Consider the following 144,179-nt stretch of genomic DNA (forward strand, 5'->3'; position numbering starts at 1 on the left):
CTTGGTTAGGTCTTGTTTGCAGAGTAGCATTAGCTAGTTTTCCCATCCAGGAGGTGTAGCTTTCCATTGAACAGTGTTTCATAACCAGTGACAGGAGCTTCTTTTTAATATCCTAGTAAAGTATGTTGGATAAGTCAACCTGTAAGACTCTGCCAATGATGTGCTTTAAGTGCCAGCTATCCTATACAGCATCATCGTTAATCCTTCACACTTTAATAATATTAAGTGAAGCACACGGACAGATCTTAAACTCTTAACCAAAAAAGGGAGCAGCACATTTAAATCTTTGTCATGTTTAAAGTTGTCCTTCAACCATGTTCAGGGCAAATGCAAAATCTCTAACCCAGCACTTCTAAAGGACGTCCAAAAAAACAGGGCCCAGTGCTAGTGTGAAATGGAATAAGGGGTCTAATGAACAGCAGCACACTCCACTCGCTGTGATTTGTCACTGTCCGCCTCACTCCTCTGCAGCCTCAGTCAGAGTACAGTTTCATATCAGTTTCAAAGGAATCCAGAAGCAGTCGTCTTCATTTTTCTTATCTCCACTCAGGATCATCTGCACAGCAAAGCAATTTGCAGTGTTTGTATAGGAAAGCCACCTCACTGCATGATCCCCATCTGAACCTATCAAAGGTCAGATTGTTATTTAAATGACTTCAGTTAATTTAAATTGGTTGCTTTGTGTAACCTCCATCTGCTCCCTGGAAATACTGCATAATAACAGGCACAGCCAAGGTGGCAAGGTATTTGAAGTTTTAAATAAATCACACAGATTTTAGCTACAGACTACAGAAGTCAACTAAAATGCATTTGAATTGGTACTTCTCATAGCTTTGTGTTGGTTTCAGCATTTTCTCAAAACCAGTCAAATATCAGTGACCCCTCTAGTGCAAAAATTACGTGATAGTTCATTAAGCATATAAATGTCTGATTATCTTGCCATTTTTGCATTATACACACACATGCAATCCCTTTGTTGTCTTACAAATAACCGAAGCAATTAATGAATGAAATTTATGGCTTCTGTGCCAGTGCTGTGTTATTTTGGCATTCCTATTTGCGGTTTGTGAGATGAAAAGGCAGAGAACTGGCCAATTCCCCTCTGGACTCCCATAAAAATATTCTGGTTTTTCCATATTACCATTAACATAACTCGGCTATAAACAGGCCTGTGTCCTGAGGAATAAAGAGTTTTTAGTTTCCCTGCTTATTTCTTGATGGGGGTGGGGGTTAAAAACTTGCACTGTCTCACTGGAGCTCGGGGGTACTGATCAAAGACTTTTTAATGATGCAGCATTGACCCCTGTAGGTCAGCTGTGGTATTGCATGTAGAATGGCAGATATTCCCTGCAATATTTATTGTCTTTAAGTGGTCTTGCTTTATTTGGCTGAGAGGTATCGGCTGTGTAGATTTGTGGCAGATTTTAATTGTCACCTGAACATCTGTATGTTGCTGTTTTTACTAAGAATCAAAAACAGAATGCAAAAAGACTCTTATAGTGCTATCCTGGACATTTGTCTATAATTGTGTAAAAGCATCATTGTACATATACTAGCAATCTTGCATTATGGTAATTATAGTTTAAAGCAGTGCGGATCTCTAAATGAGAAAGGAATGAAGTGACATTGTCCTGTTTGTTTGTGGTGTGGTCAAATACAAACCAATACAAAAACATTAGGCCCAAAAAATGACAGTTGACATTTTCATTTTACAGTTAGGGACATGAGGTTGTGGACACTGGTTACATTTTTTGCCTCTGTATGCTACCATGGTGCATTTTAAATCAGGCAGTTAGGATTGGCGTGTAGACTTTCAGCTTTATTTCACGGTGTCAGACAAACGTACTCTATCAACTGTCTAGGTATTGCAGCCATTTTTTACACAGTCTCCCATTTTCAGTGCCCCATATGTAATTGGGCTATTGACCAATAAGCAGTTTCTTGGCCAGTTGAGGTCATACTCAATAAAAATTTAACAAATGAAAGATGTGGAGTGGATTCCAACTGCTGTTGAGTGAAAAATTCATTACGAGGTCCAAAGTTACACTAATATGCAAAAACTTTAAGAGTGATGGTGTACAGATGCTAAATTTAAAATCTACATATACAGTGGCTTGCAAAAGTATTCGGCCCCCTTGAACTTTTCCACATTTTGTCACATTACAGCCAGATCTGGAATTTGACTGGGCCATTCTAACACATGGATATGTTTTGTTTTAAACCGTTCCATTGTTGCCCTGGCTTTATGTTTAGGGTCGTTGTCCTGCTGGAAGGTGAACCTCTGCCCCAGTCTCAAGTCTTTTGCAGACTCCAAAAGGTTTTCTTCCAAGATTGCCCTGTATTTGGCTCCATCCATCTTCCCATCAACTCTGACCAGCTTCCCTGCTGAAGAGAAGCACCCCCAGAGCATGATGCTGCCACCACCATATTTGACAGTGGGGATGGTGTGTTCAGAGTGATGTGCAGTGTTAGTTTTCTGCCACACATAGCGTTTTGCATTTTGGCCAAAAAGTTCCATTTTGGTCTCATCTGACCAGAGCACCTTCTTCCACATGTTTGCTGTGTCCCCCACGTGGCTTGTGGCAAAGTACAAACAGGACTTCTTATGGTTTTCTGTTAACAATTGCTTTCTTCTTGCCACTCTTCCATAAAGGCCAACTTTGTGCAGTGCATGACTAATAGTTGTCCTATGGACAGATTCTCCCACCTGAGCTGTAGATCTCTGCAGCTCGTCCAGAGTCACCACGGGCCTCTTGGCTACATTTCTGATCAGCGCTCTCCTTGTTCGGCCTGTGAGTTTAGGTGGGCAGTCTTGTCTTGGTAGGTTTACAGTTGTGCCAAATGTTTGGAATCATGTATGATTTTCATTCCACTTCTCACGTGTACACCACTTTGTGTTGGTCTTTCATGTGGAATTCAAATAAAATTGATTCGTGTTTGTGGCTGTAATGTGACAAAATGTGGAAAAGTTCAAGGGGGCCGAATACTTTTGCAAGCCACTGTAAAAAGCTAAAATCCACTAGAGGTAACACTATATAAAAAGCTTATGTAAACCCCAATAATGTTTCATCTGTCTAACACTAATGATATGAAGAGGAAGTCCAAGTAGTAACCCAAAGTTACTATTCCTATAGCAGAATTCAAATACAGATGTAGAATTTAGAATAGGTTCATTATTTTTATTCATTTTTACATAACTCATATCGCTGTAAACATATACTTATCCGTGCCTAATGGCTGGGTCCCACTAGAGTAAAAATAGGATGGCAACCTCCTTGCAACTAGGAAAAAATCATGGTTGTTTGGTGATTGTATGACATTTTTTTCATTCTGCAACCAATTGCAAGTATTTGCGATGGCAATTTTCAAGTTATATATAAGTAAAGGGTAAATGGACTGGCTCTTATATAACCCTTTTCTACTCTACCGGACCACTCAAAGTACTCTATACAACTTGCCTCACTCATCTGTTCACACCCCTTCATACATATATATAGGTGCTTTCCATCTAGCATTCGCATTCACTCGTACTGTGATGGATACAAAAGAAAGCAAAAGCAAGGTTGCCAAGCACCTAAATCTAGTTAAATCATTTTCCCACAGCAACAACATTTAGAGTTGCCGTTTCACATAATTTAGGTTCTGGTTGGAGTCTGAACGTAAGCAATTAATATGAATTTTGATTGTGTCACAGGCACCAGCTACTGTTTTTCTAGTATTACCCAAGCTTCAACCACCCCCATGCATTTCCACCAGAAAGATTGGTGCCTTTCCCAAAAACCTGGCACCAGCTTGAAATTAGGTTGCAGCCTTTGACGTCAATGGCTACTGCATGACATTCACAGATTTCATCCTGAGATGCAGTCATTAGATTCTGTCTGCTATGGTTTTCTTCCCACAGAACTTATCCAAACTTCTGTTATTAGATTGGTCCTCAAGAAGCACTAAAGCAGATCTGCATCAGTCAAGTACCGACAAAGTGGTTCTATCTTAGCAGCTAAAGATCTAGTTGATAGAGGGCAAAAACAGAGCTAAAAGAGGCAGGCTGACCATATTTTCATTTCAAAAAAAGAGAACACTTGGCCCAGTCATGAAGAACTTTAATAATACTGTTTGCTTAAAGAAAATTTTAACATATTTGAATTATGCCTTCTATGTGCGGATAATGAATGGTAAAATAAAAAATGTCATATAGGCTTTTACAAGTCAACAACTGCAAAAAAGAGGACAGCTGGTCACTCTATCTTAGGTAAATTTCCTATAGTTATTTAGCACGATGAAAACCACACATGCAATATAAATATAAATTTTCTTAAACTCCAGCATATATCATTAACCCACGCTTTCCCCATCTGACTAAATCTGGTATGAAAATATTGAAAAAACCTCCTGCACACTTCATCGGTGAGGTACACTGCAGTTTACAGTCCTTCACCCCACAACGAGACATTTTGGTTTATTTGGCAAATGCTGGTGAAAATGACATCTCATTTCTCACTACCCGTTTATTTCCTCTTCCTGATATTTCTTCTTGACGAGCAAATAAGGGAGATGGAAAATGGGATGAAGTGAGCATGCGAGGAAACAGTAGGCCCTCACATTAGACTCAGCAACAAGGAGTTACTGGGAAAACTAGCAGAAAACCAGGACGACAATTTAAAGTTAAACAACTACAGACATGCAATAGATCGGCTGTCAGCATTAATGCTTGGCCGTTTCACACACTTGTTATTAGAAAAGAAGGCAGTGTTGTTTTGCTGGCTCTGGCTTCCCCGAGGCATACAATAACCTTTTTGTAGCTCGCTTTTTAAAAGCCTATTCAACTCCAGCCCCTGTTGCCTGCAACCGAAAGCAATGATTTGCTTGTTTAAAAAAAAAGTACTATTCTACTTCCCTCTTCAACCTGGTTTCTCTACATTTTAGCAAGGATGAGACACGACTGACCCTAAGGACTGCAATCAAGTGTCGGTGAATGAAAAGATGATGATTAACATTCCATTATCTGTCCTAATTTTTAATTTAACTCATGTTCAAACTCGATTGCGCTTTTTGCGTCAGTTCATCCAGGTCACATCCCGTTTCTGTACCCTTCAAGGGAGACACGACGCAGTGCGTGAATGGCTGCTTTGGATTACAGCAGCCCTTCATCTTCTCACTGATGCCTGCGTTTGATCTTTATGACCGGGCTTTGACTTTACAATATGTTGATAGATTTTATGAGAGTAGGCACTGTAGTTGCACTGAGCTTTTTTAAGAGTGAAGGAAACAGCCTTTGAACGTCTGAAGTAATCTTATTGAGGGGATTTCACTTTTCTGACATCTGCCTGCCTGAGCTAAATGTTTGGCTAACAACAGCGCCAAGTATAATTTCATTTCACTTTTATTTTATCTTTCTCCCAGACTTATTTTGCATGCAGCTATCTACAAGGCATCAGAAAAAAAAATTAAACACTCCATAAGCGCTCACCATTTTATGTCTAATTATGATCACAAAAGTGCAGATGCCAGATTTTTGCATTAATGAACTAGTAGAACTGGTGGTTAGATCCCTGCATGGCTTAACTTGCCCCGCGCATGTGGTGATTTCCCCAAGCAGAGCATTGGCCCTCAAATAGTTTATAAGGCTCTACTTTATGTTGGAAAACATTCAGGAGAGAACTGCTTACTAAACAGTATAGCTGGATTTCATTAAGATATGACGAAGAGCGACCTGTATTCATGTGTTGTGTCTTGTCTATTTCTTTCCTTTAATGTCACCATAGTACAAATGTTGAGCACAAAGACACAATTTGCTGTTTGACTGAGGGAGCTAAAGGAGATCCTGAAGATTTTTATTTTTTGGAATGCCAATATTTTTCCAAGTCTGATCAATTGTTTGATTCAGCTTTGTCTTGATTGTTTCTCTTTGGATTCAGTACATTCAGAAAAATCTACTTAATCCATGTAGACCTTACCACAGAGTTCATTAAATTGGAAAAAAAAATCTGGATAAGCCATATGGAATAATCATCACCTTTCAAATCAATTATGCCTAACCAGTTTTGTTATTTATGGTTTACTTTACTCAAGCATAATTAACATTTCACATATCATTGACTAAAAATTCCAATATTGGAAGAGGGATAGATTTATCTCATATAAGGTAATATATACTCATTGCCTTTAATATTCCAGTTGGCCCATTGTAAGCATTGGAAAAACCCTAGGTGGCGTACCCCAGATGTTGGATTCAAACCCAGGACTTTCTTGCTTTAAACTGGACGGATGGATCAATGGATGGATAGATGAAAAATGGTCAGATTTATTAAAACTAGGCACATGTATGTGTTGGTTTTGGATAAAAAAAGTATGTAATTAATTTCTGCTGCCCTTTTTTTCCCCCTTACGGCGCCACCACATCAGATTAATCTGCATATTAGAGCCCAATGCTCTTCCTGACACAACTGTCCCCATTTATGATGACTTGAGACTGACACTTGAGAAGACTAGCTCACTTGTTTTGGTTAAAATATTAATACATACTGCAGTTTAACCATGTCTGACAAATTCATGCAAATGGATCTTTCATTTGACCAAAGCAGCTGACAGCCACAAGGCAAAAACCTTAAGATAAATAACATAAGCAGATGAGTGTGCTGGCATAAAGAAAATTCGGAGAATATCTTCAAAAGAACCCAGTCATATCTTCTTTTTAATCTTAATATGATATGATGGCAGGATACAAAGTTAAGCAGCCAGCTTTAGAGAATGTTGAACAGGCCGCTACAGAAGTCACCTCAGCTTTCACTTTGCTACTGTATTTGCATGTGGTTCACTTTAACGTCAAAATTAGGCCTCGGATCAGTGACGGCGCATAAGAAACCCATCAGTCAGTATAAGGGAATTAGCTCAAACATAACAACAACTTGATATTTCTATCAAAAGCATCCTGCAAGCTCCTGGCTTAGCTGGTGTAATCAGGTTAGCTAAACATCTCCCGTGAGGAAGTAATCTACTTTGATGCTGCCCGTCTGCTACCGAAACATTAAATTTCTGTCAGGCTATACAGTCTGAGCAGCAACCGCCAGTCCAGCCCACTCTGTAATTCAATTACATATGTTGACTCATGTCCTACTTAGCGTCCAGGCAGTCAACGGCCTGATTACGGAAGCCACAAATTGTCAAATACCAAACCTGAATAAACATTTATGTCTCTCAAAACCAGGAGGGTTGTAATTATGCTCTGTAACGTTATTTCAGAGGACATATGAAGTGTGGTGCAAGAGTTCAGCAACAAACTTCATTTCTCAGATCATCTGCATGGAAATTTGAACAGCTGCTGCAGTTCCAATTCTCAGTGAACTCATTGGACCCTGAACTCTTCCCAGAAGCTATAAACATTTAGGAAATAGAACAACATCAATCCCTGCAAACACAGTGTTTGTTTGTAGGATTGGTTACAAAAATTATTTTGTATTTTTTTTAAAGTATCTGGAATAAGCTGGATTTTTTTTTCAATTTCAACTGAGATTTTCTACCATCTATGTCATGCAGTTACTGAATGTACAGTGTGAACACCGATAGATATCCGAAGTGACCATAAAACTTTTATATACAGCACAGCACATGTGATGTATGCAAGTTAGCCACAATATTAGAACCGCTAACTGAAGTATAGGAAATCATTTAATTACAGTTTATCAGCGCAATCCCACCAAAGCTGGAGCGACCAAATCCCAACAAACTAAATATAGAGCAGAGTATCTTTTTGTGGAAGAATATGGGAAATTCCTTATGATGACAGGTAAACACACACAAACTATTTAGACAGATCAATCATGCTTTATTCCATCAGAATATTTTTTTTTCTTAATTGTTCCCTAAATAACTGCAATTAGTATTAGTGGAGGTTAGACTTTTTTTGATTGTCTTAAGCAATAGTCTTTGTACACGTGTGTGCTCCCTTTTTCTATAACAGTAATTGTTAAACTGCTAACTGTTACTACTAATGTTAAAGGATTCACTCGGCTTCAACATCACTCTGGGTTCTTGGCTAGCTGTCGGTGCAGATGCTTACAAAGAATTGAAGTTGCGTTAGCAGCATAATGCAATTGTTTCTATCCAGGATGCAGTTTGCACTTCACAATCGGGCTCTCATCTTTTTGTGCAATAAAAATAAAGTAACACTAGCGTCTATGTCCCCGCTGTAGACTGTTACACTATTTCCTCCTCTGGCACAGGGACTGGACAAGCTGATTGCAGAGCAAAGGCAAGCAGACTAACTATTCCAAGAGAACTTAATCAGTTCCCGATTCCCATCCGTAGGCCCCACCCCACAACCCACGGCAAAGTCCCCACTTACACAGGTGCTGTTTCCATGCTTGTGAGCCATTTTGGTAGCAACTAGTGTACCTGTTCACAGTAATGGTTGCTTTTAATGTTGAGATTGCTCAGTGTATATACATTGGTGGCAATCTTCTTCTCTTAAACTATGCATACGGGCCACATAAATTGACTGATTTTTATATAGTGCTTTTCTACTTTAACTGAGCACTCAAAAGGCTTTAAATTACATGTCTCATTCATCCAGTCATACAAACACTAAGTGCTTTCTAACATCGGAGAACAACTAGGGGTTCAGGATCTTCCCCAGGGATGCTTTACAATGCAGACTGGAGCAGCCAGGAATCAAACCACCAGCCTTCCAATTAATAGATGATCTGCTCTGACTCCTGAGCTACAGCCAGTCCCAGTACAGGGAGACATACATGCGAGTTTGGTCTGAAGGGAAATAGACCATAAAAATAAGAAATAAAAATAAGAAATGCAATTTCAATATTTTGCCTCACTGTTTCTCCATTCAGTCTGTCAACTCTGCTCCCTCTAACCAGGAAAACACAAGGGTTTGTCTCCTTGGTGTAACCATGTTACTTTTGTGTGCTGACATTAATGGTTTGGAAAACCACTCTCATGACACAATTCATTCTTAAAAACTTCAAAAATTGTGCTCTCCTTCTCTGCAGTTTTCACACTTTGAAAAGCAAACCACTGAGCCAGACAGGATGGCTCACTGGCGCCTTTGGCGAGCTGGTTCTGACCCGTGGGCCGTATGTTTGACACCCACCAGACTGATGGAGCAATTATGGCGTGACTGAATGTAATGTAACATAAACTTACACAGCAAAAACTCTATTTGTGCAGTTTTTATACAAACAGCAACAGCCTGCCTCCTGAATGACCACATTTCCAGTCATGTATCTGCCAGTAATTACAAAATAAGTATTAATGTTCTGGTTCATGAATGTAAAATAATATGCTGTTCATGTTGTCATTAATTTACTTATTTGTAACCCTTAATTTATCCAAATGCTGTTTAACCATTCTATAATTATTACCAGTCTATAATATCTGAATTATATTTCTCTAAACAGAGTCATTGAAGATGGAAAATGTTGCTTTAATATTCTTATTTTTGGAGCATTTTTGATGTATTGGTTTCCACAGTGAATTAATTCAAGTGTTGCAACCCTCTTTCTGAAATATTAAAATCAATTTGTGTACTTATTTTATATATTTTTCAGGAGTGGCTTTGTCCCGTATTCACTATAGTGTTACAGTTTGTTCGGAAGTACCATAATCTGGCCACTAGATGGAGCGACTCACCTATGACTTGGATGCTCGCTGTACCTTACATTATATGCAAATATCTTACTTGATCGTATGATTCAGTGAAGAAAAAAACTTACTAATAAAGCTCTAATAAACTCTTAATTATAACATCTTTCGAAAGAACGTGGCCTTAATATATATAATATAAATAAGAATTATTTTTTGTATGTTAATAGTTCTTCTGCAGTTCAAACGCAATATGTTATTTAATAATGATTCATCTGAATTGTCATTTTAATTCAAGCAGCTACTTCCAAAGCAGCTTGTGAAATTTCGACATTTCTTTAAGTTCGTGCAGACTTTATTGTGTTTTGTTCACCATCTTTATATTTGAAATCGTTTATACATTCTGAAAATGTGGTCTGGCATGTCAAAGAGGACTTTACAGCGCCCTGAATGGTTTTAAAATGATTATTTTGAAGAATTTCACCTCGTTTTATGCAAAGAATTTGTTAAACTATGCCTTTACTGTATACATTTATATTCTATATAAATAGTTTCTGTGGTGATCACTGTCTCCTTTTTTCTGCAGAAAAGATAATATGTCTCATATTATTTGACAATTAAGATCTCTTGGGGCATCCTTACCTGTCGTGTTTGACTGACGTCCTCTTCCACAAGCGGGGATAGCGAGCTGTACTCCACAATAGAGGAGGAAACGCTGTGGGCGGGCAGGCAGGAGCACCGCTATCCAATGGGACTGGGGATGGGAGGGAGTTTGGCGAACTCCGGCTTTGTTCTAACTTACTGGGACTCCAGCACAATATGACTGAAGCGTCTGCACCGTTATTCTACGGGACGGTGCGTAGGCTCGCTCGCCTGCATACACTTAACACCGCTGACTTGCGCTCCAACTTTGGATAAACTTTTTTTTACGCATCTCCAAGGAGTCGGGAACTTTTATTTTCTTTTGTCTTTCATCGGATTGTCTGATTTCTTCTTGAAAATGCTATTTAAAGAGTTGAAATGAGACTTTCCTGAGCTGCAGGAATCATTCTCTCCGTTTAGAGGATCTTTTTGCAATTAAACGGCGCGGTGCGCAGGATAAAATAACACTTCTGGAGCACTTTGGTACACTGACTAAGCGTGGAAAGAGTTTCTCGTTGAGTTTTGTCTGCACATTTTCTGGAATACAATGATTTAGTGACTCGTCCAAACTCAGTAAAGTTGATGCATCATAGGCATGAACTCTGTCTGAGAAAGGTGGACTGGCTAACTGACCATGGCGCTCACAGGTATGGGCTCAGGCCGGCTTCATTTGATTCTACTGATGTTATGGACTCTGTCGCGGTACTCAGCATCCAGCCAAGTCCGTCAAGAGTTTCAAGTCCTAGAGGAACAGCCCATTGGCACCTATGTGGGCACGATAGGGACCAAGCCCAGCTTCACGTACCGCTTCAGCGAAAATCACAAACTTTTTGCAATTAACGCCACCACGGGAGTCATTTCCACTTCATCTGTGATTGACAGAGAGGTTTTGCAAAGTGATGTCATCAACGTTGTGGTGCTGTCCAGCCATCCCACCTACCCTACTGAGGTCAGGATAGTAGTTTTGGATATTAACGATAACTCCCCGGTGTTTCCAGACGCGTCAATTGTCGTGTCTTTTAAGGAGGACGCCAGCAGCGGCAGGCAAGTGATCCTGGACACTGCTACAGATTCCGACATAGGAAGTAACGGAGTCGATCACACCACGTACAGAATAGTGAAAGGCAACGAGCAGAGGAAATTCCGCTTGGATATTACAGTCAATCCTAGTGGAGAGGGGGCATTCTTGCACCTTGTTTCAACCGGAGGCTTGGACAGGGAAGTTACTCCCTTCTACCAGCTCCTGATTGAAGTCGAGGACAAAGGAGAGCCGAAAAAGTTTGGCTACATGCAAGTAAACGTCACTATTCAAGACATAAATGACAACCCCCCGATTTTTGAGCAGGACCAGTATCAAACCAGTGTTTTTGAGGATGCAGCTGTAGGTTCAAGCATCCTGCAGATTACAGCATCAGATCAGGATGAGGGAGCAAATGCCGAGATCAGGTACTTTTTAGATGATGGGACACCTTTCCAAATTGACCCCAAAGCAGGTACTATTATAATAAAAGAAGGTTTGGATTATGAGAGTAAAAAAGAATATTCTCTGACTATTCATGCTGTAGATAATGGGGTGCCCTCTCTGTCAGGCAGAACAGAAGCCACTATCAAACTTTTAGATGTGAATGATAATGACCCTGTCGTGAAATTCCGTTATTTTCCCACTACTTCTAAATTTGCCTCTGTAGATGAAAACGCACAGATTGGCACAGTTGTGGCTTTGCTTACCGTTTCAGATGCAGACTCCTCTACAGCTAATGGTAACATATCTGTTTCAATCTTAGGAGGCAACGAGCAGAGGCACTTTGAAGTGCACAAATCTCCTGTGCCCAATTTAAGTCTGATCAAAGTGGCCAGTGTGTTAGACAGAGAGAGAATTTCCTCATACAACTTGACTGTGTCTGTGTCAGACAACGGTAAACCGATGGCTAGGTCTTCTTTTGCTAGTCTGGTTATTTTTGTGAATGATATCAATGATCACCCACCCATATTTCAGGAGACGGTGTACAGAGTAGATATCAGTGAAGATATACCAAAAGGCAGCTACATTAAAGGGGTTTCTGCAACAGATGGTGACTCTGGGCAGAATGCCAACCTGCGCTACTCCCTTGTGTCTGGAAATGCTTTGGGCTGGTTCTCCATCAGTGAAAACAGTGGTCTGGTAACCAGTGCTGCTTTGCTGGATAGAGAAATAGCATCTGAAATTGTGCTCAATATTAGTGCCAAAGACCAGGGGCTGCAGCCCAAAATGTCTTACACTAAACTGATAGTCAACATCACAGATGTGAATGACCAAGTGCCTACATTTACACAGAGCACCTATCATGTTTCACTGGTGGAGCACGCTCCGGCCGGCACAGAACTGGTGGTGCTGTCTGCCTCAGATGACGACCTTGGGGCCAATGGAACTATCCGGTTTTCATTTGATGCAGAGACGCCAGCCAGCGTCCAGGAGCTGTTTCGCCTGGATGTCGTGTCAGGGCGATTAAGCACAGGCGTGGAGCTTGACAGGGAGGATCAGGCCTCCTACTTACTCCACATCCAGGCAGCAGATGCAGGCAGCCCCCCTTTGCACTCTGTAGGAAAAGTCAATATCACCCTTTGGGATATCAATGACAATAGGCCAGTTTTCTATCCTGTACAGTATTTTGCAAATGTGAAAGAGAACGAGCCCTCTGGTTCTTATGTAACCACGGTTTCAGCCACAGACCCCGATTTGGGTAGGAACGGCACAGTCAAATATATAATTACAGCTGGAGACTCTTCCAAATTCCGCATTAATAGCAATACAGGCAAAATTACCACACTGGTGCCCCTGGATAGAGAGGAGAAAACTGCTTTCCAGTTGCAGGTGACAGCAGCAGATGGTAGTGGCCTGCGCTCACACACACCGGCCATTGTGACTGTAACTGTAATAGACACACAGGATAATCCACCAGTGTTCAGCCAGAAAGTGTACAGCTTTGTCATGTTTGAAAATGTAGGTGTTGGGACAGTTATAGGGACAGTGTCAGCAACCACAGTTGATTTAAATACAAACATTTCATATCTGATCACCTCAGGAGACCAGAGAGGGCTTTTTGCTGTCAACAGTGCAGGTCAGATCACAGCATCAAGCCAGATAGACAGAGAGGAGCAGGGCTTTTATCAACTCAAAGTTGTAGCCAGAGCTGGGGAGATCACAGGAGAGGCCTTTGTTAACATAACTGTAAAGGACTTAAATGATAATGCTCCTCATTTTATTCACGCTGTGGAGCATGTGAGCGCAGTGGAAAACTGGAGCACAGGTCATGTAATATTCCAGGCCAAAGCTTCAGATCCTGATGAAGGTGCAAATGGCATGGTGGTCTACAGCCTCAAACAAAACCCCAAAGGACTGTTTCATATTCATGAGAAGCATGGCCTCATCACGCTGACCGGGCCGCTGGAGATCACGACAAGTTCCTATGAGATTGAAGTCATTGCATCAGACACGGGAGTCCCTCAGCACACCTCCAGCCTCATCCTCATCGTCAGCGTATACGACGTCAACGACAACTCACCTGTATTTGACCAGCTCTCATACGAGGTCATCATCCTGGAATCTGAGCCTGTCAACAGCCGTTTTTTTAAAGTGGAGGCCACTGACAAAGACTCCGGTCTCAATGGGGAGATTATGTATGACATCGCTGGTGGGAACACAGGTGATGTGTTTGGCATTTTTCCAGACGGGCAGTTGTACATCAAAGCGGAGCTGGACAGAGAAATCCAGGACAGATATAACTTGGTGGTTACAGCCAAAGACAGGGCTGTGGAGCCGCTGAGTGCCACTGTAAATGTAACAGTGATTCTAGATGACGTAAATGATAATCGTCCTCTCTTTAACAGCACCAATTATGTGTTTCATTTTGAGGAAGAACAGAAGAGAGGGTCGCTTGTTGGGCAGGTTTTTGCTGAGGATAAGGACTTTGGCCCAAACAGTGAGGTCAGATACACATTTGAGACTCCACAGCCCAACTTTGAGCTGAATGCCATCACAGGGGAGTTGACGAGCACTTTGCAGTTGGACCGGGAGTCACTCATGAGACAAAGAGGCGCCGCTGTGTTCAGTTTTGTGGTTGTCTCGTCAGACCAGGGTCTCCCCAAACCCCTTAGAGACCAGGCCAAAGTGCAAGTTTACATACAAGACATCAACGACAACCCGCCCAAGTTCACCAAAGACATATTCCAGGCCTCCATCTCTGAATCAGCTCAAAACATGACACAGCTGCTACGGGTCTCTGCCTCAGATGTGGATGAGAACAAAAATGGACTGGTCCGCTATCACATCGCTGAAGGCAACGAGGAAGGCCAGTTCACAATCGATAGTAGCTCTGGACAGGTGACTTTGGTTGGAAAACTTGACTATGAATCCACATCTTCATATTCACTAAAAATCATAGCTGTTGATGCTGGGGCTGTGCCCTTATCCTCCTCTTGTATGCTTAGCATTAGCATCTTGGATGAAAATGATAACTCTCCCATCTTCCCTAAATCCTCACTGTCGGTTGACGTCCTGGAGAACATGAGGCTAGGGGAACTGGTGGCCTCTGTGACCGGCACCGATGCAGATTCGGGTCAGAATGCAGACATAACGTACAGCATCACAGCCACAAACAACCATGGCACTTTCAGCATCAGCCCTAACACTGGCAGCATTTTTTTGGTTAAAAAGCTGGATTTTGAAACGCAGTCATTTTACAAACTCAACATCACTGCAAAGGACAATGGCAGAACTCCCCGCTCCTCATCCATTCCTGTGGTTATTCGTGTCAGGGACTTTAATGACAACCCTCCCATATTTACCGCTGGAGACATTTTCAAATCCATCCCTGAAAATCTTCCTATCTCTGCCTCAGTTATGACCATTACAGCTCAGGACACAGATGCAGACATAAACGGCCAGCTGCAGTACTCGATTATTCAGCAGATTCCACGGGGAAACCACTTCAGCATTGACCCAAGCACTGGGCTTATATACACCAGCAAGGAAATTGACAGAGAGTTCTCAAATCTCTTTGAGTTGACAATCAAAGCCACTGACCAAGCAGTTCCAGTTGAATTTCGTCGCTATGCCCTGAAAAATGTAACAATATGGGTCACGGACATTAATGATAATGTTCCCACTTTTGTGTCCCAGAATGCACTTGTGGCTGAGCCTAACATAGTCATCGGCTCCATCTTGACCACAGTGGTGGCCTTTGACCCGGACGATGGTGCGAATGGGGAGGTGGAGTATGAGCTTGTGGAAGGTGACTCGGACACTTTCATCATGGACAGGTACAGTGGGGATATTCGCCTGGCATCCCAGCTGGTTCCATCCCGACTCATGTACACCCTCACAGTGTCAGCCACGGACCACGGCACTGACCGCAAGACCTCCAGAACTGAGCTGACCATCATCCTTCAAGGAGTGGATGGACCTGTTTTCTCCCAGCCCAAATACATCACCATCCTCAAAGAGGGCCAGCCACCGGGCACCAACGTCATCTCCCTGGATGCCTCGAGTCCTAGAGGCTCTGCAACCAAAGTGGAGTATTTCATTGTGGCGGTGCGCAGCGGCGGAAAAGCTGTGGGTCGCCTTTTCACCATCGGCCGACACACAGGAGTGATACAGACAGCTGCAGAGCTGGATCGAGAACAGGGGTCTGACCTCTACCTGGTGGATGTGTACGCCATTGAGGCAGACGCCAGCCAGCCGAGAACACAGCGTGCTGAGGTAAGGACACTGCTGACTTTTCTATTCTCTGCAGGTACTGGAAAGCCACCTTATATTTTGCACTATTGGTCTACTTGATCTGTTTGGCAGGAAAAGGGCATGAACTCACCCACTGGCACTTGTTAGAGACATTTGGATTAAATAAATGTAATAAGCAAAGTTGGAGGGTGGGTGACTGTCCAAGTCACACATAAAACAGAGCCACCAATTGCATTTGGGTGTGCATTCATTTTCTTTTTTTTTACACACACACTTTGCATTATATTAAATCATAATTTTGTTGGACACGACTAAGAAAACCTTGTTCTTTGGCGTGATAACTTTATTGTTCTCGTTTCCAAAGCATTCTAGCCATAACAATTCATCTTGAGTGTGGCTCCTCTAATATTTGAGTCTCGGAAAGGAAATGAGCATTGCATGTCTTCTGCGGAAGCTCCTCTAGCGCTTTCCTGAACTGAAATATTCTTATCAGCAGGTTATGAACTGCACAAATCAAAGAAAGACCACTTTTTAATTTCCCTACAGTTGACATAATTCATTCAAGGCTGCTCAATTTCAAGACCCACAATGGTTTCTTTTGTGTGTGAAGCAGAAATGAAAAGGAGAGCCATTCATACGGTGTTCCAGTACAGGTATGCATCATCAGCGCTGGTATTACTTTGAGCCTTAGGGCCTAAGGCTGTTTTGGCACTGGGGTGGTCTTTGGGTGCCTTTATACCACCAGGAACTGCTCCATAGGCAATAAGTGACCATTAAAATTAGTTGACCTCTTAAGACTTTGTAAAAGGATCAGGACAGAGAGAATGAAATTTAAGCTGTCCATTGAGTTTCTTCGCATTATGCGATGCACTGTTTTTAGGTTTTCTCTGAAGGAGATGGAGTTAATTCTCTCAAGTGTCATGTGGAAACCCTAAGGCCAGTTTGGGTGACTAATACCTAGCTGCTAGTCAAATTAAAAGCAAATGTGATTCTATATATGTTTTTGAAATTTTAGCCAGGGCTTAAAATACCATGTTGTTACAGACTCGATGACACACATACCTCATATATTTAAAGAAAAAATGTGTTTCGTGTTAGTGCATTTCTGAGGATGCCTGATGCAAAATGATTTAGGAGTTTAGGATTAGCAGTTCAAGCTTGATGCCTTTTCAACCAAGACGCATATTGAAACTGAAATCCAATACAGCAATCTGTTATTTGGAGACAAACTCACATATTATTGAAATCAAGGATTACTTGGCAAAATCGTGTTAGCAGAGTTAACTTAAAAGTTTGCCCAGGCCAAATGGGAATATCAAATGTTCTCTCACTTTGCCTGCAGCAAAGATGGCAAACTACTTTCCTGCAGACTCTGCTGTCGGGCTAATGAGAGAATATAGTGCTTCACTGCTTCATTCCCAAACGTTAAACTCTAGATTGGTTTCATGCTAAGTTTGAACTTTCTCACCCCTTGGAGAGATGACTTTACCATACCACCTGGCCGAGTAGTCAATCTCTCCCGTTTGAGAAGCGTGAGATCTAATAACGTAGTGGAATTCAAATGACCGTCCACATTTGGATACACGGGCTGGTTTTTGTGCTGCAAGGCAATAAGCAGTCGGTTTTATGACCACATTTTTTTAACAGCACAGATGAACAGGTTCTGTTCAGACTGTTTGGGTCTCCTCTGTCAATGGGACCTCAATGCACAGTGTGGTACAACAATGTAAACCTTCTGACTTAGACTAATGTTTTTCCAGTGCAGTGTTTATACACCAGATACCCGGTAGCAACTTGGGGAGTATTTCCATCCAAGAGGTTATGACCCTTTCACATTCTCCATTTCCCATTTTCCCCATTGATTGGATGCATGAGAGAAAGCTGGCATTTTCTCCTGCACTGTGCACCACGTGTGATGTTTTGGAAACACTTAAACACAGAGAATCTAGTTGGACATGCTTTATCAGTGGCTGCAATCTCAAACAGCTCGGGATGTTTGTCAGTAATTGTTGGTTGGTGCCTTCTGGCAAACATCTGGGTCATATGTAATATCCAGTGAGGTCTTCATTTAACCAAACAGCGATTCTACTTAAAGTTTGTTAATCGTATTTTTGCTGTTGTCATTTTGCATTTGGAAATGTTTTTCCTATGACTTCATTACCCAGAGATCTGAGTTTCTTTCTCCTGTTTCCTACTTTGGGTAAATATGCTGGGGAAAACATGTCTTGGCGGCAGCTTTATCTATTGTTGATGAATTCATTGAGTGTTTAGAAGGATGTTTTTCATTTGAGTCAAAGTTTTGATTCATCACATCCTGGAATGTACGTGTTTACAGGCGAAGAAATATGTTGGTTCCACTTTGGGCCATCGGCAACATGACAGGAGGTGTTTATAAGCTAGATGAAACACCTGCAATTAGGGTTTATATGTTAACCGCCAAAAGTAAAATGGCCATTACATGCAAATGTCACCTGCCATGTGACAGTGGGGCTGCAGCAGACTATTGTTTATTATTGTTCTTTAGAATGGCAAAAGCATCCATCAAAATGACCCAGAAACCGTGTCTTGTATATTAAAATCATATTTCGGCATTACTCAGAGTCATAGCCTTTGATCAGTAAACGCTAAGTGACTGAACAGTTTGCTGGTTCTTAGAGGAGAAATGAAACTGTAGTTGCAAAAGCAACTCTGTCTATCTCCACTGTCTGTATTGTACTTTCTGGGTAAAATATGTCTTTGTACCCTTTAAATGAACTTAAGCATCCTAGACATGTCACACAGCTTCCATTTGTGTTGGCAGTTTTTGCAGACTTTTCATTGCCACCTTTCAAAATCTATTTTTTCTTCTTTTTCAAGTTGCATATTTGGTTGGAGCATTCCTTTGCATAAAGGAGTGAATGCTGTTGTAGAAACCAGAGGTCTTACTGGTCTCTGTTTCTTATCCTCTCTGCACACTCTCCCTTCATCAGCCTCCTCCTCACATTCAGATGCATCAGCCCCTATACAATGTAGTGCTACAACTGTTTTCTTAACTCACTGTGAATCAAAATGAAGTGCTGTTTTTTGGACAGACCCTCAAGTGCCACGTCAGGCCTTGCCCCCTCCTCCTAAAGGCATTGTTCCCCCCTTAAAAGTAAACACAGTCGCAGTGTTGAACAGGCCTTCCTTTGTTTTACTTTCGCGGATAAAGTGTTGCGCTGCCCCGGCCGCGATTCGAGAGGCTTTTATTATTTTTTTGTCTGTGCCAGCGTCTTTCTTTGGCAGATTTAGGCATGTGTATGGATGCCCCTGTCAGCCAGCTTTCCTCCCCTGTCTGCACCACTGAGCGACGCACAGTCAATCTGTTTGGGCTCATGAAACTGAGGAAAGAAAAGAGTGTTTTGGGAGGGTTGTGGACATGTCAGACGGTATTATTGGGAGTTGTGGGAATAAAGGAAGAGGTGGGGTGACGGGAAGCGTTATTAGGAGGGTGTTCGAAGTGCCAGACACAGGGACCCTTGCAAGGACATGGGAAGTGAGAGGCACAGTTGTGGTCCAGGATCATGTTCCAAGCAGGTTCAAGAAAGAGGGATCAGTCTGCTAGCAGGTTTTGGACATCATAGTCGGGGAATGCAGTCAGATACTAGGCTCAAATTAGTGTTGGTCTATTGTTATGGATAGTTTGAACTCCATTACTGTAGATTCATCATCCCCTCCTCGTTAAAGCTGTATATCTTCATGTCTTTACATCTCATTTGTATCTGCGTGCCTGTTTTGTGTCTCTGAGAAACTGCTTGTAGTCTCACTGTCAGATTCATAAATCTCAATGGTAGCAAAATGTCAAAGTCCTTTCGCTTTCTCCATATTTCATGATGCTGAAGCTCCTCTAATGTGAATTCTGAGGGAAATGTGATCAGAGGCATCGTTGGGGTTGTAGAGAAGACAAAAAAAGCCTCCCTGAAATACAAAACCTGTAAAGCCATCCAGGTCAGCAAGGCAGGAGAACAAGGTCACGTACATGATGATGTGATATGCATGCTGGTTCTTCTTTGTGCATTCGTGTCGTTTTGTGAGTGTAATAAAGGCTGAAATATTGATGACTACAGTTTCCACAGAAAAGAGGGAATATTATTACCGATAACTCCAGCTGTGCATTTAAATTTCCTGCATCAAAAAAATAGGAAAAAATGCTTTCATTAGATTTGAGTCATATGCAAGTTTAGTATGAAAATTTCATGTTTCTCAGAAGGCACATTTTACAAGAACTGGATGAAAAATGATGCAGAACAAACTGCATCCTTGTGTATTGTAATTCATGCTTTAATTGCGATATTTTGCTTGTGCACATGTGCTTGAGAGAGGGTGGTAATACACTATTCTAGCCATTACCCGGGTTGTAATTCACCCCGTAATCTGGCTGGACAAGCGATTTAAAATGGTGACCGAAGAGGTGACGCATCTGCTCAGCTCTCCTGGTAGGTGGTCTCTTCGGGTTTTGGGTGAACCTGTGAGTGAACTGGTGTTGGGGAGTGCCGGTTGTCTCAGAGCGTCTATTCGTTTTAACGAGACGCAATCGCTATAAAAGCTGAATAAACATTCACTCATGCGTAGACGCCTGCAAGCAAATGCTGCCAGAAACACACACACACACACACACACACACACACACACACACACACACACACACACACACACACACAATCTCACACAGACTCATGAGCAGAAATATGAAATGGTAGCAACAGTCAAAATAATTGTTTAATTTTAATTAGTATGATTATGTTACTGTCAAATAAGATCATTGAGAGCTCTTTTCTGCGGATTCAAAGTCAAACTTATGTCGGCCTTTTATTGTATTGAACTGTCTGTTTGCGTTTGCCTTTTATTTTGTGCTTTGCTGAAATTTTGCTTGTTTTACGTTCTTACAGATGCTTGTATTAGTGATGAAGATCAAAAATACTGTGCTATACATTTTTTTCTGAAGAGCTCTTGTACGCTAGAGTAGTTGCTACAGCAGGCCTCCTCAACATATGACTTTTTTCTCATAACACACACTTATGAAACTCGGGCCTGAAAGGTCAAGACCTGGATCATATTGTTCTGCTGTGCCATGTTCTATAAAGTTAAGCCAACCATCGCATTAGTAATGAAACGGCTAAAGTAACCCTTTTTTTGGCACAGAAACTGGTAAATCCCACAACTCACTTTCAGTTTTTCACCTGTTAAAATGAATAAGGAGTCAGATTCTTTAATCATGGTATAATCATAAATGAATCTCCATGTGTTGTGTAGCAGTTAGGCTTGAAACTTTCCTTTATGTTATAGTTGAATAGTTAGAGTTAGAGCTGGATCAGGTAACTCTGAACCATCCATTAGAAAGGCGGCTGTGGGTTCAGGCTCCTGGGGGACGTCCCATGATGCACTGAGCATTTATTCTCCACTTTGTCTTTTCACTCACGTTGTGTATGTATGCCACTACTGCAGCGGTCCCCAACCCCCGGGCCTCGGACCGGTACCGGTCTGTGAGTTGTTTGGTACCGGCCACGAGAGTTGAGGCTCAGGTGTGAAATGTGTGGTTTTCAGGGTTTTTATCGGTTTTCAGCGTTATTTTGTTATCGTTTTTATCGCTAACTCGGTTTTCCTGGGTCTCTTCACGTGTGTTATGAATAACTCTTCTTTTTTTCAGTTTCACTAGTTTTATTTTGTTGTATTTTTCCGCGACACCTTAAAGGCCGGTCCGTAAAAATATTGTCGGGCATAAACCGGTCCGTGGCGCAAAAAAGGTTGGGGACCGCTGCACTACTGCATGTCATTACCTTTTTTAAAAAAATTAATAGTTGTGTTTTGTCCTTGTCTCTCTACGCTTGTATTTTTTTCACTTTGTCCTTCCCCTCACCTTCCAACCATTAAGAGGAGATGGCTGCCACTCCCTGAACAGGGTTGTGATCTCTTCCTGTTAAAAGGGAGTTTTTCGTCCCTACCATGCCAAGTGCTTTCACATAGGGGAATGTTTGATTGTCTCTAATATTTTAAGGTTTTCCTTGGAATATAAAGTGCTTTTCCTAGCTCATAAAAGTTCTTAAATGTTAAATATTGTGCAAAAACAGATAATTAAAATAAAGTTCAATCAAGAAGTCAGGAACAGAGTCATATTATGTATCTGACCTGCAGTTCAACTCAGTCTTTTGGTATTTGGGAATTTGCAATGGTGCTTTGGACACATGTCGAATCCAGTAAAATAAACTGACATCCAAGTAAACGACATCACTGTTAAGATTTCACTGGCATTGTCTGAACTTTCTAACACTCATTGTATTGTCTTCTGCGGGAAACTGAATTGTGCTGGTGTGGTAACCCTGCCCTGTTCTACTCTAAACAGGTTAAAACAAAAATTATTTACATATTCTATTTAAAAGAAAAAATGGCTAACCGCTAAATTATGTTCGTGAAAGGAATGTACGTGTGTATTAAAAGAAAAATCTTTAACTCTGCAGTTGACTGTCCGCAACTTAAAAAAAAAAATAAAAAATAAGTTTTTCCCCCTGCTCTGCCTCATGAAAAGTCAATGCAGGACCTTCGGTTAGAATAATAAATGAATGCGGCCAGAGCTGTGCATGCTCTGCAGAGTTTTGCATCATTGCGTTTATTTTCACTTCAGAGATTCATTTCTCTTGTTGTGTGACTTTGATTGTCATGCCTCATTTGGGAGGGGGTCATTCCTCTGTCTTAAGCACACATGCTCGGACCAAATGTGCGACTGAAATAGTATTAATCTCCGCTGGGAATGCCTTTCTCCTTTGGTCTGCAGGATCTGGCGTGATCAAAAGGGAGACCTTTATTGTTTGGTACTGTAGCAGGTGGGATTTCTTCAAGTGCAATCAGAAAGGTCGATGTGAAGCTGTGATCTAAAGTTTCCAACCTTTCCAGTCACTCAACCGCAAAAAAGTTAGATTGGGAGTAGCTGAAGTGGGAATGATCAGGTAGAGCTATGATTTGGTTTGTACATTTTGCCTGAGCAAGTGCTACATAAGGATATAAATCTTTGAGAGTATGACTACATCCCTGTGATTTCTTCATCACTCCTCTCTGCTCTGCTCTGACTGTGAAGGGACCATAAAATATACCCAAGTCTCTCCAGCTGAAAAAAAAATGTTCCACTACTTTCACTTGTAAAACGAATGGAGTTTGAGAGAGAGAGAGAGAGAGAGAGAGAGAGAGAGAGAGAGGCAGAGTGGTGGGTTGATTTTGGCACATATTCTCAGTGGTAATAATGGATCCCAGCTACAGAATGATTTGTTCTTCCACGTGACTTACCGAGCTCTCTAGCATCAACAAACACTCCACATGCAGAAATACACACAGCAAATTTCCATTGTTTTCAGAGCTCAGACTTGACTGTGGTGCCTGGTTGACCTGTTCGTCTGCTTTGTGTCCCAGAAAAAACAAAAAAGAGCTACTTGCTGCTCTTTTTGCTCATCTCACTTCCCTCTCCCTCACGTCCATCAGTGGCACCCCTTGAGTGACATTTGGTGCTTTTGGCTCACTCACAGATCCTCACATCTTCAGGGACATCAAACAAAAAGGACACAGAGAAGACTTCTGCTGTGCATGCAGAGTTCTCACGTGCACAGCAGAAATGCATAGCCCTCATCTCCCCTGCTTGCGGTAAGATGAGTGACCCGCAGGCAGGAAGGGGTATCTCCCACAGCCTGGGCAGATAATTTAGGATCTAGAGATGGAGGGAGGTGAAAGGAGGAGGGGTAAGGGGAGTTAAGGTTGGAGCTGGGAGAAAGGGAGGGAGGAGTGGAGTAGGACTTTAGTGTCAGGAGAAGGAGACAAGCAAAAGATAGACTGGCACCAGAGAGCAAGAGCTTGTGTTATTGTTATCTCCCATCTTATTTTACGAGTTTTCCATCAAGAGAGTCACTGTAGCTCATGCTCTGCGTGCGCCACACTTTTAACTTTATTAAGAGGTTAACCATACCGTGATTTAGAGTCTAAGCAGAACTTATTTTTTTATGTTTTGTAGCTGTGTTGTTGTGATAATATTACTTTTCAAGCTTGCAAAATCTTTGCAAGCTTTGTCTTGCTCAGTCTGCTGTGCAGGTCTTAACTCAAAAAATAAGCCAAGCTGCGGTTGATTTGCAGCTGTTTTCAATTTTAGAATTGAAATATTTCAGCTCTCAAAATGTCCCTGCATGACTTTTCCGGCACTCAATTTCTGTGCAAGTTGTTAGATTTTTAGAATCATGCAATGGAGTGTTAGTCGTAATTCTGTTCGTGCTCTTCATTTGACAGCTTTTTGGACGTTTCTTGGACTTTGAAAATCCGCTGACCAATCTAATGTGATCTAATGGGTTTTCCCCCCATATTATAGCTGATTTTAATGTTTTGTTTCTTTTTGTTTTCTAATCCTTTCTTTTTCTCCTCTTAGAATTGTGTACTGTGAATATTATGGAGTGCTACTGAGGTCATTACAGACTCACGCTGTGCAGCCAGACATTGTTTAAAACCACATCATAAATCAATATATCAGCCTTAATTTGATAGAAATGTGTACAATGTATTTTTTTTTAATAGCTTCAGCTGAGGAACCGAAAGAACAGCCTATGGCTGAGTGTTTAAAGGGTTGGTTCACCTAAAAAACAGAAATGTTATCGTTATTTGATGAACAAGTTAAAATAAGCCTAGAGAGAGATTAAAAAGATATTTATGTTTAAGGTTCTACTTAACTGACAGGTGCCTCTTATCGGGTGTTTCTGGGCAGATTGATTGCTTCTGAACCACCTTACAAACAATCAGAAAACTCAAGCTGCTTAAATTCCCCATATACATCCTCCTCCACTGGGTTGTTTTGCTCAAACGCTGTGGTTGTTTGAGCACGTAGTCGAGTGCAACGTCCCGGGAAAATTGCTCGTGGTCACCAGGACAATAACTGGAGAGTATGAGCTTCACTTTGTAGGATTATTATCTCATTGAAGGAGATTCTTGGATCCGAGTTGTCTCCGTGCTGGCGCTGGTGCGCTGTATTTCCAAAGCAATAATCTTAAAGCATCTTTGATGGTGAAATCTCACAGAGTATGCTGGGTGCACGCTTCGCCTTCAAACGTTTCCGTCTTGCACGGCATACTGTGTGGCTCTGCATGGCAGCTAGCAAATGCTGGCCCTCGATAGCAAACAAAACACAGTGTTTACACAAATTTCGAACAACTGATCTGCTGTCAGAAACAGAGCAGCAAGAACTCCTGGCTTGAAATAGCTAACCATTTTGGTGAGCGCGGCCCTGCTCTCCCCTCCTTGGTTGGTCAGTTTAATTGAAACCAGCTGGTGAGGGTTCTGGGTAGCGATGTGCAGGGGTCGACTCAGCGTGACTCAGGCTTTTACCTGAGCTGCCCCCCTTTTGCTTTGTTGTCAGACAAAAGTTATGTTTTAAGTTTGTGATATCTCATGCAGCAGACTAAAGGAAAGTCTGACTGTTTTCAGCTCCTAAACGAGAGGGAAAAAGCTGTGGTTCTGGTTTCGATTACATTCATTGACATTGTGCTATTTTCGCTTTTTTTTTTTTTTTTTTTTTGCCCACTCTGTGATTTTCCTATGCAAATGGATGAAGTGGCCTAATTTCAGCAGGTTCTTTTGTGTCGAGGTGTAATTTAACAAACTGCTGCTCTCAAAGTTGACTTTATGGTCTTTCCTTTCAAACACTGTTGTTGACTTTGTATACATTTCTTAGTTATATGTGTGTTAAAGTGCAGATACGTGCCTGATTGCTCACATGCACGCGTCCGTATGCATGCCTTTAACCTACTGTTCTTGCATACTTTTTACCAAATTTTTCTGAAGTTATCCTGCTCGCTGTCTCTGGCACTGACATGTAGTTCACTGAGATGGGAAAAAAAAACTAAACAGCCCACTGAACAATGAATCATCCGAAACATCGTCTAAACTTGGCTGGCCGGCTGTTGACAGACAGATCATAATGAAGTTTCCCTCCCACGACACTAAGATTTAACGGTATTACATAGAGGGTGATCAGATATTACATTATGTTTCTATCTGCTCCGGGGGTCTTCTGCTATTGAGGGCTTCACTTACAGTGAGGCGTGCTGACTGAGCGCAGATGCCTGTGGGTGTATGAGAGCAAAATAGCAACAACTCAACACTTACAATTCAAGCAAATCGAAATCTGCTCACGTTCTTCTTAAATAGCCAAAAAGATCTATTATTCTTCTCATTGAGTCTTTTTTTTTTTTTTAAATATTTGAGTCTCTTTGTAATCATTGTAAATGCCATACTGAGGTAATCAAAACAAATATTTATTCTAGGAAAATGTGAAGCAACTGAAGTGAGCTGAAAACAGTGCCAGCTTGCTCTCTGCGTTGTCAGTTTCGTTTCACTAGATGAAGGACTTTAAAAAGAACTGCACCTTTTTTGCACGTTAGCATTTTGGCGCACGTTTTCATGCATCTAACTGATGAATTATCAAATTATCAAGGCTATGAATAAGCTTGGACTTGACTCCTGGAGTGTTTGTTTAATGATCAGTCATACTAGAGTGCCAGCGTCTCACCTGGAAATACCATCAACGACCTGCCCAGCACCCTGCTTCACACCCAGTGTCAGCTGACATTGGCTCCGGGGCCCTGGTTGGATAAGCTGTTAAGAAAACAGATTGATGGAATTAATGTAAAAGTATAATTGAATCAAGGAAACTGACATTTCTGAGAGCATCAATATATCCAGTGTGTGCCTGACGGCTTACTTAATGAACTCTGAAATCACATAACTGAGCTGTTCAAAGGTGCAGTGCTTTTTTAGAGATATCTACTATTAAAGACACTTACATTAGTTTGCATTTTATTGAAATATGTCTCTTGTCAGATATTAAAGTTTATTGAAATGCAATATACAAGTGATGTCTGCATTCTTCAGGCGCACCAGCTAGCTCAGTGCTAATCCGTCCTCCTGCAGATTTACACATGATCCTGCACAGGTTTCGTGCCATTCGATGCAGCTATTTGATAAAGACTCAGTGATCCGATGAAATGCGACACTCTCAGGATCCTTCCCAGTCACTCTTGTGACCTTTGACCCCACTTGGCAGAACTGGAACGGAAGCACAGCAACATCTCTTGGCAGCTAAACAGCCAGCTATGTGTCTGTCACAGTGTCTGTGTGAGTGGATATACTCTTATAGAAAGTGCGATTGTGTTTCATCAGGCCGAAAAAACACTTGTGCGTATGTGTGTGAGAGCATGTTAACATGTGACAGAGTCCTGCAGCGTGGTAGACTGGCAGCCTGAGCGTGAACTCTGCATGCTTTCTTTATGTCTCTGACGTCTGACAAGGCTGAGGCGCTGTTGGTAATGATGTGGTTATTACTTCCCATCATGCCTCACTGCAGGCCGGGCCGTAAAACAGTGCGGTATATTCACTGTGTCCCTCACCGACTGCCTACTGTGGCCAGCACTTTGTGGCTGTTTTATGAAGCGTTTTCCACTTAGGGATACACTCATGGGACCTCGTTCACCAAACTGCTCTTCAATGTGATATCATCATGTTGTGTAAAAGATACAATTATAATTTTATTTGCTTTTGTCATGTCTTTGAGACAGTATTTTAAAATTTGATAGCTGGGAGATATTCTACATTAATAATAAAAAAGATACATTTCACATATGAAAAGTTTGAATATTTTGTTGATGTGTTGTCTAAAGTCAAATGGCAATGCAGTCTTCAAAGGCTATTTGCTAACAAATATATAATATAAATGGTTGCTTATAATAGGGAACAGACACCCGACAAAGAACTGTCAACTGATTTTGCATTTTTCCTCACTTATGTCCCTCAGTTTTATAAATCCATAATCAATAATGAGATAGAGAAGTATCACAGGAAAAGTCTAATTTTCAGGGCTTCCGTTACCTTTTTTCCACCTGCGTAGTGCCCAATCTTGAAACTTTTCCACAGGTTTTGACAAAAAACAAAAGACTGGTGCCAGTGCCAGAAAACTAGCACTCGGCATGCCACCACGGCAATTACTGGGCCCAAAGTTGTAACCACTTACATTAGTGGCTCTGGGAGGGGCTACTGCAAGAATTTAAACAGTAATTCATAGATGTAGACTCCAGATATCCATCTTCTGTGACTTTATTCCCACAAAAACGACTCCAATTTCTCCCATATAACACTACATAACATTAGGTGCTTAAATCGGACAAAATGTGGGCTTGTCTAAGGTAGAGCTGGCACCACCACTGGTGGAAATTAGGCGTATTGTTAAATTGACTTACATGTGGTCATATCAAGGGATACACTATGGAGGACAGCTTCAAGAGCTGAGTGCAACTAGAGCAACTTATTCACTGAAGCTAGGATTATCTTGTTATTCTTATGACAACATATTCATGCCTTAAGAAATGTTCAAAGAAGATTGTAATGACACATTTTTTTATATTTAATGGCTTTATAGTTTTTACAGTGTTTTCTTTGTCTCGCTTGAATTCAGGGTATTCTCTTTTGGGAATTATACTCTCGCCGTGGAATGCAATCAGTAAAAGGGGCTGGGCATCGGATTTCAAATTGTCTTTGAAACTCAAGATTTATTCACAGGCTGCATACATAACCCCCGCTGCTGAGTTGCACGAGCTCTCTACTTAGGCTGTGAGGAAACCGTGGTTGCCCCGGGCCTGGAGAAATGCCAGCTGTGGTCATATGGAACCAGTTTGAATCTCTAACTGTCAAATTCTCTGCGTTTCCCCCAGCATATAACTTCATATAGAGGATGCATGGACATGGTGCTGTTTGGCATTAACAAAACAACGACGTCAGTTTCTCACGAGAGTTAAGATTGTATCCAGCTTACCTTAATGATGTATGGGGTGCATTTGAGAGTGATAACATGATCATTTTAATTTTTTTAAACCTTAAACTCACTGCACATTGCTCGGGATAATCTTCGGAATGAAATAAATTTTAGAGTTCACAGTGGTGAAATCCGTTAAATTTGCACAATCTTGAGTTCAGTATCCTAAATTTATGCTAAAAAAAAAAGGCAAAAGAAGGACCAGCATCCCTTCTGCGCCATTTAAAATCTTCTTCAAAAAAGTATTTGTGTCTCCCTCATTAATCTTCCTCGTCTCGCAAAATTAAATTCATATCATTATGACACAAATTAGCCCCCTACAATGATTACCCTATTGTTGTGTTGTTTACATTGTTATTTTTCCGCTGCTCTGCATACATCAGTTCGCTCCGGTTTTAATTAATTCTTGCACAGAAATGAACATGGGAGCAGTCCCGGGGTGATTCATTTAGGGTGTATATGATTAGGACCGACCTCGAAGATCAGAGGTTCTTTTTATTCTGTGGCATTGATGCTAATTCATTTACCAAAACTCCCACAAGTCTCCTCCTTCTCGCAATCCTTTCCTGTCGTGTTGAGGTTTTATTCTTTCCGATCATAAGAGTCCCAATTCCACTGCGCTGTTTGTGTTGGATGGAAATGAGGTCTGTCCATTTCTTTAGGGATGGGTAGATCAATGGATGGGGGTGGAGGGTAGAGAAGCTAGTGTGCAAGCTGTCTCTCCAGGTCTCCATTGAGATGAGATTACATCGTTGGTTGGTGGCTGCAAAATGCAGCACTCTGCTGGCAGACACCAAGCAGGACTCACAGGAGTCTTTTCAAATCTCACCATTGTTAGCGAGGGATTATTCTTTGGGTTGTTATCCCATTATGCTGTAATGGTAGCAATTTTCTGCTTAGGAATTTGGCTTTTTCTAGGGGGAAATACATGCCAGAATGTTTTTAAATCAAGCATTTATCATGTGCAATTTGTAAAACCTGTTAAATTGTATTTCCACAAAGAGTGACATTTTAGACAACTCTGAGTTCTCTGCTGGATTTATTGGGGAAATATTTGTTTACACTGATATCCTGATATCTTGCATTTCAGCATTTTCTTTTAGTTTAGCTGAAACCTTATATTGTCTTGCAGAAATACTGTAAAACGGGACAACGGTCAGGTTGTTTTTAAAGTTCCTCTCTGCACAATGCTGAAGTCAAATTCTTGAAATATTTTGGGTATTAATTTTTTTCCTGACGTTAGGGAATTGTCCTTTCTTTAATATGGGATGGGACATCAACAAGGCTTTTCAAAGTAATGCTCTTAACAGGTCATTAAGCTTTTTTTTAGTTTTTCTGTAAGTTTGCCCAAACACTAAAACCTTGTGTCTTTCACGTCTGATTAGTGACACTTTAATAAAGTCGTTTAAAGTTCAGCGGACTGAATTTTCCACCTTTTCTAGTGTTTCTATGGTCACAGGGAAACGACCTGCATTCAGGCCTGTACGCAATCTTTTAAATGCAAATCCTTTAAAAGTAACTGTGTAATTCTGTCTATGGGGACTCTCCCAACTTGGCTGTGAGAGAAAGTGTTCTTTTTATATAAGGCAACCACGGCTGTTTTTCTTTCTGTCTTCTTGATCTGACAGCAATTGACTAAGCCAGTCCTTAAGGCATGACAAAAGCTTGGCAAAATCTTTACATTTCTTTTCCTCCTCTCTCCCCCCTCTCTCCCTCGCTCTCTCTTTTCTAACTTTTCGTGGATGGGCCAAGGTAGACAAAGCCTGTCTTCTCTTCCACTTGATTGGGTCAGAAGGCTGAGGTTAAATGTTTGGTTCAAAATTGTCTTAGCATTCCCAGCGTCATGTTTTTTCTTTCCTCTTTTTTAATGGCGCTCGGGGAAGCTCGGAATACTATGTCGAATCGGCCACAATCAAATCATTTACGGTGAGCTCACAACGAAGGAATTAATGCATTTTATATGAGGATGCCGAGTCTGAGGTGAAGTCCCCTCAGCAACATGTGAGAAAACGCTCTCTCTCTCTCTCTGTTTTACTTATTGAAATTATAGCTGTCACCCATTTCACAAGGAGGAGAGCTAAGGGGAAGCAGGTCATTGACTTGATTTTCATGGGAAGGCTGATTCGGCCATTCAGGGTCTGATAGGTCCAGTATTGACAGCCCTTTGCGCGAGGGGAGGGGAGCATGCCGCCTTCATTGTACCCACGGTTTGCTGAGGAAAAACAAGAGAACGCCTGGGAGACAAAGACCTCAATGGGAACAGTAGCCCCTGTGTCCCCTTGCTTCTGACTGCTGCTGCTGGGAGGCTTGTGTCTTCCATTCTGGCCTCAAGTGCTACTCCCACCCTCTCTCAAACACCCCGCCACCCACTTCTCCCGCTCTTTTTTCATCCTGTCAAGTGGCTGCAGAGGTGTTGCCGTTTTATCCTCTGACCCTTGACACCCTCCCTCTGAGTCGTATCGTCTCTGGGTGCAGAGGTTGTTTGTCATCTTCATTGGACGAAGAGTACTCTTCAGATCTATTTGTTGCCGACCGTGCTAGGAGCATTACTAGGGTTCTCAAGTGGGGCTTTTGCTGTAACTGGTCACAGGTGTAGGCCCAAAAAAACGAGACCATATCTCACCCTTATTACTTCAAATGTTGTACTGCACTTTCTCAGATCCTCAGTACTGCACCAAGTTTGTGGTGCACCAGAGGAATGATTGTCGATATAGCAAAGAACACAAATACATGCAGAGGTTTTGTGTCACTCCTTCTTGCTTCTTACCTTTCATTAACCTATTTCTTTTCTCAATAATGTATGCAGTCAGTGGGTGTTGGCAGCAGTTGTCCAGCTGCTGTCATTTGTATTCACTTCAAATCCTGCTCTCAAACCCTTGCTCTTGTATTAACAAGTTTGTGTCAACCAGAGAGCCTTGGCCAGCCATCAGAGTGTAGTACATTGGTCTAGGTTTAAGGTTATCGGGTCAGTCTTATCGAGCCCTCTCTTTGAAGTAATCCCTGGCTCTGCTTCCCTTCTGATAAATACTGTATGTGGGCTTTGTCTGGGCAGGCGTCCAGCATGTGTGAAGGATGGAATATTTGCTGGTAGTGCTTACTTAGAAGTGTTCCAAAGCCCCAGCTAATATATTACCAAGGTTTGCCAGATATAATTTTAAACCTGACTTGGAGCTTAAGAACGCAGTTGTTGGGTGAAAACACATTTGAGCTCCTCTGAGTTGTTTCTACAGATGCAGAACTCAAGCTAATCAAAACAGTTTTTATTTTCCTTCAGTCTGATATGATCCTAGGTTTCGTCATTGTCACTCATGCTTACTTATCTCATGCTTTTTCACAGCTAAATCTGTAATCTCTCACACCAATTAAAAGAACACACTCAACAGAAGGTGTTATGCGATTACAGAAAAAGATGTGGGTCAGAAGCTAGCTTTTACCAGGGTTTCATGAGCAGGGAAATGAAATACGATTGCACTTTAACCCTTCCCGACTTGGCATCCAACCTTTAGAGCACTTTCTGACCTCTAACCTTTGGGCTAACCCAGGAAATTGTCCCGACTCCCTTTGACAGCGAGTAAGTACCATCTTTCCGACGTTTGTTGAAAAGAGTATAATGGGAACACAATGGAGAGTAAAATCATGCTGTGGTGACAGTTGGAGATCACAGCCCATGAATTTTTGGTTTAAGACATCAAAATGATGATAAGCCAACTGGTAACCATTAGGCCTGTATCGTTCAATGAATTTCGAGAACACACACATCTTGGCTCCCTTCAGATTTTTCCTTTCTTTTGGTTACCGCAGTGGATCGGCATGGTAGACTTTGTAGGGGGACTCTATCTTCCACACATCCCACACACCCTCCTGCTCCCTTTCCCCCTCAATCTAATACTGGCTTCTTTTGAAGTGAGGATTTTCTGGAGAAGTGCTTCAAAGCCCCTCCCCGCCACCCCACACCCAAATCTGTCTATTGAAGTATGAGGGCCCCAGCTTTCATATGGGGATATGGTCCTTCGATTTTGGGTCGTGAGCTCTTTATCGTAATTTACTGTATCAGGGAGTGCTTCTCTCCTGGTATGTGGAGATTGAAAGGAATGGTCATGTGCTGAACTGATTAAGAAGTTAGCAGTGACCCGAGGTTAAACCCTTTGAGTGGAAGGGGGGCTGGGGGTGAGAATACAAAAGACGAGTTGGAGTGGGCATAGTGGGTGGAAAGAGGTGGTAAAAGATGGAAAAATTATCCCAGTTCCAACTATACCACTCAAGAAGTGAAACTTTGCAGGAACTAAGGTCAAGGATTCTTTTCACTCGCTACTCCCAGTGCCTACACCCTTAAAGAATTTGAGATAATGCCATTAAAACTAACCTTTCTATTGTCACAGTGACTTGTTTTGGTAAGGACACATTTTCCTTATCATGTTCCATTAACTTGACATTACCTCACTCTTGTCTCTCCCCTCTCTGTAGCCTCACTCCTTTTCACGATTCAAGGCACCACCAGACTGTTTTTGTAGCTGGCTTGTCTCTTTGGAGGACCGGAGTAAACTGAATGGTGACAGCTTTGCCTGCCAGGCGAGTTGTGTGGCGCAGTGTCTGTATTGAGTCTAGGCTTGAGTTTTTTTTCTTCTCCCTCTGCCTCTCCCCTTTCTGTGTTTGATGAGAATCAGACAGATTTAGCCGAGGTTTGAGCAAGCACAGAGGCCGGCCGGCTCTCCGCGCACCACTGCTGCCATGCTAATAGTGGCACAGCCTGGGACCGCAGAGATTATCTGTTACCAGGCAGAGATGTCACAAACCCAGGGGGTATTTGTTGCCTTCAAAGAGACGCCTGGTCAATCTTTCCCCTCGTTAGTTATCACACTGATTCAAATGAAAACAAAAAAGGGCAAAAACAGGGGAAAGAAGTTGTGAACTGTGACACATCTCATCAGCCAGCATTTCTAGTCTTTCTTTTTCCATCCCATTATACAGTCTATTGACTATCCTAGAAGTTTTTATTGCAGGATTTCCGCTTTTCACTTTGACAAATAATTGAGGGCTGATGTCCTTCCTGGCAACGGATTTAAATTAAAATGCTCTGACCCGTTTTGATGGTTAACTTAACCCAGCTGAGCAAAGCTCGCTCCAGCAATCAGATGTAACGGCATATTGCGTTTAATTTGGAAAAAGTGTGTTAAGGAATCTTTTCTTTGAGCCTAAGTTGCCTTAAAGGGAGGGCGGATCGGAAACTTTCTATGCCAAATCGGTGGTCAAAGTCACAGTTTCTCTGCTTCAGCAGCGTGGCAGTAGCCTTATCGAACTTTAACAGCTCTCCCACAGAAGTGAAGATGTCTCAATGCTGTCTTTGTAGCAAACTCTGTCAGTCAGTGCTCAGTGAAGACCGTGCAAAATTGAGCTAAGTGGAATTAATGAGCGAATTTTACCCTGGAGACCTGAGCTGCCATTGTCTTTGTTTGTTAAAATGAACGTTTTCACTGCAGTCCTCTCACCCTTGCATTGGACTTGCCAGGATTGCTTGGGTCCAACAGGTAATTCCCAGACATTTCCCCTTGTTTGGCTAAGGGAAAAAAAGGAGCATCCACCCGTACTACCCATCCATGTATGTAAAAGTCATTAGCCATCGGGAGAGGAAAAAAATAGAGAAGAATTGAGGTTGATGTGTGCAAGAGTGTCCTTAATGCTCATTACTTCATTCAGAAAAGATTTGTCACATCTTGGGAAATGTTTTAAAAATGGAGACATTAAGAAAAAAGGAGAGAAGTGGCTTGTCAAGTTAGGGTACATTTTCTACATTTGTCTCAATGCATTTAGCTTTCAGTAATGGAACAAAGTTTACTCAAATATTAGATGTCAGTTGCCAGGATTTCCATTTAACTCTGCATATGTCTGAAAAAGAAGCAGTACTTTTAATTCTGCTAAAACGTGAACTTCCTTAAATGAAGCCGTCTTGAAGTTTGGTTTACATAAAGCTTTGACAGTTTGGCATAATGGAAAGTTCAGTATGTCTCATTGGGTTCATGTCCATGATACTCATATCTCATATCTCTATTCTTTTTTTTTCAGCATGCACTATACATACTCATTTTTGATGATGCAACATGTGTGTGTGGCAGTTTCAAAGCAAACTAATTGAGCTATCGGGACAACAAAAGTGACAAAGAAGGACAAAAAAGCCTGATTTCCAAAGATTTGTTCTGGCCAGATCTTCCTGTAGTAGTAAATCACATCCTCGTTTTCTTCTGGGTTGCATTATGGTGTGTAATTTAATGAATTCTTACAGTATCTGATAATTTCTGTGTCTATAAGGAGATAGCCATGTCATGCATCACTACTACAAAGCATTTTCTCTACAAGAAGAAATTAAAAATCCAAAGATATCTGCTTTATTTTCACCTAACATAAAGAAAAGCAATAAACTGTAACAATTTCAAAGCTGTAAGTAAAAGACATTCTGAATTTTTGCAGTAAAATTGGTGATTAATTGGTAATAATTGAATTTCTATGAATGTGTAAGTATTTGTGAATGTGTATTGGCGAGGGGCTTTGTGGGTCTTAGTGGGGATCCTCTCGGGCCCCATGGGAAAATGATAAAAGCCTTGTGGGCACTGAATCACCGGCCTTTGAGGATTTCCACAGGCCTGAAAGGCAACTGTGATAATTCAGGGACAATCCTATCCCGGTGGTCTTCCCACTGGCATCCCTTAATAACTATATTAGCAATTAAGAGAGGACGCTGAGCCGCACTCGGAGCCTATAGATTGTCCCGTTTTCCCTCATCTCGGTCAGCTGTGGCAAGGCTTAATGGGCTGTGAGAAGACATCATCCATGTACTCTTTAACCCTCATCCATTATGGTCTCACCATAATAGATAACAGACTTAAGATAATGTCACTTGACGATATAACACTATATGCGGTGTTTATTTTCAGTTGCCGTCCCTCGACGGTTGCTCAACATTATAAATGAGCAGATTGTAGAGCAGCTGAGGGTGACTTAAATTTAGAGTTTGAGGTTACAGATATGGGAATTTCTCCCCTGATTTCAACACCTTCAAGGAGGGTGAGTGATGTGGGGCCCAGGCAGGATCTCATGACGGATTCTGGGTAGCATTCTTCTAGACAGGCATTAATGTAATGTAATGTAATTTTACCTAATTCACCAAGAGGATAACCCAGCTTTCATTCCATAATCATAGTAAACCTCACATGTGCACATTTCTCGGGGATGATTTGCAAACCTCCCCTCACAGCCCAGTGATCTGTCAGCTTACCTCTTTATGAATCTCCCCTGAGGGTTCATAGCATGTTTGCATAGAGCTGTTGTTGGATGAAGCCCACATGTAAGATACATAACTGGGCGCTATCATATTCAGTGCATACTTAAAATTTGAGCAAGCCTTAAAATGTTACAAATGTTTCCTAATAAATCTGTATTATATGTCTTATGTGAGAGACCAGTGATTTATGCCCCACTATTACCTTACTGGTTTGTGTCATTTAGCAAATTTTTTAGTCTTTGGTTTAGTTTCCAAAATTGTGCTTGTCACTACCGTTTATTTTTGGGTCGATGTACATCTGTAGGTAATATTTTGGTACTTCATTATGTTACCCACCCACCACAGAAATGAGGCTTTAAATATTGTTACATACTTTGTTTTTTTTTAAATTTAGGTTCATTTTGATGGTAGTGTCTTTTCTTGCAGGTTTTGTTAATCTAAGGGAAACTACAAGACAAGCTCAAGCATTTTTCTGTCCAAACTACTGACTCAACTTCATAATTGTGGCAAACTATAAATAATCCATAAACTGCAGTACTTACCAGTATATACATTGCCTCATACAGAATTGTTGTACTGTATTTGAAAAAGAGTTATCTTGTAAAACAACAAAGGAAAAACTCAAAAAATACAAACATAATTTTATCTAACGAGAAGTTATTCTACATTTTGCATGCTCTGAGATTTACTGATCGGGTCCAGACCCTAAGGCTTGGAAACAGTTTTGAGTTGATTATTTACGGCATTTTATCGTATTAAATTTCTTTCCTTCCTTTATCTTTCAGTCCATATAGATAAAATATGTGTGTTTTATATTCCTAAATCAATACTATGACTTTAATTTTAATTGCAAAATGGCCAACAATAATAAGTAAGCACATTTCTCAGCTGATGGATCCGTGTGAGTCACAACCATTTCTGTGTGAAGAACTAAAGAGCTTGTGTGTAGAGCTCAGGTTGTATCATAGCGCCTGGAAGAGAATAGATGCTGTGAATTATTTGCTGACAAAAAAAGCTAAATTTGCCATCAAAGTTTAAATAAGTTTCTGTGTAAGCAATTCTTTTTTGGTTTTTATTAATTCTTTTTTCTGGCATTTGCTACCTCGATTTGCCTCCTCTTACCGCACAGCGTTTCTGAAACCCTGTGGTCAGCGAACGTTAAGAAGTTATGGATAAGCATACTGATTCTGCTGATGAGCAACACTACCCCCCCAGCCCCCCCATCCTTCCTCTATTCTGTCCTAATAGGAAACAGGGGAGATTCATCCTCCAATCTGCTGTCCACCCTCGGAGGCCCATGATTGGGGATGTGTATGGTGGGGAGAAACCAGGGATGACAAATAAAGGGCTGAACTCTTGAATGGCAAGGTTCTGCTTCCCGTGGCTCTGTTTGCAGCGTGGACCCTGGAGGCCATAGCCCCTCCACCCGGGGGGTTGTCAGTTACTGATGGCACTGTTGTTGGTTCCAGTGTGAAGGGGGCCGGAGAAGCCCCACCACAATCCCACTTGTTAAATAGCATGAATTAATGAAGTGGCAGAGCTGGGAACTTCCTACCCCTGAGCGACTTGGGGAAAAAAAGAGGGCCACTTCCTTAGCATTTCTATGGGCCCCCAACTTCTTTTCATCCTGTCGGCTTTTTTCCTCCCCAAAACCCTCACCCCCACCCCACCCTTCTACACCCTCAAAAAGTTTTTTTTTTTTTGAAGTCCTTTAATCCTCGGGATTTATTCCGGGTTGGTAACAGCAACTGATAAGCAGCTTCAATAAGCAAAAAATAAAATGGCTTTTGCAGAGTCGTATATGTAAATGCAAATGTGAACAGTGGTCATGGCTAACGGCACGGAAAGTCGAGATGAAAGAAAGTTGCAAATGTGAATGTTTGTGTTTCTGCTTCTTCTTTTTTTTAACTCCCTGACTGAAACGCATCCTGCAACTATTTTTTCTTGTAGCTCATTTTACAGTTCATGTTCCAACTTTGTCTCAAACTTTGTCTCTTCTCACACCAACTGCGCTTCTTTAAATATCCTTTCATAAGACTGCAAAGAATAGAAATTGCCTCAGCAGCAGGACACCATTCCCATGGAGCGCCGGTCTCTATTTTTATTGCCAGCCTGCCTTCTTAATATATGTAATTTATGAAAGTTTCTCAGACTTAGTTTCTGGTTTATTAGCCTTGTGTTACTTGTGATGTCAGTTTCTACACACCTGATTTACAGACAGGCAAAGACAGAGTAACACTTTTATAGAACTGTAAACTGCTCTGGTGATGCTGATGAATAGCAGTACTACAGTGCCTTTAGTGTTGTGCATGACCACAGGGGCAAAATCCCCTACAATTACAGATTCAGAACAATATTTATCAACTCTTAAGTAGAAAACTCCAAAGAAAAATCCCACCTTTTTAGATATGCATCAGGCTGTTCTAGATGAGACTGCTATTCTTAATGGTCCGTGAGGCTCATACTTGTTGATTTAATGCACACTTGAACTGTAAAGGTTCACACAGAGCAAGTGTAGGATTGCTTTGAGAGGCGACACACATGGATCCAAACACGCGGACATCTCTTGTTCTTTCATTTTGAGAGTCAATTTTATGGAGATAGATTGGCCTTTAGGCCACGGCTGCACTGAGACCTGGCTCGTCTCAAAGTTCTCTCCGGCAGTCCCCAGTGAATCACTCGGACTCAGGCCGAGGCTGCTTTGCAGATAACACAGATCACTTTGAGGTAAAGGTTGGTTGGCCGCCAGTTCCCTAATGGGAGCATGTTTATACTTTGAGTTTTTATCTGCTGTTAAGAGTGCTCTGCCATACAAAGGCTGGAATTCCTCTCATAAATGCTTGGTACCGCAGCGCAAATCATGTGAATAAAAAAATGAAAGGGCTCATTCGTCAAGGTGGGTGGAAAGGTAGATGGATGCCTATTGTTCACATAATGAAGGGGCTTCGATGTGCGATGATATCTCCTCCTCTGCCCAGACATTTACGGAGGGTCCACAGCCTCAGAGCCTTGGTTTGTTTCCTTTTTTAGGGGCAAAATACTTTAAAAACTGTGATCCTGAGCTTTGATAGGGAGTTTTCCACAATACCTTTCTTCCAAGTGAGCACCACTTTGGGACGGCAGCTGCTGCAGGCAGAGTAACTGATGTAGACATGTCTGGCTGCACCAATTTCGAAGGCGGCCATTTAGTGTTGTTATTATTGAGTGATTATAGTTGGCTGTTTTGGTAATACACAATTATTGTTAATTCATTGAATGTTATTTCAAGCGTATTCAGTCTATTTTCAGCTTCATGTAGAAGAAACAACTTCCATGGTTGGCAAATAAACATTAACACTCTTGTGCACAAAGCCAAATGACTCTTGTGTGAACAAAATGCAGTTCGGCCAAAATTTGAATCTGAGTCACTTCACTTACTAAATGAAATAAGCACAAGAGAAATTTGTTCTGGCAACACTGGTGCATGAACACATAGCCATGAATATAATTCCCTGGACTGGACTCCACTACTTATTTATAAGTCCAAAGTTTTAGGATATGAAGGAGCTTTAGTACTAGTGCTAGTTAGCTTTACCGGCTAGTTTAGGTAGCTTTTAAATGTAGCCATTAAAATTCAGAATAGACTTAAAAAAAGAGCTGGCAGTGTATTCAGTGGATTGTTTTATACACAGAAGAAATAGTTTTTAGTTGTACTTGGTAGATATGTAGTGCTAAAATATCAGATTTAAGTGAGCCTAGTAGTAGTTAGCCTATATTTATTAGCATAAATATATTAGCATCTCTTTTTGAAAGTTTCTCTTGCTGTAGCAGTCATGTGTCAAGCTAACATTAGCGTGTTAGTTAAGCTTCTTTAACTATGTAAGGTGACAAGTACTGGGTGTGACTAATTTATCTCAAAAACTTTCTCTACAACCAATTTAAATGTAACATTTGAGTTAATTAAGTAGTTTTGAAGCACTAATGCACCAGGCTTCCTAAATTCTATTCCTATAAAACAAAACGCAGGCAGTGTTCTGTTCAATTAAACCTTGCCAGGCACGACACCAAATGTGCTCAATTCCCTGACCGGCTTGTTAGCTATGATATCACGACAGCACCCCAGGTTGAAATAATGAGCAGGTCATAGACTTTTTACCATAGACAAAACACTGAGAAGTGACCAGCTTCGCTCTGGGCTCAAAGGTCTCCCCGTCTGGTCCGCGCAACGTGCCCATTATCTCCGTGCTGTAGTTCCCTGTGAAGGAACCCCCTGCAGTCGCTGTCTGACTCTCATCCCCCACCGCCACAAAGACGCGAGGATCTGCAGGTAGCGATGCTGAACTGGCTCCTGTTTTTTCAATTAGGGCCTCTGTGTGCACCCCTTTGAGAAGTTTATGAAATTAACCAATTAGGACCTGCAGGGTAGTGAGATAGAGACAAGAAAAGAGAAAGAAAGAACCTTCTCTTTTGCTCCCTCTCTCTTTTCTCACACACACTGCCCACTCTCCCAAAGCCCAGCATGGATTAATCACTCTGTCTGGGCGAATGAATGGCCGTTCACATCGCCGAGGCCTGTTATTTACAATTAAGTAGTTAGACAATAAAAATTACGCCACAGAGTCTGCTCAGTCCTCAATGGCTTGCTGTGAAGTACTTTGTCATTTTATTTTTTTACCCTTTCTCATAGTTTTCTCAACTGTTCACACCCCCTTTATCATCTCTGATTGGTTCTGTTTTTCTGCTACTTTCTTTTGTACTCTTTCCTCTCTCCATCTACATTTTGCTATTTTTAATTCTTTTTCTTTGTTCTCTCCTATTTTTCTGAGAAGAAGCAGAACCAGATAATGAGGCGAGGAAGGGTCCCGGCCCATTAGTTTCCGATGGAGGATAGCATCAGATTTGTATGCCTCTCATGTTTTTATGGAGTCGAATCACTTGAGTCAAATCGCTCAGAAGTAAACATATTGATATGCTGACTCATGTAACCGTAGACACGTCAGAACATATCTGCACCGCAAATACTCGGCATGTGTTTACTTCTCTGTACCCCTGTGTATATATTACCAGCAATTGTGCAGTGCTGGCTGCATATTTTTAAACAAAGTTTCAAGTAATTTCTTTCACTGAGAAATAAATACAGATAAATTGCTACTTCTGAGTGTAAAGGAAACAAGAAAGAAAAGCAAGGATGTTGGGAGCTTCAGATGAGTGGAAACAAATTCAAAGCGCTGCACTTATCCACAAATTCTTCAGAATGGGTTCAATACCGCAGAAAATGTGAATTTTTTTGGATATTTTAATGTCTATTATACGACGGATTTTGTTAGTGTTTGAATTTCTGAAAGGCAAAAAAGAGAGATTAATGAGAGATTTTATTGTTCATCCTGGCTGCTGTGCCATCATTACTTCTATTGTATGCATGTGTTTTTGGTAGATCTGCATCCGTTTGCAGCACTGCTCTTCACTAAAATTTTCTGAATTCCATACAAGCAAATGACCATATAAAAGTCATTAATAATGCATATGCAAGTTGACATTCATTGAAAAATGTGAAGCAAAAACAATAAGCTGACTCAGAAACAGCGAGTCACGGCACATTCAATTCTACCCGTGCATTCACATACATACGACCATATGTCTACTCACACGGAGTTATGCAGACAACAGTGGCGGTCAGAAGACAAACGGCGACTTGTGTCCAGCATTACGGTCACTCATATCCCCCCAGAGAGTCAGCGTTTACTACAAAACAAATAACAGGAAGCGGCGCTGGCAGTGCTCCGAGAATTCCAACAATCCCCACCCTTGTGTTTCGTTCCTTCCCTTCTGCTGCTGACTTAACTTTATGACCTCCTTCAGCCTCGTGTCACCTCGGTCAAATCTGGCCCAGAGTGGTTTGACACTAGGCAGTGGCACTGGGTATTGTTTCAGTCACATTGTGACTCAGAGGCTGTTTGTTTGTCCAGTCACAGTATAATTTAGAAGCAATGACCAAAAATGGAAAAGAAGTGGACGGAGTGTGTTTACGTGTACATACATTGTTCTTCATAGAAATGGCGCTTAAAAAAAAACAAAGCAAAACAAAAAAGAGAAACTATCTGAACTCTGGCTTGTTGCAAGCTTTGTGTGTTTCGGGCTCAGCTGCTCTTCGTCAGGGTATCGTTTTCCTCTACTATGCTGTATTTATTCTAACTGCAGAAGTAGAGTTTAACTTGGATATGCTCACTTCCATCTTAGATCTCGCTCACTTGAGGCAACTTTTTTCCCCCCATGTAGTGTTCCTCCAAGTAATTTGTAAAAGTAGTCCACTAAAAGCTTTTCTGCCTTTGAAGCTCATGTTCTGAAATGGATAAAGACGCCATTTGAAAACTGTCACATTTCCTCTGATTAAATTACTCCTGAGATCACAGTAAATGGATGAGTTAGTGTTTACTCTGTCTACTATAAACAGCCCTGTGATTGATAACTGAGCCAGCTGTTGTCCCAAAACTTTCAAATAATATTTTCTTAGAAAGTAAGTGCAGCATTTAAGCTGTTATTCTGCGCTGTTAATCTTCACACGTATAGTATGTCGTATATGAGCATATAGCTTCCAGTGGCGAATACAGTGGGCTAGGTTGTAAATCCCACATACTTGTAGTCAAGCTGATTAAGAGACATAGGAGCCACAGTTGGTTACATTTTGAATTAAATCTGGCTCAGCCCTGTTTATCTTCTAAATCTGGATGCTGGAGAACCTTTAATTACTGTCAGTAGTGGTTTAATTATTCCATTTGTTCTCATGTCTTATGTCATGGGCAGCATATATACATTTGTGTCACTCTTGTGGAACACATGAAAAATGATCTTGATGTAGTACCCATAAATTTGACATCCCCCCTTACTCACCAAATAGAGCCTGATCATCCTCAGAAAAGCTAATCATTATTTACTCCGTATTTATCCTGCTTTGTATTTCATTTGAACAAAAAACAGGCCTTTTCTGCCAGAGTTTTTAATCATAATGTAAGAGTATGGGTTTGAGAGTCTTGATGTTTCATCCTTAAGCATGAACCAACTTTGGACAATGTCATCAAGATAGAAATAAACAGCCTGGCCGAGTGAAGGCGGGGAGGTTTGGAAAACTGATTACAGGCCTTCGATTTCTAACCCACATTTGCCCAAAGAATCAACATATTTACTGTATAGCATTTCAGGAATAGATGAGAAAAGAGAGCAAACACACACACACACACACACACACAATAAAAATAAAACGAAAGAGTGTTTAACAGAAAATAGCATCACTCGATAGGATTGCCAGCTACAGAGCATTTGCCAATAACAACATTGAGGGGAGTCTGTTGCAAAAAGGAGTGCACTCCTTTTGGGATAGATTACATTTACAACCTCTGTTGTAAGGAAGAAGAAAGGAAAAATATAACCACTGTCAGTCTTTTGGAAGCTATGGCAGCATGTTGCAAACACTCTGCTTTTATCTGCTCCTGAAAGCAGCGATACCACATTTAGAGTGTTTGGGGGTACGTTTTACCCTCTGTGCATTCGCTTTACTTTTGCCTTGGTTTGACTTATTGGGGATATATGACGTCTGTAATCGCTGTTTGTTTTCATGCGTGTGTGTGCGTGCCTGCTGGTGTGTGAGTGTAGGTGAGATAATGCGGCATACATCAGCTGGGGCTTAGATTAAGTTTAGAGCATGTTGAATGATTCACTTCTGGGTTATCTTAATTCTTTAAGATAATGTGGACAGTTCTCAGACTCCCACACTCTCGCTGCTCCACTGTCCCCGCTGCCTTGGATCCTACCTGTAATGCAAATTAATGGGAGCAATGGGAATTTGCCATTTATGCAGATAATTGGGCTCAGAAAGCAGCAACATTTGGACAGCAACTTGATCCGTTCAATCAATTAAATTTTCCAGATTGAGCCAGAAAGCTCACATATTACGCAGCACTCACCAGGCAAGAATTACGTTCACATTTGGGTTTGATTCCCATGCATATGCTACATTGGCCTCAAATGGCTCCTAGTCAGGGCTCCAGCCAATGATCTATTCTCCAAAGACAAATGGCAAAACTGTATACCACTTATTTTCTTAACCCTAGCCAAAGTATAATGAACATCTGCAAAAATTACACATCTTAATAAGATTTTCCAAACAGTTCTCCATGGTTTGTTTGACGTCACTTCACCTCGTTTTCATCCCGTTTTTACCTCGAAATTCACAGTTCCTTTAAGAAGCAGGCGTTCCCACTCTCAGTGACAGACACCATTCATTAGTCGCCCATATTTGTCCATGCTGTTCAGCCTTCTCTAAACAAAGGAATTGAAGCAAACACCCAGGAGTGTCTAATGGTCTCTCCAGCTGTTGATACACTAATTGCGGAGGCCTCAGCTCTCAGCGTATCTATCTTAGAGGCTGTGATGGATCTTTGAGAACAGTTGCAGATCAAATTGGTCGGCAATGAGACGACGCATGCGGGGTTAGCATATATCGCTCCCCATTTTTGATAAATCATTTCCTTTCAAAAACACAGCTGCCTAGTCAAATTTGGGCCCGTTTTTTCCCCTTTTGCGCTGACGCCCCAAGAATAATGAAGAGGTTTTTATAAATGTTACTGTCCAGCACACCTGAAATTGCTCACAAGCGCTGTATGGGATGGATTATCCATGTGTGACTCTGCAAGACCGTTTGACCATTCTCAACCATAACTCATCAAGAAGTTGACATGCCCTGAAACCCTAAAATTATTTTGTAATAGAGATGTGAAAATGTGCAGAAATGTGTCAGAAAATGACTTGTTTTGTTGTTGTTTTTTTAATTATTGAACACTACACTTACAAAAGATGAGAAAATACAGGATAGCAAGTATAAGTATGTTGAAAAATCATACATTTGGGGATCTTTGACTCTTTGTTTCTTTGTCCTCGTACTTGAATTCCCACATACTTGGTCCCCTCTGGTATGCAGTAATAGCCACAGAGTGTAAAGCACAGCACTTGATGCCATTCGTCATTGTTTGAGAGGTTAATCCCAAGCACCTCACAGTGCCACGAGACCTTTATAAACTTGGCAGTGTGCATGATATACTCTAATCTCACAGTTATGTCTGACCACAGTTACAGAGTGATACAGTGAGGCTGGAACCCATGCTTATTCATCAACACTGGCAGGCATCAGGCATTCCACACTGAAATATTGTGTAGTGGGCAAAATAGGAACCAAAGCAGAAAATAATCCAGAAGGGTGGAGCAAGAAGACGTAATGATATTCCATGACTGTGGTCCCAGCCTCGACAACCAGCCTCTGCAATACTGGATGGCAAGAAGCAACCTTTTAAAAGCAACCATGCTACATCACTGGTGGTAGAGTAAGTCGCAAGTTTGTCAACCAGCAGAAAGTGGTTTGTGGCTTCTTTGTAAGCTTTCTCACCACGTTGTTTTCATTCGCTGTTTTGTTTCTTTTTCATTGTACTTTTTCGCTGCTTGGCTTGGTTTAGGCACCCAAAAGTTCTTCATTAGATTAAGGCAATACAATCCATTGGTTGTGTTTGGAAAAAGATTCTGATCTGGGTTAAATCATGACACCTTACACCATAAACATGTTGAAAAATGATGCTCGCAAGTGCTTTTGAGTCTAATGCAAAGGGGTCCTTTATATTCGGAGCGAGACCCATCTCACTATCTCCAAAAACTTAGTGCTTCGTGTCACTGACACCAAAGGACATCTTGTGTGCATCTGTTTAGTCCCAAATGCCCTGGGGTTAGGAACAGGCTGGCTTTACACATGAGTGGGTATCCTACTGAGTGTATAGAATAGTCCAGCTATATTATAGCTTTCACTCTTCTATACTTTCACACATTCAGAATTCAGTGAGGGGTGGATGAATCTCCCGCTGTTTCATTGATGTGAAAAAAAGACAAAAACATTCAATATATTCTGTAGGTGGTGCTGTTGCTGGAGTAACAGAAAACTATTTAGGATTTTGCCTGTCAACAGTACACTCACGAAGAGATGTTGTGGCTCTTACATTTATCTATTGAGTGAAGATGGGATGGATGTGAAATGCAGATAAAACTGGGAGAAGTGTGTCTGTAAAAGAAACGTACTGAGTGAGAAAGTCTGTTTGTCTACGGTCAGCAGATAAGTAGAGGGTGAATTAGACACAGTTTTGCTATGAAACCGATAGGCGTGCACTTCGCATCTGCTAATGCTATCAAATAACCCTTCGTCTGCTCGCTGCTCACACCTAACAATTCTCTCGTTAAATTTCCATTCCTGGATCAGTCCAAACAGACATTTCTCACAGTGATCTTTGTCCGGTTTGGAGCCTTAGTTTAGCAGAAAACAAACAAACCAGTAAGTTGTTGGTGTGAGATTATGTCAAAATCTTCTCACGGTGCGACAAAACCCTGAGTCCATTTGGTGTTTGTTTCACGTGAGCATGTTTGGCTTTCAAGTAATGAGCCCGATCTTTAAAGGTACTCAGCAGGCTGGGGAGTGCCTTTGACAATTCCATTCCCCGCCTGGCTGACCTTAATCTGGATTAGTTGATTTTCTTTCCTTGGATTAACAGCTTGTGGTTCAATTAAACATCACGCAGCCCAATGAGTTTGAATCATGGCTTTACACAGTGCTGCAGGGAGCTTTAAGCGTAACTGAAAAAGCTCCAAGCTCAGTGTTTCCTCCGTGGGAATCCAGACCTCCACTGTCCGGCCAAACCATCTGGCTTGGAGAGGTTTTTTTGGTCTACCAAGTCTAAGGGATGCAGTGCTATGTAAAGGCATTCCTAGACAACGTGGAGACATACAGAGCAGCAGTAGCTAAAGAGTTAGAAGGACTAGTTAGAAAGGGAGTTAATGAGAACATACCTTAGAAGTATTATTGCTTGAGTTGAACCATTATGGACAAAGACTTCTTTTTTTTTAGCAAGCTTTAGGTTCAACCAAACCATGTTAGCCTACAGAACACTGTGTAGAGTTTGCATGTTCTTCCTGTGGTTGTGTAGGTTTTCTAACTTCCTCCCACAGCTAGGACATTTATGGTAAGGCTTGAATAAGAAACACTTGCTCAATGTCAAGCCTTTAAGTGTCCTTGAGAAATCAACTCATTCAAGCTACATCAACTTCAATAAAACTTCCTAGGTACCAACAGTAGATGGCTGTGTTAGCACTGAGCAGCTGAATGTGTGTAGATTTATGAGCGTGAAGCAGACTGTACTTCAACGTCTGCACAGCAAAGCCTCCCTGGGTAGAAAGATGAGAATTCAATGGTCCACTGATGAACCAAGCTTGGTGTCAGATGGAAATTATATCACGCTAATAGAAAATAAACCTCTTGCTGTGTGACAGTCTGGTGTGCTGAATTTCACACAGTGAAGCCATACAGTAGTGTTTATTGTCTTAGAAGTATTCTTAGAAGTATTGTTCTCAACTTTTGAGCTATTGTTCTGTCAGGTAGGAATAAACAGTTGGGGTTCAGAGCTGGATTTACTTGAAACCTTAGCTGCGTGTCAGAGGAACCTCAAATGCAAGAGGAGCTCTCGTGTGCTGTGAAAAAATAGAAAGTGGAATCAAGAATAGAGTGATGTGCATGTGAGCATAGTGGATGGTTTAGAGATACACAGTAAGACTTAGTTTGACTGATAGTGGACGTGGTTAATATATCTTCTGGCATTTTCACAATAGCTTACAACAGCTGAGATTTTCTGCCTTACTTTGGATGTCAGATCCTATTTATGGTTTAGTTTACAATTAAATTATTTTTCAAATGCCAAAATAATCAGCTTAAGAATTATTTGCACATCTGTAACAGGACATGTACTAAAAAATTAACTTTTATTAGGGAAACTTGGCTTAAAGTCTACGCTGTTTAGGAAAAGACTCCTCCAATAAATTAAGCATATATAGTTTAGAGGTGCTGATTTACCCTTAATGTCTTTATAAATGCTGTTGTTTGCATACACCCACTCTTGTATACAAATGGATGTTTCTGTTATTGAGCCTACCCTAATTAGATGGACAAAATAATCAAGATTAGCCAATTTAAAGGTCGCATGAGAAGGTATTACTTCCTCAATTTGGTCTTTTTCCTGTTCAAACAGGATGCGCAGGCAGGATATAGCACAATGAAGGATCAATCTTGAGTCCAAAACAGTCTAAAATGGGAGGTTATGATGTTTTAGCGTATGTCTAGAAGTGGAGGATGAGATCACCGCTATAGAGTAAGTGGTTACTTTTATTCGAGGCGCCGAAAGGTCATAGCAGTGTTATTGCAGAACGGTTTGTACTCTAATAATGTCTGCAACTTTTTTTGAGGAAGAACATCCCCCATATCCGGATATTTAGTGCATCGCCTCAGCTTATTGGTATAACACTACGCTGTAGAACAAACCCTGCAGGACAGCTGAGAGACAGACTGAAATAAAGTGTGTATATGTGTGTGTGTGTGTGAAGAAGAGGCTAAGAGGAGGGGAGCGTAAAGGGAAAAAAGGCGCAGAGAGGGGAAACAAGAGGCCCGATTGACTTTAGGGCCTCACTTGTCTTTTTCTGCCTTCTCAATTGCTGCCCTCATTCTCTTTTTCCACTTTCTAAGCCCCCCCTTTTCTCTCAGTCCCGTCAAGCCAAGTGGCTGATTTCATCCATGCATGCCATGCCACGGCTATGGAGGGGGTTGGATGGGTGGAGGTGGAGGTGGTGACTGCAACTGTCGGTGACTAGATCATATGTGACACGGTAAGCCTTTTTACCCCGCCTCGGCCCTTCTTAAATCCTCTTCTCTGCACTGAGTGACAACAACCAGACGTTCTCCGGCTTAGACGTTAGGAGCTCTTTTCCCTTCTGCGTTTCATGACGTGCAACTGTCAGTCCGGCATTTCGACTTTTTGACATGCACCGCCTGTTGCATGGTAGTGATACTGGCGCAGTTTCCAATCACACGCTTTGCCCAAATCCGCAATGAAGTCATGAAAGGGGTACTGACAGTTTGTGGGTAAACTCTGGCTTCGTTATGGGCTCATCTGTGACATCCGGTTCGAGTTTCCCAAACAAAAAAAACCCCATATCTGATGTATAACATTGTACATGCCCAGGATCAAATCTTGCCCACTGTGTATTTGTGTTTTCCAAAGCCACTCAGTCTAAACATATCTCATAAAGATTATGGTTCCGAGGGCAATCCGCCTTTCCCTTTGTTTAAAATGTTGTATAAATGTTGAATTAATATGCCACTTCTCAGGCTCTGTTTGTGTGCTTGCCTGGGTGAGGAGTGAGTTCTGGACACGCTGTATATGTTATGTTTCATCTCCACATTGCTTGCCACAGATATTGATAATGACATTTGAATTTTGTTGTTGCTGTCTTTGCTAGACTAAACAATTTCCCCACTAGTAAACATCAACGTTTTTTTTCTTGTTCACCGTTGTATGAAGTCCTTTGTTTGAATGCTTGCTGATTGCTGGTTTCACTTCCCAAGTAAAAAGAAGAGAAGAACAGCATTGCTCTTTTGTTGTCTGAGTATTTATTTCTGTCAAATTCCCAAATACCCACAAGTCCTGTTGTCTGGGCAGTCTGTCTCTTTTTTGAGGTAAAAGTCTGGAGGATATATTTAAAGCAGCAAGTGATAGAAATGAACAACAGAAGTCATGCGCTCTCCCTATCCTTTTTGTCTTTCCCCCGATCGACAAAATGCTTGTCAGAGCCGCAAGAAAGGTCAACTAACAAATGACACCCTTGTACTAAACTGAGCTTTTGACCCCAGAGTAACCAAGAGCTCCCACAATGCAACTTCTCAGCGGAATTAATAATAACCTCCTGACCTCGTGCTCTGACCCTCTAAACCCTAGAGAAAACCTAAAGGTGTTATGGATAATAGTAGAGACAGCTAAAACTGACGAGGAGATTGAGAAAAAGAGTCCCAGAGTATGAGGTGCTTCCTCTCACATGGGGCGTGTATGGGGCCTTTATGAGTTGACAATTAATAGCCTCTGTAGGCGTCCTGAAAGCAGAATTGAGACGAATTGTCTCTTGGCTATTCAGCTGCGTTCAAGCGTGCCGCCAGACAAAGAAAAAGAAAGAAAAAGAAAAGAAGAAAGCAATGGCTGTGAAGGCAGATTACCCATAAGGCTGTTTTTGAGACATTTCCTTTTTGTTTTCCAGACATAGGCCCTATGGGAAGACCCCATGCACTCAGACGCACACACCACCCAGAAAAGTGACCATTTCGAAAGCCAGGCATCTGCTAAAAAGGCGCCACTTTAACATTGTGATCTTTCAGCGGCTCTTCTTATTGCGAGCCGTAGCTTCAGAACTGGTGAAAGAAAACAGATCATATCGAGGCTGACGTTTGTTTGTTCGTGCCTGACGTCTAAAGGCAGAAATTATATTCACTCGTTTCGGTAGCCGCAGAGCGACATGCTATATGTCAGTTGCTTTAACTTTACAGACGGCGAAGGCAGTGATGTTAAGGCCGGGCTGTAAATCAAGAGGAGAGTGCCTCAAATTATGTTGAACTTTAAAGGAATGAGAAGCAAGGCTCTCGCTGCATGGAGAAAGTTTTGGAGCTCATTGGTTAAAAAAGCCCCAAAAGCCCAGAGGATGAAACTGGGAATTGCCACAAACAGTGGGAGATAATGAAATATGCAGGCAACATGGGAAGGCCGTTAAAGGCTTTCTTTTTTTTTGTTTTTTAATCCACTAATGATGTCTTAGAGCTCTAGAATTCGTCTTTGGCCACAGGATTTCTTCCCATGCTGCTTTGTCGTGGGGGCTGAAGCGCATACAAATGGCTTGTTAATTAAGATGGATGGTATTTCTAAAAGGCCCATCTTCATCATAATAATAGGGAGTTAAACATGTGAGGCCTTATAAGACCTCTATAATGTGGAAGCGGAGGTATGTGTCCGGAATAAAGGGGGGAAGGGTGGCCATCACGCATGTATGAATGAGCATGTCACGGCCTCCTGTGTGATCGGTGCAGAGTCTGCATTTTCATCCGTGATTGTATCTGTGAGTGAGAAGAAGAAAAGAGAGGCAGAGCTGTCTCCAGGCCCTCCAGCCCGTTTCCATGAATGACTTCAGCAGGGGAAACTGTCCCTCATTGTCAAGTTATTTGGCAGAAGACTTTTTTTACACCACCTCATGTTAAATTCATCAACATTTCTCCGTCAATTTTTTTCCTTTTACCCCTCAGAATGTCTTCAGATCAGGTTTTCTTGCCAAGCTGTTTCCTGCTGAGGCCTAAATGACCGAGGCAGATGTATAATACACCAAAATTACATTTCATGGCAGTGAAGCAGGAATAGGAATAAGGTATTTATAGGATCAGGAATAACACGGTCAAATATGTGACGTGGAGCTGTGATTTTAAGAGCTTTATTAGTGTGGTCACTGGGCAACTGGTGGTCACTATTTTTTTAATGTTATTACATGATCTGGTCAGTAGAATCAGAATAGAGGGCAAAGGGGCCACTGTTATGGCTTTTAGCAGTCGATTTTACAGTGAGGCTGAGGCTTAAGTGGGATGAGTTACTGTGTGATATTTTTGTGTTGAAACTGTGCCTTTTTTTACAATAATCGACAGGACATGATACATTTAGCTTAATTTGGTATACAGATGACTTTTCCAGGAATTTGCGTACTTTAGCTTTAAGACCGAGAGCAGGTGGAAACACTGATATAATCAACGTATATACATTAAGAAAGGTGTTTGTTTTTTTTTAGGTCGTTTCCCGTTTTTTGGTGTTTTTTGATAGAATGCAGATGTTATGCAGCTAACAGAAGTCCTAGGTGGATGGATAAACTTGCTTGTAGTTACAATACGTAACTCCCCATAAAACCACAAATTGCCGTTTTTACATTTCAGTTTGTGTTTCCATTTTATGGTCAGCTCAGCTAACCGCTGCCCGGTTCAGGCTCCATGCGTAACACACAGACGTGAGAGCGGTGTGTATCTTATCCAATGCTCGGTAAGAAGGAAAATCAGATTTCCCGGAGCGTTATACACTGAAAATTCCCCATATTTATCTTCAACGTACTAAATGGCGTTACATTTAAGCATCACACAAGAATAGAAACATCTAAGACCATCAAAATGTGAAACCTAAACGTCCGCCCATTGTTCCAAATTATCACTTAAGCTACCATGTTATTTTTCATTTAATCAGCAGGACCTTGGGTGGCAGTCAGGCTTCCTCCTGGAGCACAGGTCAGCCACAAGTTGACTACTAGAGCTCCCCCACATTCACACACACACACAAATATATCCACTCTACCTACCCCCACTCTGCTGCTCCTCTGCACTAATGTTTTCAGGGCTTTTTCACATAAACAGGGGCTGCAGGGGGTGCCTGCAGCTTTTCACACAACAATCCAAGTCCTGTTTTGGATTAAAGCCGGTTTCTACACCACCGCTCACATAGACACGCACAAAACCATATGTGTACTTATATTCCTGACCCTTCCACTCATGCACTTTTTTGTGTTTCGTTCAGTTGATTTCTTTTTATCTTTTGTAACTTTACTTGCAAAGCAGTTACACTCAAAAAAATAACTCTTTAAATGAACATAAAAAAATCATGGAAAGAATTTCCACGTGATTAAATTGCTTTATTTTAGCATTATGCAATTCTGTTACTCCAACTTAATGCACTCAAGTTGGACCAACTTAATTAAAGATTGATGAATCAACGTATTTACTGCATTTTGATCCAATATATTTTAATAGTGTTGATCCAACTTAAAGAGTTTTGTTCCAACTCAATTCAGTAGGTTTTCTCCAACTAATTTACTAAATTTGGTCCCAGCTTAAGTTAATTGAGTGGAACCAACTCATACAAATTAAGTTATTCCAACACAAGTCTTTAATGCTAATAGAAAGCAATTTAATCACGTGGAAATTCTTTCCATGATTATTTTAAGTTAATTTAAAGAGTAATTTTTTGGAGCATTTAACAAAGTCTAGAGTCTGGTTAACATACATTTCACTATTACATCTAAAAGGTAAATAAAAATTTGTCATACACATCTTTTTGTTTTGTCCAATTTATTGAATTTATAGCAAATTTCACATAATGTATAAAGAATACATGAAATGCAAGTACAAGTTACATAACAGAAAAAAAGTAGTGGACAAAGTGGAAAGTTAACCTGTTAAAACAATTTTTTAACAACAATGAATGGCTGAATCAGGTGATTTTCCGATGACCAATACAACTACTTTGAAGGTCAACAGATGCACTTTCAAAAAAGAAAATATCTGCAATTATTTTAGGTTCATGGTCCAGATACATGGTGTAGCTGTTGTAATGGAAACATTTCTCAACGAGAAAATAGTGTTTTGAGAACCTGTACTTTGTGTGCTGTTGGATAGGTCGTGTGCATTTAATTCCATAAGAATCTTCTGCAGGACCTCAAAGATGTACCTGAGTTTCAGAGGGTAGCTCAGGTTCAGTGACTAGACCAGACCAAGCAACATTGTCACTGCAAAAACTACATTGCCCAACTCACCCATCACTTCCACCCCCTCTAGAACAATCACAACATCCTGAGGGTCATCGCCAGGCTCCGCACCCTCTGACCGAATGACACAGATTCCAAAGACTGTCTCTGCTATGGCAGTGGCGATGCTTTTTATCAACTTCCTGTGACAATAAAACAAACAAAAAAAAGATAATGATTTCTCACTAATGTCCATTGCAAACAGTTTTAAAAGTAAATATCTGTTTTACATTAATGTAAAATACCTAAAAGCTTTATTCATTCAAGCCTTATAATAATGTAAATGTAATCAAAAATGACTGCCCGATATTTTTCCTGACTCAAGAGAAGTTCATTCAATACCTCAACAATGTCCTGTCTTTCAAAATCTTGAGTTGTGACAGGGGTGACTGTGGCACAGGAGGTAGAGCAAGTTGTCTACTGGTTTAATCCCTGACTTCTCTAATCTGATACTAAAACTATCAATGGGTAACATACTGAACCCCAAGTTGCTCCTGATACATCCATTGAAGTGTAAATGTTACATAAAAATCTTGTATGAATGTGTGTATGAATGAGGTTATTATAATGATATTATAATAATGATAGTATAAAACACTCAAGAATGGTGTGTGTAGTATCCAGTGAGAAACTTAAAGCTCTTACTTTTCCTATTTTAAAAGGTATTTTTTACAGCCACCGGTAATTTATAGGAAAACCCCATCCCCTGAAACTTTTTGTATGTAGTTCAAGCTTATCTTTGATCATCTCCTTAGTTAAGGATACAGGCAAGTTAACATACCAGGTAATCCTTCACCAGCTTCTCAGGATCTTCATTCAGGTACACGCAAAGACCTTTGGCGATGTATTCTCTTCTGATTTCAACAGCATCAGTCTTTATACACAGAGGGGGAAAAAAACAAATATATACGGAAATCCATCTCAATGACCTAGCAGTGGGATTAAAGAACTTTTAGTTGAATTACCAGGAATTTGTGAGAAATACAGAGGCTATTGTTTTACAGTCTTAATCTTTTCAAATAGTATTTATGCATTTTAGACAAGTCTGTCATTTTAATATTGTTTTGTAATTTGTGTATTAATTTAATCATGCCATACCCCCAATTCAAGAAAGTTTAGATGATATGTACATAAAATCAGAATGCATTGTTTTCTTGGTCTCAAAACTATATGTCACTTAAAAATGAATATATTACATTTTTAACATGGGAATGTGATAATTTTTAAGAAAAATATTAGCTCACCATGAATTTGATGAACTGGCCTGCCAGCTCTCCAGACCTTTCACCACCTGATAAGATTAAACATTTATTATCTTTACAGGAGGGAACTGCAAGTCTCCAAGTTTATTAAGTAGAAAAATATTTAATTTCAAAAAAATTAAAAAACAGGAAAACATATCATAAGACCCTTATGAAAAGGACACCGAGGGAACAGTTTACCCTGCCCGGGATAGGGTTACCGGGGCCCCGCCCTGGAGCCAGGCCCGGGGAGGGTGCCCGAGGGCAAGCGTCTGGTGGCCGGGCCTTAGTCCATGGGGTCCGGCCGGGCACAGCCCGAAGAGGAGACATGGGCCCATCCTCCCGCAGGCCCACCACCCGCAGGAGGCGCCATAGGGGTCGGGTGCATTGTGTGCCGGGTGGCGGCCAGGAGCGGAGGCCCTGGCGGACTGACCCCCGGCTGCCAAGACTGGCAATAGGGACATGGAATGTCACCTCTCTGGTGGGGAAGGAGCCTGAGTTAGTGCGTGAGGTTGAGAGGTACCGGCTAGATATAGTCGGGCTCACCTCTACACATGGCTTGGGCTCTGGAACCAGTCTCCTGGAGAGGGGCTGGACTCTGTCTCAGTCTGGAGTTGCCCCTGGTGAGAGGCGGCGGGCTGGGGTGGGTATCCTAATATCCCCTCGGCTTGCTGCCGGTACGTTGGGGTTTTTCCCGGTGGACGAGAGGGTTTGTTCCCTGCGCCTTAGGGTCGGGGAACGGGTCCTGACTGTCATCTGCGCTTATGCGCCGAGTGGCAGTTCAGAGTACCCAGCCTTCTTAGAGTCCCTGGGGGGGGGGGTGCTGGAGGGTGCTCCACCTGGAGACTCTGTTGTCCTGCTGGGAGACTTCAATGCTCACGTGGGTAACGACAGCGAGACCTGGAGGGGCGTGATTGGGAGGAACGGCCTCCCTGATCTGAACCCGAGCGGTGCTCTGTTATTGGACTTCTGTGCTAACCACAGTTTGGCCATAACGAACACCCTGTTCGAACATAAGAGTGTCCATAAGTGCACGTGGCACCAGGACGCTCTAGGCCGTAGGTCGATGATCGATTTTGTAATCGTATCAGCAGACCTGCGACTATATGTTCTGGACACTCGGGTAAAGAGAGGGGCTGAGCTGTCAACTGATCACCACCTGGTGGTGAGTTGGATCAGGTGGCGGGGGAGGACGCTGGACAGACCTGGTGCACCTAAACGCGTAGTGAGGGTGTGCTGGGAACGTCTAGCAGAGGCCCCAGTCCGCGAGATCTTCAACGCACACCTCCGGCAGAGCTTCGACAGCATTCCGAGGGAGACTGGGGACATTGAGTCCGAATGGACCATGTTCAGAGTCTCCATTGCCGAAGCTGCTGCATTGAGCTGCGGCCGCAAGGTGGTGGGTGCCTGCCGTGGTGGTAATCCCCGAACCAAATGGTGGACACCAGAGGTGAAGGGAGCCACCAGGCTGAAGAAGGAGTCCTATCGGGCTTGGTTAGCCTGTGGGACTCCGGAGGCAGCCGACAGGTATCGACAGGCCAAGCGGAATGCGGCTCGGGCAGTGGCTGAAGCAAAAACTCGGGTGTGGGAGGAGTTCGGAGAGGCCATGGAAAAAGACTTTCGGACTGCCTCGAAGAGATTCTGGCAAACCGTCAGACGTCTCAGGAGGGGAAAGCGGTGCTCTACCTGCACTGTGTATAGTGCTGGCGGAGCGCTGCTGACGTCGACTGAGAAAATTGTCAGGCGGTGGAAGGAATACTTCGAGGACCTCCTTAATCCCACTGACACGTCTTCCGAGGAGGAAGCAGAGTCTGGGGATGAGGGGAATGACCCGCCAATTTCCGGGGGCGAGGTCACTGAGGCAGTTAAACAACTCCTTGGTGGCAGAGCCCCTGGTGTTGATGAGGTCCGCCCCGAGTTCCTGAAGGCTCTGGACGTTGTAGGGCTGTCCTGGTTGACACGCCTCTGCAATGTTGCGTGGAGATCAGGGGCAGTACCTGTGGACTGGCAGACCGGGGTGGTGGTCCCCATCTTTAAGAAAGGGGACCGGAGGGTGTGTTCCAACTACAGGGGGATCACACTCCTCAGCCTCCCTGGGAAAGTCTATGCCAGGGTGCTGGAAAGGAGAGTTCGTCCGTTAGTCGAACCTCGGATACAGGAGGAACAATGCGGTTTTCGTCCTGGTCACGGAACACTGGACCAGCTCTTTATCCTCTCCAGGATACTTGAGGGTGCATGGGAGTTTGCCCAACCAGTCTACATGTGTTTTGTGGACTTGGAGAAGGCATTCGACCGTGTCCCTCGGGGTGTCCTGTGGGAGGTGTTGCGGGAATATGGGGTGTCTGGCCCATTGCTACGGGCCATTCGATCCCTATACAACCGTTGCAAGAGCTTGGTTCGCATTGCCGGCAATAAGTCGGACTCGTTCCCGGTGGGTGATGGGCTTCGCCAGGGCTGCCCTTTGTCTCCGGTTCTGTTCATAATTTTTATGGACAGGATTTCTAGGCGCAGCCAAGTGGCGGAGGGCTTTCGCTTTGGTGGCCTCAGAATCTCATCTCTGATTTTTGCAGATGATGTGGTTCTGTTGGCTTCATCGGGTGAAGGCCTCCAGCTCGCACTGGAACGGTTCGCAGCCGAGTGTGAAGCAGCGGGAATGAGGATCAGCACCTCCAAATCTGAGGCCATGGTTCTCAGCCGGAATAGGGTGGAGTGCCCACTCTGGGTCGGGGATGAGTTCCTGCCACAAGTGGAGGAGTTCAAGTATCTCGGGGTCTTGTTCGCGAGTGATGGGAGAAGGGAGCCGGAGATCGACAGACGGATTGGGGCTGCAGCTGCAGTAATGCGGACGCTGCACCGGTCCGTCGTGGTGAAGAGGGAGCTGAGTGTAAAAGCGAAGCTCTCAATTTACCGGTCGATCTACGTCCCTACCCTCACCTATGGCCACGAGCTGTGGGTAGTGACCGAAAGAACGAGATCGCGGATACAAGCGGCAGAAATGAGCTTCCTCCGAAGGGTGGCTGGCCTCTCCCTTAGAGATAGGGTGAGAAGTTCGGCCATCCGGGAGGGGCTCAGAGTAGAGCAGCTGCTGCTCCACATCGAAAGGAGCCAGCTGAGGTGGTTCGGGCATCTGACAAGGATGCCCCCTGGGCGCCTCCTGGGTGAGGTGTTCCAGGCATGTCCCACCGGGAGGAGGCCCTGGGGCAGACCCAGGACACGCTGGAGAGATTATATCTCTCGGCTGGCCTGGGAACGCCTTGGTATTCCCCCGGACAAGCTGGAGGAGGTGGCTGGGGAGAGGGAGGTCTGGGCCTCTTTGCTTAGGCTGCTGCCCCCGCGACCCGGCCCCGGACAAAGCGGATGAAGATGGATGGATGGATGGATGGATGGATGGAAAACATATCTGTTCATGTTTTGTCTTTCCTCCTCAGTGTACTAAAAACACATAAATTGTTAAATAAACCACTGTCCATCAGTTGCAACTTACAAACTTACAAATTTCAACAACCCACACGTAAAATGTAAATTTATCACAACAGTCTCTGTGGTAGAGCCAAACTAGCTTATGTGCAGAGGTTAAGTTATAAACAATATCTATATTTGGAGTAGCTAAGTCTTTCATATTAGGCTATCATGCTAGCATGACATTGTGCTATATTCTTGCACTAATGTGTTAGCTAGCTAGAATGGCATAAACAAACAGATTTTTTTTTTTAAAAACAAAAAAACAAATGTGAATAAATAGAACTGAAAAGAATCGACAAACTAATGATACTTTTGTGCAAAAAGTATTTTCATCAAGATGGATGAAGATAGATTCACTCTTACCTTTCCAAGATGACCGCGAAGCAAACCATGTGCTTTCCTGCCTCTTGTTGTTTAGAATCTCACGTGATCTTGTGATATCGCGAGTCTTTAAGGCAGCTAACCACTCTTGTTAGATTTTATCATGTCATATCAACAAGAATAAATTTAAGAGGCGCTAAGTTGGTAAATTTCATGTAGATCTTATATGATTTTATTACGTTCACCTTAGAAACATAAATTCATTGTGTTCAAATTACATGTTAGAGTCTTGTAAATGCAATAACCACCAAATTTCACTTTTTTGAGTGTATAATACTATTAAATATAGACCCTCTAAGTCAGTGGAGGGATACATGCTCTGTTACTAACAAACAGGTAGATGAAACGTCTGGGAGGGAAATTTCCTTTCATCTTCTTCCAACACGTCACCATGATGGAAGTCAGATCTAATGGACAGATAATCTGATCAGTCCTAAACATCATTAGCATAGGCTAATTGTTTAATTATCCTCAGAAGTAGCAGACTGCATTGGGGATGAAGGGGGAGAGTGTCATCGCAGATTTGATTTATTAATAATTAGGTCAAATCCAAACAGAGATCCTTCGTTAATGTGTTTTTTCATTCCCTCAGCTCCTGTAAATCTTATGCATTTATCAGTGGGTGACAGTAACAATGAAACTGATGCCATAATGGTCTTTAAAGCCTCGCACAGACCTTCCAGAAGTCTTGGAAACCAACGCTGGCTTTAGAGAAAGATGCCTGATATCTACTGTATGTCACTCAGATTGAGCATTTATCTGTAAAAATCCCACTACTGCGAGGTCTGTGATTACGTGCATTACTTGGAACAATTTTCCAACGGCTCCAGACATATTGAAGCAAATTTGCGTTATTAGAGAAAAATATTACTTGGTCCTTTTTTTGAGCACCGCATTGAAATAATAGTTTGTTCATCTAAAGTAAAAAATGTACAAGAGCCTTTACTGAAGAACCTTCCCATTAGGTGTGTTAAGTAGTTTATGTAGTAGTTTGTAGGCCCTGTTTTTGATGTTCTAAGTGATCCATTTGGCACACACTCTGTCTTCATTACTGTTAAAGAATTTAATCTGTGGCAAAGCATCTGACTTTACTGCAGCTACAGTACGGGATGAAACATGAAGCTTTGTTTTTCCATTATTTTAAATCAGTTTATGGATTACAAGCTCATCCACAGGCTGGGAAATATTCTCAAATCTCTTACCCTTTGCAAAAATGTGCTGTCATTAGGAGCATTTTTAAACAAAGCAGTATGTTAACCCTTAAGAAGTAAACAGTAGGACTAGATGCATTATTTTGCTCTGAAACATAGTGCAAAGTATCCAGAAATGATACTGAGGCTGATGAAAAAGTCACTGGTCACAAGTCGTTTTCTATTAAGCTTTAGGCACGTTGAGCCATTTCTACAATAATTAATGGCTTTTTTTTTTACAGAAATCAGTCCCAGAAATGGTTAAAAATCTGAACATAGTTGTGTTTTTGATCTATTTTAGGGGTAACAAAGTGCTGTGTTTCTCATTTGCTCTGCTTTCCATGGTCTGCACGGCTTGAATGCCGTGATTGGAAGTAATTGTAGCGAGAGCGAGTGAGAGTGATAAGGCCATAGACTCACGCAGAGTCAGTGGCACCAACACCGAGACAGGCGGCCATTATGGTCTCCTTCCATTTTTAAGAACTCCTTCAAAAAGACAGACAACTGATAAAAACAAAATACATTTCTTCTCTTATATCTTCAAAGCATACTTCTCACAAATAGGCTAATTATTTTGTTTTTTAACTTTCATCTCACCAGAAGGAGAAAATGCTTGTTTTGATGTTCTTCTAACCTTTTAATCCATGGATACAGAACGCGCTGCAGTTAATAGGCTATGGTAATTTCAGCGATGGCTTTGAATTGTACTCCAGCTTCAAGGAGAGCGAAATCTTGTCTCTACTCTGATCTTGCGCAAGGTCTAATTAAACTTTCCATCTAACTCTCCCAGGTAGGAATAATGGAGAAAGAGTTATGGCTGTTTATAGTGAAGAAGAACCCCTGTATGCGCTGCTCGCAGCCGGATACAAGACCATTAAAAATAGCAATCCATCACAATTTTTTTTCACTCTGCTGTGTGCAAAGATGGCCCAGAGCCTGGGTGAAACAATACGCTGGCCCACATGACCTGGAAGGTTATTTGTTCTGTTGGATTATACAGTATATTCCGCTCGAAACACTTGGAGGGAACCTCATTTGGCAAGAGTTCGCAGGGGGCTTGAAGAGGCCTGCTGTAGACAAACAATCTTTTAACAGTTGGTGAAGTGGTCCACCGAGAGCAGAGTGATCCCTTTTATTAAAACCACTTGTCCAACATCGTCTCTCCCCTTGTTGGTTGCTTATGGCCGAGGTGCTCTCTGATCATTTGCAGACTCTCCTGGGTTTTTTTGTGTTGTTTTGTCTCTCATTTTATTCCTTAGTGTTGTTCTTTTTTCTTTTTTTCATGGGACTGCAGAAAATTTTAGGGGGGACTTGAGGGGGATATGATCGTATCCTGACTTTTCCCTTACACTGTGCGTTGAGGTTTGGCTGACATCCAGCTTTGTCTGCTTTTTCCCGGGCACGTTCCCATCTCCAGCAAATTCCTGTCTCCAGGGCGCGCATGCACTTTGCCGAGCCTGATGACTGCGGTTGGAAGATGAATTACTCTGCAGGCCTTTGTTTGACAGATGGAGCCAGTTGCAATTGTACACGTGTTAAAGAAGCCGTACAGAAGAGCTCCATTTGACCTTGTCTTAATTATTTAGTTGTGTTTCCTTTTGTTGTTAGAAGACTGAACCACTTTTACCAATATCCTTGACCCACAGAACTCGTGACTTCTTTAGCTCCATAAATCTGGAGCCAAGAGTCTACGATGTTCGGTCTAAACAGCTGAAATAACCACAAGAAGAGCTAGAGGAGGAAGTGAAGATGAAGTGAAATAATGCTGGTCTTTGTCTGTGTGTCTCTAGAGCTGCGGGAAATGTATCATGTTGAATGTGGCCTTCTATCATTCAGGTCCTCTTTACAGTTTCTCTTTATACATAGCAGGGAATTCATCAGATGCACATGGATCATGCCATACGGTTTTCAGATTAAGTAAGGCAAACACAGACACGGGCCTGGGCTTTTTCTAGACGGTCGGTAATCCATTTCAGTTCAGAGATGACAGATTCCTTCATACAATACAGTGCCCCTTATATAGTGCAGGAAGTGTGGAGACTCCATGATTTTCCAGTATGTTGCGAGTTAGTTCGAAGTTCCTGGAAGTTTGATGCTTTGTCGAATCAGTTGTGGGAATTGTTTCAGATGTCCTTACTGACCTGCCTGGGTGTGGTTCCTCAAAGGTTTCCCAGTTAGTGGTTGGAAGGGATGTAACCTCTCAGAATATGAGAAGGCTCACTGATGACTCTTCTGCTCCTTTTTGGAAACGCAGCACTTGAAGTATTTTTCAGCTTCTGTTGAAATACTCAGCTAACCGCCACGAGCTGTACCAACCTTCAACTCTTTATAGTCCTTGCATTATACCAGCTGAAGTGTTAGATAAACAGAACCTTAGACGTCCATCACGTCGCTCTAAAGAGACAAACATCGATGGAATTCATTTTGGTTATTTATTTCTTACACGTCATCATAATCAAAGGCTTTTAGTGTCAACTCTTTTATGGCTTTGCAAAAATCTCTTTGTCCAATTTAACAGTTTCGACTCGGCCAAAAAAGCCTGAATAACTTTAACAGCGTATGATTCTGGCTCAGACTCTGTGATGAAGTGGAGTATTTTGGATTGCTTTGTGATCCCAGTTTTTAACACATTAGGCCCAAGTTGATCTTCGTGCACATCAGTGAAAAGCGGATGATGCAAAGTGGAATCGTTCAATCTCAGAGGCCGAGTATAATGAGCACGGGAAGTCGGTGCTTCCCCCAACCCTTGACCCCAAGTCGTCAACAGCATCTAATGAGACATTTAATCATTTTGAAATGATTATTTCCAGCAGGAGGCGCACCCAGCTCCAGCAATTTTTTCTACTTTTTTTAACGATCAGATGATCTCAACATTTACAGGCCAACTGTTGCATCAGTTGCACTCAGAGGTCACATTTTTTTCAGCGAGGTTGGAAGAAACGTTTGTGCTAATGATGTGAAGTTCACCCTTTTCACTCAGAGGTTCGTGGCGTTCAGTGGAGCAAGCATGCACTGCATTACTCATTTTTAATGCACACCATTGCTCACTTAATTATCAGACTCTCTACTAGTTATTAAAAACAACTGAGTCGCTAACTGACAAAATGTGTGTGCAGTGTACATGGGACCGGACTCAAATAATACATCTTTTGCTTCTACATTAAATCTCCCCCCTGCCTGTGTCTGACTGTCTGCAGTGGACCTGGCAAGAGAGCAAGTATGAGATTTTTTAAGTGGGAAACATATGAAAACCTGTGCAACTTCCACTTTTTAGATGTGGTGAAAATGGCATTCAAGGACGCAGGTGATAGATATATTTTTTTTTCCAGCTGTAACCACAACTGGTTCCTTCTCATTGTGGAAAATAAAATGTGGTGGAATCGAAGACGTGTTCTGGTATATGCTGTTACGCTTGAACTGAATTCCTTTACTTTGATATTGCTTTTAATCTACGAGCAAGTATTTCTAAAGATGGATAAATGTGGAGTGTTGGTACCTGGAGGCAGCCTCTCGTGTTGAGAAACTGAAGCAATATGGAACTGCAGCCAGAAGCTGCAGTTCCTTGTATTTCCACTTTATGTCACGCTCCAAAAGTCAATCGACCCCCACTATGTTAAAATTCCCAAATGTACAGCAGAAATAAGCATGTCTACAACCTTATGCCAAAAGCAGTTTGGGTTTCTATGGCTGTTTTATCTCTTTATAGTAACTGTATAGGGGTTGAAGTTTTTTCTTATAAATGACTGATTAGAATTTATTAAGACCCAAAGTTAGGGCCTTTTTAGCTGCTGGGTGTTTGTTAGGCTTCACCTATTAGGCAGCTATATGGTAAGATTCACTTACAAGCCATCCAAGTTCTTGATTTTATGCATTTTTGATATATTGCTTTGCAATAGTTTTTAGTTTTAGTGTAAAGTGGTCATGAGCAATAGTTCTCTAGACTTTCTGAAAGAAAACACTTGCAGTGGAAAACTACCAGTCATGGATTTGCCTCGCCACAGTGCGGACCTCAACATTATTGAAGCAGTGTGCTATCATGTTGACAGAGAACAGGACAAAAAACACCCAAAAAAGGCTTTGAATATCCTACTTAAGGACTACTTAAAGAAATTACAAGAAAGTTTAGGCTGTGTTGAAGAATAAAGGTGGCCACTCCAAATATTGACTTTAAAGCTCATCAGAATTGTACAAACTCTGTTTCCATGTATGTACCCACATGCTTCAATAAATCTCTGCACCTTTTTCCCATTTTCGTAGCAAAATGTAAAGAAATGAGGTGTGGCTCAAGATTTTTGCACAATACTGTGCAGATTTTATTTGTGATGATTTTTAAAGTTTCAGTTCATCATCTTTAATCGTCCCCAGTGTTCTGTATTGGTAGAAAGAGTAATGTTATATTGTAACAGGGACATTTGTACTAGAAATACACATTGCTTTTGAAATACTGAAATATATCATTTTAAAGCTCTAAGAAAAGCAAATTTGACAGTTCCTTCACTCGATCTGTGTTGGACTCGCAATCAAAACAGAGGTCGGTGAGAAAAACGTCTCTTGTGGTTTAAGGTGAACTTACTCTTTAAATTTCAACTTTATGCGCAAGAAAAGAGATTTGATTACATAACATGAGCTCAGACATCTAAATTTTTCCACCTGTCATTTCTGCATGCATCATACAAGCTCTGGGAATTTTAGATGAATTTATCACTCCTGAGCTCTGGTCTCAGGCTCTCGGACAAATACTTTCCATCACTTACGGTCTTATAATCGACAGCACTCAGGAACCGCTTGACACTTGACACCTGAATCATTCATACCTCTCCATAAATAATAAAACTCTGGCGGCCAGTTAGCAGCACCTGCAACTTGAAACAGTAGTTCGTGAAACACAATCTTTGCCTTGTAAACTAATGTGTTTCACCTGCCTGGGCCACGGCATCTGGGTTAACCGCCTGCTCGCCATGAGCAGCAGACAGGTAGAGGGAACAAAACCTCTCTTCCTGCCTCTCTCAGCCTCCCTCTCCTGACCTCGCTTCCTCTTCCTCCGATGAATTTTTCACCAGAGCGCTTTGATATGTTGCTGTCCCGTGGAAGCCCGGGTAATGCAAACTGGAAGCATAAGGCGTAATTATTTCTCAAAACTGCACTTCTACCCTAATTAGTTCACTCCTCAGAAGTGGGCCTTGCATTATTTACACATCAAGGGGACACACAGGGTTGGAGATAAATATTCATTGTTTGTTGACTTTGCCCCGGTCCCTCGGCTCGGGCGCAAGTTGAGTCGAGAGCCGCTGTCATTGTGGTTGTTTATGAGACTTCTGTATTGCCGGTGCCCGGGACATAATCTGTCTTGTTCTTCTGTAATTATCTCCACTCATGCAGACAGACAGACACCAACTCAGAGTGGGTTTAATAAGTGGACAGCATCCTGGCATCCAGGCAGTGTTAAGCGACTGGATTCATTCTAATTGTGACCTTGCTCAGACTTGCCCTCGCGGTGTCACATTAGTGAACAGCAGAAGAGTATTTTATTCAGTCAGGCTGTGACACTATTTCAGCCATATCCCCCATCAGGCTTTTTGTTCTGGGTCAACTTTAATTAAACTTTTCCCAAAAGGCGTCAGTGGCAGCTGTTATGAAGCGCTTCCTGTTTCTGTTGGTTGCAAAGCAGATTTGTGGGACATGTGAAGGCCGCTTTTCCTGTAAATAGCCCAGTATGAATAGACCGCTGTGTTTAAGCCCCCCACCTCTGTGGTCATACGGCCTTGAGGCCTGTTGTCTGCTCTATAAATGCCCACTGGGAAACTCTTGTTACCTCAAAAAAAAAAAAAAATGCGGCACCCACTGTAGACTTTTAACAACTGTTCTTTTCCCATTTCTTTATATCATCTCAGTAATGCCTCGCTGCGTGCGCGTGTGTGTTACAGTGATGCCTGGCACAAGAATTACCATAATCACTGTCAACATTAATGGAGATCCTATCACTGGAGAATTTAAACACGGCTTTTCCATATTTATAGAAGCAATAAACAGAGAATGCGCAGCAAAATGTCTGTTATGATTCAAAAGCGAGCCATGTTTACTGGCTTTGAAATGCATATTTGGGTTAGTAGATGAGGTGGAAGGGATAGCAGTTTAAGTTGTGGGATGCGAGTGGAAATGTAATATCACCACGCTAGACGCAGAACATCTGAAGCCATAAATGTGTCACTCTCACTGTCTCCAGGGTTTCCACTTTCCCCCTCAGACGGACAAACGGGGTCATGTGACTGCTCATACTGTGCTCCTATACCATAGATGGCCTGCATTTGTATAGCGCTTTTCTAGTCCATAGAAAAGCGCTATACAAATGCAGCGCTTTACACTACATTCAGTCATTCACACATACATTCACACACTGGTGATAGCAAGCTACATTGTAGCCACAGCTGCCCTGGGGCGCACTGACAGAGGCGAGGCTGCCGGACACAGGCGCCACCGGGCCCTCTGACCACCACCAGTAGGCAAACACGGGGTTAGTATCTTGCCCAAGGATATTTGGCATGCAGCCAGGATGCAGCCTGGGATCGAACCACCGACCTTCTGATTAGGGGCTGACCTGCTCTGCCACCTGAGCTACAGCCACCCATGGTTGAAAGCAAAGCAGTAAACTTATTTAGATGCACAAACCACTGAAAATCCATAATGTGCATGTCTGTTGCTTCTACCTTGTTGGATTTCATTCAGTTTTTTTTGTAAGAAGACCTGGCTCACGGTTAGCATTCTAAATTATCGATGGAGTACCGATTGCTTCTTTATCATCTGCGTTAAGCTTTATCAGTGCGCGTGCTGGCTAAGTTGAGCATAAAAGATCATCAATTCAAGAGTTCCTTTACTATGAACAAACAACTTGTCCAATCAAAAGCACAACAACAAACATTCTTGAAAGGGACGTCCACACATGGAGTATTAGCTGCAAGCCGGGATGGTGGCGGAGGGTTCTCCACGTGTGGTCACAGAACGTTTGTGCTCCACATGGTCTTGAGTGAATGAGCAAAAGCCAACGGACGCTTTGATTCACTTGAAATCGTATAATTTCTATAAACAACTGATCTAATCATAGGTTTCACTCTTCCCACTGTCGCATCTGTATTAGATTTAATTTATTAGAACAAGTATTTCAGTGTGGGGGGGCAAAGTTTTTCCACATGGGGGGTCCGTGGTCTACTGTAATGTGTGTTTATTTTGGTTTGTAAGACTTGAAAGTGAAAATCCCTGCGCTGCAGTTAGTTTGCTCTACTGTTACATTTGCTGCGCGTCTCTGCGGAAAAGAGCCTCAAGTCAATTTGTAAATGATACAGTTTCCATGAGCTCCAGTGACAGTGGGGTATATGAGGTCTACCATAGACCCACAATGCACTTCTCTAGATATGTTGGTTTACAGAAGCTTATCGTGGGTTGGTGTCGCACCTAAAGCAGCACCAACTTTCAGAAATTCACTTTTTCTTTGAACTATATTTATCATCACATTTTTATAGAGCATTCACTCTCGAGCAGTTATATAGTTCTGTCAGTTTAAGATGTGACTTGTTCTGTTAGTAGATCGAAAAATACACGAACTTTGGATGGGAGAAAAATTCAGGCTTTCTTGTTTGCAAGCTTTCACGGCAAGACTCGCAGCTGATAATTTCACACTTTTTCCTCTCTATACCCCGTGGAGCCAGAAAATGATAAATTTCCCTGCTAGTGCAGCTTCTTCATCTTCTGAAACCCGAGACGACTCAGACGGGGTTTTTTTCTTTACAGCGATCTCAACAGCTGTTGCAGACAGACTGTAACAGGTTGGCAGTACTTTAATGGAAAGTGTGCTGTTTATTCTTCCTCCACAGGTGGAGATCACGCTGCAGGATGTCAACGACAACCCGCCCGTTTTCCCTAATGACATTCTTGACGTGACCATCGAGGAAAACGTTGGAGATGGCTTCAAGATAATGCAGCTAACAGCCACGGATGCGGACGAGGTAATGGCTCGGTGTCTTTGTGCTTTTCTTTGCCCGTTTTCCACTTCACCGCTTTCGGAATAGATATCCTGGAAGCGATTTGAATTAAAAACGTGCTCTAAATTTTTGTTCCTACAGTGTCAAAACCACTAAAAATTCAAATGTTTTTTTAACATAGTTGTCAGTTGACCATTTTCATACCAAAATTGCAAATATTCAAGGCAAAAAGAAATGGAAACAGTCTAGACTGCATGTCCCTGATTGATTATGATTGTGAGTTCATTATTATTCTGATAAGGGTAGTATTTATTTTTACAGCAGTTCTTAATTTTACAGTCGCTGTCATTGGCAATAAAAGTCATAACCTGGTATATGGAAAATCTCAGCAGTATATTACCTCAGGATTAAAAAAACATTATTGTCAATTTTCTGGGTTTTTGCTGTGATTTAAAGATGTTGCCTTTAGCTGTGGGAAATTGTATTTTTTACTATCATCTATAGATATTGCTAATTATTTGATTAAATTTCATTAAAAAATAGGGAATTGCCTGTTGTAGAGTACAGCGTTAGTTGAGTTCAAGGTCAGATGTGCACGTGCTCGCGACTCCACACAGTGACACAAAGCAGCCAAGACAGTTTGGGAAAGCACCATCCTTGCCTGCCTCAACTCTTACGCACTACCACAAAAGCATAAATCACCGCTTTGTAGCAATTAATGTGCTTTCCCCTAAGACACACGCACATTTAGAGTCTGCTCATTTTCACCCTTAAATGTTGATGTTATCTGAGATGTCTTGAGTCCGCTGGTGTCGCAGAAACATCGATTGATTCTTCGTCCTGTCATCCTGATAGTCCCTCCGCGGTCCCCGTAGTTCACATTACATCAGCAGTATCACTCTGAATTAGTCAAAGGCTCCATCTTTGGCTGCTTTCGGCAGGATACGGACATTAAATCCTGCCGCGAGCAAAAAGCAGGCCCTGCCGGCATCTCAAAGGTCTGCGGTCCCTCGCCAAAGCCAAAGGACACAGTTGAAGTGAGTGGAAAGACTCGGGCCATAGAGGGGCGAGAGATTAGAACGCAGGAATATGGACTCAGATTTAATGTTAACTTATGAGGCCACACGTTTTTATTGCACAGCTGTTACCTCGCTCCCATCTCTTTGCTCTGAATGTGAGAAAAGTAATACAAAGTCCCACTTTATGCCATTTCTCTTTTGTCAGAATACTATATTGACTGTAAATCTCGGACCTGGAGGCAAGTCAGTCTTTTCAGTAGGGGGATTTAAGGACGTTATTTGATTATTTTCTTTTTTCAGTTCCAAACTATTCACAGTTTTGATCTTGAAAGGCTTAGCATATGGTATTGAAATCAAATTGTGCAGTTGTTCACTTTTTCCACATATCTGAAGTTAAGAGAAGCTTGACCTGTGGTGCTTAGGCTGAAATCGAAGGCTTTTCGGTAATTTGTAGAAAATTAAGAGTTCATTCTTACAAGCACGCATATGCATATGAGCCGTGCTTGAATTACCCACCTAAAGAACTTGAATTCAAGAGAAGTCACATTTCGCTTCCAAGCAGGGATTCAAATGAAAAAAAGAAGCACTTAAAGAGAATGTAGAGGAGCCTTTTTAGGAATTACAGATTCTAGTGATGTTTACTCCAAACTTCAGCGCTGCCATGAATAGGCTGCTAAATAGAAGCCTGTGCTTCATTCCAGCTCTCACTCAGAGCCAGATATGAGGCCAGCCAAGCTTTTGCCCACATCCTTACGCAGGAAACTTAAGTTGCGCTGACACTAAGCGTACGGAACGCATTGGAGCTCTTGTTGAGAAAGCCACATGTGTGAGCCAGCGCAGAGTAGCCAAGAGTGCAAGCTGTTGGCCAGCTGACGGGCTGAATTCAGACATCATAATGATCCCATCCAATTTAACAGCGCTACATGTGGGATTCATGTGTGAGGGTATTAAAATGCTGTTTCTACCCATCCGCTTTTCACTGTGCCCATTTCCACCCCAAAAAAGGAGGAGGGGATTGCAGTGGGGTTGAAAGGAAATCAATATAAAACGCTGCTCTTTTGTGTAATGCAAGTTAGGCCTCTCTGAGAATGTTTCTCACCTCATTTAAAAGAAATATGCAGCCATTTGTGCTTTTGGAGAGACTGTGAGCATTTTATTAGAATTCTGACCTTATGTGGAAAATATGTCACAGGTAAAAAAAAAAAAAGAAAAAAACGTTATTAATGAAGAAAAATGCAACAATGGGGGTTTTAGGAGAGATCCCTGCAAGGAAGCACAGGCTCCAAGTGAACAGTAATGCATTCCAGAGGCCTAAAAACCCACAACAAGGAGATTTCTGGCTATTTTGCACACTTGTAGAATGGATTTACACACCAGCAGCACAGACTGTTGGGTCATCCTTACCTCTCTGTATCTGTAGCTGTTAGTGACAACACATTGCTTGTTTTCCAAGAGTCTATGTTATGATTGGCTTGCTGTCTTGGTGCTGTTGCATACAGGAAGCTTGCTATCCCCACCGGCGCTGTCTGCTTCGCACCTCTCGCTTCTCATAGGAACTGCGTGCTCCCAAAAGCCACTCATCTACTAAATGAGTTTCCTTCTGCCCCTGCCTGGTGCGCTTCGCTCCCTGGAATGCTGCTGTTTAATTGGCCAGCCTTCGTTTTTTTTTTTTTTTCCTTTTCCTCCGAACAACCCTCCGTGTCTTTGGAGAGCCGTAAAGTAGTCAGACTCTTGAGTGGAGGTCAAGAGGGCGAACAGTGTCGATGTGAGTGTGTTTGAGTGCGTGTAAAGATTTTACGAAAAGAGAAAGACATGGGATTGTTCAGCAGAATCAAACAGTTTTAAAAGAGAATAAACCTATTTTTAAATGCATGTGTTTATAGTTTTTGTTGGTATGTGTGTGTGTTGGACTGAAGCCTAGATGGACCCCCATCTCGGCCTCTCCCACCTTCCTTGCTCTGCCTTTGAACCCTATCAGAAAATTAATTGGCAAACCATGGTGTTGGGTTCCGGACTGCGGCCCAGGTGGCTAATGAGGTTGCCAGATCTGGAGCCACTGATTGATGACAGCAGGGTCCTTCGATGAGCAGAACCTCACTCCGTCCTCCTCATCGCCCCCATTTTTTATTGGGCCTGGATCTCAGACCAAGTCTGGTAATGCAATGAGAGACGAGGTCAATAAGACGTCAATAAGAGTTTTTATCTATCATAAAAAACAGGCCATGGGAAAGAGATAAGAGCAAGTAAGAGAAGTTAGCCCTGTGATTATATTTACTCTGTGTGTTAAATGTCTGCTTTTAGGCACAAGGCCTAAAAGCAGACAGTTAAAAAATAAAAAGTTAGACAAGGGAAGAGAATATTTTATAGTTTCTTGTGTTTTTCTTCTGTCAGACATGGCCAAACAGTAAAATCTCCTCTACATTCACTTAAAGTTTTGAACCTTTCAGAGTTCACTGATTTAATGACAGGATCACTTTAAAGAATCCTACAGTAAAACATTACATTTGCATTTGACTATGTACTATATGTATAAATAGTTTGTTCAATCCCACATGCATTTTAACAGTGAGCCATTTAAACTGTGATTACCTTTCAAATGTCTTTCAACATCAAAAAGTAAATAACAAGTTCCAGAATTCTTAAATCAATTGAGGGATACAATCAATAAGATGTGGCTCTGTGGTGTAGAGGGGAACACACATATCAAATCCGGTTTGATTCCAGGAGGAGAGATGGACTCATGTATTCCTAGTGCCAGTCCCAAGCCCTGGATAAATGGGAGGGTTGCCTCAGGGAGTGCATCCAGCATAAAATCTGTGCCAAATTAAGCATGCAGATCCATTCCCTGTGGTTTCCCCTTGAGAAATAAGGGAGCAGCTATTTTCTTACACATGCAATTATATGCATTATAATACTGTAATTGAAACCAGTTAATGAAATAAACAGTTATAAATAAATATTGTTCATATTAACAAATGCAAGTTCACTATCTGTTCAATAGATTTGGAAACGTTAAAAACCAAAACAGTGATCTGATCGACTTGAAATTCTTTAGTTTTACAAAAATATTTGTCTGAAGACTGCTTTACTGCCAAAGAGAGGTTGAATCTGTAAAACATGGAGGAGCTTTATACCACAACGGCCAACTAACACATCATTCTCCAGCTGATTTTACCATGAAGCACCGCTGCGTACATACAGTTTATTTCAACACAGCTTATTCACTTAGGCAGTAAATGTGTCAATACGCATATAAAAACCAGCTTAATGCAGCACTTCTACCCTATAAGCCTTTCCATTGTTCCAAGGGGATCAAAAAGCATCACACAAACATCAGGCATAGCTGAAAGAGTCTCTTTTAGCTTAGCTCTTAACCAACTGTAACCGGAGCCCTCGCTTCATCTCGCTGAGCAGCAGTAGCTTTTTGATGTTGCTTTTGCTTTTTTGGCAGAAGACACAGAGTGAGACAGTTGTCTGATCTCCTATTGTCCCCAGCACAAATGTAAACGTCAAGCTCTGTCGTCAGCCTCATTCACATGTCATAGTGCATTCAGTCCCCGTCTCTGATTCCAAAGCCTCTCGCTATAGTGATCGCATGTGTTATGGCGCTTGTACTTGTCCGATGTAATAGATGATCTATTAGTTGCATTTATAGACGAACACTATACCCCCCAAAAGTTCAAAGAGGAAGCGCAAGTCTCTCGTGAATATCACCACTCAGCTCTTGTGTTTCTTCGTATTTTTTTCTGACTCGTTTGACCTTTAATCGTAAAAAAGGCCATTTAGGTTTATCAGCTTTCCAAAAATCTATTATTCCGTGTCATTTATGCTTATAAAGGGGTCCTCTGTGTTGTTCAGCAATGTTGCCTTCGTCCAAGAAAACCTGTTCCTTCTGTCTACACTGCTAGACATTTTCTCTTAACATAAAATCTTAGTGGTAAAGCAACAACATTAAGGTCCTGATAAGATGGGTGGATTTCTCATTAGCATGCTCAAAGCTTGTTTGTTTGTGAAGGTCAGTGAGATGTAATCCCTTCAATTCAGTGTTTTCCCACTTGTGCTTTATTTGGTGTCACTATCTTGATCTGTGATCTTCTTCATGGCCTTTTTGAAATCACAAGACTCCACTTTATGGACTGTCTCTGTGGAAAAAGGCCATGTTAGGGGTTTCATTCATGCTAGACAAGCAGATATTTTGTCCTAGAGACATGGCATGCTAACATGTAATAAACAATCTAATTTCCTAGTAGATAGATTTGCTTTGATGCCTGATGGTCTTCCTCCTGTATCTGATTGAATTGAAATTTCAATCATGGTTCAGCACAACAAATCAAACTGTTTTTATAAATCCTCACTTGCAAGTAATGAGTTTGGGTTTACTAGGAACCCAACAAGGAAAAATCATATTGGAGTGAAATAGATGACTCTATCCCAACTTGTTGTTTGGTGTTATCGCATTCTTTTTAACCTCAGGGTCCCAATGCTCTTGTGACGTACACGATCATCAGTGGGGCAGATGACAGCTTCCGTATCGACCCTGAATCCGGAGATCTCATCGCCACCAAGAAACTAGACCGGGAGAGACGTTCAAAATATTCCCTCCTGGTGCGTGCAGACGATGGAAAGCAGTCATCTGACATGACGCTGAACATCACCGTCAAGGACGTGAACGACCACACGCCAAAGTTCTCCCGTGCAACGTACTCATTTGATATCCCTGAAGACATGGTGCCCGGTAAGATGTCTTTAAAGATTCAAGATTGCAAAGGCAGACAAGCAATGTTTGATCTCATTCAAAAGCCCTTCAGACTAGACTTCTCTGTTAAGCTCATCAGTTACAAATTATTGGGGGTAAATTCTTTGTAGTATTTTTTTTTCCTGTGCATCTTCCTTCAGGGGGAAATCATGAGTTTAATGGGTCAAAGTGACAGTAACTGATATTTGATTTATATGGAAATCTATCAGCAACAAGCAGGATTTACTACAGTACTGACAGTTCTCTGGCCTCGCGTCCTCACTCCTTTCTCCACTTAACTCTCAAGAAAAAGACGCATAACTTTGGTAATCAAAGATTAATGAGGGTGTCATTTAGAAATGTTTCATGTAAAGCTCTAATAAAACACTTAATGATTAGCTGTGTGCTCAGCCTCAGCTGTAAGCTGAAAACATCAGCGACTGCTTTTAGTCCAAAGCAGAACAGGCCAAGACATTAAAAAATCATCAGTTATTTTAGCAACTGGCGCAGCAATAACTGAGTCACTGGTATTAATAAACCTCTCTCTAACCCCCTGCAGTTAGTTTTTTTCGAAAGGGCCATAAAGAACTTCTCGCCTCTGTGTTACAACTCGTGTCTCACAGGCTCCATCGTGGCAGCAATCCTGGCCAGCGACTCTGACTCAGGGGTGAATGGAGAGGTCACCTACTCGCTGGAGGAAGACGACGAGGACGAGACGTTTCTCCTGAACCCCGTGACGGGATTTTTCAACGTGACACGTCTGCTAGACTACGAGACTCAGCAGTACTATATTCTGACAGCGAAGGCTCAGGATGGTGGGGGGCAGGCCAGCACAGTCAGAGTGTACTTCAATGTGTTGGATGTAAATGACAACGCGCCTGTTTTTAACACTACCGCGTACAGCACGTCTGTCTCTGAGATTTTGCCGCCTGGATCCAGTATCATCACCGTGGGAGCCACTGATGCTGATGATGGTATGTATATATAAGAATTTACATAGGATATGGTAATGTGCTAACACCTGACTAGTACTTTTGAGCTCATCCAACCACAGGACCAGCATATCAGTCTGAGCAGGTTCACATGAGCACAAATGTGAATGAGTCTGGAGATGTTATGATGAGCACTGCAGTATGTTGCCAGCGTGACTGGTTTGGTAGTGGGTCAGTGAAGGTGCCCTTCAGACCTCCACATGCTAGCCAACAGTACCCTGACTTTTGTTAGGTAGTAGGACAAAGTCCCAGTGTCAGACATTATACTGGTGCAGTGGGTTCCTCCTGGTGCAGGATAATATCTGGTAGCCAGAGTATCTAGGCAATGGTGAAGGATGATGAAGGCATTGATCCCAGTGACTGGCCCTCACGTTCCCCAGACCTGAATCCAACAAGCACCTGAGGACACATTACTGAGCAACATTATGACAGAACTTGGATGAACCTGCGATTTCAATATTTAACCTTGACTTTGGCTGTGATTTTGAGTCTAGGTCTCAAAGGGTTGATGATTTTTTTCTCCCCTGATTGTTGGTATGTCGTTCAATATTTGGAAAAAAATGATAAGATTTACATCAGTAAAGATTCTTTCGTTTGTCAAATCAAGGTGTGATTTAAGTATTAATTTTACATATACTTGTATATATAGTGGAGTGTATATATAAACACATACGCTGCTCACGTCATTGTGTGTAACCATATTAAATATGACAAAAGGGCAGGGATACCTCAGTAGGTAGAGTGGTGGTCCCCTTCTAAAATAAGCAATGTGGAATTTTCCCATGCTTTGATATATAGTGTTTATAATTATATATATTTTTTTCATTTCTTGTAAGCTTAGTTTCGTATTAAACATCACTTATCAGACAAAATGAGAAATACTAGTGCAGCTGTGGCACTGATTTCACTCTATGCAACAGTTCAGATGACTTAAAACTGATATGCCACTAAATGTTTTGCTACATTTGGAACTATTTGGCACTTGTTGAAGATAAATATGTCTGAAGATGAGCCTTTTTTAACTGTACTTGAAAATACAGTCGTCAAGTTAAGTCCTGGAAGTATTCCGGTGATGTCAGTGTACTCATAAACGCTGCTCAGTGGGCATGTTTAAAGCAGTAATGTACTCTCATCGTATAAATCAAGTGTGAGCTAGCCTTAGTAGATTAATTTAACAGAGGCCTGTCACTTTGTTATGACAGCTGGTTACACAGAAGCTCTCAAGCCTACATTTTATTTTTCGTTTTTATTTTGAGTCGCACATAATTGATTTGATGAAATACAACATCTTCACCATGTGATTAAGCGGCTGGAGTTATTTCTGCGTTTCAGGTGGTGGGTTTCATGTCTGTGAAGAAGCGTGTGGTATTTGAACGGCCACTGCTACTCTCCTCTGCTGTAATTATCGCTTCACCCGGGCCTAATGTGGTTATTGTGACCTACATTCCTGGGAAATATGCTGCCTAGTTCTCAACCAAAGTCTGGCTTCTTTCTCCACTGTCCACATAATCTGACCACGTCGTCCTCTCAGATATATAGCTGCCGCTCTGCACTGTCAAAACAAAACACCGCCATTGTTAGCGCTTCCTAAGCCCTGACCCCTGACCCCCAGACTTTGGCTTTAGACAGCGTAGCCAAAACTCAGATAGAAGTAGCACTCAAGCTTTTGATAAGAGATTACTTGTAAACTGTAAATGCACACAAGAGTGTGGGAAGGTGGCGGCGTTTTCCGCATGAATACCCTGTTGAGTTGAATTACAGATGCTCAATTTAAGCTTGTTTTAACCCCCACTTCCAGGGCGGTTGTACAGATTAGGCCAGATTTCAAGGTTGGATAGTTTAGTGCATCCATCCATTCATTCACAGACATTGTAGTTATGTCGCTTAAAATAAATATTTCAGTTCAGAGGGATTTTCCAAAACTATCAGTTGAGGAAGTGGTTACAGTGGTATTTCTTTCTGATAGCAATCTGTCATTTTACATGAATAGATTGTCTACTCGGATGATAAGAGTAGCACAAAGCTGTTGCACATGCACAATTTGTGGAAATGGAAGTTGATAATGTATATAAGTGCCTAATTCAAAAACATGGAGAATATCTAACAGTTATATCTAGAACAATGGATGTCAGTCAGAGTTATCAGTATTTGACCTCCACCATGCTGTCCTTTCTGTTCAAGGCCACATCAAATAATTTCATTTAAACTCAATTTAAAAAATCAGAGTGTAAAATGAGGTCTTTTAATTTGAAAGAAGTAACTGCATGGAAGATGATATTTAGGTATTTTCAGTTATCATATTGGTTTGGTGCAGAAAATCTAACAGATTAATCTAACTTTCACCTTCCTGATATTGTTTTTATCTTCTAAAGACCTGCATCTTGCCATGTTTTTCAGGCCAGAATGCACAGCTCCTCTACAAAATCGCATCTGGGGATCCCCAGGGCCACTTTGTCATCACCAAAGATGGGGTCCTCCAAACTAAGAAGTCTTTGGACAGGGAAACCCAGTCTTTCTATAACCTGGTAGTCACAGTAAATGACCTAGCCCCACCTCCCATTACCCGCTTCACCAGCACTGCCCAAGTGTCGATCATTCTTCTGGATGTCAATGACTGCCCACCGACCTTCACTTCTCAGAAGATGACTTACATCCAGGAGAACACTCCAGTGGACACAGTCGTGTTCACGACCCAAGCCACAGATGCTGACAGTGGGCCCAACAGCTACGTGGAGTACTCCCTCAGAGGCCCGTTCGGTAACAAGTTCAGCATTGGTACAATAGACGGAGATGTCCGGTTGATTGGGGAACTTGATAGAGAGGAGCTTTCCAACTACACGCTCACAGTCGTAGCTACAGATAAGGGCGAACCGCCTCTCTCTTCGACAATGGATGTGACTATGGTGGTTTTGGACGTCAACGACAATACCCCGAGCTTCTCGCAGAATATCTATGACATCGAGATCGAGGAGAACATCTTGACGGGGACCGATGTCATCCAGGTGTTTGCTAGCGATGCTGACGAAGGCACCAATGGGCAGATCCGTTTCTCTATCTCTGGGGGAAACACCAACTCTGATTTCCGGATCGATTCTGTCACGGGGGTGATCTCAGTGGCCAAACAGCTGGACCGAGAGGCGCGTTCATCCTATTCATTGGTGGTCCAAGCTGCAGACCGTAGCAGCAGCCCCAGGGTGGACCGAGCAACAGTCAACATTGTTTTACTGGATGTTAATGACTGCTCACCTGTTTTTGAGCTCTCTCCTTACACTGTCAATGTTCAAGAGAACCTTGAGAACCTACCGAAAAACATTCTGCAGGTTAGTTTTTGGGCTTTATTTATTTTCATATGCCAAGACATTAAGTGAAATTCACAGAAAGGTCTTCCAGGGTGAAAAAAGGTTCTAACAAGCTTAATGCCTCAACCAAATTCGTAGTACTTAAACTAACTTAATAAGTGCAGGTGTGTGAGTGCTATTAGGGCACTAAACCACTAAGTTTGGTGATCTTATTTTGCTAAATGCTGCAGCAAATACTTGGGTGAAATGATAAAGAAATGATATACAACTATCATTTGTTCTGCTCAATTAGGGCTTTATAGGATTTCAGCGAAATATGAAACTCAGCTAAATTGCATGACGAGACGATTAACATTCTAACCACCCTGATGACTAAATGAGCCATACATAAAAAATGGACTGGAAACGCAGATTTCCGGTGACAGAGTAAATTGCACTTTCACTCGTGTACCCAGTGAGGAAATGAGGATACAGTTATGGGCCCAGGCGCAGTGGGTTTACCCACAAAATGTAGCTATACCTAACTGATACATGCACAGGAAAGCCCACAATGCATCTGGGCACACCAGTGAGTAGTTGCAGCAAAGTACGATTGGCAAATAGTTTTATACTTTAGAAACCATTAAATAGATGTCTGTCTGCAATTCCCACAGCAGCCCACAGTGTGTGACTCTGGTTTTCTTCTTGGTGGATTCCCTTTGAAAGTCTGATTCGACAAAGTGAATAAGTAATGATCTTCCTTCCCTCAGCAATTACCTTCATGGTGCCGCTGAACACCGTGAAGGTAATTAAGCCTCAACTGTGAGATTCAGTGAGGTCCGTGGTTATGCTGGGTTACTTGCAGACAGGGTTAAATTGATGCAGCTTTGTAAATCAAGCTCCCTGGGATTAGAAAAAAAGGAAAATTGAAGTTTGTTAACAGCTTATTTTTGATTTTAAGAATATAAGATCTTTTAAACCATGTAAAACGGTCTATTTGCTCAACACACTGAAATGTCAAGATTATTTATACAGACCAAGAAACTTTTATCTGTGCGTACACACAAAACCTGTACCTGAACCTAATTTTACAGAACTTACAGAAATAGATAACTTTTACCATTATCCTGTACAAGACATATAGGTTGAGAGGAATTATTCATCACTAACCTCATTCAGTTAATTTAGCTGCATATAAATCTCAGTCAACATGTTTTATTGCTTTTCGTTCATAAGAAGAAGGTGTTGTATCTTCTTTTAAAAGGGACACTGTTTTACTTTAAGTATTTATATTTTACAGTTGTATTTTTCTTTCATTTGCATTCTGATAATGTGCCCAAAGCCTGGAATAAGAAGTTATTTAATAGATTTAATTATGTGGTTAAAATGAACTCGTCTCATAAAGCTGCAAAATTGAAAAGTTAACACATAATAAAACACATACTAAACACATAATGAAAAATTAACAATAATTACAATCTTTTCTTACATAAAAGAAGAAATATCAAATTAAAATAAAAATGTTACAAAATAAAAAAGTGTGTTTACTGAAGTAAAAGAGTATTATTAGTAAAGTTTAGTTCAAAATACTGACTAATGAGGCTCTCTGTGTGTTGTATCATTACTAATAGAGTAAGTTTAATGATCCAAATGCAATTACAGACTTATTTTAAATTCATTGACTGCCATATACTGACTAATCTGTTAGCATATGGCTCATCTTTTTCCCCTTCTGCACCTCACGTTTACATATCTTATATAAATCCTACATTTAAGATGTTTCAGCCTGCCCACAGACCACTGTCTCTGCAAGCTACTTCACAACCCACCCTATCAATTTCATGTCTGTTTTGTCTCAGTTCTTACTTAGTTCAATTTTATCTAATGTTCTCATGATAGTAGTAACAGCAAATCAAATCTAAAAAACAAATGTAGTAAAAAGCATCATGCGATTTCTCACCGTAATTGGAATTATGGCTGGAATTTGTATAAAAAACGAACACAAACTTAAATTACTTTAGAATGATCCATTTTGTACTTTTCACCTTTTGCTTTTTGTATTTTTTTTTACATTTTTTCTGTTTGTTGTAAATAAACATATTTTTTCATGATTTCCAGGTTATTGCTAGAGACGATGACCAAGGTGCAAATGGTCAGCTAAGCTACATGCTCAGCGGCGGGAACGATGAAGGCGCGTTCACCCTGTCCTCCAGCGGTCAGCTGAGCCTGACCGAGACGCTTGACCGGGAAGTGCAAGAGAAATACATCCTTCTGATCACAGCCACCGACTCAGGTATGACTGCATTAAAGGTTTCGAGCCGCGAAGGCAGCCGATAGCATCTTGAAATGTTTGGCGCTTTTTAAGCAAAAGATTATTTTATGCAGGCTCAGCCGCCTTATGTTTCAGTATTCCAGAATCAATTGTTTACATCTGAACTCATTCCACGTGTAACGTGTTCAAGTTATCATCCATGATCTGGTTTATCTAGTGAGCTCTAAGTATTGCATATGTCCCTATATGGACATTGTTGAATTTAAGCAAAGCACAGGCAATATTTTGTAATCAGCCTGCAAAACACAGCTGAAAAAGAATATTGTCATGAAGTAACAGCAATGTCAACAAACAGCATTTTGATTTCATAGTCTGCTCCGAGGTCTTTTTGTGTGGCACAATAACCCAAACAATCTGGAGTTTTTAGCTTGCAAACTAGTGGGTGTTTTTTTTTTTTTTTTTTTTGACCTAATCCACAGAAGTCTTTTCAGCGGGTTCAATTGAATAGCATCCTCTGTTTATTTGGATACTGCGGTAGAGCTTGTTATAGCCAGATAAAAGGTTAACTTGTTATTGCATAGAGGCCAGTTAATGTGCAGTTAAAGCAGTACATGCATATCCCCGTTGCAGCCAAATCACATGGTATCCCAGTTAAATATATGTTTCCCTGAGCTCCTCTGGTGCGGCCGTCATGGTCTCAGGGTGGTTCCGTTTCATTCCTGGATTGACCATGTGACCGTTCATAATGCTGTGTATTTTTGACTTTATGCAGAGACTTTGGTGAGAATTGGCTCGGTGTTGCCTGGAGTATCTTGTTTTGAAAAACACTTAAGCAGTATATTCATTACCTCATCATTTAATCATTGGAATATTAGAATATTTATTATAAAATTGTCTATAAATCAAGTAAAATCAAGTCCCTGCTCAAACATCTTTTTTTTTTGTTTTTGTTTTTTTTTGTTTTGTCAAAGTAAGCTGTTGTGAGATCTGTGCCACATGGAAAAAGTTGCTTAACAAAGTGAACATGCTAATTAAGATTTGATCTCATTTGTACCCTTCACGCTGCGTCCATATTTAAAACCCTGACAACAATTCCAAAATATTTTGACAGGACATCTCAGTACAATGCCAAGGCAGAAAGAGGGATTTGGGGTAGAATATCTAAATATCAAAAACACCATAATCATAGTACAGTCCAAATTACCCAGCAGCATTTTCTCACATTTTTGAGGCCTCAGTCAGTGGAGGGAAATGTTTCTCCCAGGCGCTATCTGTCAGGAAATGTTTGAAGGTGGATGGGGCAGACATGTCTCCAAGTCTGCCGTCTAACGTGACCCATTTGCAACCGCACGCATTCATCTTTACATGTTAAAGCCCGCTTTTGTCTGTCGTAACATAAAGAACATAGAGAAAAATAAATCCAGAGGATTTCTTATGCAAAGGCGTCCTATTCTTTCAGAAAACGTCTCGATTGTCTGCTTGCTGAAAAACTGGTGTCATGGTTGTTATGTAAAATCCAAGGGAAAATCTCCCTGCAGCCATTGTGCCCTAAAAACTTGATTATGACTAAGAGAAACTGCTACATCCCAAACTTCTTCTTTCTTTCTAACTCAGCTTTTTTCTTTATACATTCTATAAATAGATCCTAGTCTTTTTCTACACGGATTTCTAGAGCTGTGTCCCTGTGCATTTTTGATTTAGTGGTCCCTTGTCATGTGAACTCATTAAGAGAACTCCTGTATTCTCCCTCTGTTGTGCTAACGGCGAAATCTGTCATGAAATGGTTGGAAACAAAGGCGCCCACTGGGTGCTTCTCATAATGTGTTCTGGCTCGTGAGAAGAACACAATTTGGTAAACTTCTGCAATTATTTGAAAGTCTGTGCTCAGCCCCCACAACTTGTGGCATCCATACAAGCTGCGTAAAGGTGTTTTACAAGGCATCATGTAGAGAGGAAATCTGACACAGAATATTTCTTCTCCTTTTTTTAAGTCTCCCTTCCTTGTTTATGGGAATTTGTTTTGTTTCTGCGTTTTTGAGTTTACTAGTTGTGCAGATACATGAAGATATTTGAGGTTTGGAGTACGCAGACCCGGACTGTTGTTTTTACTCAGCCAACATCTGGGATCAGCTGCAGGCAAGTCAGATTTTCAAGCCACTGCTTAGTAATGTACAAGTTTTGCCTGCTCGGAAGAATGCACAACAGTGAGATCTCCCACAGAGTCGCAAATGCTTTTGCAAAACAATGTTGCTGTTATGGCTTTAAGTAGGCATCTGTGGTTGTGGAGAACATATTTTCATGCACACGGCAGTTTGTCGGGTTTGAGGTGATCTGATCAGCTTTAAAGTTAACCCTAATGCTTTTGATTAATATAATCTATTTTCTTATATTGTTTTTCCTGAATCCATGAATTTTTGAGACAGTAATATAGCCAAAAGCTTCTTTTTTCATACAGGAGTTTCTTGCTGTCTGCCTTGCTTTGTTAATCTCTTGGATCTTTTTAAAAGTAGGTATTCCCACTTGAACTTCCTCTTTTTCAATGTTTTTGGAAACCCTTTCAACTAATAAAAGTTATAAAAACTGACCTAATTTGATTTAAATTAGCGATTAACTGATTTGTTGCGTGCTTATGCTTGTGTCTGCAGATTAGTAGACACGCAATGATTATTTGTTCATACATATGTTTTTTTGTGCATTTGTGTGTTGCCTTCGAGTTTGTGCAAGTCTGCGTGTGGTGGTGAGAGCATCCTCGGGGCGCATTGACATGCAGAGCGTTTGACCACATTTATTAAAGAGAAGGCACAGTAAATCCCTTGGCCCATGCCTATTATGGCGGATACGAGCGCATAGAAATCCCATGTCTTTCACATCCCTCCAGCACATCGCTCCATAGTGCCGCGCTGTTTGTATATGGTCTTTTGGCTGGTGGGTGAGGGGAGAGTTTTGGGGGGCTAAACGACCGCTTAGCAGATAAAGAATTTTAATGACCATGCCTATTTAAAAGCAGAATCCTTTATGCTCTTAAATGGCTCCCATGAATCTGGCGTGTAAACCCTTCCGTATTCTTGAGTTTTCTTTCCCCTGGACTTGTTTGGTTGAATAATGATCTGTCAATCTCCAGCCTGTCGTCAGGTTTTGAGCAAAAAACAACAGAGAAAATTTAATGCCAGCATATATCCATCAGTCTTTGTCATATTAGGCAAACATGGACGGAGCAAACAAAGTCCTGCGCGTACGCTGATAACGTGGCGTTAAAACGTGGCCGAGACATCGCTAGATCACTGTCCAACACTTGCCATAAAAAATCTTTAATAGGGTCCATTTCTGATGGTTTCACCCAGTCTGCAGTCTAGTGGCAACAAAGGACTTGGCCAAATAAAATATCAGGTTCCTCAAATGAACTTTAACAGAGCAGTAACATTCTGGATCAGCTCTTAAAAAACTCTGCAGTAACAATGTGGTCTTGCAGAGTTTTTTCCTATCGCCTGTTTTCTCTTTTCCACTCTCTGGTACACACTAACATTTGCAGGATCTGAATGTTTGTGTAAATAGCTTTGGTAAGTTGTGGAGGAGGGAGAAGGCGTGTATTAAAAAGGTGGTGTGGGCTGAATGATTGGTGCTTCGGCCTGGCAAGATCCACTTTTTAATGATGTTTATTCACCGAGGAGCCTGGCTACCACATCACTTTCTCACAAAAATAAACCCATCAGAACTATATGTGGCCATTGCTAACGCACTTTTTTTTTGCTTACTGAAAATCTGTGTAATATGTATGTGAATATAAGTGCATGCTTTCGCTCTTAAACACTTTTCCAAAGTCATATTTCAGCTTTATGTGGCCCATGTATGAACATTATAGAGTTGTGTTATGAGCAAGTTATTCTGGCAGTATAAGTTTTCCACCTCTCACACTATGTTATGATCTGCTGGTATTGCTGTGTCACCATAAAATGGAAAGCAGTCACTGAATGGTGCACAGACCCAGTGCTAGATTGGGATTTCCAAATATTCTTCAACACAGCAAATAAAAGCACCACAGTAATAAAAACACAAAAGGCAAATCACTTCATTAAATTTCACCACGGGCCCTAAACTATGAAAAAAAGCTCCGCTCTGTGTCTGTCGATAGGGTTTTGTTTTTTTTTTTTGCATGCTTGCAAACCGCCAACCCGTATCTGTAACATATGTGGAAGAAATTATGCAAAAGCATTCAGACGCAGCACTCCATAAATAACCAGGGAGCTGTATAAGATTCTAGGTTTAATTTGATGGATGCCACTGACATTGCCATATTATTAGGAATATTCTAGCTCCCTTTATGCTGGGTAGCAGCTTTGAGTGTTCTGCTGAGATATCCCTTTCACTCTGTTGCTTGTTAACTGTGAGAAAACCTCTGTTTACTCTGTTATGTTTGGCAAACTGTGCAGTGGGACAGCTTGCACCCTGCTCTCGGCTCCACGAGGTCTTTCATGGGTGCCGGACAGGGTTGCATTAAAAGAAGCTTTGTCGCAAAGCAACAGGTTCTCAGAGGCAGAAAAATGTCAATTTTGGCTTGTTGGCAGCCAATTCTCACCCCCCCTGAGTAATGATGTGTTTTATTTACGCTGTCCCTTAAGAGCACAATCTAGCCGCAGTCCATAAACCGTAATTAACCGTTTAGCCTTAAGCTTCAGGCTACAGATGGGCTGTCTCATAAATTTACACATTCATTCGTCTTCCCAAAGTCAACCTGTCCTCAACTTCCCACTTTAATGAACCTGGCTGTTTGGACATCCCAGCTTTGTCCTTCCTCATTTCTTTTTTCGATAAAACATCAGGCAGGCGTATATTAAAGGAAGAGATTATCTCTTGTGCCAGCACAGACACTCAAACCTTCTTCTTAGCACGGCTTAAGCTGAGCAACTTGGGGTGACTCGCAGCCTTTCCCAGGAGGTGAGCGCTGCTGTCTCCTTCAAAACCCCCCGTGAGGCTCTCACAGCGCCGTGCACCCTCATAGCAGCTGCGGCGGTCAGAAAACACGTAGCTTAATCATCATTAACACGTGTATTTGTACCCCCTCTAGTTCAGAAAGTATGGCCACAGCACCTTCTTAAAGGTTAATGTGATTTGTCCAGCGGTAATGTACACTAATAAGGTGCTTAGACCCTGCCATATGTTTTTGCTAGACAATGCTTTCTGACTTGAGAGGCTTATGGGGAAACCTCTCTGTGGATCTCTTCGATGGAGGAGGCTACAACAGATGGTCAGTTGGTCTACTTTAGTCAGAAAGCTTGTTATTTTGCACACTCCTTCCTTGGGGTTATTCTAGGCTTTTCCAGTTTCCCCCAGTTGTGATTCGAACTGAAAGAAAGCTCTTAGATGTGATCTCAGATGCAGCAGTGAAATATTAGTGGGAAGGTTTAAGTGTCAGTCCCATTGCCAGTTTAACAAACACTTTAAGTTCTTTTAGGGTTATTGTGAAATATCAAACAGAGGACTCTGTTTTAGTTGTCACTGATCCAGCTGTGTCATTCCTAGATCTGAAGGGGATGCGCTGCGTTTAATTAAATGGTAATGGTGCATCGAGATTCAATTAAAGCAAGGAGGAATCGGCTCGAGCACTTTGAGCGCCCCTTTGTGTGCACTGACGCCTGTGTCTTTTTCCTTTATCCTGTAGTGCAGCGGTCCCCAACCCCCGGGCCTCGGACCGGTCCGTGAGTCGTTTGGTACCGGGCCGCGAGAGTTGAGGCTCAGGTGTGAAATGTATAGTTTTCAGGGTTTTTATCGGTTTTCAGCGTTATTTTGTTATCGTTTTTATCGTTTACTCGGTTTTCCTGGGTCTTTTCACGTGTGTTATGAATAAATATTCTTTTTTTCGGTACCGGTACTAGTTTTATTTTGTTGTATTTATCCGCGACACCTTAAAGGCCGGTCCGTGAAAATATTGTCGGGCATAAACCGGTCCGTGGCGCAAAAAAGGTTGGGGACCGCTGCTATAGTGTAATGGCTGCTCACGGATAAAAACCTTTTATCTGAACACCATCGGTCTGATGTCTTGCATTGGAGAAAACCCTTGAACAGAAGGCAGAGTTATCACATCAGAACTTAGTGGCTCTGGTACAAAAACACCTCATGGAAACATGGTGCCAGAGAGTTCACTATTTTCTTTACTGATTGAGGCAGCACACTCCTCTCGGCTCAAACCTCGATTCCTTCTGTGCAACAATAAATAATACTGGTGGCAGTAGCTTTGAAAGCAATTTTCTTTGACATTTGAATGAGATTTTAATGAGACAGTGCGTAATAATGCGAGGTTTTACTCACCAGAAGTGTAGTGTCGGGGGGGGGCAGGTTTGCTTTCCTAAATGACTTGAGATTAACCCCTGAAATAGGATTACGCTCATGGCACAAACATCGGCAAGAGGTAAGGTAGTGCCTTGATTACCTTATCTGTCTTATGGCTCTTAAGGCATACTGGTGCTATGAATGCAAACAAAACTGATCACGCTTTCCTAATATCAACTTGAATATGCTAAATATGCTGGTACATATGTTGTTGAATATTGTCTTGGATAGTTTTTGTTTCATGGAGGCTAATAGCATTAGATTACCTTTACAATGTCTTTAATGTCTGTGGTTAATGCAGCCCTATAAAAGTTTAAAATTTACCTTAAGAACTACTGCTCACATAAAAGAAAGGGTCTGGGGACAGGACTTGCCAATGGAAAAAATATTTGTCTAACCGCAGTGCATGGCTGCCACTGGTAGGCAGCTGACTTCCCGCTGCAAGTTTCCACCAGTTCTCTTTCCATGGTAAAATGATGTCATTTGTCGTCCAGCGGTGGGCCAAATTGTGCTCTGCCAGATCCAGGCAAATTTCCTCGCCATATCCCTGCCGTGCACGAGGTGACACCCGCCTTGTCTGCAGTAATCTAAATCATTGACCCTGACACTCTTCCCTGTGCTTTGCCAGATTCCAGCGAAGACTGTTTGGAGGAGATGCTGGCATTTCTCAGCACTCTTGGAGAGCATTCCTCTCCTGTTGAGTCACTCCCTCCACAGAAAGAAGAACTGGACGGAGATTATTTTGTACGTTTAAAAAAAATGCTCCGGGATTGATTTCTTACTATTACAGGTACAGGATGCAGAGGAAATTTAAGAATCGGAAACAGATGATGACTTACTCGACTGCAGCGCTGACCCTGTTATTTAGTCTGCCGTCATATGAATCTCAACAATGTCTCACACCAGCCATAACTATTTGAAACAACTGTCATCTACATACATTTGCATACCTGCCAAGATATAGTGTTCCTTTACTAAATCTGTCATCCCACGCAATGTAACAAGATAGATCTGAACTATTTACACATCGAACAGGATGCTTGGAGGGGGTAACAGCTGCCAGGGGGTTATGTGATATCAGTTAGCCCCATGAGGCCAAGAAGGCACGTTCAGAAACTGCACGGAGTTGCATGATGCTGTGAGAAGTGATACACCAAGAAAGATGTGAAAAATCCTCAATTTGAGCCCACGCCTATCATCTGCTGGGTCAACGCAGGTTCAGCTTTGGACAGAGGAGCGTTAGAGGGGGTGGGGTGTCTCTGTTCTGTGCTTGCTAAGGATTAGCTGGTGTAACAGTGCCCTGGGCCCCAGAGTCCCTGATGTGTTGGGTGACAGAGTCTTTGAAGGTCCCAACAGAGAAGGCTGACCGTTCACAGGCAGTAAACAGGTTGTGACATCACATCCTGTGCAAAAATGAAATGCCTAAAAGGAGGGCGGTGTGCTCCACATACACATAGATGCACACAGTCGGTGCTAGCGTTTTAGCTTGGCTGGCTTCCTCTCTTAGTGAGGGGAACAATGCTATTGAAATGCGACTGCTGCGCTCGGTCGGTATCAGTTAAGTTCAGAAAAATACTGCGGTGCGCTTGATATTCAAAAACAAATCATTCCTGCATTGACTGCATTGGTAGACAAAGCCACTTAGCTCTCAGAGCCTCTTATCAGCCATCAGCAGCTCCAGCCTGTACAGAACATCTTTGATCAACAGCAGTCTTAGCGAGTTGCTGACTGTCAAACACACTTTACTTACCACCTGCGGCTCCTTGCTGGTTAATTTAAAGTGATACAGACGCCTTGCTGACTTGGATCGCTCCTCAATTAAGAGGATCACCTGAGGAGGAGCGAAAGCTGCTCTAATCTATTGCTATAACAACCTCCTGAATGATGATTCATGTCAAATGAAACTTGCTGAGACAAACGATACCTCGGGTCCAAGTATAGGCGGATTAGAAAGCTACAGTAAAGCATGATGTTAATTAAATAATCTTGCTGACACATGTTGTGGTTATTACATAATAAGTCTGCGATGAAGCTATATAGAGGGGATTGGTTTACATTTTATGCTCAGATTATGTTTCCGCCACTGTTAATTCTTTGTATTTGGCACCAAATTTGTGGTCAGATGTCCCGTGTAACTAGCTGCAGAGAATGTTGTTTATAAGCGGATTTTTCATAATCACAAATATTTGTAAAGGTGGAAATACAAAATTCAACATTGCCTATGTATGGGTATAAACACGGGAGTCAGTATAGCTAGAGCAGCAGAGGCCTCTTCAGTGATTCGCTTTGGTAATGAGTCACTAAAGATTAGTGTTGTATGGTTTCTGGGTCTCTTTTGGGATGAAATGTGTTTACTGTCACCTCTTTTTGTGTCATTTATTTTGCTTCTGGAATTCAGCTCTGTTTATTCTGAATGCCAATGTTAGCCACTTCTGTTCTGACCAGAAAACCTGGGTGCATTACAAGCCTGAGGCCAAATGTCTGTTTATTATCATAAAGCCAGGCAGTGAAGTGATGTTACGGTAAACTATTACAAATCTCGTTTTTTGAGGAATCCCCAGCCCTCCTGAAAGAAGTGGCTGCGGTATCCAAGCCCCACAGTAATGTTCAAATTTGTTGATGTTCACAGGGAAAGATCTCTTTTGTGCTCTCTGCCCGCAAGGACCCAGAACTCAGTGTCAGCAATTCCCAGCTGTAGAGCCTGTGGAGGATTTTCTTTGTGCTCAAACACACAAACACACACACTCTTAAGTAGTTTGAGCATAGTTTGCAGGGAGCGCTGATTTGCATGTAATACACAGGTCTCTAAATTATATTGCTTTTAATACTGATAAGGTAGTAGCAATTGATATTCAGTTTTATTTATATAGCGTGAAATCACAACAACAATTGCCTCAAGGCTCTTCATATTGTAAACTAAAAAACCCACAATAATACAGAGAAAACAGAGAAACCCCAACAATCAGATGACACCCTGTGAGCAATCGCTTTGGTGACAGTGGGAAGGGAAAAACTCCCTTTTAACAGGAATAAACCTCTGACACAACCTTTTAGTGGCGTATAAATATGACTGAAAAACATCATTGTGTCAACAGCACTCTCGGGAGACTGCAGCAGCAAAGATGTTTCATCTGACTTCCAAATGAGAAGAACTGGTGCAAAATATAACAGCATGTTGGCCTGATTTCCTCATATTTATAACTAATCCATGCTGGCTGCGCAATAAAGCCATAGAATCCCTCTAGCTTTCTTTCTGACCCTCCACCCCTCGGCACCCACTTTTCTCTGATTCTTTATTTAAGAGCATTAAGAGAGAATCTTGGTGGCCACCATCCAAATGTTTTTTATTATCTCTTATTAATCCAGGCCTCCACGGTACACAAGTTCAAGCATCTGATGTTTTGAGCAGCTGAGTACACAGGGACATGAGACACAAGATCGGGATCGTGTATGTTTTTATTTGGTTGTATTATAGTTGACATATTCACACAGATTCCTGAAGAGAGCTACAGGAGGGAACAACTACATGTAAGAGGTGGGAAAAATAGCTCCTACGGCTTTCACATCTCAGCTTTTTTCAGTCCTCAGGTGCTCTCTGTCCTTGTATTATTCATACTGTAAACCATATGGTAATCATTAAGAACTCAAAATAGCATCAAGCTTTTAAGGATGTCTCCAGATCCCATATTGTGACTTTCAGTAACAAGCCTGAAAACTCGCACTTATGTTTGGAATATAGATTAGCCAGTTCGCTGTGCCTTTTAGGGATGGATTATAAAGGGCAGCTCAAGCAAGGCAGATGCCTGAATGTCTTTTTTCTGTTCAGGTTTTTCTGCATTGCGGCTCGTTTTCATCTGCTATTGATTTAAATCCATCCCCCCGGGTCGCAGCAAACCGTGTTTCGTCACCTGCTCTGGGAAAAAAAAAACGGTCGGATTTTTGCTGAAAATAGCACTTCTTCTCGCTCTAATATCTCGCACAGTGCCGCGCACCTTAAAATAGATACCTCTCTGTGGAGATTAAATCGGTGAGCGTCCAAGACCCCAGGAAGGACGCCTGAAAGATTTGGTTTCAGAGACATTGAGCCCCTTTGATGTGTTTTTCGCTGATGTGCGTTGATGTGACAGTACAACCCGTGGAAAGTGCATACCCACGACTAAAGACATTTTCTTGAATTAAATGCAGCAGGAACAGTGTGGTCGAGCCTTTGCAGGAATGTGAATTGCTTCAGTGTGGATCTTGCTGCAAATGACAAGTCGTGTACAATAAATCATGTGTCCAAAGTCAGAAGGGGACTTAATGGCACTCACGTGTCCCCACAAAAACAGAGTTTGTAATTCTGTCACTTGGAATAATCTCCATATTCGGTTTGCTGAAAGGTTAATGAGTTGTTTCTGTCCCAACAAGTGAGTCAGTTTCTCCTTCACTTCTCTTTAAGGTGATCACTCAAGGAGAAGTAAACTGCTACTGTCAGTCATGTTTCTTTTTTTCTTTCTTCCATCTCCAGGCACTCCATCACAGAGTGGGACAGGGACGGTAACAGTTATGGTGGATGACGTTAACGATAATGTCCCCGTTTTCACTTCTTCTATCTTTCACACCACCATCATGGAGGATGCCCCAACTGGGACAGATGTGCTTTTGGTCAACAGCTCTGATGCAGACGTGGGAGTTAATGGTGTTATAAGGTATTCTTTTTCATTTTCAGTTGTTTATTCCAACCAGACTCCAACTTATTGCAGTCAGTGGGACCCCTGGTATGCTGTAGATATTCTGATCATTCAAAGTGGGAAATGGCTCTTTTGAACAGGATTCATAAAATGAAACCACTCAAACATATTCAGATAGTTGAAGTTTGAAATTCCCTGAACTGACTTGGAAAATCCGAGTTTTCCCAAAGATCTTTTTCTAAAGAACATGAAATATCAAATAGAGTAAAATAAAAACATTAGTGTCCACACGTCACTGAAGCCACTTCTTATAAGATGTCACTCTATATGGTCCCAGGAACTACTGAGTTCCACAGTCAGGCCAGCTTCAGTTTGATTTCATGCTCTGATTTTACACCCTGGTGTGAAAATACCCTTTTGGGGCCATACAGTAAAACTCTTTAACTCACTTCCAGCTCTGTAAAATTCCAGACCAATGTTGCAATGGATGATAGAAATTTAGTCACGGAGTGTAGCGTCATAGTCAAAACCCAAAGTCATTGTTTTGGGGTGCGATTTTCAAGCTTTTTCACACTCACAAGCCCCTCCAGGGGGAAGCTTGTAAGAGTTTCTGGCCAGTCTCTCTCAGGCCGGACACTGACTCAAGTCCAGCCCCCTCTCTTTCTTCGGCAGCCCCACTGGGTACACATTTGCTCCAGTTTCCCAAAACATAGTAATGAGGATGTTAATTGTCTATGACAGAACGAGATGTACCCATCAGGGGTTCGGGGCCCAGAACTGGTTACAAATAGTTATTAGTTTTGATTTTCACAGCCCGTTAAATGTAAGTCCCGAGCTTGGACTTGTCTCTGGACTATGTTCTGACCACAAGCATCTGTGGACAGTTTACATTGTTTTCAATGTCCAAATAAGCTTTGCACCAGCACTGCATTCACACATTGTTCTGCAATTTGTCATCCCATCTCTGGAGGGGGATGCTTTTTCAAGAAACCTTTTCAAAATATGCACTGGTGTGTACATGTATGTGTCAGCTTACATTTATGTCTGGGTCCTGCTGGAGACTCGGGAGATACAGGGTGAAACCTGATATTTGTTTGAAAGCAAAAGATTTTAGCCCCCTGAGTGTTGACTTGGTATTATGTATGTTTTGTTTGCTTTCTATACCATGTATTTTTATAAGTATTAAAATTCTTGTCATTTTTGGATTACACAATAACAAATATAACAATGAGGAAGATAAATCAAATGCATGATTCTGGAGAATGCAGCCTAGACCCCACAGAGCATGAAAGCAAATGGACACTTTAGTTAAATATGTCACTGATTTGATGTGACCGCAGTGTAGTGTGGGAACCATCTCTGACCATATTCCCCCCTCACTGTGCTAATGTGAACCTTGAAACAGTGCCCTCTATAGGCAACTTTGTCGCACTGAACAAGGTGCTTCAGTCAGTGCAGAGTAGCAGACTACATAACTACAGTCTATATATATGCAAGTATTTGATGTCAGAATCAGAATACTTTAATAATGCCCAGGAAATTATGTGTGGATGAATTCAAAATTGCTGTTTCAATAAAGAATAATAAAAGATATCCAATAACACCAAATGAATAATATTGATTTGTATTAAAGATGACTGCAAAAATTCCTGATACAGCATCATTATCATCATCAAATTGCTATGCAGTCTTTGTTTTTGTTTTTCACTAAAACATGTCCTTCTGTGTTTATCCTACAGCTACAGCCTGACCGGAGGACGCGGTCAGTTCTCCATCAACCCAGCTACAGGACAGATTATCACCAGCTCCCTGCTGGACCGAGAAGACAGGGCCAATTACCAGCTGCTGGTAGTGGCAACAGATGGAGGCCAGCCCGAGGGCTTGTCCAGCTCTGCTACTGTGTCCGTGACAGTGGCCGACATTAATGACAACCCCCCACGTTTTCACCACCACCCCTATGTCACCCACATCCCCGCATCTACTGCAGCAGGTGAGCACATGCATTAAAAGGTGCTAAATAAAAGTTGTGGTGTGCACCTTTTCACTCTGTCATTGTACTGTGTTATTAGGCATAGCTTAATATTTTAACTATGTCAGAAAATGCTAAAATTAACTAAAATGCTAAAATAAACTCTATTTTTTAATGTCTACATAAGTAATTAGTCTGCTAAATCACTGTGCCAAAGACTCATTCATTCACATTTATGTCTTCAGGGTCCTTGGTCTTTGCCGTTACTGTCACTGATGAGGACTCTGGTTCAAACGCCCAGCTACACTACTCCCTGATGGGCCGCAATGCTGAGAAATTCAAGATCGACCCAGTCAGAGGTGCCATCACTGCCAATGAGAGGCTAACTGGAAATTCAGAAGTTACACTTACAGTTCGAGTAAAAGACGGCGGAGCTAATCCCAAAACAGATACGACTACCGTGACTGTTCGCTTTGTTACTGGAGGAAACTTCCCTGTCATTAAGTTGAGGGAGCATGCATTCACATTCCCTGAAAGCCAGCCAAGCAACCACATTGTTACAACTGTGACCGGGTCTTCTATGAGAGGCGGGCCGCTGTCATATTACATTGCCAGTGGGAACCTGGATAATGCTTTTCATATCGACCAGCTGTCAGGCAAGTTGTCTATCAGACATCCACTGGATTATGAAAACATACAGAAGTATGTCCTCTGGATTGAGGCCAGAGATCAGGGCTTCCCACCTTACTCCTCTTATGAGAAATTGGAAATAGCTGTGCTGGATGTGAATGACAATCACCCAGTATTTGATAAGGATCCCTTCCATGCTGAGATACTGGAGAATCTTCCACCCAAGGGGGTGCTTATGGTCTCTGCCGTTGATCTGGACAGTGGGCCAAATGGACAGCTGGAATATGCCATCATTGAGGGCAACAAAGAGAACAGTTTCAGCATCAATCGAGCCACCGGTGAAATACGAACCACCAGGCCACTGGACCGGGAGAAGGTGGCTCTGTACACTTTGAAAGTCAAAGCCACTGACCGCGGTTTGCCACCCAAAAACACAATAGTCAAAGTACTAATCAACGTACTGGATGTGAATGACAATGCCCCCAGGTTTTCCAAGATCTTCAGTGCTACAGTGGCTGAAAATGCCCCTGTGGGTTACACTGTCACCAGAGTCACCACCACTGACGAGGATGCCGGTTCAAATGCCATTAGCCGATATTCAATTACAGATACCAGCCTTCCATTCAATATTAATCCAAACACAGGAGACATAACAATTAGCAGGCCACTCAATAGAGAAGACACTAATCACTACATTGTCAAAGTGTCTGCCCATGACAGCGGCTGGACAGTAAGCACAGATGTCACCGTATTCATAACTGATATTAATGATAATGCCCCCAGATTTAGTCGACCGTCTTACTATCTGGACTATCCTGAGCTCACAGAGGTGGGCTCTCTGGTCACACGGGTGTCCGCCACTGATCCCGACGAGGATTTCAATGGCAAAATTTTCTATTTCATCCGATCCCAGTCAGAGTATTTTAGAATTAATGCCAGCACTGGAGAGATATTTGTAAAGCAGCAGTTAAAATATCAGAACTCAACAGGTGCTAGCAGTATAAATATAAACCGCCACAGCTTCATTGTGACAGCCTCGGACCGAGCACTCAAGCCTTTGATGAGTGAGACAACAGTTATTGTGAACATTGTAGACAGCAATGATAATCCCCCTGAGTTTAATTCCCCCAGCTACTTTACACCTGTCACTAAAAGTGTAAAAGTTGGCACCCGACTGCTCAGGGTTGTAGCTCAGGACAAGAAAGATTTTGGCCTTAATTCCGAGGTAGAGTACCTAATGACAGGTGGAAATAGCTCTAGTAAATTCAAACTAGATAAAACAAGTGGATGGATTACTGTTGCCTCTTCGCTTACATCAGATATGAATAAAATTTTCCAGATTAAAATCACTGCAAGCGACAAAGGAAATCCTCCGTTGTCTGCACAGACGACAGTGAGTATAGCAGTTACGGAGGAAAACCACCACACACCCGAGTTCTCGCATAGCCAAATCTCAGCTACTGTACCTGAAAGCCTTGCTGTGGGAACAGCAATAAGGACCCTGTCTGCAAGAGACAAAGACAAAGAGATGAATGGCCTTATCACGTACAATATTACTTCAGGCAACGACAAGGGTCTGTTTGCACTTAACAGTAGAACTGGAGTGTTATCCTTAGCTCACCCTCTGGACTTTGAAGAAAAGCAACAGCACGAGCTTAGGGTTTCAGCCACTGACGGTGGTTGGATTGCAAAAACAAGCTACGTCTCAGTCACAGTACACGTGACTGATGTGAACGACAACCCTCCTGTGTTTGATCCTGATGAGTACTTCCCCATTGTGCAGGAGAACGTTCCCAGTGGCACCACCGTGATCAAACTGAATGGTACAGACCTTGATTCGGGAGCTAACGCGGTCATGGCTTATGTGATTCAATCGTCAGACAGTGACCTCTTTGTTATTGACCCGAACACGGGCATCATCACCACCCAGGGCTTCTTGGATTATGAGGCTAAGCAGGTCTACCATTTAACAGTCAAGGCCTTCAATGTCCCAGACGAAGAGCGCTGCAGCTTCGCCAACGTCAACATTCAGCTAAAGGGAGCCAACGAATACGTGCCGCGCTTTGTCTCCAAACAGTACTACTTTGAAATCTCAGAAGCTGCTCCAAAAGGAACAGTGGTAGGGGAAGTATTTGCCAGTGATCGAGACCAAGGAGAAGATGGAGTAGTTTACTACCTCATTTTTGGTAGGAGCAGAAAGAAGGGCTTTGGCATCAACAAGAGGACGGGCCAGATTTATGTCACAGGTACTCTGGATCGTGAGAAAGAGGAGAAGGTTTCACTGAAGGTGTTAGCCAAGAATGCAGGAAGCATCCGTGGGGCAGATATTGATGAGGTGTTTGTGAATATCACTATTCTTGATGCAAACGATCCGCCTGTTTTTACTAATGAACTTTATGATGTCCAGGTCAGTGAAGGTCTCTCACCCGGTGGTCTGGTGACTTTTGTGAGTGCTGAAGACTCGGACTCTGTCCCAAGCTGGAGCAGATTTTCCTACTCCATAGCTCCTGAGTCTGATAAAAATATTTTTACAATCAACGCAAAAACTGGCCAAGTGTCTGTGGCTGCAGAGCTAGACAGAGAGACAATTCCTGTGTATAATCTGACGATTCTCGCTGTGGATACTGGCACACCTCCCGCAACCGGAAGCACCACGGTGATTGTGAATCTTGAAGATATCAATGATAACGGCCCGACTTTAACTAAAACCTACGCTGAGGTCATGGAGAACCAGAGAGCTGGCACTGCAGTCACAACATTGACAGCCTCTGACCCAGATCTACCACCCAACCAAGGCCCCTTTCTATATAGCCTCCTCAATTCTGGCTCTGCCAAAAGCTACTTCAGTCTTAGTCCAGCTGGAGTCTTAACCACAAGTCGGGAGATTGACAGAGAGCAGATTAGTGATTTCTACCTCTCTGTTGTGATCAAGGATTCTGGCGTGCCGCAAATGTCCTCCACGGGAACAGTTCACGTGAAAATAAATGATCAGAATGACAACCCTTCAGAGCCCAGGTCCATGGAAATCTTGGTCCACTACTTTGGAAACATGTTTCCTGGTGGTTCTTTGGGAGACGTTAGACCCCAAGACCCGGATATTCAGGACAGGTTCCACTGTTCCCTTATACCTCCATCTTCAGGTCTGTTTAGTATCCCAACTGGAACGTGCAACCTCAACTCTAAAGCTCGCTCAACAGATGGAACGTTTGACCTAACCATCCGCAGCAGCGACGGTGTCCACGGTTCAGTTAGTAACACAGCCAAAGTCCTCTTCGTGGGCTTCAACAATGCTACGGTGGATAACAGCATACTCATCCGACTCCACTCTGACGGAGTCAAAAGCTTCCTCACCAACCACTACCTCAGCTTCCTACGCATTGCCAACTCTCAGCTAGCAGGACTAGGCACAGGGGTGCTGATTTATGGAGCATTTGAGCTCAACAATCAGACTTTCGTGATGGCAGCTGTGAAACGTGGCCACGGACAATATGTCAACCCGAGCGGCGTGGCCACATTCTTCCAGAGTATCAAAGACATTTTATATAGACAGAGCGGGGTGCAAATAGATGCGGTGGACCATGATCCTTGCACACGCAACCCGTGCCAGAATGGAGGCAGCTGCAAGAGGCGTCTCAGTGTCGGGCCTGATATTAAGACAGAAGAAAGCGTCCCAGTGATCCTTGTTTCCAACCACCCCCTGCAGCCCTACGCCTGCAGCTGCAGGCCAGGATACACAGGAGCTCTGTGTGAGACGGACATCGATGAGTGCCAGCCATCGCCCTGCCACAATGGCGGCACCTGCCATAATCTGGTGGGGGATTTCTCCTGCACCTGTCCAGAAGGTTTCACCGGCAAGGCCTGTGAGAGGGATGTCAATGAATGCCTTTCCAATCCCTGCAAGAACGGGGCGCTGTGCCAGAATTTCCCAGGCGGTTTCAACTGTCTCTGTAAATCCGGCTTTGCAGGTACTACACACGCAGGAGTCACATTTTATGTTTGACCTTAAAGCCACTCGTGTTAGGCTTGGAAAAAAGCACGCGGGGACACGCACACATGCGCGCATTAAAACTCCCACAATACTGGAGTCACACAGATGACTTTAGGTCCAATGAAAATATTTGCTTCTGAATGTTTCCAGGAGGTGTTGTAGCCATAGCATACAAGCATCACTGCCAAAAACAGTTTGATTTTTGGATTGCTGTTTGGGGGGCGGGGGGTATCAGCTGTGATGCATATCAGCCCGCCATGTTTGCTTTAATAAAGAGGATGATGCGAAGCTGACCGTAGTCAGGACTTGAGTCTAGGCTCCACACGCAGTTCACCACTATCGCATTTCATTGTGTGTGTTCATGTGCATGCAACTCTGGCCACACACAGATACATTTCTGATCCAACTGTATACACAGGGATTTCTTAATCAAGGATTTCTCATTTGGCAGGGTTTTGAGCTGCATGACAAATGAGCAGCTTTATAACAGATCCAATCAGGCCTTTTAATTTGGAAATGTAATGAATATGCTTCATTATTACCCTTGATAAAAAGGGAGTGGATTTTAAGTGGAATTACATTCAAGGTCATTTGGACCTGTATGTTGTTCAGCCTCTGACTGTAGCATCTGAAAGGCATTTTCAAAGCGGGCTGTAGCAGGCAATTTGCCTCAAGTCAAGTCATTACTGTCCTTTTTTATTATGATGATAAAAAATGAACACAATTCTTTAGGTTTCATCAAGATAAATGACCCTCCTGCAGAAAGGCACCTATTGACTTACAGTAGTTTGCATGCCCTCCTGGTGAACTCTCAACTTCCTGTTTCCACAACTGGTGTTTGGCAGCAGAATCTGTCTCCATTAAGCAACTTGTCTCAAGATTTACAGCATAAAATGCATTTTCAAAAGTTCATTGTCAATCTTTTTCTATTTAACCACTCATGAACCGTTTGTTCTCTCGGAGCCAGTGTATTATTTGTATTATCAACGTCGCATTCCTTATCGTGATGTTTAAACTTCATTTATATGTTTGTTTGTATGTATGGTGGCCATTTGTGTACATTCCAACTATTTGCCTTTCTGCCCTGCAAAAAAAAATCCCACACAAACAAAACAAAACCCTAACCAAAAAAAAACAGCCTCGTCCAAACATAATTTGCAATGAGTTTGAAAATCTGATTATTCCTAGTGAGAGGAATCTGCCAGTTGAATGAGATCATTTCGTTTTTTTCCTATAAAAGTTTCAAGATGTTGTTTTTGGTCAAATGATATCATCTTGGGCAAGCAATGCTATTTCCAAAATAGCTTTGTGAAACTGCACTGAAACAGGTGAACTTACAGTTTTCACTTTTATCGTATTGTTGTTTGAGCTTGAATGAGATTTAAAGGTGTAGTACGTAGTTAAATGGATCTTTTTTTTTGCAGTGCATTTCTCAGCTGTGAGGCGATGAAAGGCGTGCATGACTTGGCCTGTGGGGAAAGTGAACTGTGTTCCCTTTGGGGTTTTCCTGTGTTGTCTGCCACCCCATCCATTTTAATTTGTGTTGTTCTGTGAACCCAGGCAAAACGTGTGATTCCATCATCAATCACTGTGAGTGTAACCCGTGTTTTAATGGCGGGTCCTGTCAGAATCGAGTGGATGGATATTACTGTCATTGTCCATTTGGTAAGTAATAGTAGGAAACTTTCAGGGTATTACAGAGTCCCGCTAAATTGAAAAGCAAGATGGACAAATTCAGATGTGCACTCTCCCAGCAGCTATTTCATTCTTAACCTTTGATTTCTTAAACAAATGTGGAAACTGTCATGTCATTTTTTGTCTCCATTTTTCATGTGTTGTATTGCTGTCCTCAGTAGTAGTCTCCAGTTGATGCAAGAAAAAAAAAGTTTTCAACTTTTTGAAGAGTCTTTTGCAAGACTGTGATCGCACAGCTACGATATCTGCTTTGTTACTTCTATATACAAAGCAGATAATGCTGCTTGATAAAGATTCTGCTTTATCTGTAGATATTTTTATCACAGCAGCACTGTGAATCATTCATTGGCTTCCTCCATGATTCCACTTTCGGTCTGTTTTTTTCTTCAGGGGTTTTCGGCAAGCACTGCGAGTTGAACAGCTATGGCTTTGAGGAGCTCTCCTACATGGAGTTTCCGTCTCTGGATCCCAACAATAACTACATATATATCAAGTTTGCTACCCTGAAGAGCAACGCGCTGCTTTTATACAACCACGATAACCAGACCGGAGACAAGGCGGAGTTCCTGGCTTTGGAGATCTTCGAGGGACAGATGCGCTTCTCTTTTAACTTGGGAAGTGGAACTTATAAATTGATGACCATGATAAAAGTTTCGGATGGGCAGTTCCACACAGTCATTGCCAGGAGAGCTGGGATGGTAAGAATTCCTGTTTTTTTACGATAGAAAATATCTCATACTCTAAATGTTTCTCATCATTCGCTCTTGCTTTAAGTGGCATATTAGTTTTTATGGGTCTAGCAGCAAAAACATTTAGGAAAATCAGAAAATGCTGCATAGTTGCAAAGGGACTGCACATTCAATAGCATTTATGTCCTGAGCTTTTATAGCTGAAGCTGACTCCAAATTTGGCCTTATATTCTTTTTTGCACCATCAGATGATAATTAAACTTCCCCAAACCACGGGTAGCTCAGCTTATGGTTTTCATGGTTTGTAATTATATTTTATTGCTAGTTGTGATTTACAATACCAGGATCCAAAATGGCCATGAAGGTTGAAATCCTGTCTCCTGTGCTCTGAATGAGAGGCTTCTCCCTGCCAGCAATGCAGTGGCAAGGCAGGAGGAGGAAAAAAAATCCAGCTAGGCCCTGTCAAGCCTTCTATAATGTAGCTCTCCTGCTGGACTTCAAATCTGTCATTTCCCACCGTGCACTGGGAGTTTCATAGGAAGCTGGTAAAATCGTTAAATTGTCAGTTTTGAGATGGTGCAGAGTGACGGGTGTAAAGGAATACAGCACACGTTGAAAGCTGTGATTCTGTCTGCAAATGGTACCCGGTGAATATTATGCGAAGGTGGTCGTGTTGGGGCTGTTGAAGAATGAGAGAGAAATGTGAGTGTGTCACGCCTGAAGTGCCAGCTCCCTTGAGCGGTGTAAAGTGAACCTGATCACCGTGTTTGCAAAAGGTGCTACGGATCATTTTGGTGGCCAGGCTTGAGGTCTGTTCTGCGTTCCTGCACCTAAATTCTGAGCCAATCCCGAAAGCAGACGCAAACCACGGACACGGTCATGCACTGCTTCACCGTGAAGGCTCCAAGTAATCAGAGGGAGCAGAGAGTTCACAGATACTGCAACCATCTCAGTTACTGTCATCTCTGCAGGAATTAGTTTTAATTGTCAAATACCATAAATGTTAGGCAAATTGTCTCAGTCCAACGAGTTACAGTGTACGAAGACGTCAGTTTTAAACCACAGTAATGGAAAATGTTAATAGTTAAAGGTTCAGTGGAGAGTTTAAGGAAGGATGTAACTGTTTCCAGCTTTAAAGCATCCAAAGCATCGGTGTCAAAATTCAAACAGCCATATTGCCTTGTTCCAAGTGAGTTTATCTTAATGTCGCGTCCTTTAATATATAATCTACAGTACCATTAACTGTATTTAGCAAAAGCATTTGAATGCAACATCAAAGTGCATTTCATAAAGTTTGACATGTTTCTCTTTGCTTCTGTATTCGTGGTTAACACTGCAGCTATTGGTCCAAGTGCCATAAACAAAGAAAAAGAAAAAGTCATTTCTAATGTAAAATGTGAAATTTCTCAACTGTTACTCATTAGCTCCCAAACAGAACCATATCCGTGTCAGATTTAGCTTATTTTTTTAACCTAATGAAGGCCAACTGGATTAGAGCTGTTTTTGAGAACAACTACTTCTTTCGGCTGCTCCCTTTAGGCGTTGCCACAGTGGGTGATTTGCCTCCATCTCACCCTATCCCTGGCATATCTTTGTGTCACAACAGCCTTGTGCACGTCCTCCTTCTCTACATCCATTAAATGTCTCTGTGGTCTTTCTGCCTTCCTCCTGCCTGGCAGCTCCAACTACAACATACTTGTCCTCGTGTTGCCGTGCCGGACCATCTGCTCTGCAGTCTGAAAAGCTGATCAATTTCATTTTGCAGAGTTTGTAGTAATCTTTGAGGGCATGAAAAAAAGAGGAGTAGTGGTTGAAACTATAAACAGAAATCTCCATGGAGATTTGAGAATACAAAAAAGGAAAAACCTTGGATGAGTCATTCTTGTCAAAGATGCAGTGTTTCTGTACTCTTAGATCACATTTTGGTGGTGAGTAGAAGAATAATAAGCATTATTTGGATTAAATTATACATTAATACCAATTACAGTGATATCGTGTGAGAACAAACTCAAATCTTCTGACAATGATGTTTCAAATTCAGTTTGACAGTTTAGGACTGCCGCTGATTAACACCAGCAGCAAATCATTAAGTTTTGGATTAGGTGAGTTATTTGTCCTAGAAACAAGCACAAAACAAATGTTACTCAGCTCATGTACCACAACAGAGAGTAAGGTTGTGGTCCCACCCCATTGTATTAGTCATGGGGAAAACAATGATCTCCTGTGGTGCTTTCTTCAAATTTCCTCCAGTGCTAGCCAAGCTGAAAAATACACTCCTCATTTTTTGGGGGATGCATTTGCTCTTCATTTCTAAGGTTTCTTTTGAGAAATTATTCCTCCTGCACAGCTCGTGACAGTTGACAGTGAATGCAGAAGCATGACTGCAGTGCCTTTGATCACAGGAAAAACATTAATAAAATGTTTATGTGGTTCTGATGTTCTTTATGGCGCCTCGGAGTCACAAATGCGTTCTGTTGTTCTTCGACTCGTTCTTGTCTCTGTAGTTTTTTCTCATTTGATTATGTGTGTTCGTGTGTCTGACTCGGGTGTGACACGAGTGTACTAAATGAACTCTGTGTGTGTGTGTGCCCGGTGGGTTGTGGATGATTTGTGTCAGAGATGCAAGCCAGTGTGGTCCGTATTTACTTAAGCTCCACGAGAGGTGGAGCGTGATTGCCCTGGTTTTTCAACACGTTCACACACTTTTCCGGGCAGTTTCCTCACCAGCCCATTTTTATTATTTTTTTCTAGCAGGGTCGTTTCTTCTCTGAGCACAGAGGGAGAAAAGAGAATAATCCACATCTGGCCAAAAGCTTTTGTCCCATTAACGGGAAACGGGAAACGCTTGCTGTAATGTATGGCATTTCTGTGCCCCTCTCCCATTGAACACTCATGAAATAAAGAAAAATAATGTGACTGCATGGCTTGTGGTGAACAAAGCTCACATTAACCACTGAACAAGACTTAGGAACACAAATGTTCAGGAACATATACTGTAACTCATCTGAATGAAGTAACCCTCAGCTTATGGTGCCAGAACTCATGAGTAAAAGATATGCCAACGGTGCTTGAGAAAATATTTATTTATATTCACACATTCTGATGGGTTTTAGGGTTTAGAAATTTGCCTTTAAATACTTCAGGCAGGGAATCGGGAAGGAAATACAATTGGTTTGAGGATTTTGTTCTCTTGTGACAATAAACTTTGAACAATAAGCATATAGCACCCATCAGGTTGCTCTGTCCCTCTGTCGTTCACTGTCACAATATGGGGTTTAATTAAACAGCTGTTGCCATCTTTAGAAGAAAGAAAAAGCTTAACATTTTTGGAAATACTTATTCACCATCTGGTATAACAGAGAGAAAATTAATACCGCTTTCATATATAAGTTGGATATGATTTTACCAGCACACAGCTTAGCTTAGCACAAAATGGAAAATCTTTTGAGTACTGAACTTCAAAGATGATGCTAGCTGGATATTATAACCCTCTGACAGAATAAGTCTGTACCAGGTTTTGTGCTAAGCTAAACAGCTTACGGCTATAGAGGTCGTGCTGACACGTGAAGCCAGTCATGGCGACAATTTAGGATCAAGTGACAGAAGCCTAAAGACTGGTCTGCAACCACCTGGCAACCACTGGTTATGAGGTGAATATGAGTATTCCTTGACCACTTGTCGGTGGTTGTTGGATGCTGAAGGCAAGAATTTAGCTCAATTTTCCACAGGTTGTAGACTTTTGTTTTGTTTTATTTTAATGAAGATATAGTCCAAAATATATTGAATTACTCCATTAATAACATAAAATTAGTTTAGTTACTCAAATATTTTATTTAACCTGCAAAGAAAATGGTTTAGCACTGGTGCCCTATTTTGAGCATATTTTTAGCATGTGTCCCTTTTTTACATGGGACTGTCTTTAAACTGACCACTAACAAAAGGAGTATAGATACATTTGCTAAAAAACAATTTGAAATGCATCCTGTGTTTAAGCCCCAAATGAAAAGCGCGGGGGGGGGTTTCCACATTCTGGAAAAACACTCTTAACAAAGAAAAAGTGACTGATAGACTGATATTGACTGAGTGTTTTATGGCCCACCACAAATAACAGTGAGTGACACATGTTGTTGGTGTTTATGTCAACCACACTCTTCCAGAAACATTTTTTTACTTAAATGTAATTTCCTCCCTGAACAATAATTGTGTGAGTCAGTGTAGCTTCACAGCTGTTTCTCTTAAAGAGAATCACACGTGACAGCAGTATGTGTGTTCTTGTCATCATGCAGGCTGCATCCCTGACCGTGGACCTGTGTGGTGATGACCAGGAACCAGGCTACTGTGCTGTGAGCAACGTGGCAGTGCACACTGACTGGTAAGAAAGCAGCACACACACACAAAAACACATATATGCATGTATTGCCCAGTACGCTGAACAGCTGTTTCTATGATCCGTAGAAACTGTGAATGGGAAAGCGCTGTTGACAGTTTCACTTCTGAGGACTGGAAAACTTGATGAATAATTTTTCACAACTGTAAAAATAATGGAAAGTCATACATAACCAAAAGGTTTTGTATACCTGGTGTGAGCATACTTGTCTAATATTTTACAGCTGTTGCGTTGCGCTCTGCAGTGAATCAACACTTCATAATCAAGAGGTTTAATTAACCACATATTGTCCTTCTCGTCAATGGATGACGATCCGTGTTTTCCAACATTTTATGGCTTTAAAATGTTGCTGTATGTGCAGCAGCTTGCACAGATGTTCTGTATCCTTGAACTTTTCAACTTTTCTAGAGGTTACCTTAGAAGACTCATTACTCTGCCACCTCCTTAGTACAAATTCCATTTAATGTCCAAGTGTGTCCTTGAGGCTCTACTCAGGCACTCGTGTAAACCAAACTGTGTATTTCGAGGACTGAGAAGACATCTAACGCAACATCCAAGGTCTCGACTGTATTCCTCTGACATTCTCAATACACTTGTCAAAGTTTACATCTGAAAATGAGAAAACAGCTTACGTTTCAGCTGCCATTTCTCAGGATAAACTTAGCATGGTTTATTTCCCTTTGCTTAATTTAGACATTTTGTGAGTTAAAGGACCCACAAGATGATTCATAAGAACAAAGTGAACTTTGTTAGGAAGCTTCATAACAGTAAGCAGCAATTTATATTTTTGTCTTGCCTTAACTGTTTTTCTTTAAGCAGTACTTTAGAGATGAATTGCAGAGGTTCAACCTTTAGTTTCACAGTGATGCTTCCAGTTCTATTAAGTGCTAATCTCTAAAGTAGAGAGCAAAGAATGAAACTTTACTTTTGTTCAAACAAATATTTCTATATTTTTTTCTAAATTTTTATGGCTATTCTGGTTAAAGTGTTGACCTTTAATTCTTTTTATTATAGTGAAAATTCCTTAATGCTGTAGACAAAGCATTGTGACCTTTACTCCTGTGTTACTGTCTAAGTCTTCCGTTGTATGTAAATTGCTTAAAATGCCTTTCTCTTACATATTTCTACACAAATAACTCAAAGTCAGAATGAAGTCATCTGTTGCAAATATGTGATATATGATGTAAACCGTCATTAAATTACTGGATGACCAGTGCTGCTGCACAGAGCCAGGCCCTGTGGGGCGAAAACTTTAGACTGTGCATGTTTTCCTGTGTGTTTTTCGCTGTGTGTGTGTGTGCATATTTTATATGTGTGTATGCGTGAGAGACAGATTTGGCAGATGAGGAAAGGCCACAGAGATCAGCAAAGGTTTATTTTGCAAGGGTCTTGGGACCATATTGTTGTGAAACTCGCTGACCCACGTTGTTTTTCTGTGTAAGCTTGTGAAAATGTGCGTGTCTGTGTGTGTGCTTTGAATACTTGAATGCATTTTTTAGCGTTTGGGTTTCTGCTCATATGTTCCTTTCTGTCGTGATCCATTTTAAGTCTTTGTGCACTCCTGTTCATCTATCTGTGTGCGTGTTTGTAGGATCCTCGATGTGCAGCCCAACAGGCTCTCTGTGGGAGGCGTCAGGTCAATAGAACCCATCCTTCATCGGCGCGGTCAGGTCGCCACCCACGACTTTGTCGGCTGCATCATGGAGTTTGCTGTCAACGGCCGCCCGCTGGAGCCCAGTCAGGCGCTGGCATCGCATGGCATCCTTGACAGGTCCGCATCCCAACCTCTCCCCCTTTACTCCCGCTCCCAGCCTCTCTCCATCTCCTTTTTCTTCTTCCCATCTGTCCGTCTTCTCTAACCTCCTTGACTCTCGCTGTGGGACATCTGTTCACACTTTCAAACCCTCTCGGGAGTTTTTAAAAAGATGTCTTCTTTTTTTTTTGAAGTACAAATGGAAGATTTTTGATGGGGGAAACCAATTGCAGAATTCCAGAGAATTTTTTTCCTCACTGTCTTCCTCGTGAATAGCGAAGCGAGGACAGATCTTTTAATATGCTAATTCTCTGAGGTTCTTTATGGGGTTTTTTGTATTGCCGCACGGGAAGAGAAATCACAGCTCATCTGCTCCTGTTTTTGGAGTTTCCTTTTTCCGCGGACCCCCCGTCTGTGTGGCTGACTTGTCAAATTCACTGTCTGATTGTCAGTTTGTGTGTTATTGTGTCCGTAGATGTCCGAGACTGGAAGGAGCCTGCACCACCAGCTCCTGCAGACATGGGGGCACCTGTGTGGACCACTGGTCTTGGCAACAATGCCAGTGTGTGGATGGCTTCACTGGCAAATTCTGTGAGAAATGTAAGTATATGTCTTTGAAGTCTCTCTTTTTGCTGAGTTTGCACTTACTTAGGAATATTCTGCCATGATTATTTATGAATTATCCCTCCTGAGTCATCATACTGCACCATGTAGCTTAATATAGACCACATCGGTGGGTTCTGAGCTTCATTTCAAAGCATTTGTGTACTTTATAGGAGATAAATTCGACTTGCATCAGAGACCTAAAAAAATGCAGAAAACCCTTTGAGACACATGAGAACTGACAGAAACTTATAGCTACTGTGTAAGGTGCAACATTGTGTTTTGCGGTGTTACTGGTAATTATTACCAGATTTTTTTCAAAGACTTTGATATTGTTACTGGAAACAAACAAGATCATTACTGCGAGCTTTTCCCTGTTTGCCATCAGGTTTGATTTTGTGGGAAATCTGCTGGTTTGCTTACTGGCACGAAAAAAAGGATGAGAGACATTTTCTTCTAGCACACATGGAGCAGAGCAGGCTTTCTTAGTGTCATATGTATTGTTTGCTGGAAAGAGAAAAGAAAAAAAATAAACAACAACAAGAAATGCCGTGAATAAAATATGTCATGTAGACTCTAGGGCCCTGGTTAATTTAATTTAAAGAACAGATTGTGTAAAGATTTACATTTTTGAACCCTGTGAATGTGGGACAGAAACATTCATCCTCAGATAATAAGTGGCACGACAGACTTGTGCTACAGTCCTATTAGAGAAAACAGTGGTTGGAGTTTGCGGCACAACCAAAATTATTGTGATTTGGTGCATTGAACATGCAATTTTGCAACTTTGTGGAAATTTTTTGGAGATAATATGCCAATTAACTGTGATAAATTAGCAAGAAAAATCCCATCTACTTTCACAATAACTGCTTACATTCAGGGTCAAAATCTTACAAATAGCGATAGTTACTGCAGAACGGTGACTTTGCTACAAAATGACATAGGTGCTCAGCAACATTGCTCTTATTTGGGAATAGAACCAGAATACAACCAGCCGAGTTGAGTCCCCTGTTGCAAAGAGACCCATCGCAGAGAAGTTGCACCCATTAGCACAGACTGACTGAGACTGATTGCAACATGTTGGGAATCTGTCTGGATCAGTAAATTAGACGGCAGTTGTCTCAGATGGAATGTAGTTCAAGTCAGACTACAGTTGTCTAGACACAGGTTGCCTCCCACACCTGTCCAGCCGTGCTCGTGCAGAGGTTGAATGTGTTGCAGGCTCAATCTCTCGGCAGGAACTGGTCACTGCAACTACTTGCAGTCAGTCTCTGACAGTAAGAAAACTCACCAACACCAATTTTTCTGAGTCTCAGTGACTGTTGATAAATCTTATAATTTGTTAAAATTCTGTTTCATTCTCATCTGTGCTCTTATTTCTAAGCACATTTTAAATAGAAAACTTAAAAGTGACTTTTGAGCTTTTTTACCTTTTTCCAAAATATACAAATATCCTCATAAATACACTGCTTTCATGAAATAATCACATCAGTATTTTATTAACATTCATATGGCTATTTATCCTGGATAACATGCTAATCTTTTAATAGTGTATTAGCAAGAGGGCTCATATTCATTATAGTAATAATGAAATATGCCAAAAGGCTTGTTGCTTCTTGAAATGAAATGATGCAATTAGCAATGCCTCAGGTTTATAGTTAACATGCACACAAAATTCACGTGCCATCCCACTAAGTAATAATGAGATGGCTTGCAGTTTTCATTTCAGTTATTTTCCTACTTAATCTCTATTAGAAATCATTATCTTGCTCAGCGATACACGGGCTGTTCTGAAAACTGACTCGATGATGTTATGGGAAGATATCAGTAATCGCTGGTAAGAATGGAAGGACCGATTCGTGGTTATGGCAGTCGGATTAGGAAAATCATTTGCACCTGACCGTCCGCCAGGAGCAGAGTGGAAATGGAAGTTTAAAAGCCGCCTGCGAAACTCGTGTGAAGTCACAAGATATTTTCTGTCTTTCTCACACAGACATGACAGCCGACACCGCTCTGTCTCTGGATGGTACTGGCCGCCTGGACTACACCCTGAAGCAGGGCCCAAAACGTGACATCTTGCTGAGACGGTCTCTGCAGGGAACGACCTCTGACCCCATGGGTCCCAGCAACTTGAAGGTCAAGTTCAGGACACGCAGCAAGACCGGCACTCTGCTGCATGTGCAAGAGAGCAGTAACTACACTACTGTTAAGGTGAGGAAGGTTGCCTTGTGTGTGAGTTTAATGAGTTGGCAATGAAGAGTAAATTTCACAATAAAAGCTTTCCAAATCATGCTTGTGAACAGTAAATAAGTAGCTATGCTTAGAAAGGGAGGCTATTCACTAAAATTTAAAGCCCTGGATCAACTCAGGTCTAGTAAAATGAAGCTTCTGTCTTTGATGTTTCATAGATTATCTATGAAGTTACTATGTAGATGATATTTTAAGCATCTACATACCAGCTTCTTTTGGTATGACAGAGCTGTAGACCAGGCAGTATCTTGCATCACTAACAGTATTTACGCCACAGCTCCTGATACACTGTTAAGACACCTTGAACATTTGTATCCTAAACATGTCTAGGTAATATATATTTCTGTGTGTGCTACGTTCCACTTTCATTCTAGGAAATCTACCCCGTCTTTCTCACCCACTTTCTTTTACTCCAGTCTGTCTTTTCTCTCTTCTCGTCCTGTTCAGTACACCCTCCTCCCTTTGCCTGACCGTGGGCAGCTGCCCAAGGAGGCCTGAGCATTCATTCATCCTCTTCAGTTTCCATGTAGACACCCTGCAGTCTCAGCAGCATCAACCCGTTCCCACTTCAGCATCGGGCTTTGTCTCTTATGATTTTGTTTTCCGCCACTGAACAGCTTCTGGTGCTCATCAAATCACCACTGCGGCTTCCTAAATAGTCCAGAAAAGTATTATAAGTGCTTTGAAACCTAAAAACAAAAGAGCAGTAGGGGAATACATACTGTGGGTGTACATATGTTGAGAGAGAACTATATAAACTGAGAAATGAAAAACAAGATGTTTAATAGATAAACTCCTTGATTGGTTTTCCAGCTTGAGAGCTCTTAGTATTCTTTGGCTGGGGAGACTTCCACTTTTCCCTTTTTACATCAATTCTTCCGGAAGCGACTTATCACTGCTGATTTTGGGGGAGGTGGGTAGGATTACTTTTCCATCGAAGTCGGGAGAACACATGCGATTACCATACACAGTGTAAGCCACAAATTTGCTGTGCGTGCCAAAGCGAGCTTGATTAATTTCTTTTTAAAGCACAATCGTCGTCCCTCTTCAGTAAAGAGCCTTCTCTTGTGGCCGTTGGAATATATGCGCTTTCCCTAAATTTGTCGTGCTTGAGCTTCTGATCATCTTCTGGCTGAGTGACTGTAGCTACACACACAAGTTGTGAGAACATGATTGACTGCAGTGTGTCCCAGTGGGAGAAAGATTTATAGTATGAGCATCCAGCTGCATTTTTGTTTTCGATCTCCGACCATAGTCTGAAAGCACTGCTGTGGTAGTTTTGTGGGGACTGAGACAAGACTTCCTCTCATCGGTCATGATTGATACTGACACGATAACTTATTGCATTAATCTAAAAAACTGCAATTTTAACCACTGTTTATCTCGACTTTCTTCAAAGACTATTTTTATTTTATGCTTGACATCAGAAATAATGGCAGTTTGCAGATTCACATGATTGTTAATGTCTTTTATATACTGTTTATATGCATGTTTTTACCAAAGCCAGCTAGATCCGGTTTACTCTGATCACTCTGAGCTGTGAGCGAATAACTAAAATCTAAAATTTGCTTCTCTTAGCTGAGGAACGGCAACATCCACTACATCTCAGACGCTGGCGTTGCGGGGAAGGTGGAGCGCACCGTGGTAGACGCAGTGGTTTCAGACGGCCAGTGGCACACGCTACAGCTGGTCAAGAACGGCTCAGCCACTGTGCTCCAGGTGGACAACGGCCAACCCAGGGTCATCCAACATCCCACACAGGATTTTGGAGGTCTCAGCGTTTTAACCTTTTCGCTTGGTGGGATTGGGCCGGGGCCAGCTCAGCAGAAAACTGGAGCAGGTAAGCCTGGACAGTGTAGCTGTTACCTGTCATTTATTGGGGGGAAGAGTAAAAATGATGGACATGTGGACATATGGGCATTTGGGGTGTACATTTTCCTGCATATAATCTTTACCAGCTTTCAGTTTGGATTTGGGAGACAGACACTCTCTAAGATTAAGATTAATCTTAAAACATTTTCCTTTTGGTAAAGCTTATAGTTAAGGCTGGAACAGGCCTTCCTTAGTTCCTTAGTTATGCTGCAATAGACTTAGGATGCTGGGGGCTTCCCATGATGCACTGAGTATTTCTTCTTCACTTACTTACACCACTTTGCATTTAATCATTAGTTATTATTCATCTCTGTCCCTTTTCCACAGTATGCTTTTTGTCCTGTCTCCCTCCCCTCACCCACAACCAAGTCTCAGCAGATGGCCACCCACCCCTGAGCTTGCTTTTGTCTGAGGTTTTTTCCTCATAAAAGGGAGTTTTTCCTTCCCACTGTCGCCAAGGGGCTTTCTCTCTATTCTTGTAGGGTCTTTACCTTACAATATAAACTGCCTCAAAACAACTGTTGCTGTGATTTTCCACTATTTAATTCCAGAATTTAGTTGGAATTGGCAGGAAAACTGAAACTTTTGGAAAAAAGCTCCATGCAAAATAAAACCTTTTCTTCACAATGACATACCCTGTCTGCGACCAGACACCTAAAATAACTTCAGAATTCCAGGGTTTGAAAAGGACCAAGATGATTGCCAGAAGTTGATCGAGAGAAAGCATGTTGTTCCTTGTAACAGAAGGTTTTGGTTAACAGTAGTCACTCACACATAGTATTTTTTGCTCTCTACATGTTGGAACAATCAATATAGCTTAACTAGCCAAAGTTAGTGGACTAAGAAGTAGAGAGGCTATATGTAACATATATATTATCTATATAGAATAAATAGTTAAAGGTTAAAAATGGAAGACATACAATAAGTTTTCTTCCATATAAGTTTTATTTATCAATATACAGGGTTTGCTGCCTATAATCACTAGTTAAACAACACATACTGCTGCCACTGTCAGAAAACTACACTACACACTGTTGCTATGACTTGACGCTGCAGAACTGGTGGCAGAGTGGGACGGTGAAACACACCATCCGTTTGCCAGATTTTCTTGTAACTGGCTGCTAAGAGCTCACTTTAATGTACTGTGACTGTAGTGTTGCAGAGTTGAACCCCCAAATTACAGGACAAATTTGAATGGGAAAAGTTAGAGAGGGGAGTTTGCCCTTCCTTAATTCCACTACAGATCCTGACACAAGACTGTTGGTGTGTCTAAAGAAATCGCATTTAGTCAGAACAGCTCCTGTGCCTCCTCTTCCTCCTCCTCCTCCTTCTCATTAAAAAGGCTTTTTTTTTAAAAACTCATCACATTTAGTCAAGAAAATCAAATTTTAGATACATGACGGTCCAAGTGGAATACAATTAACAATAGTTTCACACACATGTTAATGATTTTGAAAAACTCATTCACTCTTTACCCAGCGTAAGTTACACATCTAGCAGTGTTTTTACATGTTATGGAAAGCTTTTCTGCAGACTAAAGGCGTGTGCATGGACATATAGCACAAGTATGCGACAGCACACGTGAGCTCATGAATCTTTATGAATTCAGTACTCATTTTTTTTTCTCCTGCATATGAATTAATAGTCTGCTCTTTCAATTGCTGACCATATTTGGTGGCGATCCAACAAGACTCTGAGTAACTGGCCTGAAATCTATTTCTATTTGACACTGCGAAGATTTAAAGTTATGAATTTACGGTAGTTAAATAAATGTTTCTTTATCAGAGTATCATTTATGGACAAAATAACTAATTATAATTTAATCTGACTTCGCCTTGGAGCGTCTGTCTGTGAAGCCTCATCGACTCTTTTCTTAGTTTAGATTTAAATCACAGATCAGATGTCCTCGAGCATGAGTTAAGAACAGTTTGGAAAAGGTGAAAGAGAGGGTTTCCAGGAGGAGGTAATGCAGCACAGTAAATTTCAGGGTTTCAGGGGAGGGAAAAACTAACCTAATACTATGGACTAATATGGTAAAAATGAGCAATTTGGATGATTTGTCAACCTCTTTTACACAAAGACTGGGGCATATTTCAAAACAAACATATCCTCAGCACGCAGATCTGTGGCAGACTGTTTGTGAACCCACCCCCTAACTCAGTGTGTATCTGAGCATTTGTGTAGCGCTGTGTACTCGCTTTCTGAGGGCTAATGAAAAGACACAAATGGATTTAATCTGCACTGGGATAAATTCAATAAAAATGTAATTGCACCGGTGAGGTAGCACTGTTAGGCAACACACAAAGCAAGAGATTAAATTAGACACAGAGACGTTCATCCAACCCAGATGGATGTCTTGAAGCTATAATGCCTCTGACGATGGATTCTCTGTTAGAAAATATTTCATATTTCTTCTCTTAAATTGACCAGTGATTTATTCTGCCAGTTTTTAGAATATGATTTTTCTATTTTTTCATTGGAGGAGGTGCTTTCCATGATGAAAATCTTTTTATCCTCAGCTTGAACCAATTACCCATCTAAACAAAATTCCTTCAACTCTTATTATAGTTGCCAGTTCCTGGTATTTATGAGGAAGCAATCCAGCTTCAGCAGACGTTTTGAAAAAAAACATTCGGTCTGGTGGCAGTCAGAAGCAATTCCCCTTCAGGCCACTGTAATGTCCCTGTTAGCTGCTGTTGGCTGTTTCTTGTTATCTGAGCCCTTTCTTTTCTTCTTTTTGTCCACAGGTTTTGACGGCTGCTTGGCCTACGTGAAGTACAACAGAGAGAACCTGCCATTTATGGGAGAGCACAGCCTCGTCACTTTAACCAAGACCAGTTCATCCGTCAAAATAGGCTGCAGAGGTCCCGACCTGTGTGAGAGCAATCCATGCTGGGATGGCCTCATGTGCGTCAACCAGTGGTACACATACCAGTGTGTCCCGCCTGGCGACTGTGCCTCTAATCCCTGCCAGAACCAAGGCAGCTGCGTGCCGGACCCCCACTCTGGTTTCACTTGTGTATGCTCCGAGCTCTACACAGGCAAGACTTGTGAGACCCTGGTGGCCTGTCTGGGAGTCGAGTGCCCTCAGGGTACCGTGTGCAACACGGCGAATAATGGTGGATTTGTCTGCAGCCCCAGTCCCACATCAGAGACAATGGTCCTTCCCATCTGGGCGGTGCCAGCTATTGTTGGCAGCTGTGCCACTGTCCTTGCCTTGGTGGTGCTCAGCCTGATCCTGTGCAACCATTGCAAGGACCGCAACAAGACCAAAGTGCCAAAGGAACCCAAGGAAAAGAAACCCAAGGAGAAGAAGAAGAAGAAAAAGAAGAAGGGTAGCGAGAATGTAGCATTCGACGACCCAGATAACATCCCACCATATGGAGATGACATGACTGTACGGAAGCAACCGGAAGGGAACCCCAAACCAGACATCATTGAGAGGGAAAACCCTTACCTGATCTATGATGAAACAGACATTCCTCACAACAACGAGACGGTCCCCAGTGCTCCCTGTGCCCCCTGCAATGCCCCAGAGGCAGATATTGAACATTATGATATAGACAATGCCAGCAGTATTGCTCCTTCGGATGCTGACATCATCCAACACTACAAGCAGTTTCGCAGTCACACGCCCAAGTTTTCCATCCAGAGACACAGCCCGCTGGGCTTCGCCAGGCAATCTCCCTTACCTCTCGGAGCAACAAGCTACACCTACCAGCCCCAGTACACCCAAGCACTGAGATCCACCCCCCTCAGCCATTCCCACTCAGCCTGTCCTACTCCAAACCCTCTCTCCAGACACTCTCCAGCCCCGTTCACAAAGCCCTCCTCCTTCTACCGAAACACTCCCACCAGAGAACTCAACCTGGCTCGTCGTGAGGGCAGCCCGCTGGATCTGCACAATGATATGTGCCAACCGCCACCCATGTTCAACTACGCCACCCGGTTGGGGAGGCGCAGCAAGAGTCCACAAACCATGGCCGGCCACGGCCACACCTCGAGGCCCGGCAGTCGGCTGAAGCAGCCGATCGAGCAGATCCCGTTGGAGACGGGGCCTCCTGTGGGGCTGTCCATCGAGGAAGTGGAGCGGCTTAACACTCCACGTCCACGCAACCCCAGCATCTGTAGCGCTGACCACGGGCGCTCCAGTTCAGAGGAGGACTGCCGCAGGCCGCTGTCAAGGGTTCGTAACCCCGCTGATGGCATTCCTGCCCCAGAGTCCTCTTCAGAAAGTGACTCACATGACTCCTTCACCTGCTCAGAGATGGAGTATGACCGGGAGAAGCCTGTGTCCTACAGCTCCCGGGTCCCCAAGCTCTCGCAAGTCAACGAGTCAGACGCTGACGACGAGGACTACGGCGGGAGGCTTAAACAGAGGCGTTACTCGAGTCGGAGGGCAGAAGGAGGGCCTGGCGTTGCCCAGATGCCCTCTACTGACCAGCACTACACCCTACCCCACAAACTGGGTCAGCAAGCCGGTGGCTTCAACTGGGACAATCTGTTGAACTGGGGCCCTGGCTTTGGGCATTATGTAGATGTGTTCAAGGACTTAGCCTTGCTTCCCGAGAATGCGGCAGCAAAAGACATTGAAATGAACAGTGGAGATGGCTCAGTGACCATTCTTAATGAAGGAGAAGCTGAGCAATATGTATGAGACTATTTATTACAATGTTGTACAATATGGTGTCGTTCTCCAATTTAAAAAAAAAAAAGAAGAAGAAGACTGTACATTTCCAGAGAACATTGGACTTCATGTTTTTTGCATAACTCAAAATAATAAGACGACTTTTAATGCAGTAAGGCAGAAAAATGGCACCTGTAAAAGAACAGATTTCATCATGAGCCACCTTGGAATGGTTTACCAGTCTTTTCTAGGTTCAGACTGTACATTCGTGCATTCATCTCTCTGAGGCCTCATTACAACATATCCACTGACACTGAAGAAAGAAGTCCATGTCTGAATTCAATTTGGTGACTGCAAAACTCCATTCACATTATCTTGATTAAACACTTCTGTTCTTTATTACCAATACTGCTTCTCCTTTCCAGAACCTTCTGTCACATTCGCAGCGGAGAGATAAGAGCGTAGATAATTTAAAAACTCACAGGAAGAGAATTCCATAGAGCAAGAGAAATCTCCCAGTTTCTGTCTTTTTAGGATCATTTTTCTAATTTACTTAAAAGGAAGCATGTGTGTTTGATCTAACTGCACCTGTAGGTGACGGGACACAGCCCTCAGTGTAAAAGTATGAACATTGCTTTGCTCGCACGGTATTGCAGACCCCACCGATGTTATGATCCCTCTGTCTGTCCGTCTGCCTGCCCTGGTGTGTTTTCTTAGAGAGGACTGGCTAAACGCTCCAAAAGTGAGATTTAATCAAGCCCCCTGCCTTACAGACATTTGAGGATTTCAGTACGGGACAGAACTATTCTGGTTTTTGGGCCCAAGTTCAGGAAGAGAGGAGATTTTTCAGGAGGGATGATGGTGAGGGTGTCGTTAGTCACAAAACCACATTGTCAGACAAGCCAAGTGTTTTCAGGCAACGATGATGATGATGATGATGTATGAATCCTGTAAACATGACCCCAACTAAAACACTATGAACTTGTGTACATTTTTTTTTAAATTCATGAGCAATCATGGAGTCATTTGTCTTGATGTTGGCGTCCCTGTTCATTATTTTGACATGTATGGTTTCTACATTTTTGTACTGTTTATTAACTTAAATTACTTAAGCTGTGTTTTTATGAATATTTTCATATGCTGAAATGTATGTTCTTACTTTCGGGGAAAGTAAGATTGAAGACTTATTTTTTACATTTGTTACAAATGTAACATCAGTATTTTCCACTTTTGATAAAACTATAACATGCTGTATGCTTTGTACCTGTAAAAAGCCAATAACAGAATAAAAAAAGTATTTATTTAAATGTGCTTTGTTTCTCTTTTTCCCCTCCTTTCATTTAGATGCATGTATGCGTTGGCAGTTTTTAAAAATAGCCACCTTCATGCTCAGATTACACCCCTTCCCAAATCATTCGGGTGGTAAGTTATGTATTTTTGCCTCAGTCTGTGCAGTTTTTCATTTGTGCAGAGTCTCAACTAAACATTTGAAAAGGCAATTCAGGACCTGAACGAAACTGAGCCACCTCACTCGCAGCCAAACAAAACATCAAGCGGACTCCACGACGCAGGGCCCTATATTGCTTTCAACAATTATTTACATCTGTCTTATTGAGCAGAAAGGCTTTTTTTTTTTTTGTCATAGCTCAGTGATTCGGCATGCAACATGCTTATCTGCTCCATCATCGAGGGGAGAGAGGCCACGAGAGAAAAGGCAGGGAGCCATGAACCCCGTGAAGAGTGACAGCCTGAATCTGGGTAATATACCGCGAGGGGCTCGGTCTTGCAGAGAAATCTGTTGACCAAAGCCTCTTTGAAAAGGCTCTACCACTACAATGCTGAGATAATAAAACAATGATAATGAGGAGTTGGTTAGGTAGTGGGACGAGTGAGTGGGAGATGAATTCAAATAAACCTCACAGTGTCTTCTCTGGTGTGATGGTGGGGGCTCTGAGACATCGGGCAGAGGCAACTTCAGGAGCAAAGTCCCCCCACCATCCTCTCTATAGGTAAGCAGAAGAAGCTTGTATACCTAAAGGGAACATTGTTCTACAGTGCACAAGGACGTAAAACACTCATGAAAACTGACATGGATCTGTCTTCTTGATTTTCTTGGGGGTTGGTTTTGTGACGTGATGTGTGCGCGTGTCTTTTTGGGAGGGGTGTCCTGCTGTTTTTGGATGTTTTCCAGATGGCTCCTTGACTTTGGTGAACAGCAGAGGCTTATGATGTGTTTAAGGATTAATTATGGCATATGTCTTAAGTGCAAAAACTGCATGTTACATTATAGGACGTGGCCCTTAAGAAAATACAGCATCTGTTACTCCTGTCAGCTCACCTGCCTGTTATTTCAGTAAGCATTAAGCTATTTGTGTTAGTAATGACACAATTATAGAATACGCTACCATGATTGCAACTCTCATTTTGGAAAGACATGCAGCAAAGAAATCACGTGTGTGCAAGTCAGCCATAATGCATTTTGCAGAGCTTCACATGAACTCGAACGAAGGTGTGAAGGAGGCGTTGTTGGATTTCCCAGGGAGCTCCCCTCCTTTTTTTTTTTCTCACACATGTCATCAAAACATGATTCCCATTAAAATGATTTCCATGTTGACTCAAGAGTTTCACTTATGTTTATAAAAGGACATGGCACTGAGCTCTGAGTAACTTTCTTAGAGCAGCGTCTCACCCCCACAACAAAATCCTCCCGAAGCTTGTTTATAAAGATTGATTAGTTTGAGCTTCAGTCTCCTGATGCAGCAACAGTGCCTCCAAAGGTTTGAATTAAAGGGCTCATGATAATTAAAAGCACATTCACTGCGGGATCAAAAAACACATGTCACTCCTTTTCTCATTAGTCGATGCTAATGGACCATGAGTGTGGATGTGTGCTGGACAGACGCTGAGGGTGAACAACCCAACATCAAAACAACTTTAAAAAAAACCCAATGAAGCTATATCTCAGAGGTATGGAAGCCCGTTTCCGCCACTAAAAAAAAAAAAAAAGCTAGTATCCATAACTCGAAATTTCGAGTTATTTTCTCGAAATTTCGAGTTATTTTCTCGAAATTTCGAGATAATAACTCGAAATTTCGAGAAAATAACTCGAAATTTCGAGTTACTTTTCTCAAAATTTTGAGTTAGCTCTGCCAATCAAAAATATACGTGAATGAGGTCGCTTTCTTGTTACCCGGAAGCATATGGTGCAGGACCGTGCACTCAAAAACGGATCCCAACAAATTAAAGTATGTTTGCTGATAGTAACACCATGTGATTCAGCTAATAACACAGGGATTTCATCATTTGTGAAGCCAGGCTGAAAACACTCAGCAATCTGTGCATTCACGACTGGATGTAATACCGGTAGCTTAGCTGTAGCATTTGTAGCTGAGGGCTTCAGCTTCCGGGTAACATGGAAATGACGTCATTCACGTAGATTACTAACTCGAAATTTCGAGTTGCTTTTCTCAAAATTTTGAGTTAATATGTCGAAATTTCGAGATAATAACTCGAAATTTCGAGAAAATAACTCGAAATTTTGAGTTATGGATCCTTTTTTTTTTTTTAGTGGCGGAAACGGGCTTCCATACAGAGGGAATGTGTCCTTCAATAGATGTAAGTGAATTATTATGTTCGGTTGGCATATCCTGGCTTTCTCCTTGCTTTAATTCCCCCTCTATGCTATTTAAACTAAGACAAAATTGATGCAGAATATCTCCTAAAATGTGAGAAATCTCCAAATCAAGCATGTTTACCAGGAAAATTAAAGAAGATAGACTAAAGAAATAAAGGGGGAAAGTGTCTTTGGAAGGTGTTGGCCCACTTGAGGCTGATTTCAAAATGTTTTTGGTCTTTATTGAGGTTTCTCATGTGACATCATGCACACATTGCTCAAAGAGTCGGCTGCCATATTGGACAAAATGCAACCGCAGTTATATCATGTATTTGAAAAAGTGTGTATTCCCTGATTAGCTGGCAGTAGTTGCTGGACATGGCTGGCTTTTGCTGAGTGAAACTGGTTGCAAAGAAGGCACTGCACCAAAAACCTCCCTATGAATCTTTGGTTGCTCACAGATTGCCATGATTGCATGTAGTTTTCATGTTTGTCTGCAAATGCTTGCTAAGTACAACTGTATTAGTAACATTTGAAAACATATAATCCGAATGAGAAATGGAGAAGGGTCAACTTCAAAGTAAAAAGTTGCAAAACTTCTAGTTGCAGCTTTTAAAACACATTGACTGCATTACTGAGGCACCGTCTCCATTTCCAGTTTGCATCACAGTGTTAAGAGTTTCACTGCAGCTTGGAGAGTTGCTGAACTTTGTTTTGCAGACAAGTCTGTCAGTCTGTCTTCCCTTCCAACCAGCAGCGCAGCAATATGCCAGCGACCAAAGTAATCACAGGGAAGTTTTTGCCGCCTGGTTGAGGAATATATGTTTGTTGCAAGGGAGTCACTGACCGGTCTGTAGATCTGCATGACTTGGACTGTTGGCAATTATTTTCCCAGTGACTGCTATCAACCTCCAGCAACCCTTCACAACTAGTTTAGAAAGCCTCCCTCATGACTGGTTGTTGCCAGATGGTTGCAGACCAGTCTCTAGGCCAGTGTGACTTGGTCCAAGGTCCTTGGACCCTGTCAAACTTCCAAAATATTGCACAAGTTAATGTGTTTAGTGGTCACAAATCTGGTCAAAATGCAACATTTTCACTCCTTACTTTTCTATGTTTCCTAAAATTTAAAAACTTCTAGGTTAAAATGCAAAAACAAATTTCATTTATCTATGTTTAACGTAACTGTGTCAGTTCTTTTATTTATTAGTTTTTAGAAAAAATGCAAATACTCAATAGTAGCACATTCATACAGAAATGTTACAAACACCACTGATGGGACAGATTTTTCTGACTGACTGGTCACGTTGCACCACAGGCGTGTGTGGCTGTGCTGAGCAGGACGATGATTTGTGCATTGTTTATTTACAGTTTAAGTATCAGACATGGTTCAATACATTTGATTTTGACGTACTTTTGAAATATATGCAGAGACAGGGAAGTTAAGATAGCAAACATCAGAAATGTTTGGAAAAGCCGGATGTTCTCGATTTTGTCATTGCACAGCTGGGATTCTCAGGCCGTGTCTTTCGATGGCTTTTCTCATGCTGCATCACATTTGGTGCTTTCATGATGGTGGTGATGACTGCCGTCCAACAAATCCATCTCCTTTAAATGTTCAGTTCATGTTGAGATGTGATGACTGCAGAGCCTGTCACATGATTTCATACTCATCAATCACTTCTCTGAGCCTTCCTGAGCCAAATTGTGAAATGAAACCTCTCCAATTAGGACAAAAACATATTAATCAGAGGACTTGCAGTGATTTACACAGATTTTTCAGACACAAAAGGACAAAATCTCACTAAAGACACTGTTTCGCTTTCCTGAAAGGTTCAAAGTTTTTAATTAAGGGAAATTTCTACTGCTGAACTTTTGCAAGCATTTTTACTTAAAGAAACACCTAAATAGCCTCACTGTTGTCAAAATCACCCCCCTGAGTCACAAAGCACATTGTAAAGGTAGTGTTGCAGGCTGAGTAAAGCTCTGACTGATAATTAAATGGATCTGTTACATTAATATTGACAATATCGCCATTTAAAATAATCTAAAAGGTGGTTGTTATTATGTGCATTGATGGTTCTATTGAGCGGTTTTGCTGGGCATGAATATATATATAAGAAATGAATGACAATTAGTGGTTAGATTATTCACATCCTCCTCTGTTCAGTATCCTCAGTACCCATCGGACAACTCACTACATCTCCCCTTGTTAGTCAGGTCTTTTTTCTGCAGCAGGATGGACAAATCACCAGTCAGTCTTCTGAAGGCTTACACGTGAAACAACACTGATGCTCCTCAAGTTATGCCCCAATCTTTGGGGCTCTCTCGTTTCTCATTTCACATCTGCATCAAAGCTGCGAGGCTCGCCTTCGATAAGTGTTCTTTAATGCTGTGTGTACTGCAGCCAGCTGATGCCTTTCAACACACATGAAAGCTTCTGCGAGGAGTCTGAGTTGTTGGGAAATGAAAGGGAAAGATAGATGTTTGTGTGTGGTTGTGTGAGGAAGATGATGACTGTCCCATCTTTGGAAAAGCTCCTTTCTTCCTCGGTAAAACCCTGCGGTTTTACTCCAGCACCGAGGGCCCTGGATTAAACTCGGCTCTGGTTGCCACCAGCTTGAGAACATTTATAGAAGTGTGTGATGGATGCTAAACAGACGATATTGTCACCAGGAGACCCCTGGCTCGAGTGTCACTGCACTGTCAGGGAGCCACTCTGTCAGGCTCTGCAGAAGCAGCACATCTGTTTGTGATCCCAAGTGTGATATTCTGCTGCTTCAGCAATTTTTGACTTTTGTTTTGTTTTGTGTTTCAGGAAGATGCTGCTGAGTTAAGTGCCGGTTAACTCACTGCATGTTTGGCAACCATCAGAGTCATACATATAACTCTGTATACACTGTTTGAGTACACACTGTACTCCCACCAGTTTCTGTGCTCTTAAAAAGCATATGTTGGTATATTTTACACCAACTTTGGTTGGAATAAAACACAACTATTTAGAACATTATTGCACAAGACCGAATCAGCCTTAAGTATGAGTACAAATGTTTTCAAACATCATAAAACTGATTTATTTTGTTAAACAGTAACAGTTAATTTTTCCCCTCTATTATGAATTGTTTGCTCATTTGCTATACAAATGTTGAAAATGATGGTAGGAAAAAGTGCGGAAAAATGAAAACCTTCAAATAATGGAAAGTACTTTCATCGCAACTGAGAAAACTCTGATAACGAGGATCATGTGATGGGGTTGTAAGCTCCAGAATAAGCAATCAGCGGACTTTGAGTTTAGATGAGCTGCTTGAGATGTGCTACAGTTCCGAAAACACACGAATCAAATAAAAATCTGAATCTGTAATTAATCATGGCAGTAATTGGAGGTCCAGCACTGAAATGAGTCACAAGGTTGCAACTTGGTCCTCACTAATTTTGGCTTAAAAGCAACATTTGATGCTTGAACTAAAATTCAGCAATGGCGGAAATCAGTTATTTTCTTAACACATGAAGCAAATGTGCGTTAAAACCCTTAGATTTAGTTAGGACTCTGATATTTAGTTAAATAATGTCAAACTAACTGCAACTAAACTATAGCAACTCTTACCTGAGTTTAAATGTAATGGTCTTATTCACCCTTTTACTCTGATCTACACTACAAGCTTCATTCACAACATTTTTTCCTATGCTTTTCTATGTAACATTTACAAATGTTCATAATCTGATTAATGCATCAACAGCATCTTGGGACCCATCAGATTGATCTTTTTCTCATTTATTTGTTATACTTCCTGTTACAGTGCAGAACTTTCACTCAAGGGCACAAGAGAATAATGCTCACCTGGTCACCTGTGGTCCCCATGTGCCCTATAAATATTACCCACAACTCACTTCTGCTTCCCATAAGCCGTTGTTTCCTCCCCTCACCCCCAACTGGTCACAACAGTTGGTTGCCCCAACGGTTGTGAAAAGGGAGTTTTTCTTTCCCACTGTCACCATGTGCTTGCCCACAGGGGGTCGTCTGATTGCTGCAGTTTTCTCTGTTTTCTTGTTGGGTCTTTATCTTACAATATAAAGTGACTTGAGGTGTCTATTGTTTGGCACTATATAAATACAATTTACTATAATTATGTCATTTTAAATTTATGTAAATATGAAATTAATTAAATGGACTGCACACACTGCCAGAATGTAGTCATTAAACTCCAACCTCCACCTCTGCCTCACTGTTTGTTCCATTTCCACAAATACAGTGGCTTGCAAAAGTATTCCGCCCCCTTGAACTTTTCCACATTTTGTCACATTACAGCCACAAACATGAATCAATTTTATTGGAATTCCACGTGAAAGACCAACACAAAGTGGTGTACACGTGAGAAGTGGAACGAAAATCAGACATGATTCCAAACATTTTTTACAAATAAATAACTGCAAAGTGGGGTGTGCGTAATTATTCAGCCCCCTGAGTCAATACTTTGTAGAACCACCTTTTGCTGCAATTACAGCTGCCAGTCTTTTAGGGTCTGTCTCTACCAGCTTTGCATATCTAGAGACTGAAATCCTTTCCCATTCTTCTTTGCAAAACAGCTCCAGCTCAGTCAGATTAGATGGACAGCGTTTGTGAACAGCAGTTTTCAGATCTTGCCACAGATTCTCGATTGGATTTAGATCTGGACTTTGACTGGGCCATTCTAACACATGGATATGTTTTGTTTTAAACCGTTCCATTGTTGCCCTGGCTTTATGTTTAGGGTCGTTGTCCTGCTGGAAGGTGAACCTCTGCCCCAGTCTCAAGTCTTTTGCAGACTCCAAGAGGTTTTCTTCCAAGATTGCCCTGTATTTGGCTCCATCCATCTTCCCATCAACTCTGACCAGCTTCCCTGTCCCTGCTGAAGAGAAGCACCCCCAGAGCATGATGCTGCCACCACCATATTTGACAGTGGGGATGGTGTGTTCAGAGTGATGTGCAGTGTTAGTTTTCCACCACACATAGCGTTTTGCATTTTGGCCAAAAAGTTCCATTTTGGTCTCATCTGACCAGAGCACCTTCTTCACATGTTTGCTGGCTTATGGCAAACTGTAAACGGGACTTCTTATGGTTTTCTGTTAACAATGGCTTTCTTCTTGCCACTCTTCCATAAAGGCCAACTTTGTGCAGTGCATGACTAATAGTTGTCCTATGGACAGATTCCCCCACCTGAGCTGTAGATCTCTGCAGCTCGTCCAGAGTCACCATGGGCCTCTTGGCTGCATTTCAGATCAGCGCTCTCCTTGTTCGGCCTGTGAGTTTAGGTGGACGGCCTTGTCTTGGTAGGTTTACAGTTGTGCCATACTCCTTCCATTTCTGAATGATCGCTTGAGCAGTGCTATGTGGGATGTTCAAGGCTTGGAAAATCTTTTTGTAGCCTAAGCCTGCTTTAAATGTCTCAATAACTTTATCCCTGACCTGTCTGGTGTGTTCTTTGGACTTCATGGTGTTGTTGCTCCCAATATTCTCTTAGACAACCTCTGAGGCCGTCACAGAGCAGCTGTATTTGTACTGACATTAGATTACACACAGGTGCACTCATCAGGCAATGTCTATGGACAACTGACTGCACTTAGACCAAAGGGGGCTGAATAATTACGCACACCCCACTTTGCAGTTATTTATTTGTAAAAAAATGTTTGGAATCATGTCTGATTTTCGTTCCACTTCTCACGTGTCCACCACTTTGTGTTGGTCTTTCACGTGGAATTCCAATAACATTGATTCATGTTTGTGGCTGTAATGTGACAAAATGTGTTCAAGGGGGCCAAATACTTTTGCAATCCACTGTATGTTGTTTATTCTCATCTCAATGATCTCAGGCACTCTCCTTTTCTCATTTGACTTATACTACAGCACAAAGTTGATATTTCTTCTATCTTATTCTGTATAAATGTTACCTCCATTAACCCTGGCATACTTGATCTGAAAAACTTTAAAGCAGCACACTAAAAGATAAAGCTTTACTTTGTCATTGATGAAGGCTTTGAAGCAAAGTAACAGTTTGCATCATCTTTATAGTTTTCATACTGTCATCTTTACCATTTCTGTTTATCTACTGTTTACAGAGTGAAGCTTGAGAATGCCCACATATTCTAAAACAAATTTCATAAATGTAGAAAATTTTCAGGAAATGCATTACAGTCAGGCTCTGGTTTTTAGAATTTATCATCATTTGGGGTTATTTATTTTGTTGTGCGGCTTTTCTCTGTTCTTCTGCAAAGCAGTGTGGGATTTTTGTTTTGAAAAACAAAGGTTGCTATCATACTCATGAAACAGTCAGGTTTTCGTTTCTTGACTCATACAGCAAAGGCGAGCAGCGATGACACATGGCAGTACGTATGACCAGGTCCGCGAGGGTGGATTTTCTCATATAGTCTTCTTCAGAGTTTTTAAACTCTGCGGCTGCAGCGCTTTAATCACACTCAATTTGTTTGGACCACAGCTCCGGCTCCATGGGAGGGGTCTGCCACGAATTAATCATGCTTACACACAAAAACACTGCATACATGATGGTCAACAAGCAAATCTTACAAGCACGGCCAAAACTCAAGGATCGGTATATAACACGACACGCACAGAGGTCTCCATGTGGCCAAGTATGCCTGGTGTGGGTGGACCGGCTATCTAAATGTTTACTTCTCTTTTAGCCACTGATAACAGCCACTTTGAATACCTCAGCTGCACTTTAATGGGAGAATAAAAGGGAAAAAGGCTTTATTTTTATATAATGTCGAAGAGTTCATTTCAAAGCTTCAGGGCCAGCAATTATATCTAAAGCTTTAATGGTTACAGTGCAGTTATCTCAATCATGATTAGCCTTAGATTGAGGAAGTGGATTATTTAATTACACTTCAGCAACTACTAGGAAATGAAACTGAGTGCTTCAGTTTCAAGTTTATTGACACCAAATAAAATTAGTGCCATAAGATCCTCCGTTATTGAGTGTGCTTCTCTTTGTTCTGCAGCTTACCTCAGAGCTGTGTGTGTGTGTGTGTGTGTGTGTGTGTGTGTGTGTGTGTGTGTGTGTGTGTGTGTGTGTGTGTGTGTGTGTGTGTGTGTGCGCTGCAGATTCGGTCAGGACAGTAGTATTTCTTTTATTGTGCTGAGTAAAGGAGAAGCTTGCTGAGAACAGAAAACAATGCTACTTCTGCTGCCAGGATCTTAATTCAGCAAAACAAACATCCGTGATGAACTGAGGGAGGTTGTTGCTGCTTGGTCCAAACCACAATCACAAACCATCAGCAGAAGAGTGGAGGAAAAAAATGTTTATTTTCTGTAGCAGGGTAGTACAGGGATACCTCTCCTCAGATTTACATTACACAAAAACCATTCTACTGCCATGTCGCACACGTCGTAAATAAGACTGTGTAGTTGTCATGCAGACTTTTCTGCCTTGGAGAAATTGAGAAGGACATTGTTAATATATTTATATGTGAATGCTGCTTTCTGGATGATGAACACAGGGATTTATGACTACTGAGTCTCGCGCTATGCTTTGTATGTTTGTGTTATATGCTTTTATGCTTCTGGCTACAAGGAAAAATTTCCCCACAGGGACAATAAAGATGAATTGAAATCGAGAGGATCAGAGCGCAGAAAGGAGCAGCAGCTTTGAGCTTTCAGTTTCTTGCTGAGGGTACCCAGCGGAGTTTTCACGGTAAACAAACAACGTTCAGGGTTTCACACCAAAACACGTTGCGCCCATCCTTCACGAAGAACAAACGTGCTGAATGCACTGACGAAACCTTTAAAAAGGAGGTTTTATGTTATTAAATCCTGAAAATTCTAAGCTGATTTGCAGCAACTGTGTTTTCTTTTTCTGCTCAACTGCGAAGCTACACTCTCTACGTTAAAAACTAGTCTTACAACTTTACTTTCTGGTACAGCTTATAGTTACTGCTCAGTCAGATGACCCCAAGCTCTCCCTTAGTAATGCTTCAATAAGCTTGAGCTGCTGTGGCCGTGCAATGTTGAGTGTTTGTCCTTCACACATCTCTTTTTACTCTCTGTGTATTTTATGCCACTACTGCATTTATTTAAGAAGTTATTAAACTCTGGCTCTTCTCCCATAGTTTGCCTTTTGTCCCGTCTTCTTCTGCTCTCATCTTCAACCGTTCCAGGCGGATGTTCGCCTCTCCCTGAGCCTGATTCTGCCGGAGGTTTATTTCCTGTTAAAAGAGAGTTTTTCCTTCCCACTGTCGCCAAGTGCTTGCTCATAAGAGTTCATCTAGTCTACTTTATATTTACGCTTTATACTATTGTCTCATTTCTGGCAATGTGGTTGGCAATATATCTATATGCAGGTAAAACCTGTGGAAAGTAAATTTATTGCCATAATAAGAGCCGATTCCAAGAGCAGATTAAATGGCCTTCATGCTAAAAGTCAAAAAGCTTGAGGTTGTGGTTTTGGGAGTAGTGTGTAAATACATTTCTTAGGACAGAATTAAACTTGAATTGAAGAGTTCCAGTATTTTCTGTAACCTTTGTAACTTTTTTATTGAGTGGATTATGTTATTAAACTGAACAAGTTTGGTAAGTGCTTCAGTTGTTTTATTTCTCTAAGAGCTTGTGAATTCTGTGCGACTTTCTATGGTTTTGTTGTTATTGAAATGAAGCCTTTTATGAGTTTGTGGAGCTGGAATTTAGCATTTTCTCCTTGTAAATATGTTCTCATTCAATTGCTTGTGGGTTTGGTTCCTGGTTTTTTGATTGGGTTTGGAGACCAAGTGACCACAGAGAAAAATTGGACAGTTCTAAAACACTTATTATGTACTGTCGATATGTTTCTCCTCAGGCATTCCATGATTTTTCTTTTTCCCAAATGGAGCTGCATGGGGCCCGTGGGAAGTCAGAATCGATGCAGCACTGAAAATTGTCCTTTCAAAAAATATCTCCTCCTTTTAAACATAGTTTTTTCTCTTTGTTGTGGCCAAGTCCTGCCCATAAGAAGTCAGATAATGTTTAGGTCTCTCTCTAATGGCAACCTTATACACACACCAGACACTTTATTAGATACACCTTGCTTGCACCAGTTTGGGGCTCTCTTTACCTTCAGAGCTGCTTTAATTCCTAATTCCTGTCCGTGCAGATTTCACCTGTTTCCTGATGTTTCTGTTGCTGTTGCCCCTCTGCTCCAGCCTTCAGCATGTTAAACTTCTTTGCTGTGGCAAGTGTTTAGTCGAATTGCTGACTTCCTATTAGCTCAAACCAGTCTGCTCATTCTCCTCTGACCTCCAGCATCAACAAGACATTTTCACCCAAAGAACTGCTGCTCACTCGACCTCTGAAACCAGCCATGTTTTTTTAAGCAGTGTTTTTTTTTTTAAGTCATCGTATATTGTTCAATGACAAATAAAAGAACCTTGAACCTCGAGAACAACAATCAATCCCCATTCAGAGTTACTTAAATCACCTTTCTTCCCCATTCTGATGCTCACTCTGAACTTCAACTTGACTATGTCTACGTGCCTAAAAGCATCAAATCCATTGAAAAATTGTCATGTAATTTAGCCAGGGCATAACTGTGATTATCCTATAATAAGTCCACTATTTTCTAGTGAATCCCTTGCTTTTGATGCAGTGCATCACTCAGGTCCCTGGTAAATGTTAATTAGCCAGCAATAACATTGCAGACATCATAAAAATGAGTAAAGCTGGTGTTAGCTTTAGGCTAAAGCCTTATCTTTCTAGTTTTTTACTATCATAAAAGCATTAAGGATCAATCTTGACTTTGATTTAATAATAACAGTAAGTTAGAATAAAACTTCATCAAATGAGTACAAAGTCAGCTTGAACCCAAAGTAAAAATTTCTCAAATATGCCACCCATTGATTTTAATTGTTTAAACTGAGATTGTCTCTCCCCCTAAACCAGACACAGTTTCGCATCGTGGTTATTTCTCAGGCTGGGCTCAGCGACCCACACTAATGTGAAGCTGAAGTCTTCTCTCAGCGACAGCACATTATGAACCACAGAAACAGCTGCTCTGCACTGTATGCAATTACCACATTTTCTCTGCAGCCTGCTGTTGTGATGTTTATGAAAGCCGAGTGTTTCTGCGTGCACGCTGCTGCGAGAGTGTGAATGTGTGTGAAGCACGTACGTAAACTCTCTCTCGCACACACAGGTGCATGAATACACATGCAGTAAACAGCTCTCATGCTGTTTACACAGAGACGGCTGTAACTGCTCTTTTTGACCTTCCTCTTACTTCATCTGCACTCATTTCCAGCCTGTAGCACAGGATGATTATTAGTTATGAGGTCTGGAAGTGAAACAAAAAATCCTAAATGTCCCAATCCACAGCACCAGTAGAGATAATCTATTTCATAAATTTGAAACTGACTATGTTGGGAGGATCGGGAGTTGACAGAATGACGTTATTAGGATAGAACTACAGATTGAATTTATCTGACCTGCTAATTTGGAATTCCTCGCAGAAAATGGAACAACATGTGAACAAGCGGCTCATTAAAGCAATTAGCACAATATGGGCCTTTTAACGGCACATCAGTTAGTGCAATCTAAAACAGATCCCCATTTCTGCCAACACCTGATGGAATTTTGGAGTTGAATAGTTTGCAATAGCCCCCACTTTGCCTGTCTTTCACGCTCCTGACAGACTGGCATCTATATGCAGAGCGAAACAAAAGTCACGTACAAACAAATGCCACTTTTTAGGTATGGAGGAATGTGCTCACACTTGGCAGCTGATAGGAGCCCATAAATTTCCACAGAAAAGAAAAAAATGCTCATTGCCTCATTGTCCCTCCTTTGCTCATTGGCTACTTTAGTGGCCTGCTTCCCTTTGGATTTTCCCATGCCCTACTATCTTTTCTCAAGTCTTAATCTTTTCATTCTGTCAGGCCCACTCTCGGCAGCCTCCGCGCCATTTCCAAAGGTCTGGGCTTCATGCTAATTGTCTCTCAATGGCACGGTTACCTCCCACCTACATAATGCACCTTGTTTCCTCCACTCGGTCCGGGCTGCACCATTTTTGCTCATTCAAATTCAGGAGGGAGAGGGACTGTAAAAGCACTGCCTCAGGCTACGGCGGAGCAACGCAAAGAAAATATACACACACACACTCACACACAAAAAATTGATTTGCTTCCCTGTTTTTAGAGGGAAACTTCTGTGGGTGGGCTAACCGGCAGGACATTTTGAAGGATGAGTTGCATGTGATTGCTGTTGTGTTAGACAAAACGTAATTTCTCAACTACAAGTTCTCCGTTCCAACATTTATCACACAGTTCATCATGTTCCTGCGGCGGTGCTACCGAAGCATGCAGGTTATTTTTGAATTAGCTTCACTTTCAATTCAAGTGCTTGTAACGCATCTGCCAGCAATTTGATCTATAGTCCTCGGATGCAGCGGAAAGGCACAGAGAGGTAAAGGTTACGAAAATCATAGTTACAACATGAATGCTGATCCCCTCTCTTGGGTTAAACGGGAGTACTGTCGTGAAAGGCACACATAAATTGTGCTAATTGTGTCCACGTAGACCTAAATTGGCTGTTTTTCTTTCAATGGAGAGATCTCGGCCACTCAGGACTAAGACAACAGCCATGCACCATTAACATCTATTGAAGTGCGCCCGCTTTGATCTTCTCTCTCAGAAGGAGAGCAATGGGGGAACACGGGGAGAAAAATAAGGAGAAAAAACATCATCAACAATTCAAATGCACCCAATTATTGGACCATAAATAAAAGCCTAATTAGCATAAATTGCTTCCACATTGTTGCTATTTTTGCATCATTTCTTCTTCCAAATTTCAGGCTTGTGTATTGTGTGCGCAGGCTTCTGCGTTAGTGCTTGAGTTATGATGGAGATGCTTAATTTCATAGTGAAATTGCTGCGCTAATTAAAACTGGTGGATAAATATTTGCTCGCTGCACAGCACCCACATGTGTTTTTATTTGGAAGCACAAAAAAGCGAGCTGACCCCGACTGTCACCGCAGCAACATTTGATCCGTATCGCAAAACTGTCAATGCAGCATCTGCGACGCATCGAACCGATGACTTCAGTTTGCATCTGATGTCACGATCATCAACGTCAGCAGTTATGTAGCCATCAAAGGTGGCGGGTGGGTTGCGTGTAGTTGTCAGATAAGTTCAGGCTCAGTTGATTTTGAGTTTTCTAAAATTAGGAGCAGAGCGAGGGAAAGTACTGAAACACAGCAGCCAGAATTAGATTCACACGTTGCCCTGAAAGGTTTTTGTTTCCCAGCGTGATGGTGCTCATAAAGGGCGGCCTGTCTGCTCTGTCTGGTTTGGGTTATGAAGTCACTTTTCAATACAGAAACAAGATGGTGAGGATCAGGTTGGATAAAAGTTCTTTCCCAGCGTCTCCTCAAACATTGTTTTTGGTCAAATAGGCCAGGATCTCCAGAAATGGAAACAGTATCTCACCATTCCTCTCCCCTTTTAACCCTTAAGGGACACTTAGTTGGAATCAATCTCTCTGTGAATTTAAGGCACGGCCTGCTGGGAATTAAACCTGCCTTTTACTGGTCACAAATAGGTCTTTTTGACCAGTACAAAATGATTATAATGAGGTTTAAAGATGGCGTTCCCATGCAATGTAAAAACTAGCTCTCCTTTGCAGCCTCGGGGTTAAAAACCTCAACACCCAGTGATACTCCACTGTCTTCTCCCACACAGTTTCAACACGTCTGGCCAGCGGCTCGGCCTGCCATTTGACTTCAAGACATCTTTTGTTCTCTTGTGGTTTCTAGTTCAGTTTTTATTACATACTCCAATTCATCTAATTCCAATTTATAATTTCCATTCTCAGGCGTAGAAGGTTACAATAATAAGCCTCAGCTTCCATCAAGTTCGAATGTTTTCCTTGGTCACCGTTGATGTCATTGAGCCATTAAAATGCCAAAAAGTGACTTAATTGTAATTTCCATCCAAGTCGTGGAAGGAAAGCACACTGATTTCCAATAAGTGTCCCTATAGATTAATGCATGTGGTTGTTTTTGGGGTGGTGCAGGTTGTGTGGTCAGAAAATAAAAGTAAGGGTCTTTTTTTGTTATCCAGTTTGGCTTTGTTAAGAAGTGGTGTCTTGAGGTCATTTCAGGCCCAAGTGGACACAAAATAGGGAAGTTCTTTTTTTTCTTCAGTTTGTCTGACTTTAACTGAAACTCATATACTATACATAGGTCTATAAACCATTTCTTCCATCTGTTTTGCAGCTGGGATAAAATGAAAAAAAAATCAACCAGTATTATACATTAAAGTATTTTGTTTTATTTTTATACTCAGAAAACACATAAGCACAGATCCCTGAGCTTCCCATTAACTCTGTGGAGCATTTTAGTATCTTTGAGTTTATTATTTTGGTTTAACAGGTGACTGGTTTCCGCAAAAAAGACCCAATAAACTCACCAAACTACACCTGCTCAGCAATAAAAGCTTTAAATTTTGATAAATGCCTTTCTATTCAATTTCCGGGAGGTCAGGCAGCTGCTGAAGGAGAGGAACATTGCGTTCAGGTCTGGCAACAGGGATTACTACACCACAGCCCGATCCAACCTGAAGAGAGGCATCAGAGAGGCAAAGGGGGACTATAGGAGGAGGATCGAGGACCATTTGAAGAGTAATACCAGCCGGCAGGTGTGGCAAGGCATCCAGCACCTAACCAACTATAAGATCAATCTCGGAGCTGCGGACGGTGACCTGGAGCTGACAGAGGAGCTGAATATCTTCTTTGCCCGCTTTGAGACCAGGGTACCGGAGGTATTGGAGCCACAGCAGCAACACGCCACCCATAGCAGCACCACCCTCACCCTGGAAGAGCACGAGGTGAGGCGCATGCTGCAGGCTGTTAACCCGAGGAAGGCGGCGGGTCCTGATGGTGTGCCAGGTCGAATATTGAGGGATTGTGCAGGACAGCTGGCTGGGATCTTCACCAGGATTTTCAACAAATCCCTCGCACAGGCGACTGTCCCACTCTGCCTGAAGTCCTCCACCATAGTCCCCTTGCCTAAGAAGCCCCACATCACCGGCCTGAATGACTACAGACCGGTGGCACTCACCCCAGTGGTAATGAAATGCTTTGAGAAGCTGGTCCGCAGACACATCACAGCAGCCCTGCCCCGCAGCCTGGATCCACACCAGTTTGCCTACAGAGCAAACCGATCCACGGAAGACGCTGTAGCCACAGCACTCCATGCTGCATTAACTCACCTGGAAGAGCATGGTAGCTATGTGCGGATGCTCTTCGTGGATTACTGCTCAGCTTTTAACACCATCCTTCCACACAAACTGGTGGCCAAGCTACAAGACCTGGGGCTTCCATACAGCACCTGCATGTGGATCAATAGCTTCCTCTCGGGCCGTAGACAGAGAGTCAGAGTTGGCCATCACACATCCTCAGCCCTGAGTCTCAGCACTGGCTCACCCCAGGGCTGTGTGCTCAGTCCACTGCTCTACTCTCTCTACACACACGACTGCACTCCTCGCCACCACAGCAACATCTTTGTGAAATTTGCAGATGACACCACAGTGGTGGGGCTCATTTCCAAGGGAGACGAGTCTACGTACAGAGACGAGGTGGAGCAGCTGACGTCATGGTGTAAGGCCAATAACCTCCTCCTCAACACTTCAAAAACCAAAGAACTCATAATAGACTTCAGAAGGAAAAAGGCAGAGATCCAACCACTATTCATAAATGGGGACTGTGTAGAAAGGGTGGCAAGCTTCCGCTTCCTGGGAGTCAATATAGAGGAGAACCTTTCCTGGAGTGTGAACACCTCCGAGCTGCTGAAAAAGGCCCAACAGAGACTGTACTTCCTGAGAATTCTCAGGAGGAATAACATCACACAGAGACTGCTGGTGTCCTTCTACAGAGCCACCATTGAGAGTGTTCTAACTTACTGCATATGCATCTGGTACACTAGCTGCACAGGGGCTCAGAGGAAAGCACTCCAAGGGATCATTAACACCGCCCAAAAGATCACTGGCTGCCCTCTCCCCACACTGGAAGTTCTACACAACGCCCACTGTTTTAAAAAGGCCCAAAACATCATAAAAGACACCTCACATCCTGGCCACTCCCTGTTCGAACTGTTGCCCTCAGGCAGACGGTACAGGGCAATCAGAGCAAGGACTAATAGACTCAAACACAGCTGTTATCCAACTGCAATAACACATCTGAATACTACAAAAAAATGTCCATCACGCCACTCTTGTGTTAATCTATGCACGGTCTGAAGCATGTGTGTGGGAATGTATGTGAATGTTTTACTGTTATATCTTATTAGTATTTTAAGTATTCTATCTATTTTATTTATTGAATTTTATTGTTTTATTTATATTTTGATATTGCTAGGGATGATGCAATGATCGGGGACCATTCTTAATTTCGTTGTTCTCATGACAATGACAATAAAGTTTCTGATTCTGATTCTGATTTGAGCACTCAAAGCACTTTCTAATACAAGCCACCTTTATTATCAGTATCAGGCAAGAAATACATGGACTTTTTCTTTGTGTTGTGCCACCTTTGAAAACTGACATAATAAATGGCACGATTAAATTTTTTGGCAAGATTGATTGAGACTGAAATCTGACAAATACCGAAAACATTGGACAAAATGGATAGCCTATAAGACCCATTCAACCCCATAGGGCATGGACCCCTCTTCGTTGGGATGTTTGTTTGTTTTTTCATTCAAACTGCTTCTGGTTTTTGACCCTTTGAGGCGAATGGCTGGGCCCTGAGAGAATGGGGCCCTGCTATTTCCCACTCTGGGTTCAAATATGTTAAGACTGTGGATGGAACTGGACCTATCGGGGAGAGGACCAGACATCGGGCCCTGTCTGGCTCTCTTTGTGTCGATGTAAGGGGCGGTGTGGATGGTGTTTTTGGGACGGGATCGATAGGACGGTACTTTGGGCATACCCCGGCTGATAGAGTCCCCCCTCTCTTTACATATGTGTATAATTAGTTTTTTCTTCACCCCACAGATTAGGTGTGTTTCATCCTGTTTAGTTTGTTTCTTTTGTGTTCCTTTCGCTTATTTTTGTTTGTATGTACTATAAATTTGGAAAAAGTACAAAATAAAAAGTTGTTTTTTTTTAAAAAAAAAAAGAAAAAAGATGGCAAAAAAGTTGTACTTGTCTGCCTCCCTTTTCATTGTGAGTGGGAGTTTGTGTGTAGGTCAAATGTGTGTGTGTGCCTAAGCACCAGACCACCTCTCCGTGTTGATCAATCAAAGAAAACCAAACACTGCTCTCCCTTCGCATCAGACGCCGTGAAATCAGGCATGAAGAGGAGAAGCTTCTCTGCTCCAACAGATGCTGAGGTTCCGCCTGCTTTTCAAAGCTCCTATCGTGGCTGACCCGCCACTGAACCTCACGGCTCTGTCTCATAGTCACTGCCAATGTAAGCAGATGCCTCTTCGGAGTTTGAGCTCGGTCTCTTATTTATGCATGGGATGATAATGCTACCCTACATGTGATACTTCAAGAGAGGGAAGAGTCAATAACTAATGGTATTCGTGCTTGACCAGCACTCCTCTTCCCTCTCGACGTACCACCCAGGTTTTCTGCTGATATGCTCACCTCTGCTGAGCATCGTCTTCGAGCCCACACAGTTTGCCACAGCAGCTTTAGCTCAATTACTGCTGGTCCTGCTGGATTGAGCCCTTTATATCCCCAGCTGGGAAAGCTCACTCGTCTAAACTCTGAGAGCTTTTGGAAATATCTATAAAATGACATCCAGAATAAAACCCTCCCTCTGCCTACGTACATGGCTCCATAATACAGGGTTTTAGAATTTGAAAGAAGCCATCAGCCTCCGTTAAGTCCTGCAGGTAGATACTTTGCAGGCAAAAAAGTTCAGAAAAATCTAAAGTTTGACTTCAGAGTGACATTAAAGTTAAAGGACACGTGTATGGTTTGAGGCTTTACCGCCTCATTTTGATATGACAAAATGCCCTCTATTCTATACATCTTATATATGGTAGGATCTCTTGAAATAAGAGGCATAGCGCAATATTCAGGTGATATTATCTCATTTAATTACCTGTGACTTTAGATCCTTATGTTTTTGTGGTTTCTGTTTTATTATAGAATCTGCAGTACGGCTCCAAAACCCAGAATCCATATTCATCTTTGTGATCTGTAAAGTGATTCAAAGAGTAAACGCTACATGATTTTGACTGAAACTGAGTGGATTTTAACTCTGATAAGTCAGTGGATATTAGTATATACAGTACATGTTCCTATCGAACACCATTTGTTTATTTAGTTGGCTGTCAAACAAAAAAATAATAGTAGAGCAATATTGTACTGTTGTCTTCTCGTTGCATGTGCATTTCTTATCCTACATAACGTCCTAAACGTGCAGTGCTTTGGTCTAAAACTGCCAAAAGGATTTTTAGTGTTAAACTGGCTTTGCTCCTTGTGGTTCTGATTCTTTTGTTTGCAGATATTGTTATTGATTGACTTCTGCATAGAAAATTATTGATGCCTCCAAATAAATACAACCCCATGAGTTTGAGTACTGTAACAGTACTGCAACACTGAAATGGCAGTAACTACCGTGTGACAAACTACAGGGAATTTTCAGCAGTAATTCAGTGTTCTTTGTGAATACTGTAAACACTGATGTCTTTGAATTAAAATAAATAAAAGTGTAAAGAATTGTACATATTTGTAGTGAAATGTAGTATTTTGTTCTTTTGCTGAAAGACTAGTGTAATTTCAGTAAAAGTGTGTTTAGGCTCACCCGTGGCTGAAAACTGTGCTAAAGTTGACTGTTTACAGTAAAGAATTGGAATGTTTGTCTAGCGTTCATGTTAAAATGTTGTTTGACATTGTGTCAGCAACAAACTGATGTCACTGATTGCAGTGGGCACAAATGAAATGAAATTTAATCCTGGAAAATCTAGTTAATTTACTGTAATTTAACAGACTTACAGTGTACATACTCCAGTTTGTTATATTTACTTTCTTTTTTTTTTAACAATAAGATAAATACATAATATGAGTAACTATCTCAAGCAAGAGGTAATTTTCCGTATCCTGAACTTTTAGCTGCTAAAAAAAAGCTTCTGAGCTGCAGCAAAAGGAAAAGGTTTAAGTTAGCTACTAGTTTGGATTTCTGATGATCCCAGCAGAGGCAGGCATGCTGCAAAATGGCAACAAATCAAAAAACACAATGACTTTTGGAGTTGGTTGCACACTGGCATGAATACTTAATGCACTGTGCATGTGTGCAGAGCCAGAGGTAATTTCCATTTTCAATTCCAACAATAGTTACATCTAAAAAGCAACAAACAGCACCTTCTTTCTTTTACAGCAGCTGAACGTATATGTTCAGTGACTGATTTTAAATTACGCACACAAATACGCAGCTGTAGTAACGGAGAAATTATCTCCCACTATATAAAATATATGTCAAATAGGCTCTTGAGCCCACTGTGAGCAAAGCATAAAAGGCAAAATGTGAGAGTTCAATAGGTCAGCTAAGAGGAGGCTTTGCCTGAATATTTCCAGGCGATTAAATTTGGTGGTGAGCGTCTTGTGAAGACCCTCCAAACTCTGCACCTGGTTCGTATTCCATTCTTACAGTCTGCTTTCTTTGGACCCTGCAGCTTCCTCTTATTTGATTTCAGCTCTTTGAGATATAAAATACATGCTGATACTTAAAAACTGTCTTTGGGGATGAGGAGGTGAGGTGAAGAGACAGGCCTTTTGAGAAAAAAACATTTATTGAGATTTGGCAGCATGCTGCAGACTGAGACAGAAAGCTATACAGTCTATAGAGCAATAATTATAGGATCTATTAATGCTTCTTTTTTTTGTACCCACCATTTGAACAAGTAAATCTGGGATTGTGTCCAGGCATTTTTACGAGACAGTTCAAAGTACTTATGGCACCAAATTTTCTTCACATGCTTCCTGTTGCTGCTGAACAGTGTCAGCAAACACATCATCTGATCAGATGGATGCTGTAAATGTAGAAGCCTACACAGACCTCAGTTCACATCTGTGCAGCAGTAAGGATGCTCTACATTTAAGTTTTTATTACTTAGTGAACGGAGGAGGCTCCAAGGTTAACAGATAGCAGTAAATTCCTGCGCTTCATGCCATTATCTTGAGTAAGGGCACGTATAATGGATCATGAAGGGTTTACTGGTACTCCAAAGTCCTTCCTGGCTACAAGTATGGAAAGCTACTTCTGCTGGCAAAAACAAAATAATTCATCAGAGACATGTAGATAGTCAAGTAATCAAAGCTGGAGACAGCAGATGCCGGTGTCAGCATTACTGGTTTAAGTTGTGCAGAACAAGAAACTGACTGAGCTGTTTTGTAGCCATAATTTGCATTGATCCAATGTATGACACTGTGATGTCACACACTGTGTTTTTGATAACCATTTCTAACACTGTGACACCGCCATGTTTGGTTATAGAGCTATGAGGAATTGCACGACTGTTTGGGTAGTGACTGCATTATATCTATTTTACTCTAAACACTAAGATACAATATCAGCATCACTGCATGTAGAAGACTTATATATCCAGAGATTGTCGAAATAAAGTCAAGAGGAAAAAGCTGACTGAGGCAATGAATTAAGTAAGAAGTTGGAACTTCTTTGTGGAACCAGGGAAGTTGCCCCCTGCTGGTCAGCATTAATAAATACAGGTTTCAGATCTGTCTATCTTTCATATTAAGTTAAAGGTTTTGATGAATGTGCTTTATACAGCCAGAAGTCAGACTCTATTCATTTCAAACTTGGATTCCCCCCCCGCTCTCATTAGCCATGCTTGTGCCCATGTCAGAAGCACAGGTGACACATATTGTCTTAAAGATGGTTCACCTCCCTCAGAGGTCCTAGTAAACAATGGGTTGTCAGCCACGCTGGAACTGCTTCAGCTATAATGAATACAGTCATTCTTTTTTTATTTAGTCATCCCTTAGTTTTCCATCCCTTCCAATGCAGACTACTTAAACTGTCAGTGACCTGACTTCTGGTTTGGCCTTACACCAGTATGCTAACCTGCGGCCTCAGCTATGTAATCAGCTAACCCATAGTTTGGTGTTTACTTCTGGACATTTTGAGGAGGAATAATCTGTTTATACTGATGGTGGACTCACCTGCTACCCCTTAGGGGAAAAAAAACAGCCTTTCTGGTGGACTTGTTAGTAGGTTTGAGCTGCATATGCTTCCCTAATCTGCTGAGAGGCTACTGGTACACTTCATTAAGGTAAGCTGCCTGGTCTGTGCTGTTGTTGAAGTTGCTGTTCGGTGACAGGCTGTAGACTGATGCTACTAAAACTTAATTAAGGTCAGATGGATGCCCCCTGCTGTTGCCATTGCTTGTTTGCGGAGCTGCCAGATTTAACTGGTAAAAGCAGATACTGGCAGTGCCTGTTTGCTATCTACCACAAGTAATACACTGACAACTGTCAGTGTATTATTTTTCTGCTGAATAAAACTTTAAAAATATGGCAAATCTACCACGGGATCTGCAGTTCCATATGATTTCTTAGACAGTAAATGTAATTGGAAGGTGTAAGTCACAATAAATTTAAACTGATGTGCTTCATGCGTGTTTTTTCGGGTGAGAGTTTTGGCTTTGGCTGCCTCTCAGTGTGTGGCTGGAAACCAAATGGTACAAAAAGTACCCAAACTCAAAGATAACAATCCACCCAAATTAATTTTCACCAACCCATTTATAGGAAAACATTTCCCAGGTGGGCAGAAATCCAGTCTGGCAGTCCTGATTATGTGTTACTTCATACTGATTTAATGGAGCTGATTTTATTTCCCTTGCTGCTTGCAGCCTGTATTGGGATGCTTACACGATACACATTTAGTAAAATGCGTAAGCCCACATTTAAGTGTTGTCTTTTAGAGTTATATGATATTGCAATTGCACTTTGGTGATATTGCTGATTGCTCTTCATGAGTCTGGTCCAAATGTGATGGATGCTTTGCTGTAGATTTAAACTTTAACACGGATGTCTTGCATCATAAAACCTTTCCCAGTGATGCCGGCCTTTTAACACAAGCTAACACAAACAGCAGGTCCATTCAGCTCTGTGGCAGAAATATTGGCTGTAGTTTTGTGTCACTTTGCATGACTGCTGTGTGGTAGTTAAAACTTTTACGTTCAATCTGCTGCCCATCATCACCATCATTCAGCATACTGTACATAAGTAAACAATTGCATGGGTTTTTTGCTATAAATGGCTGATATAATCAAAAAAGTCATTACTTTTTACTTTTAGATAGCAGTTTACTTTATGATGGCTGAAGGGGTTTTGTTTTTGGAAATAACCACATAGTAACTGCAGCTGTCTAGCTCTATATTTTACCATGGTTTGGTGTTTAAACTTTATTTATTACCAAGACAGTCTCTTCTCTGCTGAGTTTGATGAATGCTTGCATACATATTTACAGCAAATGTAGTTGAGGAGCAGTAACGGACTTTAAACATGCTTTTTGGCATTTGGGTCTCTGCATACGTTTGCATTTGAGGTGGATTCTGGCTGGATTCAAAAGAGTAAAATATGTGCAGAGAAAAACAAAAAAGCCATATTTGTCATACTTCACATTCCTGCATTTTGTGGCTTCATGATAGTAAAGATGTTTTCCTGACTTATCCATTCCTCAGATTGTATCTGTGCAGACCAGAAGGAATGTAACACTGTAGGTTCATAGGCATTTGAAGCCTTTTAAAAATATATATATATTACTATGTTGTATAGCTTTTTTGCCTTGTGTAGACAGCTATTTTACTGAGATGTTCTTCACCTATCACAGTACATATGTGGGATTTTGGCACCATCATCTTCAGAATAAAGCATGCTTTCAAACTCTTTCCTTTAAAATAACTCATATCGTAAGATAATTAAGTGCTAACTATTTATTTTGCTCCACTTTCCCACCGTTTAGATTAGACTTTAATTGTCAACTGCCACCCACAACAAACTATCTGCTCTGTTATCTCAGCCGCTCTTACTCATCACTCCGCAGGCACTATCAGCTGTCTGCGAAAGTAATTAGATCATCTCCAAAAACACGGTATCAAGCAGAGAGGCTCAGCCTTCCACTCAGAGACGAGAGAGATGTTAAAAGACGTGTGCAGTTAGAGGTCGACCACAACTGTGATCCACAGAGATGCGGTCCAGTAATTGAGGATACTTTGGCTGACACTCAGTCCCTGAGATGATTTACAGCGTTCTGATGGTTTTCCCAACTCCAGGGCCTTGGCGTCACAGACAAAAGGAGTCTGTGCTGCCAGTCGTTCAGATGGATGAGACGTGAATGAAGCTGAAAAGGAGTGAAAGCCTGGAGTCTAAATCTGTAATCCGCGCTGTGTGCAGCTCATTGATGAGGTGCAGCAATGAAATGCTTCCTCTGTAGTGTCTCTGACAGCATAGGCTGTTTGTGATATCCAGAGCCAGGAGTTTTTCCCAAATGAAAAACTTTCCAATACCAATTATAGTCTCAAGTGACTTTAAAGAGCCCAGAACCTTTTCTGGTCGAGGACCTCTGGCCACTGGCTTGATTTTATTTTATTTTTTGAGTAGTTCAACATCAGTTTTTATCGACCTGAGAAAGCACTTTGTTTGCTGTGTCTAAGCAGGAGCCCTGTACACTTATCTGAGCAGTGGTAGGAGGCAGTGCACCAACAGAGCTCTGTGCGTTTGTGTGTGTGAGAGAGAGACGGAGAGTGGTTAGTGTTGGTCTGTACGTGTGTGATTTTTCTTTGAGTTTTGGGCTGGATAAGAGAGGCAGGACATTAGAGAGCAGCCAAGAGGGCCTGGGTTTTCCTGGCACACAATAGCAGGAAGTGCTGCCACGCTATAAATGGAAGTTAAAATAGTGGCAAAACTCAGTCAGCAAGGCCTTTCTGCCACCAGCCAATAGGATTTATGGGCTCATACTACTTTTTTTTTTTTCCCCCAACTTCCACGCTGTGATAATGGAATAGAAAGGAGAACCAGGAAAGTTGTAGACTCAGGCCAGAGTGAGTTGTTATTCAACAAATAACTTTTGAAAGTTGACACTGGTGGATATGGTTTTGAATTGGACCTGCTAATGCTTAATTGGAGCCAAATTTCAGAATAAGCCTGACCACTTACTCCCATAAACTTTCTAAAGACGTTCTGGAGATTCATTGTTTCCTCCTGAAATGTGTTTTCTGGATGATGGAAAAGTTTTTTTTGGTTTTGTTTTATTTATTTATTTTTTAAGGCAGATTAACAACTTCCTGGCTTTATTTGTAGCTTTACAAAGCTGGCAAAAAATTAAAAAAAAAATCCAATAAACTTAAATCTTATCTCTAGCTGCAGTGTAATTCTGAGTAATTTGGCACAAATCACAGTTGAGGTTATTAAAAAGATCACATCCCCCGCCAAGTTCCTTTTAAATTACTAAATCTGAAAAGATTTATAAGCTCATCTCTCTTTGGCACCTCAGCACAGTGCACCTCCTTGAAGAAATTAGTTTTGAGCAGATACTAGCAATCACTAAAGGTTCCTGTCGTGTTACAGCATGGAAATATTTAAAGGGGTGGTCAAAATTAGGCTGGTGACCAGTTCAGGGTGTTAACTGCCTCTCATCCAGTGTCAGCATCCAGTGTCAGCTGAGACTACAATGGTAAATGGCCTGTATTTGTATAGCGCTTTACTAGTCCCTAAGGACCCCAAAGCGCTTTACACATTCAGTCATCCACACATTCACACACTGGTGATGGCAAGCTACATTGTAGCCACAGCCACCCTGGGGCGCACTGACAGAGGCGAGGCTGCCGGACACTGGCGCCACCGAGCCCTCTGACCACCACCAGTAGGCAACGGGTGAAGTATTTTGCCCAAGGACACAACGACCGAGACTGTCGGAGCTGGGGCTCGAACCGGCAACCTTCCGATTACAAGACGAACTGCCAACTCTTGAGCCACGATCGCCCCCGAAGTGGTTTAAAACAATTCTCACTAAGTTTAGGCACACAACTAAACTGTATTTTAAGAAATGTAGCATAGTTCCTTGAGCCCTGGTTTAGTACCATTTTGGCCCATGATAGGATTCAAATGGATAAATACAGTGAGATGAGAAACTGTTTTTGCATATTTATCACACTTACATGATTATCAAAACTGTTTTAATATTAGACAAAGATAACCCAAGTAAATACAAAAGACCATTTTTAAATGAATTTCTGTATTAATGGGGAAAAATGTATTCAAACTACCTACCTGATCCTTCTTGGCAGCAAGAACTGCGATCAAGTGTTTGCAAAACCTGGCAACGACTGTTTTACATCACTGTGCAGGAATTTTGGCTCACTCTTCTTTGTAGAATTGTTTTAATTCATCCACATTGGTGGGTTTTCTAGCGTGAACGACCTGTTTAAGGTCATGCCAAAGCATTTCATTCGATTTCGGTCGGGGCTTTGAGTAGGCCACAAACCCCCCCAAAAAATAACTACATTCATTTTTTTGTTTTTTGTTTTTTAAGCCATTCAGAGCCATTTTTCCACAGTCTCCTTCCTATTGTTGAATCATAACTGTGACTTTAGTTGTACATTTCTTTAGATGCTCTTCTGGGTTCTTTCGTGACATCCTGGATGAGTCGTCAATGCCTCTCCTGGGAAAGTTCACTATTGTTCCAAGTTTTTTTCATTTCTGGATAATTGTTCTCACCGTGGTTTGCTGGCGTCCCAAAGCCTGAGAAATGGCTTTGTAACCCCTTCCAGGCTGATATATGTCACTGACTTTATTTCTCAACTGTTTCTTTAGATCATATCATGATGTGTTGGTTTCTGAGATCTTTTAGCCTACTTGACTTTAAAGCTTAGGGTAAGGTTTAGGGTAATTATCTTAGTGGTCTCCAGAAGATAAGGCGCTAGAAAATATATTTTGTTACCTTTGGACAGATATAGGCTATAATTTTCTCCTTTCTTTCAGTCTTTCTGTTGAGATAAGGTTACTGTATTCTCGGGACACTTTATTGAATATATAGACATGA

The 144,179-nt window shown here is 41.8% G+C and overlaps 1 protein-coding gene across 1 annotated transcript; it reads left to right on the plus strand.

The window, feature by feature from the left end:
• The first annotated feature begins 10,402 nt into the window (after positions 1–10,402).
• fat4 (FAT atypical cadherin 4) lies at positions 10,403–116,848 on the plus strand. The gene is made up of 17 exons (XM_080901876.1): positions 10,403–15,973; positions 67,681–67,812; positions 73,281–73,542; positions 74,166–74,516; positions 76,932–77,854; positions 79,931–80,105; positions 90,916–91,096; positions 92,818–93,068; positions 93,293–97,642; positions 99,226–99,330; positions 99,751–100,058; positions 104,336–104,421; positions 106,028–106,207; positions 106,665–106,789; positions 108,786–109,003; positions 110,621–110,882; positions 113,662–116,848. The coding sequence occupies exons 1-17, from the start codon at positions 10,871–10,873 to the stop codon at positions 115,569–115,571; spliced, it is 14,922 nt and encodes a 4,973-aa protein (XP_080758002.1). The 5' UTR covers positions 10,403–10,870; the 3' UTR covers positions 115,572–116,848.
• Positions 116,849–144,179: the final 27,331 nt, after the last annotated feature.

The sequence above is a fragment of the Rhamphochromis sp. 'chilingali' genome (genome assembly GCF_963969265.1).
Source record: "Rhamphochromis sp. 'chilingali' genome assembly, chromosome: 13".
In the NCBI taxonomy this organism is placed as follows: domain Eukaryota; kingdom Metazoa; phylum Chordata; class Actinopteri; order Cichliformes; family Cichlidae; genus Rhamphochromis; species Rhamphochromis sp. 'chilingali'.

Excerpts from the sequence above, each read along its gene's own strand:
- fat4 (XM_080901876.1), top strand. The coding sequence starts at position 10,871 with ATGGCGCTCACAGGTATGGGCTCAGGCCGGCTTCATTTGATTCTACTG. Across the intron at positions 97,643-99,225 it reads CTGTAAATCCGGCTTTGCAG|GCAAAACGTGTGATTCCATC; the intron begins GTACTACACACG and ends CTGTGAACCCAG. Across the intron at positions 104,422-106,027 it reads GTGGCAGTGCACACTGACTG|GATCCTCGATGTGCAGCCCA; the intron begins GTAAGAAAGCAG and ends GCGTGTTTGTAG.